The 144,179-nt window shown below is 38.0% G+C and overlaps 3 protein-coding genes across 6 annotated transcripts in view; 1 reads left to right on the top strand and 2 right to left on the bottom strand.

Annotated features, from left to right (window-relative positions):
- STIM2 (stromal interaction molecule 2) overlaps positions 1–33,790 on the bottom strand; it is a 97,866-nt gene extending 64,076 nt beyond the window's left edge. Inside the window, exon 1 of the mRNA XM_030491568.1 lies at positions 33,451–33,790. Within this exon, the coding sequence (XP_030347428.1) occupies positions 33,451–33,649 (199 nt within the window). The 5' untranslated portion in view covers positions 33,650–33,790. The remainder of the gene's footprint in view (positions 1–33,450) is intronic.
- A 16,235-nt stretch (positions 33,791–50,025) lies between these two features.
- Positions 50,026–102,810, bottom strand: TBC1D19 (TBC1 domain family member 19). 4 transcript variants are annotated; one of them, XM_030492710.1, is made up of 21 exons: positions 102,646–102,810; positions 90,380–90,452; positions 89,605–89,650; positions 87,657–87,732; positions 80,552–80,626; positions 79,516–79,579; positions 78,739–78,785; positions 78,047–78,157; positions 77,149–77,221; positions 76,219–76,257; positions 73,593–73,705; positions 65,106–65,180; positions 64,768–64,830; positions 60,771–60,855; positions 58,389–58,433; positions 57,109–57,141; positions 54,643–54,752; positions 53,329–53,420; positions 52,452–52,567; positions 51,327–51,482; positions 50,026–50,416 (listed from the first exon to the last, which is right to left on the bottom strand). In XM_030492710.1, the coding sequence occupies exons 1-20, from the start codon at positions 102,742–102,744 to the stop codon at positions 51,376–51,378; spliced, it is 1,542 nt and encodes a 513-aa protein (XP_030348570.1). In that variant the 5' UTR covers positions 102,745–102,810; the 3' UTR covers positions 50,026–50,416; positions 51,327–51,375. The 4 variants fall into 4 exon arrangements, with proteins under 4 accessions (XP_030348570.1, XP_030348569.1, XP_030348571.1 ...); XM_030492709.1 differs by having other exon boundaries at positions 51,412–51,482; XM_030492711.1 differs by lacking the exon at positions 89,605–89,650 and adding an exon at positions 101,849–101,905 and having other exon boundaries at positions 51,412–51,482; positions 102,646–102,720.
- A 17,812-nt stretch (positions 102,811–120,622) lies between these two features.
- CCKAR (cholecystokinin A receptor) lies at positions 120,623–127,841 on the top strand. The gene is made up of 5 exons (XM_030491940.1): positions 120,623–121,138; positions 121,884–122,135; positions 124,135–124,396; positions 125,825–125,952; positions 126,587–127,841. The coding sequence occupies exons 1-5, from the start codon at positions 121,018–121,020 to the stop codon at positions 127,111–127,113; spliced, it is 1,290 nt and encodes a 429-aa protein (XP_030347800.1). The 5' UTR covers positions 120,623–121,017; the 3' UTR covers positions 127,114–127,841.
- The last annotated feature ends 16,338 nt before the right edge of the window (positions 127,842–144,179 follow it).

Below are 144,179 nucleotides of genomic sequence, written 5' to 3'. Positions count from 1 at the left end.
CCTACAGCTAGACACGAGTCAATGCACTCTTACTTTATACACCAGTTTTATTACACAGAAGTTAACAGTTACCTGTTATCTGTGCCCGTGTATCAATTGAAAAACTAACAAAACAAACAAAACCCAACCAAGAACCAATCACAAAAACAAACCAAACACCTTACTGAAACTGTCCCAGAACAGAGATGCTGGTTTTAAAAATACTTCACAGAAAGCAGAAAGACCAATTACTAAACATTAAACAAGGCCACTCTCAACAATTATCAGCTTTGGAATACAAGTAATGTGTCATGGGAAAAAAAAAAAAAAAAAAAGAAACTGAGTAATTTTATGTTACTTGAAAAAAAAGGAAATCTTCCATTTGCCCATCGTCATTAGAACATTTGTACAATACACAGCCTTTAGATTTTTGCCTTGCAATGAAAATAACATTGCAAATATCAGCTATCATTGGGGGATTAAAGGACTTATCCTTGTAGTACAGAGCATTTGGTGAAGAAAGGCTTCCCTTAGAATAGTAATAAATCACCTCAAAGTGATTCACTTTTTTTTCACTTTTCATTTGTACTGCAAGATTAGATCTATACTATGTTTTAAGTTAGAAGGATAATTGTCAGAACAGATGAACAGGTCCTTCAAACACACCCAACTTATTTAATTTGTAGTTATTCCTAGTCTTACATAGAAAATGTCAGATCAAGTGTTCAGTTTGCAAGCACTCACTCAAATGTTTTTCTATTTTGTTCAGCTGAAAGCCCAGCTTTTCAATTAAAAAAAGTTTTCTCAAAAGTACATTTTCTGAAAACTGAGGTTGATCAATTTCTTAATCAGAGTATTTATTTGTCTTAAATATGTCTTTTTTGGTTATTTAAGAAAGAAGGCACTTTAAAGAGCTATGGCTCTTCTTGAGAGAAGTAAACAGGCTGCTTGTGCTTCAAATGTCCCATGTCCTGGCTCCAGGAACACTTGATCTCTCTTGAGAGACGACAGAGTTCTAATTGCTCCTTTTGGAACTGGGAAACATGGAGCAGGACCACATCTCAACTGTAATAAAAACTAACCCACTCTAAACAGAATCCAGATTTACCTTCGAGGTTATTTTCATATGATAAAATTAAACATTCCCCGACTGACAACACTTGTCATCCCTCTACTCACAGAACAATCTCACAACAATTTACACAGCCACAACCTAAAGAATAAGTGAAAAACATTTCACAAGCATACCTATGAAGCCCTACCAAATCCAAAAAACAGCTGACAAATTTAATCACCTGCAGCTCTACAGAGGATTCTAACATGCAGAATTTTGCCTCACTTGCATGTCAGAAACAATTCAAATTCATACTACATGAAGCATGGCTAGAAACCTCCCAAACATCCTGCTAATTAAGATAAAAGCCAAGAGGAAGTCTCAATATAGAACAAGCACCATAAACATAGGTCGGAGACCATGCAATAAATTATAAGACTAGTTGATCGTTTATTTTTCAATTTGAATCTACTGAAGGTGTTCTGGGATTCAAAACCTTCTATCGTACTTGAAGGACAAACTTTATTTCGCATCTCGACCAATTTCACTGTCCTAGTCTGGTATGTGTGGCATAATACACTCAGTGCAAAATCATCATCATAGGAAAGAGCACAGAGATACCAAGTTCATTCAGAGAATGAACCTGATAGCTTAAAATCTGATCCTTTCCTTAGTAACAGCACAGAATTAGCAAAGGAAACAAAAGAGATACAGTGTAGAAGAGGTGGACACGAGGCATACAAGCACACCATATGTCAACTCTAGGCAGGAGTTATTTTACAGACCAGTTTTTCCACATTGCTCAGAAGCAAGGAGTTTTCAGAACTTCTGGTGGATATGGAGGGAATTTGCTACAGAAAAAATACATGTCAAATTTATGGCTCAACAAATTTAGCAGAGGCTTTTGAACTGAACCTTCCACCTGCCTCAAGTAGCTCAGTAACTGACTCCTAGCTCTGAGGCAAGAGGAGAAAGTAGTCTTCACCAGTCCAGGGAGCTACACAAAGCCATGGGTATAGACCAGTGGTACAGGAGACAGTTTGATAGTGAATGGAGTACAGTTATCCAACCTGGTATACAGGAAACTTTGTATTTGCAGATAAGGGGAAAGTAACACACTTTCCCTTCCCCCCCTTTTTTTTCCTTCTCTCTTTTTCAATGAGGTTAGAGTAAGGTGAGACTACAAGAAAAACGTCAGTTTGAAACTCTCCTGAACTTGAGAATCATGGCTTTTTCATCTCATTTCCTAAAAGCAACAGGAGTCAACTTAAAGTGACACTGTCAACACAAACCAGTAAGGAAAATTAATTACATCCATATCTTCACACGTTCATGTCAGCAAAGCCCTTGAAATTTATTTCATGAATACACTATTGGAAATGGTCTCAAAGCAAAAGGGTACATGCACCTTGCAGCCTTTCATCTATGCTGCACTTACTTTTCCCTAAACCGCTGCAATCATAACAGACTTCAGAATGAAGAAGACTGGCAGACAAACAGCTAATAAGCCTGCGGTCATCCCACACACACACACACACTCTGTTGCATACGGACACCAGAGCATAGCAGCTATGTGACAGAGGGACCCTAGCCAGATGTTTGTAGCTCCAATCTGGCCTCCAAAGCGCTTGAGCCCTCAAGTCTTTTAAATGCCTCAAAGAGCCTAAGAAAGAATACAGGGTCAGACAAAACCTTTATGATTTTCAAAGGTACCTGGAACCAAGATACACACCTCCAAATTTAAAATTTAAATGCTTTTAAATTTCCCCATTAGATCACTCAGAGCAACTTAGCAGTTGGGAGTTATGTGGACAGATTGGCTACTACACATCATTTCTGTTCTGTGAGGATGTTCAGCGTTCACAGAGAAGGAAGCACACTTTTTTACGCTAACATATGGCAGTCCTATGGAAGTCTGCAGTGCTTCCGTGACAGCCTTTTTCTGATGAATTCAGGAGTGTACCATGTTCTGCTAGTTTTATGATTCCTTGTTCCTAAGAAGCCATCTGGGAGAAAGGGAAGCCTCACAGAAAAGGCAAGCACTATACAAAGTATCAGCTTCCTAAGTACATACTCTCAGCTTAAAATAACTGTTTCCCAAGAAGCAGGATTTCTTTCAATTTTCCAGAGCAAAGCAGGTGGCCACAATATCCCCAACCTCCCAGCAAATAAATCTTTACCTAACTAGGATTTCTATTTCATTACATTTCTTTTATGCTTTAGTTCTACACTGTACTTTAATACCTTACAGTTTCTTCATGAATTCAATATATTTCTTTCAAGGCAAGATAAAAAACTGTAGAAGAACAAAGATTATAAGACCTGAGTACAAATCTGGGTGTCAGGCACAGTAGTGATTACTCAAATTACTGAAAAGCAAGTGTTTTCAAGAATTTCACCAGATGTTCAAAACAGCTATTCACAACAAAGGTAACAAACATGTTTCTTTTACCTTAAATCCCTACGTAAGGTGTCATTAAAGTCTTCAAATGCTTGAAGACACAGCCTCAAAGTGAGCTTTGTTTAATCTTTCAATTAAAAGCTCCCAAAGCAAATCACTCCTACTCTTAATAATTAAACTACTCCATATGGCAAGTAGGCTGAGCAGGATATAACTGTTAACTTGACAATGTCATTTGTGACATTTATTTAAATGATTAGAGTGAAAAATAAAATCCACCACTGCAGCACGTCTTTCCTCTAAAAACGTTTAAAAAAATTTTGACAAAAAGGGCAGAATACACTTATCTTTTAATCACAACACTGATTTACTTAAATGAGCTTCCCAAAGAGGAAAAAATGCTGTAATACTAATTACAGCAGGGAAAGGGGTGCAACAGGAAAGGAGATTCAGGACACTGTTGTCTCCAAAGAATTTTACAATGCAAAGTTTCACATTAGGCTTTTCCATTACCCCATATTAGAAACTGAGACAATTTCTGAAATCATGTTTCTAAGCTCATGCAGTGACAGCAGATGAGACTCATGGATAAAACTCCTGACTGCAAAGCCTGGTACCTGAAGCACTTGTTTCTGAATACATGCGTAACGCTTTGTGACTGGTAGAACTTCAGTTAAAAAAAAAAAATAATAAAACCAAAGATATTTGCAATTCAGCTCCATGAAAGCTGCCATAATTCTTTTCAAATCCACTAAACATCCTTCAGTAAAAACAGATCATTTTGAACAACCTTAAAATAATTCATTACCACTTCATTATGTATATAAGCAACATTCCCATGAGAAACCCAAACCTGGCTTTGTCGCTACTGAGAAGTGTCCATTTAGTCTGCTATTTCAGTACTTTTTAAGATATGCAAATCAATTATATTTTTAACCCTGCATGGAAACTTGAAACTTCATGAGGCAAGCAAGGCTTTGATTTTTCCTTAAATCACCATTAGCTCATCTCCACACCCACAAAAAAGCTGTCTAATTCTGAACTTACATTTCATATTTTTATGCACAGAAAAAAGTGAAACGAGTTTGATATTTAAAGCAGAAATTCAGACAATAATGCCATTAGCAAAATCAAGTGTTAAGACAGTTTTTGATTAAGGCTTTTCTAATCTTTCCTAGATCAAAAGCTTCAAAACAAACTGCAGAACAGCAGATACTGTTAACTTTTCTGATCACCTGTTAAAACACTCAAAACATCATACACTATCTTAGAAAACTATTCAAGAACTTTGTAGCAATCAAAATGATTACTCAACAGAAAAGACACAAAATAAATTCTCTAGAGAATTTTTATGTCAAATCTAATTTTGCTTTAATTGCATTGAAAGCAACTATCCCAAATCAGCAATGCTTGTCTAAAAAGCAAGTTGCAATAAGGGGTTTGAATACATTAATCATGTCAGGGATTATTCTGAGAAGACAGAATATCAGTATAAACACTTCATTTAGGCTCTTACGAAATAAATTATTAAAATTACAACACTGCTCTAACTAAACAAAAATCAAGAAGATGGATTCATGGCTGTTCCATCTTCCCACACCCTCCCTGAGCAATGACATAGTTTGAAGGGAAGAGGAAGCTGGACAATTACTGTACACAATGGTCAAAGTAGACTGATTTAGAAGAGGAACTCCTGCCAACCCTGACAGAGCAGGATGAGAGGAAACTGGGAGATGCATTTTATGTAAGCCATCAAAAATTCACCTATTTTCCTCCTTCCAGCCTTACATGTACTTTAATGGTACTTAATATAAAAACCCAAACACGCATATGAATGTTCAGTAAAAAAAAAAAAAAAACCAAAAAAAACCACAAGCAAACACACAATAAAAAAGGATACCAGATGTCTGATACCTACTCTCAGCAAAAGGAAAATCTGTCTCACTTCTACTTATTAGTACAACAAGATCAAGAAAGGAAATACTTAATGCAGTTTACTTTACATCTAAGTACTCATCCGTATATCTTGATTTGGTAGTAAAGACTATTTAATGCACTTTTAAAAATGTATTATGTACTCTTTGCACATTATAGTAATTATTAGCATTTAAAATTAGAATAGTTACAAGAAAAAACAAATTTACATAGGTTCAAAGATGATCTAAATTAATAACTTCACCTGGAATAAAAACACACCCTTTACTCAGACAAAATGAACAAGGCAGTATTTTTGCCTTATATCCCACACGTTTAGAAGTTATAGCTATCAAAGAAAGAGGACTATGAATTTACCATTTGAGTTCATTTGTGAACAGAACGTGAACTAAGCTGATGAAATAAACTACAGATGCATATTCATATATATTCAGTGACTATTAATGCATAACACATCTAAGCACAAAAACAACACACATCCAAGCTTCTAATGTATTTTAGGTCTGACTAGTTCTCTACTGCTGTTCTAACAAGTTTCCCCATTTTCTAACAGCAGGAAGCTGGAAAAGGTGCAGTATATCCCTGATCATATACTTTAATCTACCTAAGAATTTGTCAGCTCCTAAGGAAGAACAGCAGCATAGCATTTAAGCCACTTTCTTAACTTGGTCAGGAAATCACAAAAACAATTTACAGGTGACCCTCAAATCTCTGACAATATGCCCATGTGATTGCTGAAGCAAAGTTCCTCGTAATGGTTTTCTAAATAAAACCTCATTTTCTTGCTTAGAATTCCATCCTTGTTAGCACCTCTGCTGTGTATTAATCTGGAAGCCTCATATTTATACGGTCAATATTCAGTGTACCAATTTCTACTCAGATATGGCTCAAGAGCATGAACCACACTGAATTCCTTTCTGGAAGACACTGATCTGCAGATTACAACCACCATGATTATTACGGCTGATAATGCAGAAGTCTACAAACTTTTTTCATGCTGAAAGGTAGTTCACAACTTCTTAGAATGAAAAAAAAAAAAAAAACCAAAACCAAAAAACAAGTCATTATTTCCACAAACTTTAGATGTATCTTTAAATTAATACTATTAATCACATTAATTTTTCCTCTAATTTTTTTTTCCACGTGATTCATAATCATATCCTATATCCAATGAATCAGGCATGTAAGCATGACATTGCTGACATTGCTGAACTACTTCAGTCTTCTGGACCATCTCATCTAGTACGTATATTAACAACTGTTCTAACCAAGGAATCAAATTTAATCTTCTGTGAGCACCATCTGTAGGATCATCAGTTCTCTCAGAGTTCCTGTAACAACATGTTGTCAGGATGTATTTATACTTTCGGAGAGCATATCAGAATTATACAACCAAAAGCTAAAGTAAAAAGATGTAACATTGTACTTGTAATAAAGAAAGCTTAGCATCAAAGCACTTTTTTTTTTTTTAATACACAATCTGTTAAGATTCTAGCATTTGAGTATTAAACTTGCCAGCCTATGTAATGTTTATACTTTCAGAAATACAAAAGCACCGAGTGCATAGATTCATGTAATCAATAACACCATAATGAAACACTTCCTTTTAGTATCATTCAACATATCAGTAATTTTAAAGATGTAAACAAATATCAGTTTCTTTAAATAGTTCTATTAGCTTATGTGAGGATTTAGTAGTGCAGACTGCTCCCTATTTAAGTACTATCTTGCTTCCAGAAGCTTAGATGAACTGCTCTGCACTCACATCCAACTTCAGATTGCACAACTGGCAGTTTTGCTCCTACTAATATGCTGCTAAATATTTTTCTCATGATTAATTTCACCAAGTGATAAACCAGGATGACAAATTTACTGCTGGTGTCTCAGTTCACCTTTGCTTCTTTGACGCAAATCAGATCTAAAGAGTTGGGTTTTTCAAAAAGAAAAGTTTTCAGAATGTAAAAATGAACTGGTCACACATCTTTGGAAATAATTATTATTATTATGCTACTGCTCAAACTTAACACAGTGCTATTTACCATTATCAGGATGTCAGAATAAACCATAATTGCACATCTCTTAGATACATCTTAGTTGATACTGGTTTTATAAATAAAAATAGTATAAAATGGTATAGTTTTCCAATATGTATTCCTTAGTTGTTAAAGCAGTCAATAAAATAGAAGTCAGATCCTACACAATGAGCGCACACAAAGTCATGCACTAGAATCACACAGAGTAGAAAAAGAGGAAACTCAGCTCAATTAAACAAGAACTCCAGAACTCAAATAATGTTAGAGAGAATTAGCTCAGGTCGATTCTGTTTTAAAAATAAATAAATAAAATTTGTACTGCAAGCACATGGTTCTTCCTATCAAAGACTTAGATACAAGTTGAAAATAATAGTATTCCACCTCTAGACAAATCTCAAGAAGTCACACACAAAAGGAAACATTAAGGTTCCTAAATACTCTACATTTGCCTGAACAATGCACATTGCCAACTAATACTCGTACAGCACCACTTGTACATCGTCAGTTCCTCCCCAACAGCATGAGCATATTCAGGATGCAAGGAAGAGCCAAAGACTAATGCTAAAAGGATTCCCAATTGTTCGACCCTTCGCCTTTCATTCCTGTCCTTATACTATCCCCTTCCTTGTACCAACATAAGCACATTTGTGTAATCATGCTGCAGGAAGGCTCAGGTAACCGATCATGCCTGAATCGGTTCTCTGTACACAAACACAGTGTCCTAGACAACTTGTTGCAATTAACTGTCAAGTGCAAAAATTACACATTTACCTGCAACAGGTTGACGTCATGGCTGGACTTTAAATATACCACTGAGGTGTACTGCCACTAAGGCAATCTGTGTTTTCTTCAAGTAGATTTTGTGGCCTATAAAACCTAAACTAGACTTTTGTGACACTATAGCAGGAGTTGGAATAATAGCAAACACAAATAAAACACCCAACAAGGTTTGACCAAACAGTTCCTAACACCATTGTGGCAAGCTCAGAATCTGTTCTCTCTCCAAGGTTCTCCTCACAAGCCTAGAGAAGTCACAAGCTCCAATGTAGCCCATTTTGGCTGCAGTCAGTCCCCTCCATAAACAGTAGGTCTTCAGAGACATCTCATCTCTACAAACTTACACCAGCAAGCTCAAGGTGTCTGCTAAGTGCATGCCTGCTCCATTTTCTGACCAGTTTCCAAAACCTAGGAGCCGGAACATGCATTAAGAATTCAATACACAGCACTAAAAAAAAAAAAAAAACAACCAAAAAAACACAAACATAAAGCAACATAATAGCTTCTGTCCCAAAGACAACAAACTATGACACTTGGCTACATAAAAGCCATGTGAGTTTGCATCTGGGTTTTTCTAATTGTTTGTTTTGTTTGGGGTTTGTTTGATTTTGGTGTGGGGTTTTTTTGGTTTGGTTTGCTCTTGTTTGTGTTTTTTGTTGTTTATTTTTTTATTATTGTCAGCACAGTAAAACATTACAAACAACCAACACCAGACTGACTACTGATCCACTATCCTATCAGCTTAAAAATTTATCAATTCAGTTCTCAATTTTCCCTTCCTTTCTTTTCTTAAAAGTTAATTTTGAGATCTAAAAGCTTAAAATTTGTGTAAAGGAGGAAGTGTCAAGGCATTAAAAAGGAGTCTTCCATCTAGGCATATCAGAAGTTCAATTTGAAAACTTTCTTTTAAACAAGTCTAGAAATTTTCTCTGTGAGCTACCAATTCCCTATGTCATGCAAGATAATACTCTTAAGGAACAGTCCGAAGCTGTTAAATGTTTTGTGTGATAAACTTTCTATCTTCTTTTCACTGGACTAGTAAGAAATTACCCTATTTTCTGTTCACATGCCTTCTTAAACACAGCTGAATGAAAGAACTTTTCTACACGTGATCTCAACCTCAAAGCCTACTGGCTATTATTCATATTGGAATAACCTCCAATCAGAAGAATTCTTCCCAAGATGCACATTTTAAAGTACTGGGACTGAAGAAAATACTAAATATCTTCTGTTCCATAAACAGATTACAGCTTTTCAACAAGCCAACTTACAATCCACAATATTTGAGTAACTTTTTTCTTAATAAAAACTTGTTTGACTATACAGATACATATGAACACACATTTGCAGCATGCAACCTTTTTTTGTCATGGAGGCTTATTTTTAATCCATTAATACTACATGTTCCTACAAATTCTGCCTTCCAAATCTTGTGCTCAATGAACTTGTTCCATTTTATTGGGATTACAAGAAAACAAAGTTTTGATCCTACGTAATTACAAGAAGATCACCTATTTTCAGAAAGCTGGGCTTGTTTAAGTTCTTGAAGAGGCTAAAGTGATCTAATAGTAGCCTGCAACTAACTACTCACCAGCAGATGGCAACTCCCCTCATCAATAGGAACAGACAATGTATCATGTGCCATCAGTTAAATTATGCACTGGGAGGGTCAGGTTACACACCGGGAAACCTTTTGCTATGAGGGCATTGCAGCACTGTGTCATGCTACTGAGTATGTGAAGTCCTCACTCTTAGAGGCTTTCAGGAGCTGGCCAGATGACGTGACCCTGCAATGGCAATATTCTTGCTCAAAGCACAAGTTTGACATCAGTGGTCCCTTCCAACTATCATTTCTTTTGAAAGGCAGATTCTAGTATAGCGACAACTGTTCCAATTCACAAATACAAATAAAAATGTAAAACCAGTAGTCATATGCATGAAATGCTAATTGTATCCTTGCCATATGTTCCTAGGAAGCATGCTGTTGTGAAGAAGTTGCTGACCCACCACATTTACATCCCAAAGTATTAAGTAAATATCTAATGGTGACAGAAGAACGAACAAGGCAAGGCTGAAGAAACCCTTGGAAAATACCAATCAAATCCCAAATGGGGTCTTACAGCACTGACATCTGTGCACAGATTTTACTGCCATTCAATGTGCATATATATTCCTCATATCAATAGTAAAGAGTGTTTGTATGCATGCATACAAATGAACTTCTCCTTAGGAACACCTTAACAAAATCTGTATGTTTTTACCATCCCATTAGTTCAAACAAATACATTGTATATGAAGAAGAGAGAGAGAGTTTCAGCAGTACTTAAGGCATACTGAAAGACAATATAGAGAACAGGGTGTAAAGAATTGGTATGCTATAGAAGCCCAGAGCTTGGAAATAGGGTGATAACCATTCAGAAGAAAGAATTCATCGCAACTAGAATAGGCATGTTCGTTCAAGAATGAGGGTTTTTTTAAAGCCACACTATGTTGTATAACATTGCTTTCCATCTTGTAGTTCCATAAGAAACACTCCTCATATTAGGAGACATTTTATACACACAACATTATAAAGGCAACAAAGCTAAAATTCTACTTTACATGGCGATGTCTAGCCCCAAATAAATGACAATATGCACTTTTAAGTGAGATAACTATTGCAAAATTCTACTTCTCTGTACTATGGTTAAAACAAAGAAACTTTCTCACACTGTTTTCTAAAGCTCCAATAAGATTCAGTACTATTTTCATAGAAGCCTCACCTTTCTTTTCAGTAATTTAAAAATTGAGACATTTGAGATTCTCCAGGGATGAATACATTAAAAAAAAAAAAAAAAAAAAAAAAAAAGTTTAATGGCTTACACAAGTTTGAAGCTAAAGATTCTGAGAAGGGTTAATTTTCACATGCAGAAGGAAAAGAGAAGACAGGGTTGTTTCAAAATGCTTTCACTGTTTTTATAAGCAGAAAAAGTAACTTATGAAAAAGTGTTACATAAGTTACTGCACTACAACTGCAGTCTTGATCAAAAATAAGATTCAAGATGCTGTTAGCTAAGTTGCAGTCAACAGCAGGGGGAAGGGAAAGAGAAGAGTGTGGAAACAGTAGAAAAGGAGATGAGATAGTAAGGCATTAGTTTTACTGATCACCTTAAAGCAGTGTAACAAAAACACAAAAAACATTCAATATATTCACAAAAAATAATTATTTGTAACCTTAGACTTTACCCGTATTTTGATTGGAAATCTCTAAAAATGCTTGCATATATGAAGTGCATTAATACAGAGAAGCAACCAAAACCAGGTAAATTGAAGTGAAATTAAGGAGATATGCAGAATTAACGCAAGCAACACCCTGAAAAGGTACCCATATCTATTCCAATAGAGCTCAGGTCTTAAACCAAAAGAAGTTCTACCTCAACAGGGAAAATATTGAGCTCAGGGTTCATTTGTGCAACTACTCATGGCAGCATCTTACAGAAGGCGCAAACCCTGAAGCAAATTCATGGCTTAAACAGAACACTCTAACAAGAAAGCATTCCAGCCTCTTCTGAACAGCATCAGCTGTTCCATGTAACTGCAGACTAAACTTGAGCATTATTTATTGAAAGGTGGGCTTTAATGCAATTAACTAAAACCTTTTCTCTAATACTTGCCAGGAATAGCTTACCTACTAAGCAGAGTAAAGCTATCAACATTTTTAAGTAACAGTACTTAATCAGTCTCAAGCAGCAAACTGACATGTAAAAATCAATGCATCAAACATTATTTAATTTGCTGGTGTTGACAATTGCAAGTTTCATGAGGCTTTTTTTTTTTTTTTTAATTACAAGTTTTGAGAATTAAGGCAGCAGCAGGTAATGCAAATTACTGGCAGTAAATTTAATCTGTGCACTGTATAAAAGATCCTTTGTTCTTTTTTAGAAAAAAAGCGTAATTATTTCAACCTAAGTTTTAATAAACAAACTTAAACACTGAAGTTCTTTAAATTCCAATGTTTCATACAGGATCACATGGCTTTTGATTTACTGATCCCTTACAAAGGATTACCTGTTGTATAAAACCTGATTAATAGAATTCTTTTAGCTCAGCTATTACAATAAATATTACACCATTATTTTAAAGCCATAGACAAGACCACAAGACTACTAGACTGAGGTAAAAGTTAAGTATCAACTATTTCAAGTACAGAATGCCAAAAACTTACAGAAACTGTCAAACAAACAAAAAAATTGGTAACAGGGAAGTTGAGAGCCAAGCACATTCTTTCAAATGACAACAGAATTCTGCAAATACCTGCAGACACTATAAACAAAAAAATCTACATTACTAAAAATGCAATCCTATGTTGCTACCAAAGTACTGTCTTGAAAAGAATCATTCCTTTCACCATCATTTCAGTGTGCCTTTCTATGAGATGTCAAATGAACAGAAGAAATTCCAGAAATGTAGACCAGTGAGCTGACAAATTAAATACCCAGCTCCAGAACATTTATTTTCATGTAATTTTACTCTAACCATTTATTCAAAACACAAGTTACAAGTAATTCCTGCCCATTCTGTAGAATATGAATCATCATTTATATGCTTTAAAAAAAAAAAAAAAAAAAAAATCTTAAATGAACACAAACACAGCCTTTTCTTACCTGAAAGGGCTTTCCTTTCCTGCAAGCCAATTTGAAAGGACACCAAAAAAAAGGGTAAGGGCTGTCATAAAAAGGAGATAATCTTTTATGTGCTTAAAAACCCACTTGCACTTTTCAAATTAGATCAGCATTTGTCAGAATTATATACTTCTATGAAAGCACAGAAAAGTACACTCGTGAGAGCAAATAAGTGTATACATAATTGTTGAATAAAAGATATCCAAAGTAACAAAAAACAAGCAACCAGATAAAATTACAATGAAGACAAGCAGGATCTTAGCTGCAGTTTTTCATATGGGCATCTTGAAACAAATGGCCTCTGAAGACTTATCTTTTCTCACAATACATTTATTTTTAATCCCATAGTAACTACTACATAACAAACTACAATAACATATGCCAAGTTCATATACTGATAAGTGAGCACAGGCCCATTGACCCGCAGTAGCACAGTCAAACCCAAAAGGAAGGAAGAATTTGGGAATGGTTTTCAACCTTGTCCAAATTGAGCCCAATGGCAATTTAAAAACAACAAACCTGGGCAACAGTTTCATGTTACATTTTCCTTCAAAAACTGGTGTCACCAGAGTCCAGAATATGTCCTGTCACCCCCAGCACCTTGATCCAGTGCCACCCCAGCTCTGCCCGCACACTGCACACTAGTCTGATTAATCAGTTTCTGCATTCTAGAGAATTATCCACCCACATGAAGACGTGGCTGATAGAAGCCACGCCTCAGAGGTTTCAAACAGAAACAAGGAAACCAGGCCAAACATTTAGCCATGTCTGCTGCATCGTGTCTTCCTGTCACCTCTGAGACCACAAACTGACTCAAAAACCTCTCTCTTCTCACTAGCATCTTCCCTGCCCTGACCAAAGCTCCACTGCCCAGCCACCTCAAGGTCCCCTACGCAAGCGCAAGAGCAAACTGCAGCACAAGCTCAGTGCCATCTGAAGCTGTAGCCTTGTTGTATGTCATTAACTAATCAGGAAGACAACAGAAAGCTGATTTAATAAGTGAGTCTTGAGATTTTCTGTACGGGTGCAAATATTTAACTTGCACACGCCTCAGGCAGGACTTGCAAAGCAAACAATCACTTGTAGCACATCACTGAGCAGTCTATGACTAGAAACACCAGCTTGTGGCTTTGCATGCTCCGTTCGCAGCCAGGAAAACGGCATGATTTGAACAAGCTGCAGAAATATTTAGTACATCAAAGTCTTGCCACCTGTTTATCCCACCTAGAACTTCCCTCCACTAAAGCAGATCACAATAAAACAACAAAAACAAGCAAACAAACAAAAAAGTAAGCATTTTGCTTTCCCTATTTGTTCTGTTTTTTCCAAAAAGCAACACAATTCATTTTCACACAATGAAAACATGTTTATATGTGGCTGGTTTTGATTTGTTTGGGGTTTTTTTTCTTGCTGTTGTTGTGGGTTTGAGGTTTTTTATTTGTTTGTTTTTAAGATACTTTCCCTCTATTAGGGAACTGGAGACAAGAAATGCAATGAAACTGAAGGAAATAATATTCCTGTAATTATATACTGAATTGGAGATACTGTAACTCACTAGTATCTAAGAAACATTATCGAAGATTCGTGCATAAACATGCACAATACATAAATTCACATAATATGTAAATAAAATGTTGCTTTTTAAGAGGAACTACTCCAAAGAAGGTGACAATATTCATCACTTGGTAGGTAAAACCTTTCATTAGCAGAAATCAAGAAAATTTTGCCTTGTTCATTTCAGTTTGGATCCACAGGAATGTTTGGTCACACAGAGCCACTGGGTTCCTGATCAAATGGCCTCCATTTCTTTGCTGTTTAACATAAAACGTTTACCAAAGAAGGGAAAGCTGCACTTCCCCTTAATGCCTTCCTTTTACTTGGCCTACCAGAGTAACTTCGGTTTTCCCTTATCAATACAGTAAATATTGCATAAATATGTTCTAAGAGAAAAACAGCTACATTCAATTCTGTATGGAAAACACTGATTTTGTTTCTTGAAGGTAATCTAGTATTTTACCTGAAAACAAATTCAACAGCCAATAAATGGTTCAAAATTCTTTTCATAAGCTGTTGTACTCAAGAGAAGAGATGATACAGTGTGTGAAACCAAAGAAAAGACAACTTTTCAGAGACAGGATACAAATGCAGAGAAATATTGAACACAGTGTATGGCGCAAACTATTTATACCCAGAGGCTTACACCCTGGCAGTTGATACTCAAAACAAAAACTTAGACTTCCTTTTTTCTGCATCAGTGCTGAATAGCTACAAATTCAATTGCAGAAATGATACCAAGCATAACAATATTCTTCCTTCATACCAAATTTTGCCGTTGGCAAAGTGTGTTAGCAACAAATGCTATCTATGACAACTTGAAGAGAAAGCCAAGCATGACCTGTGGAGAGGGAGGCACAGAAAGAGTGACCATTGCTGATCTGCACAGTAGTTGACCTGAGGTTATCATACGCATTGGAATATTTTCGCAGAGAATTTCGTACCAGAAAGATTGCTAATTGCTGTTAACTCCATTAAGTTATTTCATAAGCAGCTATTAAAAGTTACTAAACAGAGAAATGCAGAGGTAATTACATCTTCTCTGCTTGAGTATTGTGTGCTGTTCCACTCATCTCCAAACAGAATGGGCATAATTCTAAAGGAAGAAAGGGGAGATATTTATATGTAAAAGGCATTTGATAGAAAACAAAGTAGAGAAAAATAAACCAAGTTGCAATGACAGTATTTTAGCTCCTAAGGAAAAAAAGCCTTTACGTGGTGTAAGACACAGTTATGACAGTGAGTTCTACTGATCATCATGTCTAACGCTCCAAACTTTTCCAAGTGAGGTCTACATGATGGAACATAAAGCCATGTTTGTATTAGGTAAGATAAAAATCAGGCAGTCTGGAACAAGTCTTCACTAGGCAACTAGTAAATGTGTTTTGTTACAAAAAGTTATACTGTGCTTCAGCTATGCACTATATTTCTTGTGGTATCCTTTTCTCAACCCCAGGTAGGCAATTATTAGATATTAGATAAGCTACTTCTCCAATTTTGTAAGATAACAGTTATGTTCCTAAACAAGGTTTTAACCAGTCACTTTTGGATCAGTGAGGGGGGAGAAGCACACAACAATATGCCTAAAAGCATATTCACGAATAATAGCATTAATTGTTGTCTGAGAGAGCCATCTCTGGAAAAAACTCCCTAAAGAGCCTCCATGGATTTCCACGTTACGGCACCACAGATAATAAGTTGATGACACAGCAATTGAATCCTCTGTTCTATCAGGAAGTCAAATTCTAACAAAATGGTTCTGAATAGCAGACTACAGTGATAATATGCTCTGTAGAAATGCAAGTAAGTTTGTTCTTTTATGAAAGCAGTAAAAACATTTGCCAAGATCACTTTGTTCCAAATACAACATTTCAGTAGCCTGTAAAGATCTACAACCACATAAAAAATTTGATTCCATTAATTATTTTTAAAAATAATTAGATAACAGAATAATGTATGACATATGCATACAATCCTCCTTGTCTGTAACCCAAGTCTTTGGAAGAAAAGAAGTACTCATAAGCAAGGCTAGACTACTTACAGAAAAGTGAAAAAATAAACCCCTTGAGGGTTTCCTGTGGCATAATTTCAGTACTACTCATTTTGGACAATGAGTTTTCGTGCACACACTTACACAAATTCTGCTAAACCAAGTTTTTTAAAAAAGCAAACCAATTACTAAACCCTACCCTAAAAACAAAAGGTGCTTTATCAGTGACGTAGCTAACAACTTCCAGTCATGGAACAAAAGTATGCAAGAGAATATGCCATGAGTGGAATAAAGAATACACACTGTAACTTGTCAGGCAACCTCAGAGTGGAAAATTACAGAATCACCAAATTTCTCAAACAAAAATAAACCACATAAAAGATGCGTCTTAATTTAGCATTTCTAGTTTGCTTTATGCTTGTTTCTTAAACAGCTATGACAAAATATTGTTTATGTACATGAACAAACACATCAAAGAATGAGACACAAGGAATAATCCTAAGAAACATATCCCAGCTTCCCCAGCTTGTTTACTGCTGGGAACTGTGTATGCAACCCTTTAAACCCTATACAAAACAAATCTGTCACCACTGCTGTCGTAATGACTTGAATGTCTAAATGCCATCAATGCCAAGGTATTTTTGCTATTTTTTCCTAGACAGATCCAGCATTTTTATAATGCATTGTGCAGCATGCTCAATCTTTGCTACCCTCTCTTGACAGAGCTTCCCTCTGGCCCATCTCTCATTCCACTGGCAACTTCTATTTAGTTTCTCTCCCAAGTGCAGCCAGCATCCATCTTCTGTTGAACATTCGTGAGGCCATACTGGCATCCTTTCATTAGTTTCTCTTACTTGCCTCTGATTTTCCCGTTTCTTCTCTTCTTCATAAAATGTGGTTGGGCAACAGTGACAGCTGGTTGGGACATTAAGCATTATGCCTAGCAAGTGGATGAATAGAACGGAGGAAGTAATTTTGACACACCTTTTGCTGAAAGATGATTGTGCTACTTTTAATTATGGAATATTTCATATTCAAGGAATATTCAGTTATGCATTAGAATGACTATACACAAGGCCCCAGGTCAGAGGACATATTAACACTCTAATACCACATATAAAGGTCCTTCTGCATATATTAAGTATGTGAGACTGAACACAAAAACCATTCCCAACATTAAGTCTTCGGTCAACCATCAACTCCAAATGCAATGATATAGGCATTCATTAATTGTGCAGAAAATAAAAAATTCAGACAGTAATAAGGCCTTATCTAAATGGCTTTGCATCATATATTACGAACAAACTCCAGATTTCTCAGGTACTCGCCTTCATATCATCCATCCCCTGTCTGAACTGAACCACCTTATAAACAACATAAAAGCAAAAGCTACACAGAAATCTATGGGGTTTTTTTGTTTGTGTTTTCTTTTGAACACATTGTTTAGCAAGTTCCATTGGACATTCATCTGAGGAGGTAATTAACAGGTGTGACCAAAATTGAAGGTAATGTTGGACAGGCACCCAAAGCCAGAGTTTTGCCCACGGATAAAAAAAAGATATTAACTTAAAAAATTACATGACAAAATAAGCCATTCTATACTAGACAAATCACTATTTCTAAATATATTATTTAGTTATTAAAATATTTGCATATGAAGAGTTACTCTGCAGATTTCTAGAAGCCTTAATTACATGAAACATTCAGCCGTGCTTAGAAATACAGTGCGGAACTTAGGCATAAATGTTGATTTGTTACAACTTGCTTTAGTCAGATGTAACAGGTAAGAGCTGTCTGCAGATTTCACTGTTAGCCCAAAAAGGGAACAGCAGCTCAGGAGACTCCCGTCAGATGTTCTGAACTGACTACTGAAAAGATCTTTAAACACAGGACAACTGTAATCTTCTAACAAGCTGCAAATTATGTGTCACCAAACATTCTTGAAGATTTTGGGTTTTCTCTATGTTTCTGTGTCTTTCAAAGACAAGTCTATGCCATCAGAAAAACGACACTGCCCACAACTCTCATCCTTCCTACTGCAGAACACGTATGAATAGTAATGAACCACTAACAGCAACTCCAATAGTATGGTAGCTTGCAAAGACAGAGTAGGCAGACCAGTATTCTGCTTGTGACTAAACCAATCACAGTTGCATGATACCGAACAATTGTGGGCGAGGATATCACAATTTCTAATTTAGCACAACATTCTGATATGAAGTACAAAGCGTTACTTGAAGTTCCCAGATGCAATTAACACAGAGGTGGAATTATTCTTCCCTTTTTCCATAGCTCTGCTTTAGTCTTATCTACAGATCTAAAATATTTCTGTAAAGAGTTTCAGAACTACATTAACTGATGGCAGTCTACTCTCTACTTCTGGTACACTCCCTATAAACATAAGCAGATAGGTCTAAAACCAGCTGAGCACCTTATTACAAAAATAAAAAGAAAAAATAAAATATAATTAGCAAAGCATAGAAATTCCTTCCGGGAGCCACATGGCATTTTCAGCTATGTGCTGTTGTAACCAGCATTTTACAGAATGCACACAATACCTGCATAGAAAGCTTAGCAATATAAAATGGTTGTACTTAGCTTTTCAGTATTCCTTTCCACTCTGGAGCGAAAAATAAGTGGTGAATCAAATGAGGTGAGGCGGCCTGTTAAGGAGGTTGGGGTACATAATCATAACATCCAAAACATGTTGGGGTGGAGGAGGCGAGGCAAGGCAAATGCAACAGCATGACTCAACAGATAAGACATTTAAAAGACTCTTACAAGATACATTTTGAAACATTATATACTTAAAAAAAAAAACCCAAAAACAAAAAAAACAAACCTTCCTAACACTGCTACCCAACCATTCAGATGAAGTCTTTAAAACAGTTAAAAAGCTCAAGTGAATTCAGTAATAGATCATCCTCTCTCGCAAAAAAAGAGATCTACTAAAAAGTCTCAAACCTTCTGATAATATTATGGCTACCAAGCCTATCAAAGCTGGGTAGAAGGAGTTAACACCATCTCTCCTCCCCTAAACAACATTAATAACAGCTTCCTAGGTAGTATTACTGATTGGCTGAAACCTAATCCTGCAACATTTTAAAGCTAAATGACATAGAAAACAAACCTTACGTGCACTTAAAAAGCACTGTGAACATAAACATCAAATTAACATCCAACCTGAGCAGTGATTATTCACTCTGTAGCATTCAAAAAACGTAAACACATTAAAGAAACATGGCAAAAATACACCTGACTCAAAAAGCATATGTAAAAGTATATTAAACTTTTTAAAGTTAGTTTAAGCTTATATCTAAACACTCAACAGAAATCTAACTGACACAGCAAGTAGAGCGTGATCCACGTCTCCAAACAGTGCTTTCTACATCATGGTAAAACAAGTTTACTGTGTTATAAGAGCCCAGATGCTGACAGCTCAGATGCTGACAGCACCAGAAATGTGAACTTAATCCCATCCTTAAAGCTGCTGATCGAATAACACCATGGGTATGCACTTCAACATGTCTGGGCCCTACAAATTCAGCAGTGTTAAACAACAAATGAAAATAATGAACAGGTGAAGCAGGAAACTGTGCAAAGTAATTGCTAACCAAGTATGCTTTTCCCTGCCACATCTTGAAGTTTGCATGGTCTGAAGCACCAGCTCCCAAATGATGCTGCATTCTCAGAGTCCAGTATAACAACAATAGCCTTGGCATGAGCAACAGCCAGGCAGAAAGAAGCAGGCTCACTGCTGGAAAGATCCAGCATGGGCAGCAACAGCTCCTGCTGGGGCTGGCTGCTTCCCTCCACCCTGGGCCCTGCACCCCACCCCTAGCCATCCCACACGCATCAACCCCTTCTGGAAGCAGCACTGCAGCCAGCAGCAAAGCTTTCTGCCTGCCCTGCCAAACGCAAAATCTTATTTGCCTATTTCCTCTGACAGGATGACAACCAGACACAAGCTGAAGGATGCCTGAAAGTCATCTTTGCATGATGACACCTTAACAAAAAATAAAATAGAATTTCTGATAGTAGAAGTATTTAATCCACATTCAGATATCTAGGTATACCAAATTATCTTAAAAATATTTCAGGTTAGGAAAGAAATAATTGAGTTTGCTTTCATTACAACTAAACTCCATATCCATTTCAATTAGTAAACAGAAAATGACTAACATGCAATCAGTAAAATTCAGTGGGTTTGCTTGTTTAACAAACCAATTAACTACAACTTCCCATTTGAAGTAATCTGTGTTTAGCAGAAGTTTGAGATAGGCCAAAGAGGAAGGCAGTTTCAAAATATTCTTAAGTGAGAAATCCGAGACCGTAAGGTGAGGCTATTTCACAAAACAAGTGAATGTGTCGGAGCCAAAGGCTCATTATTCATGCAAATATAACAGGCTACTTAACTCTTGGACAAGATGCAGAGGAAAAGCACAGTATTTACCTTGCCCTACCACTTAAAACTGCAATATGCCCTACCACTTAAAACTGCAATACTTTGAGAACTTCACTATTAGTGTTGGCACCTGTACTTGTCACCAGTATGAACGTCATAATTCACCCTCCACTATATCTCTAACTTACACTTACTTCACATACTATCCAGGAAGTATGCTCTCTACTAGGTATCCAACAACTCTGGGGTTAAGTAAAATACTTACAAGAAATGCCTTACATGTGCTAGTTCCATACAATACAGAATGCTCTATATTCAAGTTCTGATGTGAAATTTACTACCTAACCAACAAAAGGAGCTCTCTGTACAAATGGCAGCCTCTGTGGTGATCCCAGGACATATGTTGTTGTTTTCCACAGCAGTCTACAGTTGATGTTCCCAATACTCATCTATGTGCAGAAAGCAACAAAGAACTTTATATTTAAATCTGCCTTCTCAAACTCTCAATGTAAAACTTTCCTTTGCCAAGGAAAACATAATCATAGTTCTGTCTTGATAGTGAAATACATGCTCCTTCCTGCTTCTAACAAGTTTCTTACTACACTCCCAATAAACAGACCAGAATTAAGCTTCTCTTTTATGACCACTGAAAATACAGCACGGACTTGGAAAGCAAGCTGAATTTTCAATCCTTTGAGCACACACATACTTTTCATGTGCAAAATGTCCTTGTTACTACCAGCAGTGTTTCGCTTCCACTTTCATTTTTATTGTGTACACAAAAAAAATTTGAAAAAGGCAAACTGAACTAGATACATTCATGTAACTTTTCTGCAGTCATTTTTCAGAGCAGAACCAGTGGCAAGACCAGACAATTTCACTTAAAGTATTCACAGTCCTAAGAGAAGCAGTGAAACAATCCTTTTCATTCCAATAATGAAATTAATTCCTTAGAAACCTTTTGGGGGTGGGGGGTGGGAATAGACAAGAGGCCACAAAGTCTGAAAAGTTATTTAAGGTTATCTTCAACATTCTGCAAATAAGAGTGGCCTGGTAGCAGCTACAGAGTGAAAGCCTATTTTACAAAGCAAATTGGGTTGACTGATCCTCAGTGACAGGTTGATTGATCTTTAAAATTGTCACACTACTACCTAAAACACCACAGCTGCCTAAAATCACTTCACCCACAGTCAGATCTGAAGGTAAAAGACAAGACTGGATCTCTAATCACAAATAGCAAGGTGCTAATCTAGACTTTAAGTAGGTTAACACTATTATAGTAACGAAAACTCAGTATCTTCAGTTGGTATGCTTAGTCCTCTGCCTACAGTCCTCTCAAATATTTCACAGACCTAAAAAATACAGTATCAGAACAACAAATTACCAGAATTAAAGAAGCATTTATTGAAATATTTGTGGTAAAACTTTAAAAAAAAAAAAAAAATTATTCAAATGAGTAATCAACTACTACTTTCAGATTTAAAGAATAAAAGCAATTATTTGGGTAACAAAACAATGACTGTCTTGTTCTTTGGCTTCTGTAAAAAAGTTAATCTGCTGCTGACAGCATTTTGAGCATAGAAAACTAAAAGTGGTTAAAAAAAGAAGACCAAGAAAACAAAAACATCATTGTAATTTTACTAACTTCTGGCAGGAAAGAAGTTTCAGCCTTAGGATACCATTTAGGAGACTGCAAACAATACAAGTCAACAGAAGATACAGTTCAATAAGATCAATTTACAAAGTGAGTCAGTGCCACCAAAAATTTTGCCAGTCCTCAGTTGAAAACCTGCACTTTACATCTCCCAAAAACTTACCATGTAAATTATGATGCAGCTTACTGCAGGATTATAACATTCTCTATTAAGCATTTTACCCATATTCTTTCTACAATAGCTGCCACTTTAAGCATTTGCATAAAACCAAAAATCAAATGCTAATGGAAAACAGCAGGTATTTTGCCAAACTGTCTTGTCTCAAGTAGCACAACTGTACCTTGCAGCTTCACAGGCTAGCAAAAACATACAAATTGGCTGCACTGACTCTAAGGTGTCCAGCTACTTCAACCTTGCACAGCACCAGTTAGCACCAGATGGTGCAGTACAAAGGGTAATTGCAAGAAATTTTTTTCCCCTATAACAACACACTCTTGGTTTGCAAAAGAGTCCACTGCAATGAATTTCCTCATTGAATTCTACCTGTTCACACAGGTGTGCTCTTCTCTTCCCCCAGGAAAATAGGAAGCAGGGGCCAGGGGCAAGCTAGTATCTACTTTTAAACCTTCTTCAGACTTTCAATGAATGGCCCCAGGTCTCATAGCATGAAAATAACTACCGGTTAACTACAGTTGCCTCCCTTATAATTAATACTCACAATTTCAAAGAGGTCTACTGCATACTCACTATTACCTCCAAAGACCTGACACTGTGGCAGTCGCTTGGCTGCCACAGCGCTCTTCCATTCCTCCCTCTCCCCCCCCCCCACTTCCTTAGCTTTCCTTGCTTCCAGTCCCAGGTTCATTCGACCTTTGCTTAGCCAATTTCAGCAAGTTATTCCAGCAGATAATGAACCAAACAACTAAACTGCATGAGGAAGAGGCCAGGCTGAAGTCCTAAACCACAGCTGCTAGCATACATTGTCTTTAGCTTCTGAAGAACTATGACCACAGGGTAGGTCTTTTAAATCCAAGAAGTCCTAGTTTCTTTTCATGTACAAAAACGAATATACAAAAACATTGGCAAGGTTTATTCAAACCTTTCCTAGTTTTACATATCATTTCAAGTGACAGTGATTAGTATACTACTTCCCTTTCTTCATAATTTGTAGTATTTCTTCCTGACCAACAACCAGGCTTTTTCCAAAGAAAAATTCACTATTACTCCCAAAAATCTCGAGTATAACAGCTTTTCAGAGCTCAAATTATTCAGTTAAATCCAGCCCAAGTATACACTTAACGATGTGAAAGTACTGAATAAAATAAGCTCCCTCCTCCTTTCTCTCCCCGCCCTACTTTTTGCACTTCGACACTACCACCTCATCACCCTGTCATACAGTATCATGAAACACCATCTGAGATCTCTGCAGGCAACAGCAGTTTATGTTGAGTTCTCCATCATCCCACTACACATCATATTTCCATTCGCTTCTAAGCTAAATAGTATAATGCTCCATTTGTAACTACCTAATATCATGAAGATGCATCCTTTTCCTTCCCATTAATATAATATTTTACCTGTGATTGCTTATTACTCTTATGGAAGAAAACGGCAATTTCTGTGGACCTGATCACAGCCAAGGTTGTGTACCTTTTGTTGAAATGAGGAAGTCCTACCACTTCCAAGAGAAGTGGTACTTATCACTACCAAGAGAAATGAGAGCCTCGACTACTGTTCATAGGATACTATAAACAGACATGGGGCAACATAAAACAAGTTTCTGAGCGCTTTTGTGACAAAAAAAGAAACACACCACAGACGCATAATTTCTTAGGAAGGATGTTTACTTAATAAAGGAGACAAACCAGTTTTACTTAGATTCCTTTGTAACAAAGTTTAAAAGTAGTCAACTGGATGCATTTAGAGCTCAGATAGGTGCTTGCTTGATTTTTTTTTTCTTTCAAAAATCTACAGCTGAATCAGAATGGGACATGTCTTCATTATCCTGTATTAATAAAATCACATTTCATCAGGTTTGCTTTATAGAAGTAAATATTTATGCCAGGCAAGTGATTTTAGTTGAGACACGAACTCTCTCTTACAATAAATCAACTCATAAAAAACAAATTAACTCCTGAAACAAAGGTTTCATTCCAAAATTCATTCCTAAATTACTATCATTTACAATAACTACTCTCTTTAAGAAACCCTACTAAAATCTTGGCTCTACTGCTAATCTAAAAGTCACCCTCTATAAATTTTATGGATTTCTGAAGTACTTCCTTACCAGTTTTGAATGTCATTTTTCAACTGCACATGTTTGTGACATGTTTGTGACATCTGTGTAAAACACTACATTTTGTGAACAGCTAAATCTCCCTTACCCACTTACCTCAATCACTATTTACATGGTATGCATGGGCTTTTACTACAATGGTTAATACTACCTTTCTCCAACGCTGTTGGAGATGCCCTTGCACAGCACTGCGCTGAACTGAAGGACCTGACCCTGCTGGAAAAAAAACCAAAAACAAACTACTACCAACTTTCAGCTCAATCAATTTCACCAAACTAACTTACCTCCAGGCACTATAACATTAGGGTAGCAGCTGGAACACATAGAACAGACAGGTAGAGAGAGAAAGCAACAAGCACAAAGGAAGAGCACCCCTTTCTGCAGGTCAGTTTAAACCCATAATAAAGCAAACCCTTCAAAGACCGCAGAGCTACAGGTCTTGTACCACTGCCTGCAACACAACCACAGTAAGACCAATTATCAGGAGCACAACTTCATATGACCAAAACACTCATTTAATAAATGCCATCTTAAAATGAAATTCCAGTGAACACATAATATAGGTTCATACACTGAAGTCAATGCAATCCATCTCTGTCTCTTATCGCTACTGTAGCCTGATATTACTGCACTGTTTCCAAAGTAACTACAACAGCCACTATGGCTCAGACAGCAGTGTTTCAGTAGATACATTCAGGGAGCATGAACCAGGTAGGAGAGAAGAGATGAAGGCAGCCATGTTCCAAGAAAGTACTGGAAAAGTTAAGCCTTTCCAAGAAAAATTAAAAATGTACTCTGGGGAAGACAGAGCTGTCTTGATGCATTTCATTTGCAACTAAAAATCACAAGTAGAAAAGGATATAAATATATTTTTCCCTCCTGCCACATCATGGTATAAGTATTGGAACTACATGATACTATATAGTCGAATTTTCAAATTTAGCAAAACAGTAAACAATACTTAGCAATAAAAAAGCAATTTGATTTTCACTTCAAAATAATTTTTAAGTCTTTAGGCAATGAAAATAGCCTAAGCCAACAGTATTTTTCATACAGGTATACTACATTACAGCAAGAAGTTACCTAATACAACAATCTATAATTAAAACTACAGGAGGAGGGCTCTACTCAGAATAATTAATTTTGGTATTTATTTCAAAATCATCACAGACTACATGGTTTGAGTGGTTTTGTTTATTTGTTTACAGTACAATATTCCTTGCTTGTTGCTCTTGAAATAGTGGGTAGCATATCAAATTGAGGAAAAACTAACCAAGCTTGTCATTTCCAGAGTAGAGAGAAACAACATAAGACTTACCCTATTTGCTTTAGATCTAGGCATAGAAACAGAAAATTCATCTGCTTAGTGCATCTAGTGAGGGTAGGAGGGAGGAATGTATTTCAAATAAGAGCCTCTGGTTGGGACAAACAAAAAATTCAGCAGATTGATGGAAATCATGTTGATAATTTCCTAGCAAAGCTCACTGACCGTATTTCCACAGGTAAACAGAGTAAACACCAAAGGAAAAAAAACAAAACAAAACAAACCACCAAAAAAAAAAAACCAAACCCAACACAAACCCCCCACCCCTGCTTATTAAGCCATTCCCTCATTCATCAAATGCTACACACGGGGAGGAGAGAGGGAGGGAACAGCCAAACATCTAGGAGTTATTGATGACCAATCTCAATGGGAGCCTAGAGGAGTTATTTACTATTAAGAATAAAACATTTGTGTGACGGTTTCCTTTCTAAGTAACGCATTTAATGTGAAGGGAACTCTGAATTTTAACTAATTGAGTTCACACTGTCACCTGATAAAACTGAGAAAAACTATTCCTTTACCTGTGTAACATTACTACATGTGCTTAATAACTACATATAACTAACCCCTTCCTTTATTCTAAACCACAAAGCGAGAAGGAGCACTCATACCACACCTTCATGTATGGAAAGCTTCCCGTTTTAAGGAGAAACTACAGAGCTTAGAAATCCAAAATGTTTTCATTGAATTTTTAGTCAACAAAATCTTGTCGAAATTAATAGTCTACCACAAGGTTTGTTTGCTTTAAATAGGTTCAAATAAACTACTGTTTATTACTAATCTTGGTTTTAAAAGCTGAGCAGAGAAGTTTCTTGCAAATGAACAATAACCACAGAAACAAAGTACAACAAAAAAAATAAATCAGGTATGAACATTTTAACTGGCTACCGTACCAGCGGGCTCGGCTGCTGACAAGTTTTTAAATGCTTCATGATGCAGAAGAAAAGGTAGGAAATGGAAAGCACTGCCTGGAGGAAAAGGATCAAAGCTGTCCTTGCATTCCTATAAATTCTGAGCTACAGCAAATGTTAAAGCTTCACATAATCCAAGTAGCCTCAGCAACCATTCCGATTTACACAAGTTTCGGTCGTGCTGCTTGTGGTTTGCAATATAAGCTGCAATAGTCAGTGATGAGTTCCCTCCCACCTCTGCATCCAGGAATCACCAAAGAAGCAAGATTCACCTGCAATAGTATAACACTACCTGCATGGAGAGAAAATATTCTCCTGATATCTTTGCTAGAGGCCACAGGAAAAAGATTTAAAAGGTCAGTGGTTCTTACCTACCAATTCAAACTCTGCTGACTCCAATGTGACAACAGTTCTATTACACTGAGTGCTGTTAACTCAAATTCTTAACTGTTCTGACAACCATATCATCTTTGATTTCTAAGACAGATTCTACTTAAAACTCTCGAGTACTTTTCATTATACAGATTTAAGGATTCACCTAAGAGGTCTCTGAAAAATGCCATGGTTTGGGATTGGAAGGAAAAAGGAGCAAAGTCCAGAAAAAGGGCAGGCGAAGGATAAAGATACAGTAACAAACTTAAGAGAGTTCAAAGTGCCTGCAGAAATCAAGTAAACATAGGCAAATTTTGCAGTACACAGACAATCATCACATTCTGTTTATGCCGATTTTAAAGTTTAACAACACATTATCATTTTATTCACCCCCTCCCCCTTTCAGATACGCAAAGATAGTTTCCATAGTAACAGGAGAGCCTTAGTAGTATTCAAAGGCAGAATAGCACTAACTTATGTAATAACCTGAAACTCATCTTGGTTTGTAAAATGTTTATGTGCTTATTTTAGGACAAGATACATAGTGGTTATTTACTCCTAACACATACCATATTTGTCAAGATAATCATCTCAAGTTCCTGTATTTCAAAGAGCCAGTTTCACAGCTAGGATGTAATAGACTGATCCCAACGAAGTCTTCTCATACATCAGGATTTCTGCACTAAATTAGAGTCAACTCTTACGTAAAATAATACACTTTCGACTTCTGAGGTTTTGACAATGCATTAAAAATTAATAGAAAACTAGTAATTTTCCTAGCTTTCTCTCCCACTGCTGAGGACATGTATTAAATATAAATATAATATTTTATAATATTATAAATATATAAATATAAAGAGGGCATACAAGTTACAGCACACAAGCTAAAAATCAATTAAAAGGATATGATTTGCTTTCTTTATGCAAATTAAAAAGAAAAAAAAACCCAACTACATTTGCAGGTGTTTTTCATAGTGATGCTGTCATCATGGGAGATGTTACCAACTGCCTCTGTCACTGGCTCCAGTCCTCTGACAAATACATGGCTGCTCAACCTAGTTATGATACACCAGTACCACTGAGGTTAGTTAGAAGAAAATGAGTCATGACCAAGGTGCATAGGACCAGCTAGCCAGAATCTGGTAGGAGGTCCCCAGAAAAGCAGAGCGGTCTACAGAAAGCTTATAGCTGAAAAGGCAACACAAAAACCTGCTGAAGGATGATGCCAAGTCAAAAAAAAAAATTCAGGGAGGGACGCTGAAGGGTTTTAAGAAAGAGTCTGCTACAGACTACTACTGCAAGACAAGAAAAATAAAATACCAGCTAAATAACCTGGGTAATTCCCAACAGTAAGACCAAAGAAATATTCAGAAGAGGTAAAGCTGATGGTCAAGGAAAGAAATCTCAAAGCACAGCAGAAGGTGCAGAATGCACTAGCAGAAGCACTGAAGAGTTACAATTAAAACACTGGAAGGCTGTATAGCAAACATACTCAGCTATGGCCAAAGGTAGTTACAAGTGCTTGAGATCTTATCTCTGAATGGGAGCTACATAAAGGCCAAGATTTTTCCTGATTGATTGGTTTTCAATATTTGTTTCACAATACTCTACAAATACAGCCAATTAGAGCTTTTTTCTTTAGCTATATCTAGTAGTTATGACAATTCAACAACTGCTGATTGAGCTATAAAAAACAAGAAACCTTATTGTACAAGGATTTTTTTGCTGGATTTCTCCTATTATCACTAAAAATAAAGAATATGCTAAGAAATTAAAAACCTAATGAAACTGAGAACAGAGCAGAAACTAATTAGATTTCAGGGACAGATCACTGCATTGAGATGCTACCAGAAAGTAAATGACAGCCTTAAGTTGCCATCCTTTTACGGAAAAAGGACTTGAAACTTCTGTCCTCCCAACAGAAATAGTAAGACCAGATCATCGAAGAGCTTAACTAGAAACAAATAAAGCAATGGAATTAAAAAAAAAAAAAAAAAAGTCTGCAATGCTGTTTTCATCACTAAAGAAATCTACTAGCCTTAAAAAGCAGTTTGGTAGGGAAGCAACAGAAACCTCACAGCTCACAATCTTTTAAGACCATTGCATGCCAAAATAATCATGTGAAGATCATTCTGCTATGTGACCAAAATCACTGCACTCTTTATCCACTACAGGGGATAAAACATGGCCAGATGGCTATTTAGTCCACTATATATGAAGTCTCACACACAATCACCAACTTTCAAATGGATTATGCAAGCCCAAAAAGGTCATTACTGCAGTTTCAGTTGCTTAAGAGATGCGGTTCCATGGACAGCTATGCTCAAACCACGCTTCTTCCCCAGTGCTGACCCCACCTGCACAGTCCCATCCTCCCTCTTTGCAGTGGTGCTAGTACTGAAAGCATGTCCAGAAAGAGCCTGATTAAAAAAAAAAAAAAAAAAATCCCTAGTGTTTTCCGTTTCCTGTGTTTCTTTTCACATTCCTGCAAGCTAAAGCAACACACAGGGCTCATCACGACACTGAGGGCAGGCAAGGTACAAAGCAGAAAGGGAGCAGGAACTCACTCCCTCCTCATGGGTTGCCAGTACTGAGATGAGCATGATTACTCCTACTAGCTCCCCTGTGCTAGCAATATTGTTTGCATGGCCAGCATGCAACTCCAAAGAAGAAAGCCACTTTTCAACAGCCACCCACATCAGAATAGCTTAAACCAGTTGTGTAGTTGCAGATAAAAACACATGTTTTCTTGAAACCATCACCTCTCAAATGCCAAAGTCCAATTAATTTGAAGAGCTCAGAGTGTTAAGATGATGGGTAAGTTCCAGAATGGAAACTGATTTAAAAATTTAAAAAAATCTCTGAATAGAAATTCAGGAAAAAGTCACATTGTGTTGTCTATTGCTTCTTCAGTAAATTCAGTGTAGTGCTGTAGTTAAAAATGGTCTAGCTCAATATTATAAGCCATTATTTGAGAGATATTTATTAGACAAATACAGGTTCAAGTTCACCCTCTCACCTGAAAGGCAGCCAAATTAATCCATGATCATGAACTAAATTTAGACTTTTAAACAAGAATCCTCAATTATCCAGGATTACAAAGCAACTTAATTAAAAGTCAATGAATAAACTAATATGAAAACCCAGTGTTATCTTCAGGCTCAGAACAGAAGGTTCCTTAAAACTTTCTACCAAATTAAGTACAGGAGCAGAGCCAGAATGAATAGAAAATAGCTTCATGGTGTTCCATGCTGTGAAAACACAGTTTTGTTGATCTGATTTTCATCACTGCAACTAAATACACTCAGCACAGTGTCAGATGTTACATATACAGCTGTCATTTATAAATTACCATTAAAAAGGCACATATACACAGAAAGACAACAGTAATGATAATCTAGATAAACCATTAAGAAAATCCATGAATATCTGATGAAATATGGCAGGAGTAGAATCTCAGGCTCTTTCCTACTCCTAAAATTCATTGTACATCCTTTTTCTGCCAAGTTCTAGATTACCGTTGCCAGTTTCCCTAACCCAGTAATGGGAACTTGTTGAACAACCTACGTACTTTGACTGTTATAGGTGAAAACTTTCCAGCCTATATTTAACCTAAATCTCGCCCACTACAATTTACTTCCTCTTAACATACATCTTAACCACAGATAAAATGGATAAAGTTTTTTAAAAATATCAATATGTCTCTGTGAACCACTTCGTAGGTACACACCCCTCACACAGCCTTTTCCACCCCCACCCCCCAAAATAAAGCAATACTTTTTTATTTTCATCAGTCATAGGTTCTGAGCCTCTCAATCCACACTGCTACCTTTCTCTGTACTTTCTGGATTGTTTAATACTCAAGACTAGACACAAAAGTGCAATCAAGAAGAAAAAAAAGTAAAAGCCTTCTGTAATTTAAACTGGATCAACATGTCGAAAGACAGTACCTACTTCTGCCAGCAGCATAATGTTGCTTATCCACATTAACTTGTGACAGGGCCTCCTGGATTATTGGCTCCAGCTGCGCTGCCCATACACCTCTACTTGAGCATCTGATCGCCTCTTCCCAGAGCAGCATTATGTACTTAGCAGCTTTTTGTCTTCTGGATTGTACTTCTCAAACCTATCAAAATGACTGAATTGAAAGTTTATTTCATTCTTCCCCAGATGAGTGCTGGCAATCCCTCCTAACTCAATGGCGGATCTGCAAGTTTTATTTTTTAAGGACAGAATGATAGATAATATTACTAAAATCATCCTCTGCATATCATCTGGTTTTCTCCCAACCTTCAAGAGTTCTTCCAACTTTGCAAAGGGTAACTTATGAGATCAACTGAAACAGGACACTTATCAAGTGGATGAACACAGAACTATGCTAAAAACCTCCTACAGATTAAAGCTGATTCTAAGATGGCTTTTAACCATACATATTTTCCAAGCCAAACTATCCTGTAACGCAATAAAATCCACTTATAACAAGTTGCATTTCTCAAATAAATGTATTTCTGCACCAGGTTCACTGCTGGGAGGGGAGGGTCGGGGGCAGAGAGGACACCACAACAGCTGACAAGCATCTCTGTACTTTCACAGTCCATAAAATATAAATAAAAATAAAATACTTTTTTTTTTCCCCATACAGACTGACACATCAGAACTGATTAAGTGTGAAATGTAGACAGCATCAGCACTATACATAGCAAGAACTGTTTAATACCACCTACAACCAGATTAATTATGGTCTAGGGAAAAAAAAAAGCGCTGTTCCAATACAGCATTTTCACAACACCCTTGGGAGGTATGACTGCTGCTTCAGACTGCGGATGTTCCAGCTTCCTTAGTTTATATGATGAGCCAAAAGATTGGACAATTTAGGTTTCAGAAATGCTCTGTCCGCAAACAAGATAGCTAGCTCACATAGCTTTGCACCTCCATCTCAGCGTTATTTCAGGAACACTGTTGAAGTTTCATTAATTTTAAGTAAAACCCATGTTCTTAAAGTGTTACATGAGAGAAGAAACCCATGCACATTTCACCCACTGAAATCCAGTAATTTTAGCTCAGTCAATACTATTCCAAACATCATCAGAAGGTTTTCTCTGATAAGAAATGAACGGTACTTTGATTCCGGGGGGGGTATGTTTCTTTCTTCCAAGTTCCATACTCTCCAATTAGAGAGCTTTCTGAAAAGCACATTATGAGACATGACAAACTTTTAAATGCTTTTGACTATTTCCTAACATAAAAATCTCATTTTCCTAAGTGAACAGTCTAAAGATCATAAAGCTTCCTACTGCTCATTACAAGATACATTCAGAATGCGTACAAGAATTCAGAGCCGTGAAAGCCTGCTGAAATTAGATTATTTAAAATGTTTCAGTGCCACTGCTGTTTTTAACTGCAGGCGTTACCATTTGCCGTTAAATACAGTAGAAGGAACGTGTTCGTGAAGGAATTAAGCGAGGGCAAAAAAGCTTCCGCACTTATCCTGAGAAATAAGCCCCCTCCGAGGGCACAGGATGAACACCTCTGGCTCCACAGCAGGGGCTCGGGGGCAGCCAGCTGTGCTGCGCTCCGGCAGGACCTGACAGCTGGCTGCGGCGGGTCACCTCGCCTCTCGCTGCCTCCTCCCCAGGCCCGCAGCAGCCCCATCCCCACCGGGAGGGCGTCCGGCACCCCTCCTGGCAGCGGCCCGCGGGTGCGGGAGGCTCCGGGCCGGGGCCGCGGCTCGCGGCGCCCGAGACACCGGCACGGGCGGCACCGCGGGAGCCGACGCGGAAGCGGCGCCTCCGGATCCCAACAATATCGCTATTCAACAGGATCCTGCACATATCCTGCGGCGGGCTCCGTCCCGGGGAGGGGCCGGCCGGGGCAGTACCGCAGTGCCGCAGCCGGACCCCCTGCGGACCGGACCGGCGCCCTCTGCAGAGCGGGGAGGAGAGGAAAGGAGCGAGAGGCGGCTCAGAGGCGCCCAGGAGCACCGCAGACCCGCAGAGTGCGGCAGGGCCCCGGCAGGAAGGCGTCTGTCTGCCCGTCCGTGACCGCCCCCCTCAGCGGGATGCTCCCCCCCCGCCCCACCGGCAGCACGCGCGGCAGCCGTTACCTGTCACAACCGCCGCCGTCTCCGCCGCAGAGGAGGCGGCACCTCCCCGTCCGCCCCGCCGGCCACCGCCGCCGTCCGCTGCCTCCAGCTCGCACCCCCCGCCGGCGGCAGCGGCGGGCAAGAGCAGCCCCAGCAGAAGCAAGCAGGTCGGCACCGGGGTGGCCGCCGGCCGCCCACCGGGCGCTCGGAGCCCACTCATCAGTACCGCCGCTGCAGCGAGGCGAGGTGAAGCAGAGCGGAGGGAGGAAGGAAGGGGCTGGAGCTCCGCCGCTACGACGCTGCCCGCTCCGGCAGCACGAACCCGCCTCAGCGCCGGCCCCACGCTGCTTCCCGCCGCTTCCGGCGGCCGCCACCGAGCTGCCCGGGGGACACGTCACCGCGCGGTGACGTCACCGGGAAGGGCGTGGCGCGGCGGGCCCCGGGGCACCAGCCCAGGGCGGGAAGCTGCGGGCGGTGGCTCTCCCGGTGTGAGGGGGTGCAGCGAGCATCTCGGCCGGGGCCTGCCTGTGCTGGCCGGCGGTTCGGTTCTCCCAGCAGCCCTGAACCGGGCCCCGGATCGAGACCGGCTTGGGATGGCACAACATCCCGTAACAAGACACGTTAGCTATGGGGGTCCTGGGAGTGTTAAATACGCCCTTGTGACAACAGTGCGAGCGGTGCGGCCGCCTGAGGAGAGCTTGATAAAGGGGGAGATGTATGAGAGGAGTTTGAGTTGGGCTACAGCCCTGTCGAAACAAACACGGAAAATACGGTGTTTTAAATCTGATCCTATACAGCTGAAACCCGGAAAACCCTCACAGAGATTGAACACTGATTTCATTGTGCTTAAGACCTTAGCAAAAATTCCTCCCAACAAATACTTTTCCTAAAGATGTTTCCATGGGATAAAATGGGAATGAATGGGAATAAAATCTATTTTGGGCTTTGTCTTTCCAAATCTGCGGGATTTTCAACTGTTCTGAGACATTTAACGAGAATAACACAGACTTTAAACACCAAATTGAATCTAATATCTCACATACACAGTGTACGAGAAAAGCATGCAGTATGGATGGTAAAGCAATATAAACATTGCATTCAGTAGTAAGTGTTGCAGTCACCTAAGAAATGCCAGAAGCGTTTTGAAAGGGTCTTGAGAAAAGCCTTTGGCTTCTTTGCAGATGCTGCAGGAGACAGGTAGGGGGAACAACACACGACAAACAGAACAAAACACTGTAAATTAGCCATACAGCATATGGAGATTTGGAAAATGTGTCTAAACCTGATGAATTCTGTTTGAACTGTGAAGCCTGTGCATAACCTTGTCATTTCTGTTCCTGAATACAACAGCCTTTAAAGACCAATGGTATCTGACCAGATCTTGTACAAAGAGAACAAACAATGCCATGCCTGCATCTTATGAAAAAGCTTGTTCAGCATTGTTTAACTTCAGGGAGGGGAGCTGGAGCAGAGTAAATTCCCCAAACAGAAACAAAGAAACCAGCTGTTAATTTAATTAATTAGTTAATTCTAAACCACAAAGACAGAGGTATTCATGAAAGCAGCAGGTTTCCTGGACGAGTGTAAACTATTTTAACTGAGAGCCACTGAAGTCAAAGGAGTCCCATAGAGAAATGCCCCGCGTCAAAATAGCTGGGAGATGGAAACGCTGACAGAGAGCACTTGGATGAAAATGCTGTGAGTCTAAAGTAGAAAATGATCCTTGTTAAAAATCTTCTTATGAAGTGGGTTCACTTTCACCTCTTGCTTTCAACTACAAGTCCCCAAACTGGGAAGCATGGAACAGCTTGTTTTCAAGCAATGCCTGTGTTCTGGAGTTGAGGGGTACCTGTTGCTGATCAGGGCACCTTTGCTGAAGATCTCATAGTGAGAAGCATGTTGAATGGAGGCACTTTGTGATGCACTGCTGCTTCACATCATTCAGACTCAGCTGTATAAGCTCAGAATCAAGGAAGGTGCCTACCCCGGTCTGTAGCCTAACCCATCAATCCACAGAAACTGAAATGACTTGTGGTTTTAATATGAGGAACCAAATATCACGCAGTGCCCTGCAAGGCCTGATCACAGCATGCTAGAAAAATCTATGATCTCTAGAGTTCATCTCTTCTACCCCTCCTACTCAGTCCTGAGGAACACCACTCATAAATACATTGCCAGTTTCATTTTGGACTGTTGACTATTACTTTCTGAGTAGAGTGGTTCAGACTCTTTTCCACCCACCTTGTCCACTTACTCAGTCCTTACTGGACTACAAAGATGCTATGGATACCTAGCAAAAGCCTTTCTAAAATCAATGTGTGCTGCGGTTATCATGTCATCTCATCACAGAAGGCAATCACGTTGGTAGAACTGTGCTGTTTTTTTTCTGAATCAACTTCTTCATCATCCCAGAAATGGTTTACAGAAAGGTTTGCTTCACAATCTTCTCTGAGAGAGAGTCTGGGTAAGGATGACTATCCTGTAGTTTCCTGCACCTTGCTTTGATGATAGATGGGACAGTTGCTTTTTTCGAGTAACTGGAAATCCCACCTGATTGCCACAGCCTTTCAAAGGTGTTAGGAAGCAGCACAATGACATCGGCCAGCTTCCCATCACCTTTACAAGCATCTCCTGTCCAACCCTAAGGACTTGTAAACATCTGATTTGTTAAAGTGGCCTTAATTCAACCTTCCTCTACAGTTGGTAGTAGTCTCCTTCTCCAAACTTTGCCACTAGGCATAGAGAGCTCTGTGAGGCCCAAGGGCTGGGCTGACCTTCCTAGTAAAGAACAAGGGAAAGAGGGCTTTGAGTATCTCAGCCTTTTCCTGGTCCTTCATCACTACGTCACCTACCCTTTTCAGCAGCAGCAAACCTGTGGTTCTTAGGGTTATTACGCTTGTAATTAAAATTATTTAAGATTGTTTTCTCTACCTCTGGGTGTAGACAGCTGTAATAGAGGGGCTGGGATTGGTGTGAATGGAGAATGAATGGTAATGGGGGGGGGGGGGCACTGGATGGAACATATAGCAACAAAAGGGCTCTCAGCATGGACTATGCTAATGGCTGATTAGTAAGTCATCAAGACCCCAGCGTGTTTGTGCGCAGTTTCACAAGACACCCAGATCTGGAGAAAAAGAGCAATGAAATCCCCATGATTCACAGAGGTGGGACAGGATGGAGATGCTGATCACTATCAGCTGCTCAAGGCTACAGAAATGTGAAAAGATCCAAAATCTGTACGTGGTTGCCAGCCTCAGAAGAACCCAGGATACATGAAGAGGTCTTCATAGCTGGTGTCACTTTTGCCCCTTGTAATTGCAATGGATGCTGGGCATAACATCTGGACACTTGCATCGCAGTGCTGGGTGGGCAGCCTGTCAGCACTGCCTTGGTGCCCCATGGCTGTGTAGACTTCATGGATACACACATATTGGTGCTCCTGAGCATGACAACACCCGGAGGGTGTGAGCAAGTGTTAAAGGCTTTTCATTTCAATTTCTGTTTTAAACAAAACCACTTTCCCCTCAGAAGGTGTGGCACTGGTGTATGCTACATTGTTGATAGAGTGTTGCAATAGTATTTCCCACATGAGCATATGTTTATATTTTTTTGCGGAGAGCAAACTGGTCTCAAGGCCTAGAGTTCAGCCATTTCTGTTATTTTCAGTCATGAGTCCTGCACTAAGTATTAATGGACATGTACATTCTTGGCCAAATTTTCTGAGTGTACTTTGCTGTATGGATAACCCAAGATGCTTTTTTCAGTCCTGTCCTCCATCCTTCATTGATCTTCAGAGCAGAAAGCTATTTTTTTGTATAGTGTATATTTTACTGCTTTGAGTTGTCATTTCTGACAGCAGTTCCATCATTCACCAAGCCTTGTTGTGCACATTGGTTTACCTAAACAGATAAATGGAGAAGAAATAATCTTCAGAGTCGTTTAATGCCCACAGTTCTTTCCAATATGTACATTCGGCCAGTACTAAAAAAACCTGGAAGCAGGTTTGAACAGTAGAATAAAGGATAAATTAATATTTTTACTCCTATTTGGTGCTATTTACAGTCTCTTCAAACTACAAGCTGGGAATGCTTTGGGTAGATGTGAGGACTCATGAAGAAAAATACTAACCAAGCAAAGAAACAGGTAAGAAACTAACCTGGTGAGCAAAGAGAAACAAAGCACATGCTGAAAAAAATCCTGGGAGGTCACATTACAGAAAAGAAGACATAGAAATGATGAGCAAAAGCTCAGGTAGAAACTGATACAATCAGATTTATTTATTAAAAAAAACCCATGCAAATACAAACTGACAGAAAGTTAATGTAAATTCAAGTAAGTAATGACCACCAGATTATTGGTAAATTGTCTAAAAAGCATTTGATTCTGTGAAAAGAAACAACCACTTTGTACAGGCTTGAGAGTAAAATTCAAATGGCTTGTCTTGATTAGGGAAGTTACTCATATTGGCACCCATATGATTAAAAAAATTTACTAATTGCAACCTTCTGGTTCTCTGATTTCATGCACTTGTACAAGCTCAAATGAAGGTGGAATTTTATAGGCTTTATGTTTGCCAGGATGAGAGGATCAGTTTAGGAATCCCTTCTCGGTTGTTTCTGAGTTACTGAAGTTTATGGTTTGAGGAGGGAAAGTAGATAGCTTGAGGAAACTATACTAAGTGTTTTAAGTGGTCTTATATTCCCAGACATTAATGGACTAAGAAGCTATGGGCCATAGATGTCCGGTAATTAAATTGGAACTGAGAGAATGGAAGTGAACTAAACATTTCCCTTATCTGATGGGAGTATTAGTCCTTACGATCTTCTTATCAATGACCAAGAGTCTAGGTATTTGCTCAAATGAGCAAATTGCCTGGTAATATGCTGAAATGCAACTAATACGACAAAGTCTCTTTCAATCAGTGAGAAAGAGCAGTCATTGTCTGCAAAGTAGAGTTGTAGATCTGCAAAGAACTTTCTGATTATACCTCCTAATTTCCGACATTTTATTTTCAATCAATCAATATTGTCACTAGCGTTGCAAAGTTGTTTTTTTTTAATAACAGTTAAAGATTAAAGTACAAATATAAAAAAGGTCTTGAAAAATACAGACTTCAGCAAATGTTCGTTGCAGCTGAGTCTCCTGTTCATGTGGAAGCTTTGCTTATCCCTTTTTTCAGTTTGTTGAGTTCTTTATGGGAACAAGGTTGCCATTCCAGCTAGATGATGTTGGTGAGGCAGGCTGTGGTTGGATTTTGTTGATGTCAAAAATAAACAAAAAGACTCAATCTGTTTACACAAGACCTGGAGGCATATTTGGAGATACCAAACCTGAAGGAAAACAATGGCAGACTGAATGAATAAAATATTTCAGGCACCAGCACTTTGATTTCTGGAATCTGCAGTAGGAGCCAAACAGCTTGCCAGGACACAATCTTGCAAGTGATGGAGGAGCAGGGATCTTGCTATCTGACTAAATATTTTTCGGGTAGATGTGGGGACTCAAGAGGGAAAAGTGTTAGATTACATCATCAGTTAGATTACAACAAAGTGATGGGTTGTTATATGTTTTGACAGGTAAAGGACGTTGGAAAGCAACGCAAGAACAGTTGTGGAAATTAATACATTACACATTAAGATGATCAGAATTATATTAAAATCTGCCAGGGAACAATCTTGGAGATCATGATGTGACTGAGTCCCCCTCCTCACCTGATGTACTCAGAACATTCCTCACTGTCACTTTTTTTGCCAAAATTTGTTGCCATACTGTAGAAGTCCAGACTTCTTAAATTTTAAGGTGGCTTTGATTGTGGCAATTTTGCTTCCCCAATAAAGTCATAATCAGTACATTTGTAGTTCAAACTGTCTTTAAATGATCAATGTAACCATTCTTGATGCTTAATGAATAGCAATATTGCACAACCAATCCATACACTACAAATAATTTGCTTGCCATCTTTCTTTTCCTGTTTTCAAGCAACGTGAGAATTCAACACATTTCAACACAAAAGTGATAGCTATAGAGATGACTCACTGAAAAAGGCTATCTCAGAGGGGAGTACAGATAATTTCATTGCCATATGACAAAAATAATCCCAATGTGTATATAATCTTTCTTTCACCTTCTCTGAATCTCAGTAAATCTCTAAATTCAGCCTTACCTAGAGCAGAGACAGTCAGTGCTTTGTGTCTACTTATTCCCTCCCTTCCTGCTAGACAGGAAACAAGGGAAAAAACTACAATCAGGAGGTGATGAGACTCACTACTGCACATGACTAGCTTTTATCTTACAACAAGCATGCTGACCAACTGTGTGAAAAAAATTAAATAGAATAAAAGTCACAATTGAAAAAGTATCATTTAGACGTAATAACTCAGCACATAGTTGTGATCGCAGCAAGTATCGAAGACTGCCTCCTGGGGCGTGTTTGGGTATGTTTTCACCGGGAGAAAAACACTCCTACTTGCTTGTAACAGGAACTGTCAGGATGGAGTCTGCATATTCAGGCTGGTCGAGGTGTTCTGGGAGATCAGTTGTAATAATCTCAGTGGCTATAAAGTAATTGTTGCATTAAAAATTATGTAAGTAGTAACTTTCAGAATAGTGTTTGTTTTTTTTTTCTGTCTAAATAAGGAGCTAAATCCCTGTTAGCTTGTAATATATAGAGCTGCTCTTTATCTGAATGAGCATGGTCAGAGAAATGCTGTCAGATTAATTATTTATAATGGAAATCATTTGCCCATTTAAGTAAATATTTGGGATAAGAATGAGGAATAGTTAGGACCTTATGAAGAAGCAAGAAGGAAGTGGCCAGAGCTTTTACTTCAAATGTGGTTCTGGTAGTTTTAGCAGTTGCTAACTGTAAAATGGAACGAACAGTCACACAGAGCAATCACTCAGTCAGAGGCCAGAGCTTGAGTGAGTGGGAGATTACATTCTCGTGATCTGTGACTAACAGACAGTAATAAAAAGCCTAGTGAATGCGTGTATCGTGTAAATACAAATCTATTGTCAGGTGATTTGTGGTAGATTGAAATGGCTGCTCTGAGGTCAGAGCAAGCAGGGTGTTTCCTGGAATTTCTGCAGGCAAGTTGCACATCCTGTAAACAGGAGTTCTGTAGATCCGTGGCACATACTGCCAGGTACTGTGAGCGATGCGGCACCTAATAAATAAGACAATTCTGCAGAGGCAGAGACAGCTAGTCTCAAATCACCCAGAAAGTTGAAGCGAATATGGAAACTACTGCTGAGAAAATAAATTAACAGGTATTCTGTCTTTGTCTCATTTTTTTAGTGTTTGGTTTGGGTAATAGGGGAAAAAAAGCATCACAGACCATATCTTCAGTTACAAGGTCCTTGGAAGGAGGCCATCTTCCTATTTTCAGACACAACCTGAGGCATTTAGCATTGTGACTTACTACAAACAGCTCTATTTCTTGTGGAGGGGGGGAAGTGAGAGCAAAATTTTATCCATTGCTTACACCTTTAGAAATGGTACAATTTTCCTGCTTCCTTTGCAGGTTGTGGTACTTGGAAGGTTGTGTGCAATGATGTGCTAAGCTTCTCTGAGCACTGGAGTTGGACTAGCTTTCATGCTCTTCCTTGGATCTGTTTTTTTTTTATTCCTTATCTGCCTTCATGATGAAATTGGGAGGGTTTTGGTTAGGGGTGGGACAAAATAATTCTGCATTCAGTGAAGTTTGCCATCTTTCTCTGATATGACTTGCATAGGACAGGTCATATTATTTATTATTTATCTACTATTTAACGAGGTTTAGGAGTTCTTTTTAAACTGTTTATGGTAGTTAGTTAACAGGAAACATGGGGAAGGGCTCGACTGGAAGTTAGACATATAAATCAGAGACAGCTAACTCCTAATCCCTACAGAATCAATAGAGAGTAACTGGAACTTCCAGAAGGTTGTTCATTTCGTCATAAAATAAGCATTTAAGATTGGACAACATTTCCTTTTAAACTCTTGTTTCTCTTCACTAAAGGGAGCCTTGCAAAATTGTTTTAGCCATTTAACTGCTGGATTTCTAAAATAAGTTGAGCTAGATCCTGCTCTACACATCTTGTTATTAGAAAAGAAGAGTTGAGGAGGGAGTTAAGAAGAAAGAAGTGAAGCAAAGCAAAGTGAAGAGAAAAGAGGAGACAAGACAGGAGAAGAGGCAAATCAACTTCCAGAAAAAAAGAGTGATCTTTTGTCTCTGATCCTCCAGGGAATGACCCAGAGAAAGTGGTCCTGATGCTTTTCCGTATACTTTATTTCACATCCTTGGGACACAGGAATCCAAATAACTTTTAGGCCTTACTGGAAGTTATATATCTACAAAACAACTGTAACGGTAAATACGTACAGCATGAAAGAGCCGGAACACACATCCAATAGCAATGGGCAAACCTTTACTAGTGATTTTCTATCTATCTGCCATCATATTTATAATGCAGTTAGTTCAGTACCTTCAGAACCAGTCTTTAAGGGTTAAAGAGAGACACAGAGAAATATTTGGCTCCAAAGATATATTCCCAGTGGGATTAACTGTGCTAACACCAGCAGTGTTGCCTTTCACCTGGAACCAGTGACTGTGATCATTCAATATTGAAAGTTTCAATAACATTCCTCGACTGTTTTTTTTACACAATCTTGGTGTTTTTCTGGCCTGAAAAAGAAAAAACGAGCTCAAGAAACAGTTAGCTGTAAGACCAAAAAATGAGATTGTTAATGCCTGCTGAATTCTAAAGGCTTGAGGTAGATGTGATATCTACCCAGAGTTGCTGGGGAGAGGTTGCAGCAAACCATGAACTATGGCAGTGGGTGTTGTTCCTTAAAGCAGGGTGGTTGCCTTGTCCTGGGAGTTTTAAGCTGGAAAGAATGTGTGGTGTGCTTCTTCAGTTCTAACAACTCCCTCTTTTAGATCTAAATGATGGCCTGAAAGCTCACGCTTCAAACAAGAGGGCTGGTGAAAATTTAAAATAAATATGTAAAATAAAAGAAAAAGGTAAAATGCCTAGCATTAATCCCCATTAAAATCCTAGCACAGCACTGAGTCTTGAAAGAATTTTTCTTTCCCATAATAACCCTGCCTTGGAATGGCCCGGTCCCACCAAAAGCAGAGTGCACAGCATTGACCTGTTTGCATTGGAACAATTTTCTGAGCAGTATCAGGAACCATCTTTCTGTTTACATATCTGAACTGAAGTCAGTAAAGAGAGATCTATCCCACACTGGCCATTTAATAATCTCACCCTGGTGTTTTCTAAAAAGAGGCAAAATTTCAGTCTAGAGAAAATGGAAAAGATGGCTTACTTTGGGCTGAAAACACACTCATTTCGGTTGGGTTGGGTCCAGTGTTCTGAGAGAGCTACAGTAAATTCTACAAAAACAGAACAAAAAAGGCCAGTTTAACTGAGAATATTCTTCATTAAACTGTTTGGAACTTGTGAGCAAAAAATCTGTATCCGTGAAGGGCTATTACTTCTGTAACATTTTACATTGTGTATATTTTTGTGCTGCTGAGAAAAGGGGATATTTTCCATTGTAAATGTACAACAGGCTGAACTGAGATTTTAAAAAATATTCAGAATTGCTTAGCTATATGAATACAGGCCTTGAGTGGAAAACATAGAATAGCTGTGAGAATTACAGTGCATGCTTTTAAGATAGGAAAATACAAATATATATTTTTATAAATTCCTTTGTTCAATGGGAAAAAAAAAATCACATGTAAATAGGCAAAGACAGGCCTTACACGTCAGAGAGACCCTTACTCATTATTACTCATTAACACCCCTACATTTTACTTAAAAAATTAAGATTTTGATCAACCTCTGGGGGATAATTTTACCTTTTTGCAGAGACCAGGAAGGATCTGACAAACTAGAAAAAAGCATAAAGCCTCTGACATCACAAATTACTATTGTACATATCATGTAAGATGATGTTTAGTTTTTTCTTTGCCCAGTTGTCACCATTCTTGATTTGTTCTCTGGAAATGATACTTTTATTTTGCCCTATCCTCCTGTTCTAGAATACTGCGTCAAGATCTAGTGTGTGCAAAACAAAGAAGTTTATTTGTACAAGCTACCATCTTGTCCCTTCCTGCAACCAAAGTCTAGTAGTAGGGATGAGGTTTTTGAGTAGAATAATGGGAATATATTCCATTACCTTCTTGATGGTTAGCACATACACTGCTGTCTGCGACTTCTTTCAAAGCCAGGGCACTCAATAACTCCTTAGGCAGGTTTCTTCAAGTGAACATACAGGCTAATGTCCAGCCTGAGAAAATTTGCACTTATTATGACATCTGTAGCTTCACTGCTTCTCTCTCATTATCTGCTTCTAACTGGAAACCTGGCAGGCACACAGTGCACCCCTTCTTCAAACGGTTTCTCCAGTGTTTACATTCAGAATGGTTACATGGAATGTTCAAGAAAACATCCCCGGCATCAGTCCCTTCTGTTTCAGGAAGGCTGCACTGACGGGAAGGTCTTTGATGGATATGGCTTTCTAACATTTCAAACCTCTGTTTAGGTCTTCATTAACCTAGATTGTTGTAAAGCCCAAATATCCACTACTTTCAGCTTTGAATTGTGTGTTTTCAGGTCTGAATATTGATTACATACCTGAATAAATAAAACCTGATGTAAACCAACTCTCCACTATAATACTTACCCTTTACCCATGTTACCACCCAGTGCAGCAATGGACTGATACCAAATCTTTACAGTTTTTTCAGGATTTCTTCATTACAGATTAGAAGTATTGTCTTTCTTAGGGAAAGTCTACACAGTTTGAGCACCTTTCTCCACAAACCCTTTCCTTCCCCGTAGTGGATGTGTGTTTTGTGAGCATGGGACAGAGGTGGGAGACAGGCTCTCCCACGTTACCCTACAGGCCTATAGGGTAATGGTAAGGGGTGTTAACACTAGTAACACGACTTTCCCATTCTATCAGATAACTGTAATACCTTCAGAAACTATTTATGGTTAGAATATCTCAAACATACCATAAAATAAAATTAAATATGTAAATATGCCTTTGTGTCAGAAACTACAGAGAGAACTTCTTCACCACTAACGTGAGTGCTGAAAGCAACTGGAACTTCCTTCACAAGCTGTAACTATGCCAGTTTTCCACATTAGAACTTGATGTTAACATTAATGAACGAGGACTGGGCTTCAAAGCAATGCTGTTTTTGTAACCCAGATGCACTTAAATAAAAAAAGGGAAAATGCTGTAACACTAGACATATTATAAAACGAAATTAGATAATAAATCTGAACAGATATAAAATTAAATATTATTGCTTTTTACAACATATATTTGTGTTGATTTACTGTTTATAATTGGACTTACTAAAAGCATAATCATGCTAAATAGAGCTTTGCAGGAAAAAAACCATAGAATGTAACTTTCATGGAACACAAAACTGTTGAATAAAATGAACTATCAGATACCTACTAAAACATATTCTGTGGCTGTAACATAATACTTTGTCTTTGACTATCAAATTCCAATATGTATCTTAGCAACATGATATGGACTTTTTTGTTTAAAACAAAGCGCAGAAATTGGTCACATGCCTTGTCTTGCACAAATTTAACTCCTTTGTTAAATATTCCATTTATTTTGGTCATAATCCCAAAAGAAACAATTTGTTCAAACTGTTCAGCCAAACACAATGTCATTTGGCAAAGCAAAATGGTCCTCCATAAAGCCAGTTCTCTAGAGATAATTGTTTGCGTATAGCAGTAGTCCAACATCTAGAACAACACTTTGATTTTGAAATAGGGGCACACAGAGGCCCCACTACACCCTCCTTCAGGGACCCTGAAGTTCACCTTCTGTAACCAGCGATGTCTGACAATATAGAGAATCAGGTGAACCTCCCTGGGCTTAAATAAAAACTCAAAACCAGGGTTTCCCAGAAGCAGTATTTCTGCCCCCATGTTAATTTTAAGGCTGATCCCAATCAGTATTTAGTACAATTAGACTGTGTTACAGTTGTTTATGTGTTGCAGTCTGATAACGCGTGGTGAACCCTAGGCAAACATCCTATTCTAACCATATATTCATCCTGCCTTCATTAATATCTGCTGACTTCTGCTGCACTGTATGCCATCCATGGAAGACACAAATATCCCGAGATCCTTCTCAAAAGCGTAATTGGTCTGTATGGCTATCACTTGGTAGGTAGACTTAATTGCCTAACTAAAGAAATATTAAGATGAGACATTTCAACACTGTTTTAAAGGAGAGCACTGCTGGATCAAATGTATCTTCCCTGCATTAACAGTTTTGTTAAGGTATTGAAAAAGCTGAGCATGAAGCGTGCAGGAAAAATAATTCTTTCAGTGATTTCAATTAGCAGCACAGCTTATTCTGGATTCTGGAGATTTTGGAGTATCATGTGGTTATTTACTGCAAGAACAGTTCTCACAGAACTGCTCACAGACACGGAGTCCCTCACAGTAAGTGTGGCCTTGTGCTGCAAGCCTGAAGCTGCCAGAATGGGTATTTTTTTCCCTCCTGTACTGGGTCCTAACACTGTAAAAAAACCTCCCAAGGCATCAAAAAAAACCCCAACAACTCAAAACCAACCTCGCGACAGTTGTTCTTCAGCACTTCTTCTGAAACCCAGTGTAGGTAATATGGCTCTCTGGAGGGGGATTATCCACAGGGGTGGTTTCTCCTGCTGGTGCTGCCCAAGGGGGACAGGAAGGCTGTCTAATGCCCCTGCAGCTGGCTATGCCCTCACCTTGGCCCTGGCTCTCCTGCATTCCCCTGCCCAGTAAGTGCACATGGAGCAGCTTCCAGGCGTGGAGGAAGCCAGCTGTAGCCGGCTCTACAAAACACAAAGCTCTGTTGATCCCAAATACGCACTTCGGCTGATTGCCTTTCCTGTGTGGGCTTTGGGGATGAAAGCAGCCGGTGCAGCAGCATCTGCCAGCAGCCAGGCATGGACAGGAACACCCTTTAGGAAAGGAGGGAAAAGGAAGAGCCCAGGAGCTCCCGCCACCCGTGCTGCATCCTCCCCGCCCTCCCCTCTTCCTCACATGAAATACTGGACACAAGATTTTACTGATCTGTTACAATGTCAGAAGGCTCTTCCCCTTCCTCGCTGAGGATACGGCCTGCAGTTTTGCAATATATTTCAGTACCTTTTAAATAAATGCTTATTTTAATAAGCTGCTCACTGTACTGCTTTCCCCTAAACCCATCTTTATGTGGCAATTCTGTTTAATGAAATCCCTTCAGTGTTGTTGGAAGAATTTTCTGAAATTCGTTAGGAAACAGTAAAAGAGGCACATGCTTGGGCATACTCTTTTTTTTTTCTTTCCTGTTTCTTATAAGAAGTAGAAATGTGTCTTAAACTGGTGTCTCTTTCCAGCCTTTTCCCTTTACTGGGATATCAACTGTTTTACAGTCCCCATACTCTCTCCAAGTCTCTTAATAAAATTTGTTACTATGATAAAAAAATTCCACTAAAAAGTAGAAACTGTTCTAGTTATTCAACTGTTCCATTACCCAGCCATCAAGATTTACATTTCAATATCTTTTTGGAAGTACTGAATGGAGATAACTTGGGTACATTTTTAGACAAGCCTATTTACTTTCTCATTTTTTAAACAGTCTATCTGACATTACAAGGAACCTTTGAGAGACTGTAGCCAGAATCCCAAGGTCAGCAGCAAAAAATCGATCTTTATCTATAAATGTGGAGACAATTGGTTCTTGTACTGAAATGACTGTTTCTATTGATTTCAGATAGCGAGGAATGGACCAAGAAAAACAATTTGGCTAAATTGAGCCATTAAAGGTTCAGCTGAGCCTTTTAAATTAATGTCATTATCAATTTAGATATGACTCTACTTTCAAAATCTGGCCATTATTTAAAACAGTGAAAATGAGAAAAGAGTTTTAGGAATTTGAAAGTCAAATGATAGAGTACAGACATCAACAGGTTTGAACTAGTTAAATAAATAAATGTTAAATAATTGATACTACCTACATATACAGGAGAAGTATCTAGCTATCCTTTTAACATATTTTAATATGTTAAAAAGTATTTTACATGAAAGAATGTTATTTAAGCAAGGGAGATGATTAAAAATACAAGTATAAGCCAGAATCTGAAACACGATATTTTGTTGGAACTAAAATGAGAAACTGAGGGGCACATGAGAACAATATCTCTTCAGTAAAAGCAGTATTTAAAAATAGATTTAAAAAAGGATAGAGAAATCTAACAGTATACTTGAAGTCTAAGGAGAGGATCTGGTTCATTTTTAATCTCATCTTAATCTCATTTTTAAAGCAGTTACACTCTTATTCCTGTATATGTGTTTCTCTACATGTATGCATCTTTCCGTACCTCAAAAAAGTCAACTTAAACATCTGACCCAAGGCAGCAGAGGTCTTCAAGAGATTTCCTGCTACAGCTGGTCCACATGATACCCATCTCAAGAGCTGCATGCAGGCCAGAAGCCTTTGGCTGGCCCTGAAGTAAGAGTCACAGCACCACCCCAGGGTGATGGAGCATCCGGCCTGGGCAGTCAGCACGAGGGGTCTGGCCAAAGACATATGTTGACCCACCCTGGCCGCAGAGCAGCATGAGGTCACCTGCCCAGCCACCAGAAGGAACGAGGGTGAGGGTGAGGAAGAGGAGTTTAAGTTCTCCAGTGAGGAAGGCAGAGGGGACACAAGGGAGATGCGAGATTGTTAGGATGAATAACAAGAAGCCAAGCCAGAGGAAAAGAGACTGTATTCTGTTAGCCACAGAACTGCTTGTTCAAACAAGAACCCAGCAGTCTCTGCCTACTTGTAACATATTCAAAACTATTGAAAATGAAAAAAAGAGGAAAAAACCTGCTCAAAAATCCCAGTATGGAGTAGGTCAGAGTAACAGATTCTGCACCATGTACTTGCACAGAGCAATGGGAATAAAGAGGGTCAGCAGGGCTCCCTTGCTATTTAGTAAATACTTTTAATTCCCTAAAAAACCATGGTAACCTTGTAATGATCTTACTGAGCCACAGTCCTTGTGACTGCTTTGTAATGTTATAATTTCTAAATCGCTAGTCAATTTTATGGATTTTAAAATTTGCAAAATGCAGCATTTTTAGAGGTAGATGTGCATTATGTGTTGTTCTGAAGAGGAAATAAGGTCTTGTGGTTAATACACAAACCGAGCATCCTGAAGTATAAACTGGAATTTAGGAGAGGAGAGACTGCTCACTTCTTTCAGGAATTTACTCTGTAATCTTTAGCAAATCACTTAATCTTTCTATGCCTCCCTTTCCCGTATATAAAATAGGATAATACTTGCTGTAAAGATAAAAGCTGTCACTTGCGTCCTCTTTTTAAAAACCAAATGTCATAGAAAAGCCTCTCGTTAAACAGTAAACACCATTTATTACAAATATTTGAGAAAAGATCAATACTCTTTCTTATCCAGAACAAAATTTCTCCAAATATTCTTATTCAGTATGTCATATCTGTTAAGCAGTTTGGTTCTTTATATAAGAAGTGATCATACTGAGCCCACAACTTTACCTTTTAAAAAATTAGCCTTGTAAATTTACTAGCAGTCTATAAAAGTTCAGTAAGTTTCTTACTACATTACCCTGACAGAGACAACAAGAATCACAGACATAAAACTCATAACCCTATCTGAGACCACAGCTTAGATCAGTTGTCAGATAACTTTCGAGAAAAGTATAATGGATTCATGTTTCACTGTCATACATTCAGTATGTATGACAAATGATGACAACTACACGTATGTAAATTAGGTGAGATAAAAGTCCTATGGCAGTGGCTCTATGACCCATTATGTTCTTTTGACTTTGATCCTTTTTCAGGTATTAAGATAGGCTTTACCAAATCAGATTCCAACTTTGTTATTAAACCAATCAGTGGAAGAAGCTGGAAGACCTCACAAAAAGGTGTGATTGCTAAGAGACAATGAGCCAGCCTGAGAGTGCAGTGACAATCCGTCACACATCAATGAGTTTGGATTCTGAACTGAAGCCTGAGCTGTTGAATCAGAGAGGCTGGAAAAGTGGCCAAGGCGTAGCACTGCTCTTCCAAAGAGGGTGTGGGGCATGGCGAAAGGACTTTTGGCACTGTTCTCGAGGGGAATATTTTGGCTCATACAAGGACTGGCTCCAACAAGCTCTGAAGGAAGCTATGCTCAGGCCTTCTCTGCAGGGGAACATATTTTATGACACGGGACCTTTGATGAGACACTGGGTATGAGTTTTTAGAAGACGCCTGAGATAGCTGTATACCTAACTGAAGATGAATGGGGAATGCGTGAGTACATCTCTGTATGTGAAAAGAATAGCGGAAGTAGCTAGCATGAGAAAGAACATGGAGAAAATTTCTGAGAAGAGTATAAATCAGAGATAGCAGAACTGGTGCATGATCCTATCTTTTTCTTAGAAAATGATAAAAAATTCTTATAAGTTAAACGTATCTTAATTTTCTCAATTGACAATATTTGAGCTGATATCCTCTGAGAGCTTGAAAAAGTTATTTCATATTAAAAGAGAGCTTTTAGAACTCCAACATTAACATCACAGAACTCAGATCACAAATTACATTTACTTTATTTAATTTAATATTACATGCATTTTAGACACTGATTCATATTGTTAAGTTCCACAGGTAGACATTCTCAATGTACAGTAATGACCATTGCTGCTATGGTGAAATTCAGTAGCATGCACTGCCCACACTCGTGTGCAAAATTACTGTTTTCAGTAAGAAAAATTTAAGGTCATGATTTTTAAACTAATATTGTACATACAGCTTAATTTTGGTTTTATGCAGATATTGCATAGTTGATGATTAGCTTCTCAAGAAAGGCTGAAATTGTGGTACCAGTATGGCTGAAGCAGATCAAGTGACAGTAGCAAACAAGAAGATTTGAAGAAGAGGCATAACTTTCAGGGTTGAAAGGTCAGCAAGCACAGCCTAGGATAAAAACCAAAAAGGCTTGTTAAACTTGACATTTGAATCAAATTTCTTTAAAGCAAGTCAAGAAGTCAGAAAAAGATTAAAATACTGACTACAATACTAATAATAATTAGACTCAGACCTGGCTAGAAACAAATTATGCTGGTTTATGTTAGGGTCTTATTGTATTATTTTTCATTCTAATATTTCAAAGAAAAATACGTTTATGTATATAAACCAAGTAACTTTATTTTAGCCTTTAGCCTTACTTCAAATATACATGGCATCATGGGTGAATAAGGGGTCTAACATTTCAACTTGCTTCTAAAAATAATTGGGAATTAAGAATCCTTATCCTGTGGCTTGGCTAGTAGTTGTGAAGTAAGTCCAATGTAATGACTCAAATAGTCTTCTCATGAAAGTATGTTTAAAAAAAAAAAGTCATCACAAGCTCTCAAAGCTTGGAAAAAAAAAATACATCACCAGATTTTTGAAAAAAATGTATTTTGACAAATTACTAGACATAAACAATAATAATCTTCATCTTACTGACTTAACTTTCTTCATTTCCCATGACAGTACTCACAGTGAAATTTCAGGTTCAATATTGACATAAGTAATCTTGTTAAATCTTGGTAATATCAAAAAGCACAGAAGAAACTACATTGAAACATACTGAGAAAAGAAAAGAGGTACAAGCCTCTACAATATTTTAAAAACAACATAACCCACAAATGCAGATGATATATGAAGTTAGAAAAAAACCCCTAATTGTACAAAATTATTTGATAACACTGCATTTTTGTAGCAAATATACTCTTTGATTCCCTCTTACTCCAGAACAGCAGTGTTATGTACTGCATATTCACAATTTACTTCGTTTTTTATCTAAGGTAAGAATTTAGGCAGAAAGATTTGCACTATGTACCACGTGCCATGTGAAGCTTAAGTTACTCTTGCTGGCGAAGCATCAGAAACTATTTCAATCTCCTCCAAACGAAACTTATCCTTACTTCAGCTGCAGCCAGTGATGTCACCTCCATCAGGTTGACTGCTCGGAAAGCAAACACGGCAGCTGCCAGGACTGAAAGAAAATGCCCAATATTTAAGTTGCTGACCTGGTTAGGATTAATATTGTAGGTAAAATACCAATTCTCACTCCCTCAGAGTAATTATTTTGATTCTGAGAAATAATATACAATGGATGACTGTGTTTGAGTTTCTTTGGCCACTCTTCAAACCAGATAGGAAAAACACAACATTCTTTCAGAAAAGCCTGACTGAAAAAGCTGGCCTTTAAGATGAATAGCTTTTAATTAAAAAGCTATTAAAGCTATTAAAAAGGACAAGGTGATTTACAATTACTTAATTTCTAAACAAATTATTTTAATATATTTAAATAGCAATATTTCATTTGTGAGTATTATGTAACATTAAAAAGTTAATTTATTTTGTAGTATCTTATATATCTCTCTACATAGCTGTCTTGTACATGCAAACAGAACCAAAACATTCTCTCTTCTATTCACCTACTTTGTATTTAAAAACTGACCCAACTGAAGATACATCTTCTTTAGAATCCCCATATTAAAACTTGCATAAATCCTGGGACAGTATTTCCTTTATTAAAAAAACTACAAAACCTTCAAAGTCTCATATAAGATGGGACTTCAAAAGAAGAAATCCAACAAAACCAGGGGAATTCTCAATTGCTGTAAGTACTGAAGCAGTACTTGCCAAAGATGAGGAACATGAATCATGTTATCTTGTGAAAGGTGATGAACTCTTTTATTGTTACCACTGAAGCTGGGAGAACATCCTATGTTCTGTTCAGAGAGCACTTACCAGTAAAATAAGTCCCATATTTTGTTAGAGATGGAGTGTTTATCCAATCCTAGTTTTCTAAAAGTTATACTCTGACATGTATGTGATCTGCTTTCAGCATTCAAAGAGCAACTATCTTCTTCTTGTCATAAAATACACTGAAGCTAACATATATTTGCCTTACATTCACCTGGACTCAACATGTTTTTCAAAAATAATTCTATATTACCAGCAAGAATTTCTAAGGAGTTGTATCCCAGGATCCGGTCCCACAGAAGTAAGAGCTGATCTGTAGCTAAATAACCAGAAAATGCTCGTACCATCCATTTAAATGAAATTCGTAGCCTGCAAAAAATTGATAAACAACAGTTATTATATTTCTGTCTCCCATAATGATCAGACAGATCCTCTATAAATTGAAAATATTTGTTATTCTCCTGCATTTCTCTTCCAGGAAGAACAGCCATTTTCCTTTGCTGCTTTAATTACCAATATTGTCCTTTGCAACAGCCATCAGAAAACTATTTAGCATCTCATTTGATAAAGTACTGGTATCATTAAAATATTCTGACCAAACAATCACATTAGAGGGTTCCTCAGCTATTACCAACCCAAATGTTTCATCCTTTCTGCTATTATGCTATTATGCTATTATGATAGATATCAATTGTAACAGCAAGATTTTCAGGTTCTATTACACTCAGTGCCACGAGTACACTACAGAATGACAGCATCTTCTTCTCTCTCCCCTTCCAGTAGCTTCTGTTGAAACTAACATATCTCTGTGTCTTCTGTATATTTCCTATTTAAGGAAATAAGTCACTTAGCTCCACCGGATCTGACATGAATAGCTAAAACTTAGATGAATAATGCAGCATTTCTCATAGAGCAATTCTCTCTTTTTCACAGACCATACAGAAGAAATGCACAACTCACGTACGCAAAGGTTAGAAAAAGGCCTCGAACTGACTTTCAAGGAAAAATGGCACACTGATGTTTGCACTTCCGAGTTATTTCCCATATATTTAAAACCAAAATACTACAGAACAGAGTTTTCAGAGCAATGAATCTGCAACATCCGTAGCAAGTCAGAAGGAACTACTTACGGCTGAGCCCCAATTTCTCGAAGGTGATAGAAGAGCTGGGGCAGATGAGTTTGTAGAAGAGTTTCAAACAGCAAACACAACGATACAATGCCCTAACGAAACAAGATCATATCCTGAATACTAACACTCATCCTGTCAAATCTGAGAAAACAGTATCAGCATGTAAGTATGCATGAATTGTTAACTGAAGCAATAAAACACTATTAATGATATAATATACAGCTTAGACAGGGCACAAGCAGCTCTAATGCCTTCAGTCACTAAAGGCTTTCTCCTACAATTCTGTGTATTAGCAACATAATGTGTTGTGATAGTCCCTTTCAGCTCTAAGTTACTTATGGTATTGTACATCAAGGTCTAAGTAAGTACTTAGTGGGTTATTATAATATGACCTACTTGAAAAATTTCCACTTTGATGAAATAAACCTCAGTTGCACTAAAAAACAGAGGATGGGAGAAACAGTACCTCTCTGACAACTGAAAACAAAACCAGCAATAGGGATAACTACAAAAAAGTTCAATATAAACACATTTTAAAATTTCTGTTAAAAGTTACCACGAAAATGAACAGATTCCTGTTCGACCCTTTCCCTGCAATGACTGCGAATACACAGCCTTGAAATGGTAGATCAAGGGAAGGATTTTCTTTTAACCAGGAAATGTTTTCAAAGCATAATATAACTATTCAGCAATTTGTGAAGGAAAAAAAAATTACTATATTTTATTCTTCAAAAATAGAACATAAACTAATTTTTACATTTGTCTTACATTCAAGAGAGCTGGTCTTGGTCATAAACATAACAGAATTATTTAAATTCATCTAAGTAATGCTAAAAAGCACGTGCTGTCACACTAAGATACTTGAGATAAAGAAACAGACATTAACTTGATATCACTGAAGCAATATCTGTATATATAGAACTATATTTTAATCCCTCTACCCTAGAAAATACGTAAGTGTGCACTTACATGTCCTTGATTAAAATGAAAGTGAGTATGAACTCATGTGACTTCCGGAACCTGAGAAACCCATTACATGAAGACTTGACTTTCAAAAAACCCCCCACACCCTCAGAAAATAAGACCTGTACTATTTAAAATTACATAATATTCTATAGTAAAGACTAATATTGATGTAGAAAACCAAAATATCAAACCTGGTTTTACCTAACAATTTTTGCAAGCTTGCCTGAAATATTTTATTATATTTAAAAGGATATATTTCAATTGTATAGAAAATTATGTCACTGTACATTACTTTTCCGTAGCAAACAGAATATCAAGTGAGTGGGTTTTAATTCCTAATGAACTTACAGAGGGATGAGAAGAGATGGAATGAAGTCTGAAGAAAAAACGCACATACATCTCACGGAATATCTGATACAATTTGGAAGGTTCATGGTACAGAAAACAAAGTGGAGCAACTGAAAGGATAAAAGAATTATAATTGACTCAGCACTGTAAACTGCTAAAAGAGTTCAATGATTAAGTGCATGAAATATGAGGAAAAACCAAGTAATTTATAGTAGTACAATTTACGAACACAATACTAAACCAATTATTTAGAAAGTATTTTACATCTATTATTTGACGTAAACAGTTAAGAAGCACAATATGTTTTAGGTAATAGCTCTATATATTTCAAGAACCTAAACTAATTAGAAACTGCTTACTATGGTGCTTGCTTCCAAGCATAAGAAATACGCTCTAAAGAAACTTCCCTGGGCTGTAGGGCAATGGTGTGTTGAACAGTGCAAGTTTTTGACTCAACCATCTGTAATTTCCAATGTGCCCTTGGGCTAGTGACCATTTCCAAATTGGTTCCCCATTTGTAAGACTGGAATAAGTTTACTGCTTGCAAATGGATGTTGTAAAAAAGAAAATACATAGCTTTTGGTAGCAACAATAACCACATAAATATGACAGACTGATACAGAGACCTGTTTATTTCTTGTAAGATCTGAAAACCATGGACATATGGTAGTTTACAGGTTAGAAGTCTTTTAGTTTACCTGATTCAAGATAAGAGTGGGCTACACTTGTAAAGCAGCAATTCTCAAACAGCAGTTCTCAAACTTTTTTTCAATCAATCCTTTTCTTGTTTTTGTAAAAGTCTCTCATATAGATAAATCTGTTGTATGCATATGCTGCACAAACATCATCAGTTCCCTCTGATTGCTACTCCATTCATTCGATGCATGTTTCACAGTTCTTCCATATACATTTCTGTAAACAGCCTTTTTATCTGTCCACTCATCATACCTCCTGCTTCATTTTAGAGGTGCATTCACTATGGATGACAGCTTACATTTTAATAAGCTCACAGTCTCTGTCTCTACATTCACCTTCCCCTCCAGTTTTATTTACACAACGCTAGGGATGTGGATACGTTTGTCTGCATACATATGTATACATATGCACATAGATATATGTACCTATATATATGTACATACACACACACAGAGGTGTATGCATGTGTGAATTCATTTTCATATATATATCTCAGAGAAGGTGGCTTAATAGAAAATGGTGTGTATGAGAGGTAAGGTGCTAAGGTAAGGTGAGATGTTCAAAGAAATGTGTATTTATGTAGGGGTAAGAAAAGCAGAGGGTGTTACTAGATTGAAGATGGAGGTGGAAGACTTGGCAGCAGGCGTATGTACGTAAATGCCAGGAAGATAACAGAACAGTGCCTGACAGTTGACACCCTACAAGTATATGCATGCAAACATGCAAAGGTGTACAGGATTTACATAAGGACACAGATACTTCCTCCTAGCATGGAGTACACAGGATGCTCTGCTTGGCCCCAGCTACCGTACCCACAGCTTGGAGCGATACTACTGTATTTCTGCTGCCTTGTTTTCCAGCCTCCCTCCTCCTCACAACCGGCATATTCTGAGCCCTTGCAAAAAGAGAGGACAGAAGGGAGGGAAACAGCTCCCATCCAGTCTGAGAGACACTGCTCTCAAGGGCAAAGCCAAATCCAAACATTTGGAAAAGTGGTTTCACACAGAAATAGCAAAAGCCCCCTAGTGAGTACCTAAGGAAGAGTTTGTAACTAAGCTGTTCATTACCTCAAAGACTTAAGATTCCCTACTCGGGTTCAAATTTGTATTTCATATTTAATTGCCTGGTTTTAATGATCATGTGATCATTAAACGTTATTATTAGCAGAACATAGCATTTTAAGTATAATCTTAAAATCTGCTTGCCCTGTGTTCCCACAAACACCTTTGATAAATCTAAGGAAAAAGCTGAAAAGCTGTAACAAATAGTCTGAATTTGTTGGACTATCTCTTCCTTGTTACCTCTGAGACCTGATGAGATTTTTCTGCTCTTTTCCTAGAACTCTTGTTGACATTTAAGTTGAGTTGTTGTGCAGTAAAGTAGCAACCATTCTATTATTTAATCCTCCTTTAACACCTGTTGTAGGCAAATGGATACAGCAACAGATCACGTTTTTAAGGACTCTTTTCACAGGTAACTTGTTCTACCCAGAACAAACACAAGAAAATAGCACTCTGTCAACAAACTATCTCTCTATTCATATACATTAAGATGTGCGACTCAGCTATTATCTCTCAAAGAAGGAACTCCCACAAAGTAGTGAGCTGTAATGTAAGTAAATAGAAACAGCTTGGAATTTTTAAAATTATATACGACAGTCTTCATACACAAAGAAACAGAACACAGGCAAGTTTAAAAGTTGCAGAAAAATCCATGTTTAAACTGCAACATGATACAAAGGTTTTAAGAGTTTATGAGAGTCACACTTACCATACATAGAAAAGCCATGAAAAGGAATTACACCTACAAAACAAAAATAATTCTTTTTTGTTCTTTCATATTTCTTTTACCCATGTAAAAAATAAAATATGCATTTTCCCCTCTAAGTTTCTAGATTGTATTCTGCCTACCACAGGAATAAAATATTTCCTTGTTATGGTACCTGCAGCCTTAGATCTAAATCTTGTAAATATTTAAGTACAGGAATTGTATCACTTACTTCAGTACAACCAACTACATGCTTAAGCACATGCTATAGTTCCTAGACAGCCAAGCAAAGCTCTGTTTCCATGAAGTTACTACAGATAAGCTTTGCTGAAATCAGGACCTAATTTCAGATAAATGACAACCTGTAAATGTCATGTACTGACAAGGAGGGAGCAGGAAAAAAGGAGGCCAAAACCTCTAGTGATTCATGTAGTACAAGAGGACTTGGCAGTTGTATTATGACAGTTCTCTCCTCCTTTCCAGCTGATCTTGGCTCCCATTCATTAATTTTCATATAGGACCAGTAAAAGGGAGCTGCTTTGGCAAAAGGTCGTAAGGACAATGCTTCATAGCTACAAAACTGCAGAGAATTGTAGAGGCAAAAATGAAAGAAGGGAGAACAAAAGTATGTTTTACAACTGGCACAACTGAAACAAAGAAGACATAAAAGATAAGGCCAGAACACAGATGTCAGACTGGTGACATATTGTCTTGAAAGCAAGCGCAAAGAGCTTGAATTCAAAATGCAAATGCAGTGCAAAAACAGTAAAAGGATTCAATAGGCAGGGACCAAAATGGTCAAAATAAGAGCTGAAAAACGAATTTTAATAATTGAAGTAACAACAAAAGCAATAACATTAAGATTAGATAGATTAGTTATGTCTGAATTTTTAAAATTAATACAAATTTTGAAAAGAAAATACTTTAATGTTTGAGTACTGAAAAGCTGGGGGTCAGACAGTTTCAGCATGTATCATTCAGATCCTCCAAGTAGTGATACGAGACTGGAATACAAGCTGCTGTACCAGAAGTTGTTTTCCTTCTCCTTCCCACACACATAGACAAACTCTGTATGTGACTACTAACACCAGCCTGAATGTGTTTTTGGAGTAGCTTCACTCCATCTTACTCCTTTAAATTAATGAATTTCAGAGAATAACAGAAAAACATAATTTGTAATAGAAAAAGAATTTAGTATGTATTTGAGAAAAAAAGCCACAAATCTTTTCAATCTTTGTATCTTTTCAATCTACTGCTAGGGGAGGCAATAGTATAATTCTTACCATTTGGAGGATAGAAAACAGCATATTCTTCCATTCCGAGTTTTCCTGTGAATCATCAAACCACAATTAAAATGTGATTAAACTGTTAGGAGGTATAAAGATTTAAATGAAAAAGGTAGATTATTAGTTATAAAAATCATAATTAATTACATTATTGACCATTTTATATTCTTTAGAACAAGCAAGAAATGCAATAGGACAAGTATGGTGTTAGATACAAACCTAAAATGTAGCACCAGTAAGGGAGGATGACAAACAGCGAAACAAAGGAGGAAGATTTCAGCAATGCTATCCCACAGTGATTTTATATGGGTGTCTTAGGAGCTCTAAAGGTGTTTGCTGCAGACCTCGAAGGCAGTGAAGCTCTATGAGGGTATAAGGTTAAGGGGTAAGTCTGACATGTTGTGGCAGACTGACCTAGGTATGGAAAAGGCATTTAAAAAGATCTGAGAACAGATAAAAAATATTCAAGGCTTCACTAAGCCTGCAGCAGAGAGGATGATGGATGGTATAATTGTGATATAAGAAAAAAATATAAGTAATATAAGTAATCTGTTGAATATGAAAGATTAAGTCTAGACAATCACTGATAGTATAGACTGACCGTGTAACTTTTTATCTTCCCTTCAAAATGAACATGTTATATTAGTTAACCATATCTTAACTATAGAACCTAATAATTTAAAATCTACTATCAAAAAATAATTTATTTAGAAATATAAAAGTGGTTTTAAGCGTAATTACAACTAATTTAAAACTAATTATTTTAGTTTTAAAATTAGAAAGTTCAACTAGAAAATGTAATTATTTATATGAAAATTTATAGAATATTCAGAGATTTTTTTAGATCTCTGTGCAATTTGTTCACTCTATGAAGAAGAATTTAGTACATGGAACTTTTGTCAGGTTCAATGGAATCTGGATTTAAGATATTTTCCTGTAGCATGAATTAACTGAATTAAACTCAATTTACCCAGCGAAGCTCTTGCCTACTACACCATGAAAATAAAATCCAGTATTTTCCAATTACAGAAATCAGTTGTTTCATTAAACTGAAAAATATTTTTTACTTTTCCTTTCAAAAGTTTGTTTTCTGTACAGCCAGGAGTTGTAATCTGGAAGGAGAGTATTTTTAGCATAAAGTACATCCTTGGAAAATTAGCCAAAAATAGGACCTAGAAGCCTTTTGGATTTACACTACACAGGTTCAGCAGAGATTTAGATTTCAGCAACTTCATTTCGCAGATTTGTCTAGGACTAAGTTAGGATGTTCCCCATAACTGCATTTCTGGACTGCCATGGCTGCCTGGGCAGAACCCAGGGAGACCTGGGATCCCACTGCTGTTCTGTTCTCAGGTGAGCCCTTTGCTTGTTTAAGAAATACGTAAACAGAAACTCCCTAATTCAGTTAAAGAGAGAGAAAAGATCTAAAAAGCACTAAAGGAGGAAGGAAAAAGAAAAGAAACCAAACATTGCCTCTAGTGACATAAGAAGCAGCAAGAGGAAAACTGTCAGCACATGTCCTGCTCAAAAAAACTACTTGGTATAGGGATCCCATTTGGCTAAAGAAACTGGCAGAACGCAGAAGGTAAAGATACAGGGGAAATAAGAAAAAGTGATTGGGTGACTAAATGATTCAAGAAGGAAGACAAAATTAGGAACCTCTGGGTAAAGCCAAGGCAGGGGAGGATCTAAGAAGCAAGGAAAGAGAGTCCAGAGGTGCAGCATGAGGAGCTGGCAGAGAAGACAAGTAGACTGAACCGACAAATTTAAGGTTGTTAAGAAAATTAAGACTTACATGCGAACTTACGCCAAAGAACAGCCAAAAGTAAGCTAGCACTCTGGAAGATGCCGTGCTTTGAAAAAAATCAGCGTAAGTCTGCTTGGTAAAGCTCTAATCTCCCAGACCTTTCAACAGAGCCCACAATTCTTCAGCAACATATTCTGCTCCTGTCTACAGATATCTGCAAAGCATACTGCTTTGGGAAGATAACATCCTACTACCACTTCCAGTTCTGAATTTATTGAAGTTGCAGAGGACAACGTTGTGTATTTAAATTTCTAGCTCTGATGAAGGTGGATGTTGTCAAGAGTTTACCATATTGTCAGAGTTGTGTGTTTATTTTGGTAAAACACTGGAGAATTATACACATAAAACTACAACAAAAAGAACATCGCAATCTAGCCTTCATGTCATCAGCTTCTAAACTGTCATAATAGAATCAATGCAGATGTCAACTGGATACATGAAATATTTATTAATGTTCTTTTAAATGTAGTCTACGAAGTATAATGAACATAAAGCAAATTCACATACTGAATTACTGCTGCAGTCAACAAACATCTATACAATCTCTTTTAAAACAACTCAAGTCCTTTTACCTCGTATGTATGATTTGGGTGGGGTGGCACTACTGTAAGTAAAGTGCTCCAATACAGACGTATCTCGGGAAAAACAAAGTAATACCTGTAGAAAAGACAGCATATAAAAATCAGCTGACTTATTGGATCAACAAAGCAATGTCAAATACATTTAAGGACCTGCCTGAATTAGCACCTATTAGATGCTATTGAAGAGAGCTAATAAGGTTGGAAACTCTTGACCAAGTTTATTTACTTTCCTGTTCAAATTTCCAGGCTTGCTTTGAACTTGACACGATTTTAGCTTCACATCCATTTGTTGTCAGTAAAATATCCTCATTCTCTAACCCTTCTTCTTTGCCTCTCAGCATGGGTTTATCCCCTTCTGTCACATCGTTAGTGACTGCGCATGCACCTGGCTGCTTTGATGTCTATTAGCTTATTTTTCTATTCAGTCACTATGACCTGAGGAAGCCCTAGTAAGTGAATAAGCAAATAAAACATTTACATTTTTGCGTGTGTGTGGTTCTGGAAGACTGATCCTTACATTTGCTTTTGTTCCCAGGTGCTTGACAGAATGCTTGCATGATATCAATGTTCTTTCAACAAGCACAATTTTCACCTCATATCCGTAAGTTCTGAAATGCACTCTGTATTTTGTAAAATATATTTGAATTTTTTATTGTTTACATAAATGAAAAGCACAGTATTCACAGCAATGGCATACAAAATTAAATAGTGAAAGCATTCATAGGAAAAATTAATAAAGAATCTTGTCCTATATGCAGTTGTAAAAATGTAATAATTAGTATTGTATTTTAAAATGTTCATGTTTGCATGCAATGAAAGATTGCACCACCAAGAATATACACAAGAGGGCAGAAGTACGACAGACTTCAACTTGCTGCTTTTTCGCCTACCTTAAACCTTCTCTGCTCTTGCAGGTTTTAACTGTTTGTTTGTTTGTTTGAACTGCAGCCTTTTAACTGTAGCCAAGGTGTAAAAGGTAGAAATGTTTTAGATGGTGTTTCACTACCTAATTTGTTGTGAAGAAAAATGAGTGGCTTTTTCCTTCAACTAATTATTGCAAACATTTACCAGGTAACAGCATTTGTCAAAAGGAAACATGCAAAACCAAAACACTGACATCTGAACATCGTTGCTTTTTTCCATTTTTTATGGAAGCAGGTCATATTTTGAGACTTTTTCTTCGTTTGAATCTCAAAACTATTTCTCAGATACAAACAACTTTTAAAAAATAAATAGGTACTTTATCTCAAACAGTTTAAGCTAAATATTATTTTTGCACAATATACAATCATTTCGTAGCTGCCAAAATACAGCTGATAATAACAATACACAGGCAAATGTAATTCTCTGTATATGTTAACTGAGGTGAAAGAAAAGGAACTAATCTAAAAGGGGCATTAATTATCTTCTCTCATAGGGGAAAGAATGTAAAACCTTCACTTGAGGCCCCCTTTTTTGGGAATACAGTGTCCAGTACCAGTATCTGGAAGTCTTTAAGACTCTGCATCTGTATAAGAGAGAGACTCTAGCTTGAACATAAGTTATGACTATACCTAAAAACTGCTGGGTGAGGTTCTTTGCGTGTATTTATTATGCAGGATGTAAGACTAAAGTATTCAAATTGAACCTCCAGCATGAAATAATGAATTTAAACAAGTATTCATCCACATATTATGTTTCTAATTCACAAAATGATAATGCTAAAGAAAGCAATGACACAAACCCCTTTTTAAGTACAGAAATGTTTGACAAACTATTGGACATTTATAATCAAAACCGAAAAGAACCACGGATCTCAAAGGACTGAGAAAAAGAAAAAAATCAAAGCCAAAGCTTTTATCAAAAATAAATTACTATATTCAAAGTAACTGTATTCTATTTCAATAGTTACAAAGAAGTAATAAAAACATGTAAACTTTGGGACACAGAAAGCAAAGCTATTAAAGGAAATAAATGACATCATTTCAGTGTTCTTCCCAAAAACAATTGCATGCTACTAAAGAGGTACCAATAATCCAACCAAATATCCTCATTGTTATTTCACACCCAAGTTTTCTCATTTTGATGGATGCTTTATCTGGTAAGTAATAGACAGACAAATGCCACATTCTTCTCAGTGACTTGGAAAATTTAGATGCAGTAAGTAGCCATGAGAAAAAAAACCACAATCAAAACACAAAGCCAGTGGAAGCATAGAAATAATTCATCTTCAAACTAACATTTTCATTACCTATTTTATTTAGCCAATATTTAATTCCAGTTATCATATGAAATCAATAAATAATATTCCATATCAGAGTGACTCATACCGCAGAATTTTTCCAAGGGTCATAGAACAAAATCATTTGGCATCAGTGCATTTGCAAATCAGGTTGAAAGAGAAAATTATCAAGGAAAATTGATCACTTGGTTCTAGAAAAGAGTCTGAAGAATACCACAAAGTACCAAACAAAACCAAAGCAACTAATAATTAGAAGTTTGAGATATTCTTTGCCTCAAAGACTTGCAGTGAAACCAGACAATTTTTCAAAGATTTTTGGTGACTCTCCTTCAAATTACTAAGGATAATTTAGTCCTTTTTATGTTTTTCATTCTGTAATCATTCTTTTAGTTAACAGAGATATATAAAAAATTTGAATATTCAACTGTGCTGTATATTAAGAATGATGAATAAAATCTATTTCTGATGGTCTTAAACCAAGAGATTATACTGTATACTAGTTCATACTCCTTCATAGATTACAATCCTGTGTCTACTGCAACTGTCAGTTAATGACTTATTAATATGCCTTAGTAGTCTATATAATGAACAAAGCAGAAATAAGAATGAGATTTTAAAATCCTATGTTGAAGAGATATCGTTACAATAAATGAAGACCATCTTTGACCCTTAAATCAAGAAAAACTTCTACATATAAGTATTTTAGTGAATAAATATCAATGTTTGAGTTGTCATTGTGTAGTCACTTTTCAAATTTTACTTCAGAAACAAATTCAGATACAGATCTTAATACTGTAATTAGTTTTAAGTAAAAAAGCCTATATTTTAATAAGGTTATAATTTTAAGTATTAAAGTTTAAATGCTTATTATGCTAAAACATTCTACATAGACATGATTGAATAGTATGCTTCAATAGTAACACATATTTTTATATCTCTATGGACTAAGCAGCATTAAGGATAGTTTCTTGCTTAGTTAAATTACTAGCAGTTTTACTTATTGCCATCAAAGAAAAAATCATTTAGTTTCACATAGCTCAAAAACAAAAAATTAAGCAAGTCTAACCTAACTGATGTGACTAATGAAATTGAAAGCACTGTGGAAATGGTAAGTTTGCTGCATGACATTTATGTTGACACTGCAATCAACTATATATTAGGAAAGTCAGAAATGTAATCTCCATCTATTTAAGGGCATTTGACAGGCAGTAATGAAGATAATTCTTTATAAATTAGCAGGGTTCCCCATTGCTAGAAGCAGCTTTGGAATGAGATCAAAACTGAAAGAAACCATACATATCACTACCTTATTCAGAATCAATGTCTTCAATTTTAAAATATGCCAACACAATACCTTTTATGCTTATTGCAGTAGGTCACTGTGGTTTTATAACTGGAACTCTGAACATACTTCTCAAGTCTTAATTTCTCTGTAAGCCACAGTTGTTCATAATTTTATTACTGCAAAGCTGGAGAGGGGAAGAATATAGCTGACTTCATATTTTCTCATTTACTGCATTAGAAAGACATTGTGTAGGATCCTTCAGAGCATGAGCTTTAGAAGCCTGTCCTACTTAATCTGTTTAAGTGCATAAGACTGTTATTCAGAACAGAAAGTATATGTAACATAGCAAACAGATCTATCTGTCTAGGTTACCACTGTACTCTGCCTACACATGAAACACAAAGGCAGTCTTTACTTCAAAGCGGGTATAATCCCACTGGAGCATACTTTGTAGCATTTCTAAGAAAAAAATAGTTACGTACCTGATATAAATAATCCTCAAATACAAAATAGTAGTCATCGTTGCTTGCTGTCAGCTTTACATCCTGTAATCAAAAAACACAGCAGTTAGCTTGAAAAGATGTCTTTTGGTTTCGGACTCCCATAGAAGCTGAACTTAACACAGCAGTAGAAGACACTGTTTCACCACTGAATCATGAAAGAGCTGTACTTAAGCATATGCTCCGTATTTTAAAATTAAAAAATGTTGTATTAGCTTGATGATTAAAGTATTCAGAATTGAAACCATATAATGTTTTTTTTGTTTAAAAACCAAGATAAGTGTATAAATCACCTACTCACTGTTTAGTGAATTACTTACTTTGTAAATCAGACTGTCCACTAAAAGGTTGTGCTGAATCACATTTGATTTAAGCTGTTCATAATACAAGATATCCTGAAATTAAAAATATTAGCATCATCAGACTGAGAAACACTTTAATTGATATTTAAACTAACCAAGCCACTTCTTAACTATTAAAAAAAATATATATAAGCATGTGTTCAGCTGAAGAACCCACTGCATAATTTATGAAGCATTCTATCACGGTTCATTCTAGTTTAAGCCTTAAGAAATTAAGCAGATATTTTGAGATATTATAAAATGACTTCCCCTTTAGATAATTAATAAAATGAGAATGAAGGAACTAGTTCAAATGAAAGATCTGCATCTTCCAACCTTTGGGTCTTTCTATACCTAAAATCTTTTCAATGCTCAAAATCATTACGCTTTTTTCCTTTGTTACCCTCTATCTTCATGCATCTCTCCACCAACAGGTTCTGTCATATCTTCTAGCATTAGTGAGTTGCTGCAAGTATTTGATGTTAATCTAATATGAATTTCCAAATAGTTTAACTTTGTGTAAAGATGAAATGATATATATATTAAAAAAATATTGTGACGAATATAAAGAACTCAGACCTTTTTTTGAAGTCCAATTACTTCCCAATGTCTACAGAACATACACAAGGGTGAAATAATAGGGAAGAATCAGTATAAGCACTTCTTTTACTTATTTTATCCCTTTCTTCTTAGAAAGAGTTTGCAAAGGAAAAAAAGAATTAAATATCACACTATCATCATGTAATTCCTAAATCTCTAAATACCTCTCTGCCATTATGCCTACAATTGAATAACAGTTTCAGACTGAATAACACAGCTTCAGATGGGTTTGGAATCACTCTTAGGCTAAATCAGCAGTCCCAAAGCTCTTTCCCACTTCACAAAACTATTCTGATTTCTGGACACCACACAAATGCTTGTATATTCCATCATATTCTTTATATAATATTTCCTCCTGATTCCTTTGCAAAAAGAGTAAGTCTGGAGTAAGGATTTAAAGAACAAATTGGAAGTAAGATGAAATTTTGAGAGGGAAAAAATTAAGAAAAAAGAAAAAAAATAATTAAGAGAAGGCCAGGGAACACTGTAGGTGTTCTTTGTATTAACCCAAAACTGAGAAGTGGTGAATGATATACACTTTAAAAATATTAGAATTAATATATTATTAAACTATTAAGTTGAAATGAGGACAAACCCTGTGCTTGTTAACCACTGATAAATACCACAGGGAAAATACTTACCTTTTTCTTTCTGAGAAATAAAAAGCAGAGGTATAAATGCTACCCTATTTCTTCACAAAGAACCAGACATAAATATTTACTAAATGTAAATTATTTGCAGTATGAATATAGCATTATGCAAATATCTTAGAAGGTACAGAGAACTACTCAATATTAAAGTCACAATTGATACTTTAAAGTATCAATGCTGTAGTCTAATTAAGTATAACACTGCCAAATGAATAATGTCTAAAGGCTTTTTTTGCCACTTCAAATGACGGTATACATTAGAACAGAAGACATTATTACAAAAAAAAAAAAAAAAAAAAAACAACAAACCACCAACCCAAGAACAACCCAAACTTCTTTTTCATGCTAAGCACACAGCATGATTAACTGTTTCTGTTGCACAGGCAAGTACTCCTGCACAAGGATGCTACAATGAAACTCATGGCTACAAGAGTACTAGATAATGCAACTACTAATCTACTGTAACTTGGGAAAGAGATTCTAATAACCTCATGGTTTCCCTGTTAATATTTCCTAGTTTTCAGTTCTCTAGAACTTCCCTGAACTGTTAAAGGCTGTTTGGAAGTGGGAGATGAAAGTGGTATGAAGAAATGAGTAATCTTTTCCTACACGCATATAAAGCACACTTTAAATTCATATACAGAAACAAGTTTTCTTCTTAAAACACTTTCACCTGAGGTCACACAGTGGCTCCAAGCCACAAATTAACTTTATCACTAGTATTCTGTGCTAAGCTTCTCCATCCTAAATTATCATAGAATCATAGAATCTTAGACTGGTTAGGGTTGGAAGGGACCTTAAAGATCATCTAGTTCCAAACCCCTGCCAAGGGCAGGGACACCTTCCCTTATACCAGGTTGCTCAAAGCCCCATCCAACCTGGCCTTGAACACTCCCAGGGACACAGCACCCACAACTTCGTCGGTCAACCTGTTCCAGTGACTTTTTTCAAATTAGAAAGCCTTTCGTTTTACATTTGCTTACAAGAGTCCATAGATTTTCCTGTTACTATGAAAATTATTTAAAGTCACAACTAAAAATTAATCATCGAAGTACATGGACCATTCACCTTAACAGTCAGAATAACTTGGTATTAAGTTTAATTGCAGCTGATTTATTAACACTTGGAATAGATTTCATGATTTGGTATGCAAGGAATGACTTTACTGAATGTATGAAGAACAAATTTCTGGACAAGAAAAAAGATGTTCATAAATGATGCTCTATGACACTGACATCATGAGTTTAGAGTGCCAGTTTCAGTGCAATTTTGTTTATGGCATCATACTGAACTATGATTGTTATGTCATTAATTTCTTAAAATGTTTATCAGCTTCCTATACCTTAATTCAACTGCATTAATTGAAATGCAAATAACTATGTTAATTGCAATTATGTATACAGATAGCAATACCAATATCCAGTGAATAGTATACTCCACAGAAGAAAAACAGAAAACTGCTGAAAGAAATATAAATTCAAGACTTTAAACCAGAACAGAGGATTTGCTATTTGTTAATCCAGAATGACACATGTATTTAATACATTTTGTAACACAGATTTTTGTTTTAGCGAGCTATACTGTAGAAACTTTTCATTTCCTACCCTGTGTACTGATTTTAGAAAACAATCTACTTATTAGAATATAGGGCAAGTACTATCTGAGAACAGAGATTTGAATTACTTAACCTTAACCAATAGTATGTACAATTTCAGAAATAAATATTTTTCCCAATTTTCCTCAATTTGTTTCAGTTGGGGTAAATATTTTAAGCAATTAAAGAGGTGGTAAGAATAAGCTACATGATGTTTTGGGCACTGCCTTAAAAGAGAGAACAACTGGGCTCAAATTCTTCAGCAACTCGCATAAACTGAATGCAAGTTCTTTATAACTCAGTTGAATACTTTCTTCAGTATGATCTTAAATGCAAAGGGTCAACAGTTCATCAACTTTTCTTTTTTCACCAGTAATAGTTACTTTTTCCTTTACTCTTACAAAACCCCACTATGGCAATTTGGCCATTACTGAGAAAATCAAACACCATTTGCTGTTGCTGTTATAATTTCAGCATTAACTAAAACTTTAAACACAACTCAAAACTCTGCCCTGAAAAAATTAATAGCAAATTTACATTGCAAATATTAGCAGAGTAAAACAATACTTAAATATTTTAAGAGTTCAGTAATTTAGCAAAAAGACCAGAAGGACAAGCTGTCTACCTGAAGTAGAACTCATGAGAAAAAGTTTGGGAAACAAAACAGAAATTACTAAAAAAGGACTTGTAAGGCAAAATCAGTCATAACCGTTCCAGGACTACAGGTTTTAACTCACTACTTGTCAGTCATTTTCTCTTAAATTGTGATGCAAAATAAAAGCCTGGGCTTGGGAATCATGCCAGTTTTTCAGCCACAACTTGCCTACAAGAGGATCTTACACATGCCTCTTAGTAAGACAAGACGCTTGTGATTCACGCTGTATTAATAATTTCTTCCTTATATCTGAAGCATAAATAAGATTGCTCACAGATTTACTTTCAAGTCACACGACTCTCTCTGTGATCAGTTTTTCTCACTTTCTAAAAGCTTCACTCAGGCTTCAAAAAAGATTCAGGTCTATTTTACTATTTTATTGGCTGAATTTCTTCAAGTTTCAGGAGTATCCAAAAATGTGGTATCTTAGTCTAAAATTAGGCTAGGAATTTAATTAAATTCAACTATAAAACCAAAATACTGCAATTTTCATCTGATTCAACCTTTCTTCTCTGTCTGCCAAATTTTAACATAACCTCGATTTGAAAACTTTTTAAAAAACATGTTGCATTTTTATATAGACTGTAGCATTCAGTATTGCAGTGCTCAGCCCTCTTGACCTTACAAAGCCACACACCACAATTCCCACCCAAAACCATCATAGTGTATCCACTTGAGAGAATATGGAAAAGGGAGCTCTGAAAGCAGCACACAGACAGGAGAGAAGAGTACCCTTCAACAGTACACAGCAAAGCTAGTTTAAGCACAGTTTGGTGATTCACCTTCTCTGAAATTAAGGTTTGGATTACTTGGCATCCTCTGTGCAGGCACAGTCCACCTTGTGGCCTGTCGTGAAATCCTTGGCACTGGAGCTGCACACTCACTGTTGAACTATAGGCAGCTCATGATTCATTCCCAGATTACCCTCGTCACGCAATTGCACTATCTATACTTGCCTCTCAAATCTAATCCAAGAGATGCATGAGTGAAGCATAGAACTAGGAATGTGAAGAAAGACTGACATTGGGAAATCTAGAAAGGAGACATTAAGATTTGTGGGAACTGCATGAAGCTTAAAAAATGGCAACCAGTATTAATTAGGTGAGCTGTAGATTTTGGAACAGAAATACCAGAAACAAGTACAATACAAAAACTAGTCAGATTAAACAAAGAGATAATGGACAAGAGAGTTAAAGAAATTCCCTCCTGGCAAATCCTTGAAGAGGATCTAAAGCTTATTCTCTTTTTACCACACACCCATGAAATCTACTTGTAAAGTACATTCTTCTCCAGTCAAAGATGATGACAGTACATTATTGCTACTGGCTTCTCTGCTGTTTGAATGGTACAGTGGGTACCTTAGGCTACTGATCCTAACCTAAAAAAACCTGATAAGGCAGAGTTACACAATGCTCCATTACAGACCTACCACCTCGCTTATTTATTAAAGTTTTCAAGCCTAGGAAGTTACATTCATTACACTCAGTAAAACCTGTAGTAAAGCAAAGAACATTTTTGCATGCTGGAATTTTCAGAATTAGGATTTATTTTCAACCCATTAACTCAAAAAAAAAACTAGAGGGGGAAAAAAAAGCCTATGAGATAATGAACAATTTTGTTTTCTAAGCACTGCTTGAAGAGCACGCAGTGAATAAACAATAGGAAATGGAAGGGGAAAAAAATTAAACGGATTCTCAGTAAGCGTGTGCCATCCATTTTGTGCAACCAATGAGGCAGACTTTCCCCAGGAAAAAAACTATGATTGTGTGATTCAAGATCATATACTAAAATGTATATATACACAGCAAATTGGTCTGGTTGCACAGACAATATTAACAGTGACACTGTTTGGCTTTTAAATGTTTGACTTTGCAACCTTAAAAATTCTCTTTTAACACAATTCCTCTAAAATGTACCATTGCAAATGAAAACCAACAATTCATTGTCAGGCAATATGTTTATGCATTTCTAAATAAACCTGCACATAGAGCTTACAGTTTATCATTTTTTTGATTACGATGCTAGATTTCTAGTATTGTCCCTTGCTTGGCTCCATATTAGCTTTATACAGAGGCTCAGTTTTACTGAAAAAAATTTTCCAAACAATACTGGATGCTAATACACACCATGCTGCCCATACCAAACCCTCATAATGTTTTACATTAAAGAAAGGAAATTCACAGAACTTATGAGTTACAGATTCATGCAACTATAAATGGAATAGAGCCTGAACTGCAAATCAGAAATATTACAGCAAGAAATCTCTGCAAACACACAATTCAATTCCAGCAGAGAACCAGTACACAAGAGGTAGAGAAATGTTAGATATATCAATAAAGTCTATATGAAATACAGCAGATCATAAAACAGCTACATGTATATGAAAACTGCTTTGCTATACTTTACAAAAAATAAAGCGGTGTATTCAGCATATGCAAGAAGAATGTCTCAGGGTGTTAGCATTCTGGCAGTAGTTACAGCCTTACCTCTGTGAAATGCTAACAAACACAATGCTTAAAATGAACTATGGACATCCAGCCTATAACATAGCTATAATAATCAGTGTGATCTCCTGCCTGATCTATGGGCAGTCTGCTAGGTCTCAGCCAGAAAGCCTATCCTTTTATTGCGTGTATTTTTTTAGTACTCAAAGTCCATAAAACAACTGTAGCTTAGAGCCCAGGATAACAAATACTACATTATACTATGCAAAAATAGTCTTGGAAAATAAGATAAGAGGCTCCGATAGCTGTTGCATTAGAAGATACAGTCTCAGTTTAATATAACAGAAAAACATTCATATGTGCTTACATCACCAGCTTAGATGAATTTCTCCAACATAGCATATCTTGTCTACAGACTTGATAATTTCTGTTCTCTGTTGCGAGGGAGGGTTGATTTTGTATTTTACTCTTTCCCAATCTTTTATTTCAACAATCTCAAAGCAGTGACAAATTCTCAGTCAGCATCACTTCATCCATCCTTACTTACCACTTTTTCTTGATGTTATTATTACCATTTTCCACCCACTTATCCTCATCTTTCTAGGATTCTTTCAGTATCATCACAAAATACTGCCTCAACAATAACTCCCTGCACACAGTCCACTCAGTTCAGTCTCAAGGGTCTGGACCCTGCAGAATATCTCCTCAAGGAGACTGTCTACTGCGCAAAATCTCAGAGTACTGTATGTGTATACAGTTTTTTTCTTCTTAATCTATAGTTCACAAGTATTATTTGCTAAGTGCGTAGAAAGTTATCTCAACGTCAAATATTACGTCAACGAGAACGTAATAGCTGCCCTGACACAAGTGTCCACATGCATCCTTACAGAAAGTTGGAGACAAATTACCATTTATTACACAGTAAAGGCACATACATGGCACTTGTGATCAATTAGCATACTGTTCTCTATGTTATCTAACAGTAAATGGAGTTAATAACCTCACAGCAGACTAACCTTTTGAGAACGTCTAAAATATTCACACTTCATGCATAGTATAAACACGTATTAAAAACAACTATAAACTAGAGTTAACTTTTAAAGGAACTAAGGGAGTGGCTGGCAAAGATATTAATAGACAGACATAGCTTTTTCCTCTTTAAAAAAGTTAACTGTTGAAAATTGTCCATGTGAATTTCAAGGAAATGGATTTTAGTAAATCTATTTCCGCAACTACTCATGCTTTACATGAACATAAAATATTTTATCATCTTTCTGCTTTCAGTAATCAAAACAGACAATCTGGCTTTTTCTATTCAATTATTTCATTTTCCACATGAAGATGAAAATATGCTTAGCACATGCAGTGTTTAACAGAATATAAATACATGCAATGTAACCAACATTGATTTCACACCTCTCATATTCCTGCTCTCATAAAGACTTCCAAAATTCAAGCTGTCCTGATAATTTAAAATAACTTAAATCTAGTGTTGAGCATCTTGAGTAAGATGTATAGTATTTCAACAGCTCTTTCTTCTACAGAAAATTCAATCTTTACTAGAAACAAAAGCCTATTTTATTTTTTCAGAAAGGAATAAACTAGGTAATTCTAATGCCAGACCAAATAACTTCAACTCTTCAGGTAAGCTGCCAATGAACAAGATTTACATTTGTTTTTAAGGGCAAGGTCTTATGATTGCACTAAGCAGTTGCCAATAAATGCCCCGGTATTACATGAAAATGGCTACATCCTCAAAGACACTAAAATTCTCACATTCATGAGCAAATTAATGAATGCTATTTTTTACTGCAACGAAAGCCTCACATTGAAGTATTCACAATTCTGCAAAGATTTAGATAGGGATTTAACCTTTTAAGGTATATTAGATATATTGGCTATAGCATGGCTTTGGATACTGCAAAAGATTTTGTTGTTGAGGACTTGAGTCAAATACAGACTACTATAAAAACCTGCTGCTGTACAAGGGAGTAGGAAAACAATCCAAATCTTATCAGTTTTTCTTGTCTTCTAGATTGTACATACATAGAGTATATGCAATAATATATAAAGCAATTTACAAGATATCTTTAAGATCCCTTCCAACCCTAACCGTATCATGACAGATTTAAATAAGCAGGAAAAAGGTATAGCACATCTTTTTATAAAACTTAGCAAAGATAAGAGAGGCTCAGTCTTCCTTACAGGACTTAATCTTGCCCCCTTCTGAAAAAAGTCAGAACCATACGGGAAAACTTCAGGAGGTAGCCAGATCAATTTAATAGTTTGTTCCTAAGTATTTTGCTCCCATATCTGTTAAAAAAATGGGGAAGAGCCTGAAAGACTTCACCACAGCATGGAGTTTTTTTTTACAGACGTGTATATTTCTCATAAAATGTTTATCGGTTTCTGTGACAATTCAGTAGAACATTTCTATTCTGGAAAAAGATCACTAGAAGACATGTGTTTGCACTTTGGTGTTTTCACCTGGTCCTCATATTTTATTCTCACTTTACTCCTTACCTCTGGCTGATTAGAAATATTGAGAATGAGGGCCCACAGATCAGCTCGGAGTGCTGTTGGACATCCCTGACGAACATACTGTTGAGCTGCAGCACTATCTTGCTCTGCTAAAACTGTAAGAAACAAAGCGGGTAATGAACTGATGTCATTTAAGACTTCCAAAGTTTATTAAATTATCAAATACTTTAATTTTTTACTTTACAAACTGGTTTATCATGCTGTAAGCATTAGCATTTAGAAAATATCTAAAAGGTCTGTTTCCACAACGCAATTTTGAAGTAGTTCCCTGGGAAACAACGCAATTGATATTAATAGGCAAGACTGTACTACCTTCTGTCAAATAGCAGATTGCCACTCATGCTGGTTTTTTGACTTCTCTATTTTTATGTTAATTATACAAATATCTTCACAGATAACCATGGAGCAAGAATTTTCCATTTCAGAGTGTACTATCATGTTCTCTCTCTATTGGTATACATACTCTGGAGGATAAAGGCTTTCTTAAAGGTTTTGTTTTTCCTTCAGACTGACATAAAACAAATAATCCACTGTTGACAAGTATTTTTAGATGGGTCACTGTTGTGAAGCTTTAGGCTAGCTACTCTTGCCACAAGGACCTCATCCTGAACACATCCTGAGTACTGTACACACCTTGGAGCAGATATTAGATATTAGGAAGAAGTTCTGTACGGTGAGGGTGGTGACACACTAGAGGTTGCCCAGAGAAGCTGTGGCTGCCCCATCCCTGGAAGTGTTCAAGGCCAGGCTGGATGGGGCTTTGAGCAACCTGGTCTAAGGGAAGGTGTCGCTGCTCATGGCAAGAGGGTTGGAACTACATGATCTTTAAGGTCCCTTCCAACCCAAATTGTTCTATGATTCTATAATTCTCTCATTCCTTACTTAAATCGATAAACATGAAAGACATGCATCTTTTAGCTATCCTAATGTGGTAGAAGTGCTGTTTCCCATCAAGGTTATGTGATTAACTATACTCTCACACTTGAAATGTCTCTCAAAACAGAGAGAACTGGGAGAATGCTTCTGTGATATTATCTAGACATTAGATAGGTGTTGTACTGGTACTCAGAAGTTCCGAAATCCATACCCTCAGACTTTTCTGAAGCCTCTCGGAAACAACTTGCTTTTCTAAATTTCACTAAATTCAATATTCACAGTATCTGTCCTGTCATGACTTTGAAGGCTGACATTTGGAATTACAAATCCATTTAATCAATTCCTCCCTCCTTCCCTCTCATCTTAGATACTGAATAGAAGAGTCTGCCAATTTTCTTTTTAACCTGCAGAGCTCTAACACAGATGGTGTGTGATCCTTTTTTCCTAAACGAAGAGGGCAAAGATTAAAAACAGTCCTACATTCCCCACAAAACTTTAGAAAAAGACTGTGATTCATCTCAGTGTCCATGAGTGTTTAATTTTTTTTTTACCGAGACACAAAATATTAAGAAATAGGTTTGCTATACACAAGATGGGGTTTACTACATACAATAAAATCCCCAATTTTGGCAGTACATCTATTATAATAACAAAATCAATATATCAGTGGCAACCAAAGTCAAAACAAACACCCAACAGAGCATTCAGTAGGATTCCCACTGAATGAACTGAGATTTCAGTTTATGGTCAAGACACTTAACCTATAATTTTACAAAATTTTGTGTCTTTGCATATAGGAAAAGCTAACACAGTATCTGTAACAGAGGCTGCTCTACACAGACAAGACATGAGGAGTAAGAATTACATTGTGGAGTTGAATGACTGGCTCACGAAGTCTGGATGGGAAATTTATTTGAAAGAACAGGAAAAGAACAGAAAGATGGACAGTAACCTAATGAGTTGCTCTTGGATCAGAAAACAGATGATAAGGGATAGAAAGAGGACCACAAAAGGAGAAGTAAGAAAGAAAGGTCACTGTTTTGTTACTGCAACAAAAAAAAAAAAGCATGGAGGACTTTCTAGATGGTATCCACTCTCTCTTCTTTGATGGTGATAATATTTAGCAGGAATCACAAGAGACAGTAAGGAGCACATATGGATGGATTTCAAATATTTCTTGTATGTTTCCTTTTATCTTTCCTTTTCTCTGGTAGGTTAGTTTTTAACCTACAAAAAAGCTTCTTCAAAAAAGCAATATACAGAGACAAATGAGTGAATTTTCCACAGTGGTTAAGTACTGCAATATTTAGCAAGCTCTACAATTGCAAATAACCATTAAAAAGACTGTTTTGACACACAGGCGTAAATCCCATTACACTAATGAGAACTTTGTGTGCAGAGAAGGGAGTCCAGAGTCTTTTGATTTTAAAATGAAATTCAGTAGTGGCATAAGTTAAGTTATTATCAAAAAAGTTATGTCTCTATGCTTCCTATTTCATTTTTAATGAAATGTATCTGGTAGCTACTGGTAGACTGCAAATGCTTGCTTTTCTGTCTCTGCCTAAATCACAACAGTATTACTGACTGTCTCTGCCTAAATTACAAAGGTATTGCTGGCATGCTTTGTGTTAGTCTAATTTCTTAAAATTCTAAGAGGTACACATAACAGATACAAATTTACTAAATGTATTCTTAACTACTCAGTTAATTACAGATGAAAACAGATCCATACCTTTCTGTCCAACACGTACATGTTCATTTTCAAAGAACTCTAGAAAATAAACAGAAAAGAATGGCAAAGAATAAATGAAAAAAAAAAAATAAAAATAAAGATACTCCAGCCAGTAGTGGCTTTCATATCTTTACTTCACACCATTACATTCAGCTGATTTTTACTGCTAATGTCACTAAAACTTAATCTGCATCAGCATCAATGTTCTTTTTCAAAACCTAAGAGAAATATTACAGATTTTTTTCTGAAGGACACAAATACCAAAGCAGCACTATACTACATGAATGTAGACTTTCAATTATGTAACTTTCCACTTAAAAAGAAAAATCACTTGATACTACAGCATTTTTCATTTTGATATGGAAAGACCATTTACAAACCTGTTCCTACAGGAATAAATGCATACATGGAAAAACAAGAGAAACTATGCACTTCTTAAGCTCCTTAATATTAATTTATGGATATTTTAATATATTTCCATAGATAGTTTGAGAACCTGGTCCAGCAGAGGTGTCCCTGCCCATGGTAGGGGGGTTAGAACTATATGATCCTTAAGGTTCCTTCCAACCCCAAACCATTCTATGATTCTAAGATATATGCCTATTTGTTAGTTGGCTTAACATTTATTGATATTTTCTGTATTTTTGGAGACAGGCAATTTGGTTCTTTTGACCCCGAAGTGTTCAAAGACACTGAAATTAAGATATTTTCAACTTAAGGTGATGATTTTACATCTTCTCCAAATCTGACCCTTCATATTTACAATGTTTTCTATTATTAGCTATGTTTTACTAAGAAAATAACTACAATCAGTTACAGAACAAATATTTATGGTTTATTATGGGAAAAAATACACAAATTACTTGAGAATTGAAAAGTATTCTACTCATTAGTGTTCTATTAAATGACTGAAGCACAGCATTAGCTAACCAGGAGGCACTTGTGCTGAATCATCAATACCCAGCTGTCCTATATTTAAGCCTAGTTCACTGAAGTCTTCTTTCTGAAAAGAAACAAAACCGTAAAACAATAATTAACGATGCTTAATTCTCTAAATCACCAGAGATTTCTTCTGAAAGTCTTAATGCGAGTATTTTCTAAACCAAACGTAGCTCTTTTAATATTTTACGAAATACGATCTCAGGTTTTTAAAGAGAAGAAGCTCACATCAATTTTTACTCTAGTTTTAGTTATAGGCCCCAGTTTTCATGTCAACTATGAGCTACATCTGGATGTAATAAAGTGGTAAATTAAAGATCAGCTTAAGGATCTCTAATTCTCAGCTCTTTTCCAACCCAAGTGCCAGTTTTTCTACCAGCATAAAATCATCAAGAGCCTTATCACTGAAGCATTAAGAGCTCTCCTATTTTCTAATCGTAATACTAGTACCCAAGCATCTCTTTTCATTTACAATCTGACAATAAGGGGATTTAAAATTACTTTCAGAAGAAAATCAGAAGCTAACTGATAATCAGGTTACTGATCTTGTACAGCATCAAACAGAACTCTAGAATTAAGATAAACTACACCGAGAAAAAAGAAAATTGAATAACACATACAGAAGTACATTTTTGGCACAAATCAAACCTATGCGGCATAAAATGAAAACCTTCCTACTTGCAAGTAATTTGCTGTTTAGTTTTATTTTTCATTAAAAATGCCTTTTCATAAAACTTTTTAATGCTCTGCTCTCTATTTTATTTAAACTGATTTGCACTTTCAAAAGGAGAAATTTATACTAAAAATCTTCCTTGTTGTTTAGAATCTTATTTATTAGCAATGCAAAATAATTCCTACAGAAACCTTTTGTAAGAAAAAATACACTTACCAATTCTGGGATATCTTTAACTTTTAGAGGAACCTGAATTAGCCCCAGATGATTTCTGAAACTAGGCTGTTCTCCATTTTCATAATTTGGGTTTCGAAGATTCATCAGTACCTTAAAAATGGTAGCTCTGTCATTCCTTGGATATATTCAGAAATTTACATTCAGCACTCTTCTCAACATCATCAGTATTACAAACAGTACACTCAGCATAAAACCATTTTCTGCAACTATCATATATAAAGGCCCAAATTATCAAACTGTATCTCAACATTTTCAAAATCAAAAAGGAACCAAATTTTTAAGGAGGGAAATATATTCTACTTAGAAAAGTAAGGTCAAATTATGAAATTAAAAAGCAGAATGTTATCAAATTATCAGCTTTACACATTGCAATTTAAAATGCAAAATTATTTATGAAATCAGGTGGAGAATGGCTCTCAGAAGGAAAATGTTAGTTCCAAACTGCTCTTTCAAAAAAGGTAAGTTTGTCAGAAATACAATTTAAAACTGCAGTTAAGAAAAGAAAAAAGGAGAGAGACAAAAGCATTTTGTTTTGTAAGCAAAACATGCCAAATTTCACTTGCTGTGAAGGACAAATCGTCTGAAATACACTTGATTATTTTTCCCACTTCACATAAAAGACTATAATGGATCCAAGTCAATGGCTGAGTCATTGTTTCCTAAATGCTTACCTCAAGAAAATCTTTAGGTGCATAAACAGGGCGGAAGAGACTTAGATCTGAAATAAGATTACAGCAAAGACTAAATTAACATTATCATAGATATCATGGCTACAACCACCACATATTCTCCAAACATTCCAATCTTTATATTGAACCATTCTTAGATATGGGAAAGAAATGATATTCACGAGTTTTGTTTTGGGTTTTTTAACAGAATAGATTGTTGAATTCAATGTACTGCTGATATAAAAAATAGAGACTAGCCATAAATGATCTATGAAAAGTATTTGCCATCACAGAGGTGGTACTGTGATATAAACCAGTACCTTTGCAAAAACAATTTAAGGAATTTGAACGTCACCAAGGCAGTTAGCCTTGCTCTCCAGAAGTATAATATAACTGACTATTCTGTGCAAGTGATATTTTTGTATTTTGTTAATAAAATGTCTGATCTTAATTATCTGAAGTTCTGAACATTTTTTTTCTATTAGCCTGAGCTAACACTAAGAGGAGCTGTGCCCCAGCTGTATAATTCCCTAAAGCACTGGAATGAGGGATATTATACCATAACCTCTCAGTGATGATTCAAAGCTAATAAAATAATTTGAAACAAAAAACCCAATGAATTGAATATTTATTTATGCATAATGAAACATGACCAATGAGAAAAAATATTTAATCAGTTTATCTTGAAGTGATTACGTTTATCTTTGGCTGATAAATAAGATGTATATGCTATTTTCCCATGTACAAAAATTTAATGCACATAAATTTAGTTGCTCTTACCTGGCTCATCAGTTCCCATTTCATTCCATTTATTAAGCAGTTCTTTCTGTTCACTAACAGGCCTCTGAAAGGCACAAGAAAGTAACTCTTCTTTTTTTAATAGAATGAGTAAAACCATGCCTATTTCAAATACATAAATTAATGTAACACATTAAAAAAAAAGATTGCACTAGCAACACAAACTTATTTTGCTTATAAACTATCCCCAGCCTGAAGGTATATTCTACTGTAGAAAGCCCAAGTTCCAGTTCAAGGAAAAAAGGATCCCATTAAATAGTTTCAGGTGTTTACTAATGAATTTTAGGCTGTTTGGTAGTCAGTTTCATATTACTGAAGATTTACTGCTCATTCCGATGAGCTGTTGGACTTTATAATCAAATTCCTGACACTGTCATGAAAAGCAAACACAGCTATATCCTTAAACTTATATGATGAACCATAAAGGTTCTGCTACCTATCGTAGGTATACAACAGGAGAAAGATAGCAAACAAAACATTCTGACATTGTTCCCCATTATTTCCCAATTCCATGATCTTTAAAATTAAAGTCTCTAAATTAATGAAAACCAAACCAAAACAGAGCAGAATAAATGACAAACAAAATTAGCAATGTACCAGTCAGTACCTCTCTCCTAAAATACCAGTTCAACTATAGCTTTCCCCACCACACAAAGTACATCTACATTGTGTACAGGCTGTACAATTAGAAGTTATACAGCTAGTCTGCACACAAAAATGCTCTAATAGAAGCAATAAACATAGCAATTAGCTTTCCAACATGCTGCTGCTCCCTCAAGAGGATAATTACTGCAACAGCAAAGAGTAAGATTTACTTACAGACTTCCATCTTCTCCCAAGTTGAGCTGCTGCAAACATCGCTACTATCCCTGAAAATTATTCTGCATTAAAATTATCTGGATAACAGCCTTTCTGCTTTTGATAACGATGTGTAAAACTAACATTTTGTTACAAGTGTGCAAGATGAAGCTTAATTTTCAAAAAATGTCAGTTTGGCAGCAGAAAGTTAACACATTACCTTCTGCGCTAATGGGATACCAAGTTCTGTGCACATGCTGTTTAGACTTTTTAGGATTCGCTTCTCCCAGCTTCCCTAAAACACACAAAAAATTAAATTACATAGAAATACTTTTTTCTCCAATTGCATTTGTCATGTAATAACAAGCATCTTTTTAAAGTCATAGATAAGAAAGGCTAGCAAGAAACACTGACTGAATCTGCAAAACCATGAAGGGAATATTTACATGCCTGTTTAAATGGAAACAACAGAGCAACCAGGTTACATCATTTACATAATAATAAAGAACCAGAAAATTGAGTTGCTCACATTTCAGATCTCCAAAAAGCACATATTCCACAATTATTTGGTTTTGACATATGCCTAATGATCAAGCTTTCTTCCATATCAACACTCAACATTCTTCAAATGATTATAAGCAGGACAATCAACTGTGTACAGAAAACACCTTCTCCACTTTCCGACCTGAAGAAAGTGCAAGTCTTTCTCAACACAAGGTATCTTAAATGTTCTCAGAAGTTAAAGAAGTTAGAAATCTGGTATTCTGTAAAGCTAAAAAAAAAATTAAAAAAAAAATCGAAGATTTCTTCTAAAATAATGCTCAGGAAATAGTTCTCTAATCAGAAAACCAGAAGTAGACAATACTTCAGTAGCAAATGGACAGCTTAAAGAGCAGATTCTTCTGACTATTGCATTAGACTTCAAACATACCATATGGTGCCTAATCCATGGCTAATTCCTCTGAAGTTAATGCCAACTAGTATTGACTTCCTTGTCAACTGACTTCGAATTTTGCTTCCATGATTACAGCACCACTGGTGGGTTTTATATTTAATTCAGTTTTCTGTGGATCATGAGTCAGGCCTCGACCAAATGAATGCAAAGACTCCTCTTAATGTCATTTACCTCTATTTATTATTTGTAATTTGCTCTAGACACAAATTCTACAGCAGTTAGTTACTGTCTAACCACATGTTCCTCAAACTTGAAGTTCTGTTCAAAAGAGGCTGCAGTTTATTAAACAGGAAGCAAATGAAGGGCAGATGTTCAAACATTCAGTAAAAAAAGTAAAAATTAGATCTTGCCTCTAAAGAATGTTTTCCAAATTGCAGTATTTTTATAATATTGTGTACAATATTGTTATTTAATTGAATTATCATATTCAAATGCCTTCCAAATGCTGCAGTTAAACAAACTGGTTATTCTCTCAGGGAGGGGTGGTACAGAGCATTTACAGTACCCTATTTTTGCTGAGAAGTGGTTTTGTTGCTAGAAGAAATGAGAAGTGAGAGAGCAGAAAGACTACTAAGCTGTATAGTATAACAAAGTGGAAACAAAGAGAGAACACAGAGGTGTTAGTAGCAGTTTAAAAAACAAACTGAAATAATCAAGATCAGTCACAGAATCACAGACTACCAGGTTGGAAGGGACCCCAAGGATCATCTGGTCCAACCTTTCTTGGCACAAGCACAGTCTAGTCTACATATCAAAGCACCCTGTCCAGCTGAATCTTAAAGCTGTCCAACACTGAGGAATCCACCACTTCCCTGGGGATATTATTCCAGTGGCTGATTGCCCTCATTCTAAAAAATCTACCCAGGAGTAACTTGTGCCCATTACCCCTGTCTTTTCCAAGTGACTCCTTGTAAAAAGGAAGTCTCCACCTTTGTGGCCACTCTTTAAATACTGTAATAGGGTAATAAGGTCTCCCCTCAGCCTTCTTTTCTCAATGCTGAGCAAACCCAATTCTCTGTGCCTTGCCTCATATGGCAGCTTCCCAGTCCTTGGATCATCTTTATGACCCTTCTCTGAACTCTCTTCAGCCTGTCCCCCTCTTTTTTGTTTAGCGGGGACCAAAACTGAACACAGTATTCCAGGTGTGGCCTGACAAGTACTGAGTAAAGTGGGATAGGGACTTTATCTCTGGTGACGCCCTTGTTGATGTAACCCAGCATGCTGCTGGCTTTCTTTGCCACAGCTGCAGACTGTTCATATTGAGCTTGTTGTCCACCAGGACCCATAGGTGCCTTTCCACAGAGCTGCTCCCCAGCTGGGTAAATCCCAGCTTGTGCTGCACTCCTGTACTGTTTTCGCAGGTGCAAGACCTTACATTTGTCTTTGCTGAACTTCATAAGGTTCTTGTTAGCTCACTCATCCAGCCTATCCAGGTCTCCCTGCAGGGTGGCTCTCCCCTGCAAAGTCTCTGCTTCCCCTTTCAGTTTGGTATCATCAGCAAACTTCCTCAGGGTACACTTCATCCCATCAAAATTAAGGGGTGAAAAACACACAAACAAAAAAGGCATGGATATGCTTCAAGATATAAAAGCTACAGAAGAAGCACAGAGGAGGCAGATGGCAGCTTTGCAGGCTCGTTCCAAGGAGCAACAGAGGTCAATACTCTTGGTGTGACTGACAATTGCCAGACCAGGCGTTAACTCACCTATTGCATTGGGGATGCAACATGTTAGTAATAAATCACTTCTGGATATTCATAAGCTGTGCCATAATTCATCCTTCAAAACTCTGCCCAGTAAAAGATGTTCAAATAAAAGCAACCAAGTGAGGGCTACACAGCCTCTCCAGGCAAGATGCCTCCCTCTCCCCAGGACAGTGGAGTTACCTACAGTAAGCAGAAACAGAATGAAGTGTCCTCAACTGAAATAAAAGCCAGAGGCAGAGTTCAAAAAGTAATTTCATTAATGGCAATAATACACTTTCCAAGATGATTCCTCTGATTTTATGAAGAAATTTAACACTTTGCTGGGATTGCTATGGTTACAATGACAACCTTCACCACTTAGTTGAAACCAAGGAAGGCAGTACTGCAATTTGCAAACAATTTCATAAAGTCATTGAATGGTTTGGGTTGGAAGAGGCCTTCCAGATCATCTGGTTCTAAGTCCCCTGCCAAAGGCAGGGACACCTTCCACTAACCACGCTGCTCAAAGCCCCATCCAACCTGGCCTTGAACACTGCCAGGGATGGGGCATTCATGACTTCTCAGGGCAACCTGTTCCAGTGCCTCACCACCCTCATAGTGAAGAATTTCTTCTGAATTTCTAATCTAAATCTACCCTCTTTCAGTTTAAAGCCATTCCTCCTTGTCCTGTCACTGCCCACCCTTGTAAAAAGTCCCTCTCTGGATTCCTTGTTAGGCCCCCTTTAGGGACTGGAGGCTGCTCTATCGTCTCCTCAGAGCCTTCTCTTCTCCAGGGTGAACAAGCCCAGCTCTCAGCCTGTCTTCATAGGAGAGATTCTCCAGCACTCTGATCACCTTTATGGCCCTCCTCTGGACTCAGTCCAGCAGGTTCGTGTCCTTCAAACATGTCTATTACAAATAAGATTTATCTTATCCTGTTGAAAGTAATTTATAAACTTCCACTGCAGTTACATGAACCTGGGTGGACAACAAATGAACAGAAATATGTCACAACTGCATAAACTAGCCAAGATTAGTTACAGGTTTTTCCACAATAATGAATCCTAAAATTCTTTCTTCTGGAACACTAGAAATGTGGTTCTTTCAGAGTGTGCCTAATAAGACCTACTCTGCAGGTAGAATTCAAGGTGTCTGGACACAGATTTCATTTGGTACATTTTCTCTAATCAAACCCTGTAAATTTCAAAGAGAAGACAGTGTTTGGTTTGTTGTGAACTTTGTAAAATCTACGTATGACAATTAGAAGACAGCTTCATAGGAGATAAATTGTGAAAACACTTCCTAACATTTCTTCGGACTCAGCTTTTTATGCTTCTCTTTACCTCTTCTTGCTCTTATTTTTATGTTGTCCATTTCATTTCTTCATTACTGTTTGCAGCAGAGTTGTCCTAAATCTAGCAAAGGCTTTCCCAGTGAACTCTGGGAGCAAAACAAACAGTTGAAGAAGCCCACAATCATTTCCCCTCATTAAAATGTAGATATGAAAATAGTTGATACAGCAGTCCAATGGATTCAGGAATGTTTTAACCCACATCAGTCCCTGCTGGGCAGGTAAAGCAAATTAGTAAAGTTCAGATTTTTAATCCTAGAATCTAGTGTTAACACCTTGTCTGCATTAAGATGCATAAGCTTTAAGCAATAATTCTGCTGTTTAACAAGGTAGGAAGAAGTGAGCTATCTCCCCAAAACTGTAAGTAGACCAAATACCTCAGAAAACACCAGGAATGAATGTTTTAAAGACAGGTCCTAAATACTGAATCTGACATTTTTCACAAAACAAAATTCCAAGACATAGTACTTCTCTGTCTAGGAAAGACTTAAAACCATGACAGACTAAAGCAGCCATACCCAGTGATCTATCTCAACCCACACAGGACCAGCTCTCAAGAACACAGTGTTAGAAAATACACATTATGTTACACCATTATTCAAACATATGTAAATATTAATGACAGTATTTTTTCTACACTGGACAATACCACAGCTGCATGAATGATTTGCAGCATTACTGCTCTTTGCCATTAATGCTCTATCCTTTCCTAGAAAGCAGTTTTTCTTTTGAGGTAGTGAGGAAAATACAGTATAAAAACTTCAGGTCTGCCATCTAAGAATGAGAGAACAGAATCAATTTGAAGAGAAATGCATTTTTATATCTACTCTAGAAAAATACTAATATAGCTTTAATTACTGATTCAAAGTAATTCCAATAACTGATATCAAAGTAAGATGGTTTTCAGAGAGTATTACCCTTCTTTCCCAAATTCTGAAGTAGAACAAAATTAATCGAGATAGAAAAGGATAAAGCAAATGTCAACAAGCTCATAACAATGGAAACAGTATCCTAAATGGTGGCTGTGCCTAATTTAAATAGACTATGACTTATATGGAAAACATTTTTCTGCCAGGACAAATTTTGTTGATAGCACCAAAATATTCTTTTCTAACTGCTATGATGCTAAAAGACAAACAAAGGGGTGTGGGGGGGGGAAGGGAAATCTACCTGCAAATAAAACAAAAACAGTCTTCTACCTTCAAAAAAAAAAAAAAGAAAAAAATCAGATTTCCAATGCCTAATCAAAGGAAGTTGGTAAGTTTCCACTTTTATTTCTCTGTCAAAAGGTACTAGCAACCCGAATATTTGCATTTTAGCTATTTCCAAATATTTTAAACAAAATCATTGAAACACTAACTTTGTAAGCTTCTTACACTGTTTCTTGCTTTTTAATCAAAGAGAGTAACAAAATAAAACCTAGTAACCTAGTTGTAATTGAACTGATCTGATCATGATTGTTTTCTTACAGACCTATTTCCTACAGTGACAAATGTGTGTGCATCTTGAAAATCTAAATATTTAGAAAATATTAATTCCTTGTGTATTTATTTACAACTCTACCATCTAACCGTATTTCTATGTGTAAAGGATTCAAATGTCTTTATTGAAGAGCTGCATTTCAAAAAAGGATTTGAAGGAGGATCCACTGCTTTTGGCTGAGATGGATTTATTTTTCTTCATAGTAGCTGGTATAGTGCTGTGTTTTGGATTTGTGACCAAAAAGGTGTTGATAACACACCAATGTTTTGGCTACTGCTGAGAAGTGAGTACCTAGCTTCAAGGCCTTTTCTGTTTCTCATGCTTCCCCACCAGGGAGTAGGCTGGAGGTGCACAAGGATTTTGGAGGGCACAGAGCTAGGACAGCTGACCATAACTGAGCAAAGGGATATTCCAGAGCATATGACATTATGCTCTAAATAAAAAGGCTGGGAGAAAGAAGGAGGAAGGGGGGGCATTTGGAGTTACAGTGTTTGCCTGCCCTACTAACTGTTACGAGTAATGGAGCCCTGCTTTCCTGGAAATGGCTGAACACCTGCCTGCTGATGGGAAGTGGTGAATGAATTCCTTGTGTTGCTTTGCTTTACTGTTAAACTGCCTTTATTGCAAGTTTTCTCACTTTTGCCCTTCTGATTCTCTACCCCATCCCACTGGGGGAGAGTGAATGAGTGGCTGAGTTGCCTACCACAGTTAACCCACCCCAGAGGATATGGATGCTTAATATTCTTTGAAATAGGGATATGAAATTTTGAAACCAGTAAAGTCAGGACTTCTACTCATTCCTAAACTATTTGAAAAACAGTCCTTTCCACAGAGAGCTAAAAATATTGGTTACTGTAAGTACTGTATACGCTTTTATAAAATAATAACCAATGAAACTGGTTTAGACAAACATACACATAGATATACCTCTGTGGTTTTCCCATTAGTAAACTGGTAAGAGTGATTATTTTCAGGAAGTAAATTGTGGAATTACATTTCACACCACAGAAGAAAAATTGTTTAATACAATACAGTCCCCAAACGCTAAGGACTGAAACCCAGGACAGCAAGATAAGTCTTACTAGAATAAGAAACTGTATGATTGAAAAAGGAACACAATTTGTTGAATACCTTGTAAAAGAGTACTGCAATATATTTCTAGGCACGCCTGAGTTAAATATAATTTTACCCTTATCTCAGATATTTGGGTTAGATCATATTCTTGAAGCATTTTTTTTTAATGTGGATTATTTTTTAGTTTATTTCAAATGGCATATATTGGTGAAAAAGTAAAACCAACGAAGCAAAAATATTTTTTCATGACACCAAAAATTCTCATTTAATCTTCTATAGTTCTCTTTCTCTTATCGTCCTTCAACGTGCCTTAAGCTCCTTAGCGCTATACTTTTCATCTTCCTTTCAAATTTCTAAGTACTAAATATATCTCTCCTTTCTGAAAATCTCACTATGTCTGCAGCCTGTTGTCTTTCACTGCAAAAGTGCCTGCCTGTGTCTCCTCAATACAATATTTTTGTAACCCTAAGTGAAAAGACTTATAGCTACACTTTTCCTTCTTGCCAACAAAATGAAATTCTCCTCCTTGACTTATTTCACATTATCTCTATTCTACAATTTTCACCTACCTGCGACTACATCCTAATTCTTTCATTCTTGAACATTTCCTGTATGTAGGTAAAATGTCACATATACAATATTATTAACTTTGATGCAATTACAAATCTGTTTTTCTTAAGGTATAAGCCCCAGAAATTGTACAACAACATTATACAGAGTAAATCTCAAATAGTCTAATCAAAGATCTGATGTGAATGGTAAAATTGGTAACAACCAACCTGTGCTTTCCTCATATAAGCTAATGGTTCTTTCATATGCTCAGGTGGTGCTGCAGGATGGCAGGGCGAAGGAAACCTTAAAGAAAGTATAGAACATTTTGAATGATCAGATTTTTATTTTGCTTAATTAATCCTGTATTTGTAAACCTAAACATAACTTCTTTCATGAGAGCAGTAGTAATGTGGATCAGAACTAAAAATGAACATTATTTTTGGACACATTTCTTCCTCATCTTTTCCTATGAACACAAACAATGTAAGGTAATGTTAGTATTAATGTTTCAACATGAGTTCTTCTTATATTACAGATAATACTTCCTCATAATTTCACATATTTGTAAAATAAGATAATTCTGTGAATAAATCAGATATTTTAAAAGTGCATCCTCTTCACATCACGTCATCTTTATAAGCCCTAAAACTTTCTCTATTCAGGATATTATATTTTTTACAAGAGACAATATAGGGTTTGGAGGATTTCCTTTTAAAAATCAATACTGAACATGTACCTATCCAATACAGTGTTGATCTAAGCAAAGCTGAATATCCATTCACAAACTGCATATGCCGAAATATAAAAGCTGGAACAGAAATAAGAAAAAAAAAACCATGACTAATTTATCTTCCAGTACTGCAGATTATTTCCAGTGAGTTATTGCCAAACATTTTATCCAGCTTAATTTTAACTGTCTCAAATGCCCTTTAGGAAACAAAACTTACACAAAGGTTCTCTCATAGCTAGCCTGCATTTTCATTTGTTTAAACGTATTCAATCAGTTCATAGAATCATAGAATGATTTGGGTTGGAAGGGACCTCGAAGATCATCTAGTTCTGACCCCCTGCCACAGGCAGGGACACATTCCACTAGACCATGTTGCTCAAAGCCCCATCCAACCTGGCCAGTTCCTATCATATGATTTTGGGAAACCCTCCCCAAATTTCTTCCCATTTTTAACTGGTAAGGTTATTCTTGTACTTAATGCTAATTTATTCTGGACAATTCTGTGCCTATGTGTAAAATGGAATCAATACTAATAAATTTCAGCAATGTTGTTTCTTGGCTTTTCCACAATGCTCCTAAAATCATGCTACTCTTAATTTGAAATTTACAGGGCTAATTTCATTATTTTGCAGCTTACTTCCACGAACTCAAAAAAAGCATAGGCATTAGTCCAAAACGCAGGTAAATATTTTTCCTATGAAAGGTACAATGAAGATGAATCCTTACTAACAGATACAAGTACAGCTGAATTGAGTCTCTCATACAACTAAGACACATTGTTCAAAACCGGTAACTCTAATAAACTTATTTAAATTAGCACAAATAGATTTGCATACACACTTCTTATTATACAGTTGCATTTAAGGCTGTAGCTGTTATGAAATTCACCTTTCCACCTTGTCAGAATGTACAGATAACTTATGCTTCCTGGAAGTCCAATACAAAGTTTGCAGAACAATAATAACAAAGGATTTTCAGAAATTTCAGTGTGTTTATAACCATATCCCAAGCATGACGAGCACTGATCTGGTAAGTCTAGAGACTCAATATCTTATGACTTATTTAAATAATTAATACAACAAATATGTGCAATGCTGTCATAAACATCTGAAAATCATTAAAATTCATTTGCAGCAACTACCTCAGCTACACAAGAATCACATTACGACTGTTGGTACTTTTGGAAGTAAAACAACAAATTACTAAAGTTACTAAAAACTGTGGTGATATTTATTTCACTCATTCCTTAAAATGTACTTGAGTCCAATATTTTCACTAGGATGAAAAAGAAATAATGGCACTTTAAAAACAGAAATTAAGACGGTACTCTTGGTATGACAGATCTTGCAGATAATAGTAACACATCATACACGTACATATACAAGTGAATCAGAAGTAAATCATGCCAGTAGAACTTATTAAATAAAAATACTAAATAAACTCACACATTGAGTTCGCTATAAACAGCATTCTGAAGCTTCTTTTCCCAACCTGTTAAAATAAAAAAATACCCAGAAGACAACTTTAGGAAATAATACTAATGGAAAGTGAATTGGAGGTTGCTTTGCAGTCACCAGAGTTTTCTGTGCTATTCTAATTCATGTCTACCTACCAGAGAGTAAGAGAAGAAAAAACCTTAATAAGGTAGGAAAAACTGCAAGTTGAGACCTGTATAAAGGTTGAATATCCTTTATTTTCATCTACTGTTCAAATAATTACAACACAGTTTCAGTTAAATAATTATATGTTATTTAACAGACACAGTAATCCTGATTATTACTTATCATCACTTATGATCAAATCTTAACCACTTATCATCAAATCTTCACATTCTAGTTACATAGACTGCAACTTCCAATGGAAATAGGATAAATTTAACTAAGGGTAAAATATTCAAGAGTACCTCCATGAAGCACTTTCAGAAGAGACTGAACTCTTGTATCCTTCAGAACCTTCAGAAAAATTGCCAGTATCTTATAAACGTATAAAATCCCTTCTTTGCATAGTATGTTTTTCAAAATGCTGCTGGAATCCAAGAACTTTTTCCCTTTTAATTTTCCCTATGTCATTTAATAGTCTGGAATCACTGAATGTTTACTTCTGGATATTGTCAGCAACAAGATATCAAGCTGCACAAACTACTAGTTTCATCATGTATGTCGCATATGTTCTTACATAGATCCATACTATTCACAAATGTATCAATGACATACTACAAACCTGATGTCTTCAGAAAATCCTTAATGTCTTCTTTTAGTGATTCCAGTTTAATTTCTGGTTTGTGTAGGCTAACCTAAAATGAAAAATAAATAAATAAGCATCAAGCAAGCACTAAAAAGAAAGTTGTATATAGTAATATATAGTTATATATACTATATATATAGCAAAATAACATGCATGCTTACGGTTACACGCAGAGCAAACTGCTTCCTACTAACTTGACAATGGTAAGTGTAGCCAAAAATATCAGCCAACTTTTTCCTCACTCAATGTCTTTGCTTTCACATCAGTACTAAAAGCTGTATGTGGGGAAGGAGAGAGAACAAGGGAACAGGAGTATGGAGTAACATATATCCTTAATATTCTGAGCAAGCACAAATGCTAGACTACACATTAAAGGACTGCTCATAAGGTACATAAGTAAATAACTAGAAGCCACTCACTATTCTACATGAAAGAATCGAACTAAAAATGTTCCACAACTTTTCACTTAACCTCCCACAGTTCACTTCTTTCAGATGTGAAATGACATCTTCAAACTTCAGATAAAAACCGTGGATGAAACATTCCCAACTGCAGCTGTGACTACCAGGTATATACAGCCTCTTGTAATGAAACACACTTAACACAGACAATTAAGTACCAACCAACATTACAACCGTACCTTGATGCTACCACCCAGATGGTGCTGCAGACTTTTCAGCACTAGCAGTAGCAGCTGCTCTAGTATCTCCTGCTTCTTCTAGTAGGGGACTGTACTTTGAAAGGCACAGAGGCACCCATCTGCCGGCCTGATCCAGTCTCGAGGGAGGTGTGTTGCCTGCCGGGGGCTCGGATCAGGGATGTTGCTGAGAGGCTGCCTGCTCTAGTAAGTCCTGCTGACTATTACCCCCTTCTAGTGGTCCATGTGGGTGCTAGAGATATAGACAGCAGTTGCCTGGAGGACATTAAGAAGGACTACAGAGCCCTGGGAGAGGTGGTTAGGGGCTCTGGAGCTCAGATAGTTTTTTCATCGATTCTCCAGGGCAAAGGGGAGGACCCTAAAAAAGCTAGGCGTGTTTGGCAGGTTAATAAATGGTTAGAAAGCTGGTGCCATAGTCAGGGGTTTGGCTATTTAGAACATGGGGCTCCATTTGGGAGGCCAGATCTACTGGAGGCTGGTGGAGCTGGTCCGACAAAGAAGGGGAAGAGCTGTTTTAGTAGGAGGCTTGCCAGGCTGGTCAGGAAAGCTTTAAACTAGATGTGTTGGGGGAGGGGAGCATTGATCCATCCCAACATTCCTGGTCAGTTGCCAGCACCTGTAATAAGTGCTTGGAGAGATGTAGAGATGTTCCAGCTGCCCCAGCCATTGAGTCGGCTTCATTTGGAGCTCGGCTAAGGTGCCTCTATACAAACGCCCGTAGTATGAGAAACAAGCAAGAGGAATTAGAGATGTGTGCAAGGCTATGGGAATATGATGTCATTGGTATCACAGAAACATGGTGGGATGGCTCCTATGACTGGAATGTCGGAATGGAAAGTTCAGGCTGTTTAGAAAAGACAGGCCAGGCAGACGGGGAGGGGGCGTTGCTATCTATGTCAGTGATAGGCTAGAGAGTATGGAACTCTGTCTGGGGATGGGTGATGAGGTAACAGAGTGTTTGTGGGTCAGGATCAAAGGGAAAACAGCAACGGGGGACATTATGGTGGGGATCTGTTACAGGCCGCCTGATCAAGAGGACTCTGTGGATGAAGCGCTCTACAGACAGATAGGAGCAGCCTCACGCTCGCAGGCCCTGGTCCTCATGGGGGACTTCAACCATCCTGACATCTGTTGGAGGGACGGTACGGCCCGGCACAAGCAATCCAGGAGGTTCCTTAATTGTGTGGAAGACAACTTCCTCTTTCAAGCAGTAGAGGAGCCGACGAGGAGAGGTGCCATGCTGGACCTTGTGCTCACCAACAGGGAGGGACTGGTTGGAAATGTAACGCTCCAGGGCAGCCTTGGCTCTAGTGATCATGAGATGGTTGAGTTTGAGATCCTCAGGACGGTGAGAAGAGCGTGCAGCAAGCTCACTGCCCTGGACTTCAAGAAAGCAGACTTTGGCCTCTTCAGGAACCTCCTTAGTAAGGTTTCATGGGATACAGTCCTAGAGGGCAGGGGGGCCCAAGACTGCTGGCTGATATTCAAGGATCACCTGCTACGTGCTCAAGAGTGTTGCATCCCGACTAGAAGAAAGTGCAGCAGGAGGGCCAGGAGACCTCCATGGATGGACAAGGAGCTGCTGAGGAAACTTAGAGGGAAAAAAGAAGCTTATAGAAGGTGGAAGCAAGGACAGGCGGCCTGGGAAGAATACAGGAGCATTGCCCGAGAAGCTAGGGACCAGGTTAGGAAAGCTAAGGCCCAGCTAGAATTAAGTTTGGCAAGGGATGTAAAAGATAACAGGAAAGGATTCTATAGATACGTAGCAAATAAAAGACAGGCTAGGGACAATGTAGGCCCTCTCCAGAAGCTATCAGGAGAAGTGGCTACCATGGATTTGGAGAAGGCTGAGGTTCTTAATGACTTCTTTGCCTCAGTCTTCACCAGCAAATGCTCTGACCACACAACCCAAGTCTTGGAAAGCAAATGCAGGGACTGTGAGAACGAAGACCTTAGGCCCACTGTAGGAGAGGATCAGGTTCGAGACCATCTTAAGAACCTGAACGTGCACAAGTCCATGGGACCTGATGAAATCCATCCACGGGTCCTGAAGGAGCTGGCAAATGAAGTTGCTAAGCCACTGTCCATCATATTCGAAAAATCCTGGCAGTCAGGTGAAGTTCCCAATGACTGGAAGAAGGGTAACATAACCCCCATTTTCAAGAAGGGGAAGGTGGAAGACCCAGGGAACTACAGACCAGTCAGTCTCACCTCTGTGCCTGGCAAAATCTTGGAACAGTTTCTCCTGGAAAACATGCTAAGGCACATGAAAAACAACGAGGTGGTTGGTGACAGCCAACATGGCTTCACTAAGGGGAAATCCTGCCTGACCAATTTGGTGGCCTTCTATGATGGAGCCACGGAACTGATGGACAGCGGCAGAGCAGTTGATGTCATCTACCTGGACTTGTGCAAAGCATTCGACACTGTCCCACATGACATCCTTGTCTCTAAATTGGAGAGACATCAATTTGATAGATGGACCACTCGGTGGATAAAAAACTGGCTCGATGGCCGCACTCAAAGAGTTGTGGTAAATGGCTCGATGTCCAGTTGGAAACCTGTAATGAGTGGTGTCCCTCAGGGATCGGTGTTGGGACCGGTCCTGTTCAACATCTTTGTCGGCGACATGGACAGTGGGATTGAGTGCGCCCTCAGCAAGTTTGCCGATGACGCCAAGCTGTGTGGTTCGGTTGATACGCTGGAGGGAAGGGATGCCATCCAGAGGGACCTTGACATGCTTGTGAGGTGGGCCAATGCCAACCTTATGAAGTTTAACCAAGCCAAGTGTAAGGTCCTACACCTGGGTCGGGGCAACCCCAGGCACTGCTACAGGCTGGGCAGAGAAGAGATTCAGAGCAGCCCTGCAGAAAAGGACTTGGGGGTGTTGGTTGACAAGAAGCTTAACATGAGCCGGCAGTGTGCACTTGCAGCCCAGAAAGCCAACCGTATCCTGGGCTGCATCAAAAGAAGCGTGACCAGCAGGTCGAAGGAGGTGATCCTGCCCCTCTACTCTGCTCTTGTGAGACCCCACTTGGAGTACTGCGTACAGTTCTGGTGTCCTCAACATAAAAAGGACATGGAGCTGTTGGAGCGAGTCCAGAGGAGGGCCACGAGGATGATAAGAGGGCTGGAGCACCTCCCATATGAAGACAGGCTGAGAAAGTTGGGGCTGTTCAGCCTGGAGAAGAGAAGGCTGCGTGGTGACCTCATAGCAGCCTTCCAGTATCTGAAGGGGGTCTACAAGGATGCTGGGGAGGGACTCTTCCTTAGGGACTGTAGTGGTAGGACAAGGGGTAATGGGTTCAAACTTAAACAGAGGAAGTTTAGATTAGATATAAGGAAGAAGTTCTTTACAGTGAGGGTGGTGAAGCACTGGAATGGGTTGCCCAGGGAGGTTGTGGATGCTCCATCCCTGGCGGTGTTCAAGGCCAGGTTGGACAGAGCCTTGAGCCACATGGTTTAGGGCAAGGTGTCCCTGCCCATGGCAGGGGGGTTGGAACTAGATGATCTTAAGGTCCTTTCCAACCCTTACGATTCTGTGATTCTGTGATTCTATGATTCTTTTATAGCTAGACGAAGAGCAGGAAACAAATAGACCATAAAGGTCCAAAAGGATAACAATCAGAGACTCAGGAATTTCTGTGAAGTGACTTCTAATACATATTTTCCTGAAAGTGGAGTGTGGCAATAGCTGATTTACACCAGAGGATAAAGCTAGAGGCTTAGAAAAGAATAGCAACCCTGGCTGCTAACTGGAAAAGAACACTGGGAGATCTGTCTGCAAGTTACTCCACTGCCATGACAGCTCAAGGCATATGTGAGAAGCATATGGTCACATAATCTACCTCGAAATCTGAGATGTCTCTTACCAAAAGCAACTCATCAATATGCTATAGACATATCAGCTGCTGATTCAATTGCAGTAAGTTATGCTGCAATTAAAAATCAATTTTCACCAGCCTGTGTGTTTTGCCAGCCCTAAGAGCACTGCAGACAGCATGGCATGCTTTAGGTCCATCACACACAACTAACAAACTTCATAATCCTGTCATTTGCCTTACTGTTTACACATGGAAAAGGGAATTTGCTGTGCTTGCTGGAAAAGTTGGTGAACGTGAATTCACAATGCAGAATTTTAAGCAAATCTTTCAATTTTCCCTAGCGGAAAGGAGGAATGGCCAATAATGCAGAGACTGATAGCATCAGCATTTCTGCTCTTATTTTAAGCCACCTTGCCACTACAGGTAAGGAAGGCTTTTATATCTGGTTTACTGACTGCAGTAGCAAAGAGACTGTAAGAATGCTTTCTGAGAAAAAAAGGTGATCCTAAGCACAAACCATGAGGTGTGGCGAGTTGCATAACTCTCATGTCACATATCCTGTTCAGCACAATGGTAAAAGCTGGCAAAGGATCATCACTAACAGCAGGGAATCAAAGATTTTCATGCAAGTTCTTGGGCAGCTCACAAATCACCCTTTTAAGCAACAGCCTCAAGGAGCACTTTATGAATGGTTCCTTCTGAGCCTAGTTTTGTGGAAAGTCCTATGTCTGTTTTCGACTGACATATGCCAGGCTGAGAGGTTTTTTCTGCTGCCAGGCAGTGGTTTGGTACCTCTCCTGTATGCATTTTAAACAAAGTAACACTCATCAAACTGGGCAAACTGTGCTTTACTGTTCCTCAGAAGTTTTTGTGCACACTTTTGTAAATGCTCAACTTTGTATTCTGGTTAAATATGGCCAATCCCAAGGTCCACGGGTTGTTTACCTGTGGGGCCCGGAACACATGCTTCAAAATCCTTTAGAGATACGCAAAAAACACCTCAAAAATACAACTCATCAACAGATGATAAATCACGCACACAAAAAAGCAGCTTACAATCAATTAAAACGCAGGTTCATTGTCTAGACACTGTGAGCAGTGCAAGAAATGACAAAAGTGCAATCAGGAGAACAGTATTGTATTTCTCTGCTGTTCACACATCTGTAATATTTGTGGGCTCGTGGCTCATTAAGGAAGGCCTAACACTCATATTGACTTTTTCTTATGTGTGTGTGGATTCCTGGAAATTCTGGCATTTCATACAGTATATTGCATTAGAGAAGATAAAGGAGTTCAGTTCACACAGACGACTTCCCATTTTCCCTGTCAGGCCAAAAGATACAAGAGAGGACCTTCTTGTGGACTGCGTTTCCCAACAGAGCCTGTTCCCCAGCTGCAGAACGAAGAAACAGTGACTCTTTTGTATGCAGCAGGGTGGCAGTCAAAAAAGCAGCAGGACAGCACTCTGGGGAAAACTCTCCCTAAGGATTACATTAGCACATCAATCAGTTACCTTCACCTCTTCATGCCCACTTATTTAGTCAAATTCTATTTCACTACTCCTGGCCCTGCCGCAGCAAATATTCCTATGCTAATCTTTAACTTATCAAAACTTCTAGCCTCTTTCCTGTATCCTTTTCCTTCTCTTGGCTGCAAAATGCCCTACTGAGACAAATTTTCACGTAGGAAACATGAAAATTCTCCCTCCCCCCCAAATTATGGGTGCATTTCTGTCCCTACTGTTGCCATTTCAGGATGCAATCACCAAAGTCTCCTCCCATTTCCACTTTTCCTTTTATTTACTTCTGGATTACGATAAATACATTCCTACAGTGCTAAACAGAGCTACAGATCCACAGAAACTGCTACTGTTAGGGACTCATTACATACTGTATTGCTGATAAGTCTTCAAATCAGATTTCTCACCTGCAAGGTGAGAATCTGGTAGATGGCTCAGGTAGCAGCTGCAGCCAATACAGACGAACATACCTCTTTGGAATTTATATGGGTGTTTAAGGGAACTGAATTGTGGAGTGAAGCAGACTTAGCAGAGACGATGTTCCAAAATCAGCAGACCAGGTTGACCACACATCTTCATTTCCCCTTTAGACTAACTGATCATATTCCTGTGTTGTACTATGTTGCAAAATACATTTAGGTGTTTATATTTTAAGTAGGGTTTGTTTGTTGTAAACTGCTTTGTACAACATACTGCCTAAGTCTCATTTGCGTTTCAACCCCTATGAGGGTTTGATAGAATGAAGAATATGTTGCAAAAATTTTCTTTATATAAAAAGTATTACTGTGATTTACACTGATAAAAATGCCTGGCTAAGGTTTATTAGGAAAAAAACACCTTGATGAGATTTGTACTGATGAGCTAAATTCATTTCCTGCATGATCAAAACGCAGCATACACCCAGGTACAACTACAGACTGCAATTTCAATGCACCCATCTTGATGAAAGAGTATCTTCCTTTTAAAAGAAAATAAAATCTGGTACTATAAGGAGGCTATCACAAGCAGGGCAAAAGAGTGAGCGATACAGGGGAGCAACCTACGCTGGGAGAGTGACAGCCAGACCAGGGAAGAATTCACGCTATTCAGAGGCTCAGTCAGGCCAACAGTCCTGAAAGGATCCAGGGATAAATGTAGCATATTTCAGCAAGCAGTAACAAATTATTTTTAATAACAGTTAATGCCTACCAGTTTCTTTTCCCGTATAACTGGTATTGTGAATCCTTATGGATAGGACACTGGGGTTCAGGCATTGGGTATCCATGTTCATTTACAGTCTTAGTCAGCTTCTTGCAAATCAAGAAGCAAGTGGCTATTAGACATTCTTTCATAAAACAAGCTATCACTACAGCATTTCTTGCCACCCTCTTGTCCTTCAGCTGTACAGAAGAAAAAGGACAGTTTTGGGACTCAAAATTTTGCCAAACCTCCTGAAAGGTGGCTAAGGTACCACTAGCAATCCTTCGTGTACATCTTCTTTGCTTTTGATTTTGGCATGGTATCCCACTGAGATCTGGGCAGTCACCACCACAAGCAATACTCTAAATGCATACTTCCTGTCTGCTCAGATGCCAAGATGGAAGAAAATCCAGACACTCAACACTGATCTGCCTGAAAGCAAGCAAAAAGATAGCACAGCACTATGTGGAAAATGCTGGTGGGCATAGTAAATTGATTGGTAGAGCAACTGAACACAGAGACAAATCTATGTGCAAATTAGCACCTAAATTTGGAAATGGCATTCAGTCACCATGACTGAGGCAGCATTGACCATGCAAGAGGACAGATGAGCCATCAAGGCACAGCACTCAAATAAGTATAGGAAAATAGCTAGAGTACCAGCAACATACTACAAAGGAGAGGCTTGACAGAACAAAGTGTTCCAGCATAACTCCTGTGCTAAACTATTTCTTTTTTCAACAAGAATAAACACTGCAGAGAAGTGATCCAACTACACTGAAATGTGGAACTGCATCAGGTGAACACATATTTTTATCCTGCTGCAAACACTTCTGCAAACAACTTCACACAATCTAAATATTTTTACAGGCTATCTGCCATAATTTCTCTTCAAAGCATTTATGGTTTAGATAACTATGTACACTCCTTGAGCATTTATTATTGTTCATTATGGTTTTGCACAAGTGCACAATGTTTTTTGCTTTTATTGCTATTATTTCCCAAATTACAATAAAGCATACTACCCCAAATGGAGTCCAACTTTAGCAGAAGTAAATTCAATGAAAGCTAATAAACATTCACCTTTTCTCACATAATCCCTTCTTCCATAACTCGATTTTATCAGGATGAAGCCAACCTATTAAAAACCATGTCAAGTATGACCACAACAATTTCAAGATAACACTCTCTAAATACCTAAAATCCTACAAATTTAAGGGAGTGATTCTAGTTTATATGTTTCTGTAATAGAAGGAGGAATTATTCTGAGCATAACTAAACAAATCTCAGGAAGTGTAAGACCCTGATTACATTGACAATTTTCCAACCCTTCTGCATTTCTACACTAATTACACTAAGTGAAAAAGTATTGTGAACTTCATTAGACAAGTAAAAATAACCTAGCAGTTGTAACAGAGAGCTTCAATTAGCCTTATACAAGAATAAATAGCTTCAAATGTCGTGTTCTCCTAAAAGGTATGCAGGATACATTTTTAATAATATGTGGATATTTTAATAGTTTTTCCTAGGTTTTGAATATATTTGAATATAAAGTTAGTGCTGCAAATAAAATACACAAAAGGTAAAACATATAATGTACATTACTAAAAAAATCAAGCTCACCTTGCTTCTGAACTCCATAATTTGTCCAATGTATTCACAACTGCATTCAATTTAAAACTCATTGTACTGCAAATGTTACTGCTGAACATTTAAACCAAAGTACAAGCTCTATGAGTAAGCCTTTTGTTAAATACAATGCACGAAAAGGAATCATTAATTATCCATGACGACTCATGAGCCTATGTTTATTTGCTAAGTTTTATTACATGCTACATTTCACAGAAACATTTTCCTCCTTAATTTGATCTTCTCCTTAAGTAGTGATCAGTACCAATTTATTTTTTTAACTGATGGGAAAAAATGCCACGGAAATAACACCCTCAGATATCTTGCAAACCGTTCACTCCACATAAGTTATTCTAAGATGTGTACCTGTACTCCCTTTAGAAGCACACAGCTGGGCAATACCCCAGCTGCAGTGTTCTTAGCACTCCCAAAGCAAGCTCCTCTGCTTCTTCACCCAATTGAAGTGTACCCCAATAACCCCAGCAGTGATTCTACCTGTTGAAAAGCTAGTATCTAATATTTTGGCTCTTTATAACTGTTCTTTCATTTCGAACACACTACAAAATATGCTCAAAAGAAATTCCAAAGCAAATGACAGGCACCATAACACTCTTTCCTCCGTTCATCTCTTTGTATTAACTGCAGGCATGTTACCAATATACCAGAACTCAACCTACAAAATCAACCTTACATTTATTTTCCAAATTGTCACTAACAAGCATATAACCCTACCTCGGCCTCAGTCCTCAGGACAAAATGTGATTATCTTGGTATTCCCAGAGCTAAAGCTGTTACAGCAAATCACCTGGTGCCCATGCCAAACTTCAAAGAGATTGTGTATCACAGTCCTTGACACTAGCACAGGCTCTCAGTGACAGTCAAGCACAGCGCTGGTGTGATCAGTTTATAACCACAGGGCCACTCTATCATCTCTCGCAAATAATGCCAGGATATTGTGTCTTCCCAAAAATTCTATTAACTTATGAAAGAAACAGTTCATTTTCAGCTCTCCTTCCTAGACATTGAAAGAGATGAATTTACAAAACATAGTTTTTGTTAATATTTAGAATAGTTTGTGAGACTACATGAACTCTCAAAAATCTCAGGTAATATTATAACGGACCTTACGATCCATTCTGACTCTCATGTTTTCTTTGAGGAAAGAGTATCAACAAGGTCATTTTCTACACTGACAAGATGAAGAAGAATCTTTGTAAAGGTAAAATACAACTGTAGTGTAAATATATTAAAAAAAAAAACCCAAAACCCCTAAGTTTTACTTTAATGCACTGCCTCAAGAGATTTCTCAAAATACAATATGCATCCCCCAAAATAGTTTAAAATCACCTAAAAAGGGGCCACCTGTTTATCAATACTGCAATCAGTAAAGAGGAAGCATTGCTCAGAAACTGGCTGTTAACCTGCAGAAGGAAAAATAAACATCATCTCCTATGAATAAATTGGAGTTCAGGTGTGATGCACAGCAACAGCAAAGATTTCCTATTTGGTAATGCAGCTTCAAAAATACCGTATGTAATGGAAGGGAAATCAAGCTTTCATTTAATACAGAGAGCAGCAAAATTCAGAAACCTTCAGAATTCTGCTGCTAAGTGATGGACAAAGATAAGGAACTCACTGAGTGGGTCTTTGCAACTGCATAGTATAGCAATAATATGACTATATAAGCATTACAAATAAAACAAATCTATACTGTGCATGAAAGAACACAAATGCATGCAAGGTCAATAAAAAAATGACAAGATCAAGGAGAACATAAAGATTCCTGACAAACAGGGCGTACAACTCTCTACATTGAGAAATGCTTTTGTTGATGTAGCTATACATTTTCCAGTCTTTCAGATCATTACGCTGAATTATAGATCGTCTATAAATCTTCTATTACAAACTCTGCAAACACCTACTCTAAGAATCAACCTGAATATTTGTTGCTCTGATTATTTTCTTTCTCCTTCGCATTTCACATGATTAGAATAATCTTCTGACCTACATACACACGTGGGGTTTTATTTGTAAAACAGCGTTCTGTAAAGCTATCATAACAAATATGGCTGTGGTCATTACACCATGTTTTATTTATTTTATAGGTCACCTTTATGCTTTGATTCTGCAGAGTTTCTGCTTGTATTGAATAAATTGATATGCTACAGAGTCAGGGAGGATGTAGGGATTTAACTGCCCTTTCAGATATCAAACACCACCATGGAAGGGCACTGCTAAGGCCCTCAGAGTGTCTATCTGTATTGAAATGGCTGTACAAAATTGCCATCCACCAGCAGAGCTTAAACATCCCCGCCAAGTTCTGCTGACATCAAGCTTCCTCGTGTTTCAAAACAAACATGCAAAGTATGAAATGACTGTAAAATCAGGCCTCAAGGGAGACAGAGACAAAAGAATGAATGCGGAGGTGAGAACATAAAGGTTTTATTATAATCAGTAATGGAGTTGATAAAAGAGAACTTGTTTACCGCCTTTGTTGAGAACAAGGTCTTGAACTTGACTCTCTACACCTCATGTCACATCTATGTGTGAAGATGAATTCCCCAACACTTAGCAGAACCCAACATCTATACTCTTTTATAATTCCAGCCCCCTTCAAGTTAGGCATATTTGCTTACTCATATATTGAGAGAGCAGTCAACAGGAGCAAAGCAGACGTGCATTCAGAAAAGCATCTAGAGACCAAATCAGTAATTAAAAACAAATAAAAAACCCAAAGCCCCAAGCACCTCCCTCTCCCTCCCCCCCCTCCTGATTTTATAAAACCCAACCCAAAACATTTCAGTAATGCCCAACAGCACCAATGTTACAGCACCACTATGTTATTATGGTTACAACAACTGACACAATTTTCATCTGAAACATCCTAAATGAAGTTCAGCTGAAATACAGAAACCTGGTTTCAAGTGAAGAAGTTACTAAATTTGAAAAAGCAACTGCTTTCCCAGCTACAAAAATGAACTTTAATGTGCGTTTTCATTTATTTTCACTTCCTTTCACCAAATTCTCATTTTCTCAGGGGCACTCTGGAGGGGTGGGGCTGTGTTTAAAGCTTTCCAAATTAGAGATTAAAAGACAAAGCGAATAATTTTCAGAACTATATGAAGCAGCGAGATTTCAAAAGGATAGTCTTCATATTCACTGTGAAACCCGTCAGTCCCAAGGGGAGAAACTAAAAATACAGTTCTAGAAACCAACCAGACCGCTCTCCGGCCCCGTCGAGGAGAGGAGCAAAGGGGAAGGGAGAGGAGGCCCGGCCTCGGGCTCCCTGCCCCAGCGGAGGCCGCACGGGCTGGGCTGGGCTGGGCTAGGCCGGGCCGGGCCGGGCGGGGGAGGCGGCCGGGAACAAAGGACCGAGGAGAGGAAGAGGGCAAGGGAGGCGGGCCTGGGGGCACAGCGCCAGGTCGGGGCTCACCCGGGCCTGTCGCTCCAGCTGGGAGTGGAGGCTGGAGCCCTTCAGCCGCTGCACGATCCGCGCTATGGTGAGGGAGAGCCCGCTGTCCGGGTCCAGCATCGCGGCGCGACGCCCCCGCCCGCGGGCGGGCTGCTGCACCGGGCCGCTTTTGCCGCGGCACCCCGCCTCAGTAACCGGCGTTACCAGGCAACTGGGGGAGCGGGGCCGGTCCTTCGGCTGCGTCCGGCTAGAAACCAACGCCGCACAGAAAGGTTCCCCGCCGCCGATCATGACCCGAGCGGGACAGCCTCGGTTGTCCGGTGTGGCCAGACCCCCGCGGCGTCCTCGCCGCTCAGCGGGGCTTGATTAGCCTGTCTGGCTTTGCCTTGTAAAGGACTAAGCTTTCTCTTGCAGTCAGCTATTGCACCTCAGCCGAGCTACTGTTATCAATAGCTTACAATGCAGCATCTTCTTGAACTGCTTCTCAGCGAGAGCTGACGGTGAAAGGGCTTCAAACCCATTGCAGTGCAGTCAGAAAGATTAGCTTAGAAAACACCCTTAGCTGCAGTTTAAGTGGCTTTGCACAGTATGAGGTAGCAGAAGTCATATATTCATACCATTAAAGCTTGAGATACAGTTTAAAAAGCTGCTTATTAGGGCCTGAGGAATCACACCCAGCTGGTGTGAACAGCAAATTCAGCCCTGAGGCTCGTTTCTATGTGCTCCTTGAGGAACTCAGGTGAAGTTTTATTGTGCTCTTGACTATTTTACCCCTGTCTGCTCAGCATAATGAAGCATTAATTCATGCTCAGTACCAGGAACCAGCACAGCCCTCATTTAAGCAAAGCAGCTGTGTAGCCCTACGTACACCTCGTTGGGTGATGTAAATGCAAGGAACTTTAATCCACTTAGCCTTTATGGGAAAATCTATTCCTATGTGCATCAGTAACAGGACCATGTAATGAGATTTTCACTTAATAAACTAATTTACTAAGCCAAAGTACTGATTTTGAAAATCCCAGGATAACTAATAAATAAGCTAAGAGAGTTGAAGTGGGTAACATGGAAAAGCTGAGCACTGGCCTCCAAAGCCAAGCATTAATTCCCATTTTCAGCTCTGAAGATGGCAATACCTCTGTAAAACGAGGAATGTCTCAAGATTTTGAAACATCAGGTTGTAGCTTTTTCACTGCTGTGAGTGATGCAGATGTGAGGAAATGAAGATAGATGTCATTAGTTACCTTGCTAAAAAAACCCAAGTTGGTATAATAGGTATAAAACTGCACCTGAACTCATCTGTTCGCAATCTCTTTTGACTTATCTATGTGCATGTCTGGACAAAATTAAGTTTAAAGAAGAATAGTAGTAGGATATCAGAGATTAAAGTTCTTTAACAAGCTGTAGAGAAACCTGGAAAAGTCACTTATGCTAAATCAAAACACTGAGGAGAACTCACTTCTTAATTCATGGAGAGCACGGAAATCAAATGCCCAGATACCAATGTCTTGAATACCTGTTCTGATTTACATCAAGTTTTCGTCAGTTCTGCTCTTACATGCATATATGAAGTTACGGGCAACAGTCAGCACACTTTATTTTTCCTCTGTGTATTGGGAGTTAATGACATATTTGCCCACATTCCCTACTGGACAAGCATACAAAGTGTAAAAGCTTTGTGTGCTAGTTCATAATAAAATTCTGCAAAGAGTTCACATTGAGGCTCTCTCTCATTTTTCTTTCATTGAGGAGGATCATTTGTTTGTGTGGGAACTTTACCTGCTAAGACAAGCACATGCAGAAGAAAAGATCATGCCACTAAGCTCCACAGCAAAATGCCTCTAAGTTCAAGGTTTTACATTGCAGCTGCAAGTGTTAGAGTAAGCCCTCCTCCCTTGCCTGGTACATTCCTCAGCAGCATTTTCTTTTCTAGTTTTTGAGAGAACCTGTGGACTGCCACAGGGATGGCAACCTTACATTGCATTTGGCAAGTGCATTGTTTGTCAGGATTGCTTGATATGTGGGGACTCAGAAGTTGGGTACATTCCTGCTGGTAGCACAACATGGTGTCTGGCTGTTTTCCATGCTGTGATCTGCAGGCACCACGTTCAGCCAGATGGCAGGTTGTGGAGTGGGACAGAAGCCACAGCACCTTGCTGGACAGAAGTGTGTGTTCTCTTGCTCCTGGGGAATATGAAGAAATGATACATTCAAGTGAGTTTCATGTGCAGTGCACAAGAATTTGCAGGTCTGCAAAAGCCACCCTTATCCCTATAGGTCAACAAAACAGGAGAAAAAGCTAATGTCAGCTGCAGATGAGTAATTGCTTGCAGCTGACTACCTCTACTGCGAGTCTGCCTTTGTTACCCTCTGCATGTGCATGTCTGTCACTCTTCCTTCCCTGTTTTTCTAGGCTATTTCCAGTCTGGGTTCTTTCCTCCTATGCACTGGGTTTCTCTTTGGTCAGTTACAACTCCAATATGACTAGGAAAACTTACTTCTTGAAAATGCCTATCAAAGATAAAAAGGAAGGCAATATAAAGAGATAATCTTTACAGAATCTCACTAAGGGCTGTTAACAGCTTCTTGTGTATCCTTACCATATCCAGTTAAGAAATCTCATGCTTCTTTTTGTTTCCTTACAAGGCGCTTACTGCATAGCAGCTTGAGAAATGCAGGGTCATCGTTAAAAAATATCACTTAAATAACAAGCATTGGCAGAAATCCCAACTGACTCTTTAGCCTGTCACTCTGGTATCACATGACTGGTTTAACTTGGTTCACGTGATAAGTGTTTCACAATTATTGCTTTTTCATTGTGATTTACTTTTAAATTGCAAGTAAGCAACTGCATAGGGTGGTTTTATGATGTCCAGTACCACATACCAGAGGTAGTCTGCTGATTTGATCAGAGGTTCTGGTGTAGGTGTCATTGTTTTTCTGTGGTCTTTCCCTGTCTTTGTTTCAGTCCTACACTCGTGAACACTAATTCGCTTCCCCATCGTATTCCACTTCCACTTACAGCTGCAGTGCTCCACAGTGTTATTATACCTTTCTTTACTGCATTTTGTGTCAAGTTACTGCAGTTAGCAGTACCTGATACTGGTATCCCAATTATTTTTCCGCCACTGCAGGTCTGGAAAGCATCAAGAGTTTGGCAAGGGACAGTAAAAACCGCATAGTCAGTATTTGAAAGATTTTACCCATATTCTCTCCCTCTTTCCTTGGTGGATTTTCAATTGGGAAGAGGAGAGGATATGAAGCAACAGATACATCATACTGTCATATTGAAGCCACATGAGACAAAATACATTTTACCACTTCCAGATGACTCTGAAGACCAGTTTGTTTCCTGGAGTGTAAGTGCAGTCAGTAAAAAGGCAAAAAGGATGCACTGAGTGCCTAGAAGCTTGGATTTTTCCCATATTAGTTGACCTAATTAAAACCGAGGCTGTCTGCAGGTATTCACCAAAGGAAGCAGTTGCCTTGTAAGACAGAGTAATAGTGAAGAAAGTCACCAGCAGTGTCAATAAAATCCCAGCAGTCCCAATTCCAAACTCCCACCAGGCAACAAAATCCCAGTGCTTTCAGTCAGCTGCTCCCAAGACAGTCTTCCCCAAAGTAGTTTCCAACATTCATGCTGCCCTGATCCCACCTTCATCTTTCATTCTCTTACGGCTAGAAATGCCAAGTTATGAAGTCTCCTCTCAGGGCTGCTTTCTCTGCTGGGGGAACAAAGGTGGGAGGGACTGGAGGGAGACACTGCCCCTTTACCTGTGCTGAGGGTGGCTGCAGTCATGCAGTCAGTGCTGGCAGGGTAAGGGAAGGAGGAATGCTGCAGAATACGACCAAGCATGCGATCGTTGTCACTTATTACAGTACGTAAGCCACTTACCTTTCCTTGACACCCTGAGTAATAGGGGGTTAAGCTGTCCAGGGGGGAGCTACACATTGCAGTCACCCTGATAATGTATCATAAATATTGTGTAGATCTCCAAGTTGTTCCCCTTTTTTGTGCTACATGAGACGCTGTCAGGAGAATGACAGTGTGTGCAGTCCCTAATGGCAGACTGGGTCGCTTGTAAGGATGGCTGTGCCCCAGCCAGGTCAGCTGAGTGCCACAGAAACCCAGATTTTTAAGAAAATGAACAATAGCCCCCCGCCCAAAAAAAACCAAACAAATGAACAAAAAAGCCCCAATCAAAACAAAAAACAACCCAACATCATTTTTGTCTGCCAAAACGAAAGGATAAGGCATTAAGGGAAAATAACAAAAACCAAATGCAAACAAACCCCACACACATTCCCCTCACCCCACCCCCAAATTTGCTTTTGTTCAAACAGGAGAGCAGGGGACTTTTATCCTCTCTCAGGTAAACTGATTTTTTTTGTTATTATTTTGGATATTTTTCATCTATAAAGCTACTCCTGTCCGGACCTTCATTTCTTCTTTCTCCACTGAAAGCCATTTTAACTCATAAGCATTTAAAAATCCATAGCCCTGATCCTCAGTCTCAAGCCATTAGCAGAATATTACCTATGAACTAAATTGTCAGGTTCAAAAGCTGTTCCTTGGATTTCTCATCCAAGCGGCTTCTTTCAGTGAACATCTTATTCAGTCCTTTGCTCATTGTGCTCACTTCTTATATTAGCCTAATGGATATTAAACTTTAATCTCAGTTATGGGCCAATCCTGCAAGTACACCTTTATAACATCCGCTAGATTTCTTGTGATATATTGTTTGGAGCTGATAACACAGAGGTGTGATAAAAAAGAAATTTCTGTCAGTGACTCACCCTCATCAATTTCAAGCTTGATTCAAATTACTGCCCAAAAAGTGACAGTGTATGTTTTGACAAGTTCCAATACTTTATTTAAAATAATCAGTTCCCATGGAGTAATGAGATTTTTTTCCCAAACACCTCTGATGCAGTCTAATGTAGGAAGCCTAGATGATGTATCTTCACTTATCAGGGCACAAAACCTCTCTTATTGCAGACTTTTGTTCATGAGAAGTTATATATTTTATCTAATATGTGGCTGAACTTGAGAGCTAGACTTTGACTATTAACAACATTAAGGAATATCAGTCTAATTTGAGGAATTTCATGTTGCTTAATTTCTTGATCTTAGGTAATGTCCTACCAGGCAATGGAAATGCTGAATGAACTGAACATATCAAGCAGAACCTTCATAAGCTTCTCATAGTTTTGTCTCCACTGATGGTGCTGATGGTACTTTTCTTTCCTTGTATGGATAAATGCTTTATACCATCAAAAGGGAGCACTGGGTGCTGAATAAATATCTTCACCAACTATGGAATAGATTCTCCTGTAATTGATCTCAGGCCATGGCAGGGGCCTAAAGAATTCTCTATCAAAATACTTGCAATTGTCCTGTATTAGTTCAAGAGAGATGAAGTCAAAATGTAAAACTGAGCCCTAATTTCTACAGTAGTTCTCTGTTTATATACAGGAATGTATTAATGCAGAAAATTATCCTTAAGCATTGAGCACTAATGCTGCCTGTTAAAAGGATCACTACTAAATTATCAGTTTTTACTGTAGAAATAAGTTCATAATAAGAATATTCATAAGAATTCAAAGCAGCCACCTGAAAAGAGTGGAACAGTGAGGTGGTAGAGCAAACATATGTAAAACACAGCTCTGAAGGCTGGATTCAGAGCCATTGAATAGCAGGCTACCCTGCTTTCACTAACTGAAAAGCTACAAACTAGTGTACACATCTGCTTAAAGGAAAAATGGCATCAAAATATAGTACCCAGCTCTAGGGAGCACACACAAACCCAGATGACTTGATTTCAGATGGAGCGCTGCACATTGAAAGCAAAGGAATTTAAATATACAAATGCAGTCAGGTTTCTGTTTTGCATCACTGTTTAGAGCTCTGTAAAGAAATCTTTCTAATGAGTAACAAATTTGCTACATCAAAAAAAAAAAAAGGACAGAGGTACTACATTAAAAAAACTATTACTTTTTGTTAATTAACAGTATGTAGGATTGAATCTTAAAATCTGTATTGCAACATGTTCCCAGAAAGACCAGGAAGGAAAATTAGAAAACATTCACAAAGGTCATAGTGCTAAAGGGCTGAAGAAAGGTTGGGATTATTTGTATTCATTGCAAAAAAAAAAGTGAAGAGACAAATTATGAAGCCAGTAAAACAATTTAGCAAAACTCTACAGATTTGCCCTAGCTGAGGCTATCAGTCATTAGTATGAATAAACAGTCATATAGTAATGTAATGGGAGGAATACGTAATGTCAGAAGGATAACTGTGATTCATTAGACAGCTAAGGTGTGGAATATTTTAAAGTCAGATTTTCACTGATCCAGCCCCAGGAGCCCCCATGCCTGAGCTGAAGATTGTCAGGAGCTTGGCATGATCCAACCTCCTCAGCAGGATGCCTCCCTGCCCTCCCTGGTGACTTTTATCATTGATCACTTTAGTTCTTCATAGGAATGACCCCTGCAGCCAATGTTCCTACCCACTGTTTTCCAGAGCAGATGGGATAAAAGGTGCTCCCACCTTAAATGAATATGTAGATATACACTAGTAGCCAGTGTGGATAAAAAATTCCTGGTCTTTGTCTGAATCTGCATTCAGGCTTGCACCCATAGAGAGCAGAGCAAAGTAAATTTTGCTGGGTAGAGTGTATAGCATCAACCTAAAATATAGCATTAAAATAACTCATTGGAGTTGTTCAACAGCAGAAGGGCTTACCCTCATTTATGAGGATTTTGATTTTGGTAAAAATGATAAAGATTTTGATCAACGAGGTGACACATATACCTGTCCCCCGCATATGTACTGACCTACAAGGAAATAGTAGTGGGAGATGACGCTGATTCTTTGAAGGGATATACTTTCAAAACGTAGTTAATTTTTTCCCCAAATATAACTGAAGAAGATTTGCAATAAGAATGGGGCAAAGACTTAAAATAGCCTATAGAGCAGACTTGGTAGGGGATTTGGAGGAGAAAATGTATGTATGTATGTTGATTTTATAATCAAATGCTCACTTAGAAAAACACTCTGCTTTGGCATCATTATGCAGTGGTTTAGGACAGCAAAACCCCCAAATGCCCATAGCCATGCAATGGTTTTAACTTTGAGTGCATTTAACTGTGACAAGAGTTAGTATGCTTTATTTTTTTAATTTAAAATACATATATTTTTTTAATTTCCTTACGCAGTGAGGTGCTACTAGCTTTCATACCTTTATCCAAGAGGCACAAGACCTAACCTAACAAGGTCTGAGACCTAACCATTTATTTACTCCTTAGCACTGGATAAGAGCTCTGTTAAAGGTACTGAATACAACTCAGTTTCATGGGCTAAGGGATGAACACTCAGGACTTAAGGTGCTATTTGCAAATTCACAGTTTTGGTTAAGGTGGTTTAAAGGAGGAAAAAATGCACACAGATAGGAAGGGCAATAGCTAAAGAAGCGCTCATGAGAATACATCGAAGAAGGTAGAGAGGAAAAGAAGTCCTTATCATGTCACTAACTAACTGAGTCACTACGTAGTGAACAGCATGATGGGAAAAGTGTAACCAAGGAAAGAACCTGTTTTGTTTCTCGTTCCCCTGTACTATTCAAGGAAATGAAATTTACTGCCTTCTTGATAAGTAAGCTGGGTTTCATGGAAGACATATCAATTTGTACTGCCAGTTTCTTCTCAAACAGCATTAAATCTGGACGGTCTTGGATATTTAGTAACGTCAGACCAGAAAAACAAGTTTCCTGTCATTTTAGGATTGATAATATTGTATATGGCCTACCACCTACTCCTTCTTAAAGCTTAAATGAAAAATCTATTTAGAAAATTATATCATTTTTTTAATCTGATTTTTTTTTAATTTATTTGAATGTTTCCCACAGAATCCAAGTTTAAATTTCCAGCTCTCTCTATATAAGGTCTTATGAACAAGATATTCCAGTATGAAATGACTTAGTTTAACAGCTAAAGAAATAAATAGTGCTTTACTTTTTATTTTGCCAGAGCATTCCTGTCTGACTTCTAGTAACAACTTTTGTGAACAGTCATTGAGAATGAAGTGAAGACTTTGGAGAGATCTGTCTCTACAAAGTATAAAATTGCAGCTGACACTTCTGGCTTTCTAACTGAAATGTAAATGAAACATAAAGAGATAAGATTACTGTAAGATTATGGTTTGAGCAATATTATACTTCTGATACTGCTGGGTTTAAAAGCAGAGTGAGTGAGAGTAGAATCTGGGAGCATTTCACTAGCATATCACTTAAATTATTTAAAATCCCTTTACTTGCTGCAGCAACTTCAAAACAAAGCTTGTAAAAATAAAAACCTAATTGTTACTGATCTTTTATCATGGTCTCATCAGAAATACTTTTCCTACTTCAATTTATTAATTTTCCCCACATTGCAGGATTGCAAAATGAATGCGTTAGAATAAAAGGAGAACACTGGGAAGAAATAAGGTACCCGAGAAGTGACACAGTAGCCACAGTTGCTATGACGTGTGACTGTTTTGCACTGTTTTGTCCATACAGAGCATGCTTAATGCCAGTGCAGTTGATTACAGAAAGGACCAAACCAGTATGCATGAAATTGGAAATGTAAGACAATGATGTCAGGCACACAAAAATTATTAAAAGAAATCACGCACATTAGTTGCAAATTTTCAAATATTTGTTAAAGCAAAATCAACAATGTACTGTGTAGCTTTCTGTATTCAAGGATTACATCCCAAACATCCAACTTCTGATATGTTCATCTGATTTAAAAGCCCCTTCCAAACCATTGTATGATTCTATGATGCTATGTATATCCGGAGATATCATAGCCTCTTAACTGAGTCTGGCTCTATCAAAAGGGAGCGTAGAGAATTCAGAGCAGAATCTGCCCTTGGACTTTTGTTTCTCCTTTCTTTTGAGAGTTGAGTCTTCTCCATGGCAGCTTTAAAACAGTTTTGTAACGCAAGCAAAGACTAAACAATGAAAATGAATTTAAAACTTGCGTGCTTTCAGTCACATTAACTCCCTGCACAATGTAATATTGTATAAACACGGGCAAATAGTCCAAACTAACTACAGCAATTCTTCCTTGGAGTGTGTTTTCTTAAGAATTATATAGACAAAAACATGGCAAGTAAGGCCAGTGATACCATCATTTAACAGCGCGTCTGTGCTGAAACTCTGGAAATTATTATTTTCACTGTTTGAATAATGTTGTGAAATCACTCTGTATGGAAATACTGTCAAATACTCCCAGGAGTGCTTAGCGCTATAGTTAAAATAAGACAGTATTTGGGCTTGATCCACTTCTTTCATTTTCTCGAAAAATTATAACTGACAGCTTTCAATGTCCAGTTATTGGACAGCAATTATACCTATCAAAGAAGTCCAAAATGCAAAGATAATATGGGTAATTTACAAATAAAGATAAGCATTCCAGAAATTAAAACCTAGAACAGAACTTCAGCTGGGGTAAATTGTCTTCACTCCCGAAGGTCTCCCTGTACCTCATCTTACTTGGTTCAATAATTAGGCCAAACTATCAGCCTCAGAGCTTCAAAACAAAAAAAAAACAAACCTCTGGCCTGCAGATTGTCATAGTAAAAGAACAAGAGTCAAACAGTCAAATACTTGATTGTGTACAACAAAATGCATAGTCATGAGCCTGGCTTAAAATCTTACTTTCATTCTATGAGCCTTAGAACTTGAAGGGGACAACCCATTGTCTCACTATCTGAGTACCCTTCCATGCAAAATCATGACAATAGAAAAACAGAAAAATTCTAGACATCACACAATCTTTTGCTTTTCATTAGATCAAAATCTTTCTTGAGTTAAGTACTTTCAAGGAGGGAGTATTGTTTCTTTGTGGAGATTGCTGGTAAGGGTTTGTAGACAACAGTAGCTGTCTATGTTGTACCAGTAGTAATAGTAGAAAGGTCTTCTAAATATGTCCTAAAATTTTATAGATAGAGCTCTAGATCTAGAAATAGCTCTGGATAGCTATTTCATAACTAGATACCCTACTGCAAATACTTTATTTCCTGTTCTGTTTTTCTTATTCTTTACCCTTACTTCATGGTCTGAATTATCTCGAATGACTAAAATTCATACTCAGAATTTAGTTTTTGATAAGATACTTAGCCAGTTAGTTACTTTGAAAAAGTGAGGCTGTATGTGCACCTCTTTAGCTACTGAATAATACAGAATTCATCAAAATATGAGCAAATTGTATGTTCAATTTGTTGTGAGACTTGTGAAAATTCCTCAAATCAGGTGACTGCTGTTCATAGAAAGTTTATGATTCCTATAAAACCTGCAACTTTCAAGAACTACTGTTGTTGATTAGATTAATGTAAGTGTAATTTTCAGTATTTTTCTAATAAAGACAATGCTCTTGCTACACGTAGCTCAAGTTCTCTTAAGCCAAGAATCATATGGTTCTTGGGAACTCAAATGTCAATGAACAAATTTCAACAGTATTACCTTAAAGGTATTTATCATCTGTTACAGAAAATGATACTCCTCAAAAATGTCAATTCAGATGTCATGAAACATGAAGTAGCTTCTCTCCATACATAATAAAACACGTAAACTTTGGATTCTTAAAGCCCTGGCTTCAGACATGCTGGTACCAATTCACCCAATAATACATCAGCTGACTTTATATCCTCCCAATTAATTGTTCAGCCAGTCCCTTAATGACTGAGTTGGTGTTGTGAAACTAACATCTCTTTATCTAATTCTGTGGGAATGTAGAAATCTATTTGATCTTAACGTCATGAGTATAGTGGCGCTTCTTTCGAGAGCAGAGCTCTCTGATAAACATAGCACTGGACCAAGTCTGAAGAGACTGCCTTCCTTTTCCTGACTCTTCCATCAGCCCATTGAGTGGCCTGTGCCAAATATTTCACTTTCCTGTGCTTCATTTTTTTCATTGTTAAGTTGAAACTCATAGTGATTACAGTTAACATAACTAGCTTCTTTTGTATACTTCTGTGAGATCTCCTAACGAAAATCCCTAGCAGTAAAATACTAGTGACTCTTTGTTATGTCCTTACCTGGAATCTTAAAAAGAAAAGATTACAGTTCTCAACTGTTACAGGTAGAGGTTTATTTAACAGTCTGTTCCAATTTTGAGTTTTATTAAGGAGTTCAGTAGTGTCTCGAACAGTTATACCATTCTGTCACTGACATTTCAACCTATGGGGACTGTTTCTAGTGGCAGCCCATATCTTTTATCTGTTTGTTACAAACCGTGTCATGACTGTACCTCGGAAAAAAGTCTCAGGGGACTGGTACCTTAGAACATGTGATGGATTTTGACTTTGACTGACGCTGGTTTAGCATGCAAAAATATGCTCAAAGGAGCCCATTAATGGTTAAAACACCTGATGGTGTTAAAATAATCCGAAAAAAAGTGACCTCTTGAGCCATGTGTTAAATCATCCCAAGAAGTTAAAATACTGTGAATTGGCATTTCCAAAGAAAGAAAAGTGGTCACGCCCAAAATAATTTAAAATACACATAGAGAGATATCCAGATGGAGTATCATCTATCAAGATCTGTGGCATCTTCCAGGCATTTATTAAGCTACATGCCACAGCACTGTCATCCATGACCATTGGAAATGCACTGCAGGGGTAGCAAGAGCAACTTGTTTGCCTTTGATCCCCTCTACAGTTGGTGAATGCTATTTCAGAAATCACTGATGGTATGCCAAGGTGCTCTGAAGTAAATTTCACCCTTCTGTTATTGAGTTCAGATGAGTGTGATAGAATCAGGTCTTAATTAGTTACTGTGAGACAACTGGTAAGACTGAAGATCAGATCACCTTGAAAAGGCTTAAAATCAGTGTGTTCCTGAGAATTTTGTGTTCTCCAGAAGTGTGGCCTAATTCAGATCTCCCTGTAGTTTGTTTCTGTGTGAGTAACACTGACTCAGTGGCCTAATGCCAACATAACCCTGGCAAGTGAGAACAGAAATAGATTATGACTTTCCGAATATATTTCTTCTAATTCATTTACTGTATTTCATTTGCCAGGACAAAAAAGACCTGGCAATAAAGCAAAATTATTTGTAGGTTTGACACAAGATAAAGGTAAGCTTTTCCAAATTCATAATTTTACAAGTGGAGTTTCTATTTAAGTAAAGATCTTTGTCAAGTTAATGAAAAAACAGAACAGATGCTTATTCTTCAGGAAAAAGAATAAGACAACTGTAAATTGATGTGGTTTGGTTTTGGACAAGAAAAGCGTTATGCACACAGCATGAAATGACAGATCACAACAACTGTTTTGGCTGCAAAGACAGTGTGTTCGGTATTTGACATTATATGGGAAAAAAAGCATTAAGGCTAAAATAATAATTAAAAAAATAAAATGGCAGATTCTTTTGTTGTCATGGATTAGAGTCCTGCTCCCCTTTGAATGCAGGAACTTTTGGATACTTTTCTCTAAACTATCTACAGAGGCAAACTATGGTACCTAAATTATTTCCTAATTAACAAAGGCAATTTTATTAATAAATTAATGCTGTCAGTAAAGCAGCCAACTCAAAGGAAGTTCTTGCCTAAAACTTCCAATATCTCAAATAATGCATGACTAAGTTCAAGTGAGACAGACATTCAGGTTCTTTTGTTTCTCCTAAATAATAAAATATCCTCTGTGATTAGCAACCATTTCATTAAAGCAGCATCCTTTTGTCTCTCTCTTTAAGCTTGCAGAGAGACAATTAGATGATACTGATCTGCATGGAGAGTGATCTATCATACAATTAGCTAAATGTAGTGGAGACAAATGATGTTAAAAAGGCAAGTCATAACTGCCCAAACATTAAGATTATTGGCTGTACATTTGAGTAAATCTATGCAAAAAGTGCCTAGAAAAACAAAACTCTTTGATCTTAGCATGTTTCATGCAGAAATCCGCTCCAAAAGGGGAGTCAAGCGTTTATGGCAAATTCTTACTCATTTAGTCTGGCAATTTAACCAGCAAACACTGAATCCAGCTCAGCCCAGGACCAGATGGTATTCATCCAAGGCTGCTAAAGGAAATCGTAGAATTATTAAACATGATATGTAATCTCTCGCTTAGAACTACGTTGTTGCCAGAGGAAAAACAAATGGGCTAATGTGATGCCAATGTTTAAAAAGGGCTCCAGGGGGACTAAACCCATGGAATTACGAGCCAGTCTGTAAGCCTGGCACCCACAAAAGGAAAACTGATCAAAATCTCTGGACACATGGTCTGCACAAATTTTGTAGAGGAAAGCTACACCTTATAGATTTAGAGACCTGAGCATATGAACAGGATGATCCAGTTTGGTTTAAACAGTAACTACACAGTTGTTGAGATTTGCACAAGATAGCATTCCCTCACTTGTTCCAAACTTGCTTTTGGTTGAAATTAGTACCCTCTGGAGTCAACCATGGCTCAGTACTTACACCTCAATCCTTCATGTTTGTGCTCCACATGCTGCCTCCCACCACTGTGCTCTCATTTGCTGTCTGCACGGTACATGACTCTACTGAGAGCCCTCACAAAGCAGGATGCATCCAAGGCAGTTTGGTCCATTTTGCATTTCTGCTGACTACATGAAGTCTCTGGCCACGGTTGCTGGCCTCATCGACTTCAGCCCTCATGTGCTTATGATGCATGTCTTGACACTGTAGTGGGCCCATCCCTTGGGATGGGGCTAGGTATGGGGCTCTTACTCTCCCAGGAAAGCTGCCTTTCACACCTTCCCACATACAGTTGAGACTGATGCAAGAGACACGCACTGGTTTTATAGTGTTTGTTGTACTGAACTGCAGCCCCGGCCAGCCTCTCACCCCACTGAGAGCAAGGAGGTTAATGGGACCTTGCAGTGGTACATACCGCTGATGGCCACCTGTGTCCAGGACTTCCAGAGGTGAAGAACATTGTGCCAAGCTACAAGACCCCACTGCTTTCTGACAGTTCAGCCTTCTCCATGTAGCATGGCCATGACAAGCTTTTTTACGCACAGCCTGGTTCTGCCACTGCCACCACCAGTGGGCTTGTATTGGGAAGACATGAATGACAAGAGATGAAGCCATCTGCTCACATGTAATTCAGGACAATAAACTTGAGAAATATCATCTGAATTTGCACATCCAGAAAAACTGAGCTGCAATGAAAACATGACTCAGGGCTTCCTTTGCAAAAGTGTAATAGAAAGGTCTGATTTCCTTCTCTCCCAGGAAAAACAAAGACAGAAGTGAAAAAGGCACTCTCCCCTTAGGCTGGCAATCAGAGGCAAATCCTTGGAAGCCAAGTTCCTGGCATCCATGAGCATCATGTGGACCCAGAGCCAATGAACCATCAATAACTGGTGATTTAGTGATGGCAGTGCTGCTAAAAGTCTTAATAACTTAGTAGAATATATGCTGAGTTTTTCAATGACTTGCATGCATGCTTCAGGCTGTGTGTTTTGTTTCTTTAACTTGAAACATTATTGCCTCATGCTGTGAGCTCAACTCACATCATTGAGCTGCTGTATCATTTCTTGTTTTGTTTCTTCATTACTTATCTAGATGGAGGTTCCTAAGGCCTAAGATTCTTTAACACAAGGTGACCAATGTTCACAGATAACCCTGGAAGACTTCACGGGACAGAGGGACCAAAGCTGGATTTGCTTGCCAGAAAGAACAAGAAGAATCAGGGAAGCAGGAGTTCAGGAGTAATTTTTAACACCATGGACAAGTAGACCATTGGTCTGGGTGAGAGAGGGAACAGTATGATTAGAACACTGGAAATAAAAAGTAGGAATGGAAAGCAGGAGTGAAAGGCAATTATGAATGAAGCCCCACAGGAAGATTTGCTACAGCTGTTCATCTCTTTCAAAAGCTCCAGAAAGGGGAAGAGGGTGAGGTGTAAGAGTTTTGTACTGATGCCAAGTTATTCAAGAAGAGATGCAAAAACTGGCTTTGTAGAACTGAAGAAAGTTCTTTCTGATAAAATGGGAGAATAAAAATCACTGCAAAGCAGAAAACAATTGTAATTTTTCCTGAATAATGTAGGGCTCTAAACTAGATATTACTAGGCAAGAAAGAGACTGCTGAACTTAACAGTAGGTTCTTCCATGAAAACATCAGTTCAATTCTCAATAGTCATAAGAAAAGCAAATAGAATTACAGGAATTATTTGGAAGGGAAAAGGAAAAAACACAAAAACTTAATATGCTGTAACTTAAATCCTTGGTTCATCTTTCTGTGTCAGCATTTGTGGAAGACTGTAGAAAAACTAGAAAATATTTTAGACCTGGGCCACAATGCTAATGGAAGGTATGCAGCTGCTTGTTTACAAGGAGTGAATAACCAACCTGACAAAATCATGACAGGTACAGGCATGATAACTTCAGAAAGATAATTCACTGTCCATTATGATACAGTGAGAGACAATAGCCCCAGTGTAATCTGTTTGACTGCAATGATCCCCCTAATGATCCCCCTAATCTTGTCTTCCCTCCTGATCACTGACAATGTCTCCCCCGGCCCTTCATTCATTCCATTTCTTCTCTTCTTTTTAACCAAGTCCCGAAGACTTCATGGAAGACTTTATGCAACCCAGTTTAGCAAGTCTGGAAGCCCAGCAGGTGTTGACAAGTGCACAGTCTCAGTCTATGTTTGACAACATCAGTAAAACCTAATCTTTCTCTTCGCTGTAATGTTGCTTCCTCAAGGTACAGGAGTAACCAAGCTGTAACTCATCAGGACGCTAGCAATGAACCCCTCACCCCAAAAGTACAATGGTACAACCAGTATACAAACTGTATATTAAAAATGAATTGAGAGAGACCCAATCTCAAATAGCACACATCTTCAGTAAATAAATAATACGGTAAATAAAAATACTTCTAATATCAGTCATTCAACACAGCTGCAGCTGAATACATATCCAATCATTTCTCTAATGCAAATCTAATAGAAGGTGCCAGGAATCCAAAAAGATCTCTTCCACATTAAGACTAAGCCCAGAACAACAATTTGACATCTTGTTTACAGAAAGACTCAAACTCCATTACAGGCTATTTAATTCAGTAAAGAAATTGCTAAACACAATTACACAGCCTGTGTTTTGCAGCACGTCAGACCATTAAAATAATTATAAATAATTATAGTAACTTCTTTTGATATACAAAGGTTTCTCAAAGCTCAAAATTGTTCAGACTGAATGCTACTTCATGACAAAAGAAAACACTCTAAAATGTAAAGATTTCATTGAAGTGGGTCTCATATGCATGTAGAAAGCAGGATTATATCTCAGGTGTAAAGGACACCTTAGAAAGGCAGACATAGGCTACAAAATTTGGTCTGCGTTGGTTTGCCCTTGATTTTTGTTCTATAGAAAGTAAGTTTTGTAGGAAAGATTAGTTGTTAACTAGAAATTTGGGCAGCTTAGACTAGTCTGCATCTTGCTGTTGTCTATGAAGATGAGCAAAAAAGCAACTTAGGTTCAGTAGCCTTTCCAAAAAGCATCCATTACTTTTCCTGCGCATTACCATTACTAAATCGGCACCTGTCTTGGCTGACATTCCAGCTGCTTGGGATATTACAAGAGTTTTAAATTGTCAGAGAAAATGTTGAGGAAAAACTGGAATAATTACAAATAAATTCAAAACTAAAACAATAAAAAACATTTCTATGTTTAATGAGATGGGCAACATTTTTCATTTAATAGAGTGGTTGATTAGTAGCACCCATCAATCTAACCAGAGAAAACATATTAAAAAAATAAAGATTAAATGGGCAGCTAAGAAATAAACATGTGTCAGTGATGTTGGTACCTAATGTTCAAGCTTAATGCTCAATCATTGCCGAAATGGAAGCATATTTTAGTTTCTTCAATATGATTTTCACCCATTTTGAGAATGTGTCATTCTAGATTAATCTCCTGCTGGACTGAATGGTTTTTTCAGCTGAGACAGTCACACACTGTATACACCAATCACCAGCTTGAGTAATTTTATCTCAGATTTTTAAAAACTGCAAAAAATCTCTAAAAGAAATGGAAAAAATATAATTAATCTGCTAAAGAAAAGATAATTTAAAAATTAGAACTTCAGATGTAACTATTCATCTCTACTCTCCTACATACCTATTCCCGTTAATGGCACTATAAAGCAAAGCTGTTGAGACTGGAAAAGAAATCCAGGCCTTTCAGTCTGTGTATATCAACTTTAAGGGGTTCAGACTTCTTGTCAGGAACCTGTTATTGCTCTGCCTATTTAAGTAGAAGAGATTTTAAATGTGTGATTTGTGTTCATTGAGTTATAGCAGAGATTCATTTATAATACTAATTTACATTTTTTGCGATAAACAAGCTGTATGCGGGAAGTTAAAAGCCCATGACTTTGTGAAAACACCAGAGAGGACAATATTTATGTATTCAAAAGCAGAACTCAGAAGAAAGGGTTTCTTCTAAACAAACAAGATCGTTGTGTTTTTACACTAATGCGTAACTAAAGTGCCACAGTTTATCAGTTCATCAAGTTTATATCTGAGTCATATACAAGTCCTCGCACTGAGAAAATGTGTAGGCTTCTGCTTATATTAACCAACAATTCTGATATTATACTTTCATAAGGCTTGATCCAAGAACATTGACATTAGTGAATCTTTCTATTGACTTGCAGGGGTTTGGATCAGGTGCATACAGTGCTTTTGTATGAAGTCAGCATTTCACCAAAAGAGATAAATGTAACAGCTTTTGTTTTTCTGAGCATACCCAGTCTTTAGTCTGCTCTGAAAAATATGAAGGTAAGAATTGTTCTCATGTACAGCATGAAAAATCTTCAGTATGCTTTTCTTTTCTCTGCCCTTTTATTCAACTACTCTTACCATTTTAAATGTTGTTGATTGAGAGATGGTTTTATCACTCTGATCACTCATTGGTTGTGATTTGTTTGCCATGGCATAACAGACTCTCTCTGAAAAATATTGCAGAGATGTGAGCAGGAGTAATCTTGCAAGGGGTTAATGCTGTAATCTTTTTCTAGCCTGTTTATAATCCCCACAGTAGTCCAGTAACAGAAAAGGGTGGATCTAAAAAAGTACCAGAGGGGATGTGTGTGTGTGTGTGGATGTGCGTGCATATGTATGAGCGTGTCTGTGCATGCATGCTTTGCTTTTCTGGACTGCCTTCTGTGCCCCTGGAATAGATCTTGTTCAGCCTGAACAGGACCTGTGTGCCAGGTGCTCCTGACAGAGTTAGAAGAGCTTCCTTGCACAACTGCCTGTCTTGTATTTCTTCTGGAGATTTCATTCAGAAATGTATTTGTTTACTGCAAGAATGGGCAGATAGTTACAAACCCACCCTCTTCTTCATCAAAGCTAACCTGTGGACACTGAAGAATGGAAATAGTTGATGCTAGCTTCCTCGGGAACAGTACCAATTTTACTGCTTTCCTGTGCGATATCATCTTGGAAAATGACACTTTTTTCTGTGTGGATGATCCACCTTATCCTTCTAAAGGTATGTATATTAAAACAGATTTTTCCAGGCAGTTTTAGTTCTAGCTGGAAATAGATACTATGGAAAGAAACAGACACGCAAAGCTTTTTCTGTGAGGGAATACAAAATCAACTGCTTGCTGATAAGTTAGGATGAGAAACAGGCAGGGAAGAATTACTATGTGCTGGTTTTCCAAGGTAAAATTCAAGTAGAACAAAATCTGGATATAATGGAGAACTAAAACAGTAGCACTATTGGGGACAAAAAGTGAACAGTTCTGCTAAGGATTTGGAGAAACATAATTTATACTCTTTCAGCAATTCAATAACAATGAAGTTATCTGATTTGATGCCATGTATCAAAGTGATTATATATGAAATTATAGCATCCTGAGGCTGAAAAAATATGCATGTACTAAAATATTTTTGATTGCTGTATCGTTTCTTCTGCATAAAGGAGAATCTCCTATGGTGAGTGAGTGGTGCACCCAAAATACTGTGGACAGAATGTCCTTTTAATAAGTTGAATTTGGCTCTCCAAATGTACACTTTATTGCTATTATCTTTTAATGATATGCAATTCAGGTAGATCAGAACAAGTTTAAAAATTGCAGCACTTCCACTGATTTTGCATTGGTATAAACACACAAACCTTAACAAAACTGAATACAGAAAGGCTTTTAAATTTTGATTAAAGAATGAAACATATGATACTAGTCTATGAGCTGTTTACTGCGTAACTGATTTTTCCTTGTGACAATTTTCAGATTTGCATCAGATAATTCGGATTCTGCTGTATTGTTTGATATTTCTACTCAGTGTTTTGGGGAACATCCTGGTAATCACAGTGCTGATAAGGAACAAGCGGATGAGAACAGTCACCAACACATTTCTGCTGTCACTAGCAGTCAGCGACCTGATGCTCTGCCTGTTCTGCATGCCATTCACCCTCATCCCCAACCTGCTGAAAGATTTTATTTTTGGAAGCACCGTTTGCAAAACTGCCACTTATTTCATGGGTAAGTCTTGGAAATTCATATTTATTTTGAAGACTGACTAATGAGATAGGTGAGAAGGTCATTAAAGACCAGTAAAATACTGATCGTTTCCATCTGCCATTCAACAGTTACCAAAACCACGAAGGAACAACTTCATAGTGTCATAATGGTTCTGGTTTCCTCAGTCTGATCCAACAAAAAGCAGACACCCACTTAATTTTAGCAACATGTAGAAGTGTTTTGCTGGATCAGTGAGAGGTTAAGTGAGAAGTATGCTGCATGATCAAGCTTTAATGAGGAACCCAGCACATGTGCTTGCTTACCTGTCACTGACAGATTTATTAGCAGTGGTCAGATCACCCACCAGGAATGACAGGGTTGCACGGACCTCACTAAGGGCAGATTTTGCCCACAGATTTCTGGTAGCAGTAATACATGAAAAAAGAAATAAACCCAGACCAAAGTAGGTGCCATTTGTGGAGCTGGAAGTTAGCACTTTCTCAGAAAGCAAGCACTTTCTGAGAACAGACCAGGTGTGATCAGAGCTCACCAGGATACCACAACATACAGATACAGGTTTCAGAAGCTGAGTTTAAGAAACCTCACTTTTGTATGCCTTGCCATACCCGGTTTACTTGTGGAGCCAGGAGTTTCAGAATGCCTGGGTTATGTATGTCTGTGTAAGTGATTTTGTGTCACTTCCAATACTTCCTGTGCATTTGCTTGTTTCTTAAAAAAGAAAAAAAATGGAGAACATTGTGTAAAGTTTTTGCTACCTTGGGGCACCCTCAGTTCATTAGAGAAACCTCAGGTTCCCTTTCAACCCGTGCCCTTGAGAACTTTGCTGTGATGTGAAAGTACACACCTAAAGTGTGCGAATGGGAAATCAACATCTTTTTGTAGATAAAACCAATAAAACTAAAGGCCATGTTTAAACAATTATAATGAATTGCTGCCATAAATACCACAAACCACTACTGAAGCGTTGTTGTCTTCCTCCTGTTTCACACTGTGTAAATTACTTAAAAAAAGAAAAAAAATCCAGTGAAATATTTTCAAACATGAAGTTTTTCATTATGAAGGTGCTTTATTTTAAAAGACAGAATGTAGATATTTCCCATTATCAGTTGAGGTTGACAGGGCCTTCAACTGACACTGACATGCATTGCATCACCTATGCTAAAATTTTCATTTTAAGATGTAGGAAGACTTGTATTAAATTACAGATAATTTGTGTAGAGCAAATTATAAAGGTATTGGCATTTTATATTTTGACCCACATTCACAAAGATTATTAAATGAAACTCATTTACTGAAAGAAAAAACTGTGACAAAGTTAGGAAGAAATATTTATAATCTTGCAGTGATAAACTGGGGCACCTTAGTGACAGAAACACAGACCACTGCACTATATTTTATAATATATGAACAGGAGAAGTTAAGGGCATTTGAAGGACAAAGATTCTGCTTCATGACTTCACTTCCACTTTGTAACTCCATTAGCATCTAATTTAAAAAGTGATAGCATATTTAATTCTCTTGAACAAGAAAATCAGATTGCCAGTCAAGCAGGATGCTTAAAAAATTCGGAGCAGTAGAAGGAGGACTGTGAACTTCTGTGTTAAAAGAGTAGTCAACAGCATAATCCCACTGATTTCGAATGCTTGTTTCAATTTCAGTCCAAAAAGTGAAGTGCATAAACCACAGTAGTAAAGAAAAGAATTAGGAGGAAAAGTGTCTTCTTTCCCTGTTATCAGAATTTCATGGTTTGACAGAGCGAATCTTTTCTCTTCTGGCATTAGAGAAGTGCAGAGCAGGAACATCAGTCTGCAGACCCAGACCCATTGCCCACATATTCTTCACTGACTATATCAGTATGATATTTATAAATATTTTAGATTATAAATAATCCTGTATTTCATCTTCCTTATGCATTCGGAAAGTTAGCTAGACTATTTGAAAATAAGATGAACATTTAAGGCAAGGGAATAACCTTTTTCTTTATTGTATATATATATAGGTGTCTCTGTAAGCGTGTCTACATTCAACCTGGTTGCCATATCTTTGGAGAGATATAGTGCCATTTGCAAACCTCTGCAGTCCAGGGTCTGGCAGACAAAATCTCATGCCTTGAAGGTGATTGCTGCTACCTGGTGTGTTTCCTTTACCATCATGGCACCATACCCAATTTACAGCAAGCTGGTACCTTTCACCAAGTATAACAACACCACAGCAAATATGTGTCGGCTCCTTTGGCCAAGTGATGTCATTCAGCAGTCTTGGTAAGACATAACTGACTGTTAGCAAATGCGTAATTATCTGGCAGAAAACAGGATTTCATGGTAGCATTAAGCCTATTGAAAATCAAGTATTAACCTTCAGCATACATTAACACTTCTATCATGCTTATTTAAGAAGTAAAAAAAAAAAAAATTTAAGCTGCTTACATTTGACACTTGTATGACTTTTCCCTTGTCATAGGAATGATACCCAACATGGCAATGATTCTCACACTGTGGTCTGCTAAACCCCTACTGTTGCTGTAAAACAAGCATCTGTCACTCTTCAAGTAGGAGTACTGCTTTGACTCATTTATACACAAACTTAAATATTTTCAGAGAAATCCTTGATTAATCTTTGAGAAAAGCAGACACATACAAGAGCCCTTCTGTGTGCTGCCTTGCCCATTAATTTGTTTGTCTGACGGTCCTCTGAAGCAGAGAAGCAGCAATATTACTTAGACATTGTGTCCTTGCACGATGACTGAACATTTTAACTGGCACTGAGAAGATGTAAGAGTTTTTTGGATACTGAAGGTCAGCTGGAACTGGGAACAAGATTAAAGTATGCACCACTTCAGTATGGTGTATCCACAAACATAGTAAATTTGTATTAATGCTTTTGTAGTCTCACGTATTCAGCAATGTGAGTACAGATGAGGAGGGAGGTGCAGGGGAAAATTCTCTCTCCCTGGTGCTGTGGATTCCCAGGTGCATTAGTAAGTTTGCGCCAAAGTCCCGGGGAGCAGAAAAGACGTAGGCTCATGAATGCAGTTAAACAGAATTATTTCCCAACTTGTAATCACATTACAGAAACTGCCTAGAAGATTAACAGAGGTGTAACCAAGTAAAAGCTGTGTCCTTTAGCTCAAGGGTGGCTGGCCCTGGGATGCCACCCTGGGAGCTCTGCATGGTTGCAGGGATGAAAGCCCAGGTCGTGGCCACCCTGTCCCTGCCCACATGTGCCATGGCCCTTGGCTCATGAAGAAGTGACTGCCAATACCAGGGGCTCCTTCGAGAATCAGCAGTAGCTCATTTGGCTTCTGCAAGGCAATTTTTACATCTTTCAAAGGTACAGGGCATCTGGTTACAGCAGGGAGCCCTGCTCACGGGCAGAGAAACCTTCTCCTCCCTCTAACCACTGTGCAAGTGCCCATTTCCTCAGGGCCTGCAGAGATTGGGTGATGGATGTTTTGCAGCCACAGTAGCCTTGTTCCTGCTGTAGTTTTCTGGGGGAAGAAGAGGAAGAGGTGGGAAGCTCCTGATTTCCAGAGCTGTCAAAACAATGCTTTGTATTAGCATGAAAAAATGTCAGAAAAATCTTGAAATGCTACACATACACATACACACCCCCCATTCTTGCCTGGAGCAAAAGGAGCTTTTCTGGTTTTGTGCTGTTCCCCGGTCTCAGTTTGTCTTTTGATTCTTTAGGTACACCTTCCTGCTGCTCATACTCTTTCTTATACCTGGGATTATAATGATGGTTGCATATGGCCTCATTTCTTTGGAACTCTACAGAGGAATAAAATTTGATGCCAGCCAGAGAAAACCTTCACGAGGTAACAATACATTTATACCCAGGTTTGGGGTTCTTTTAAGTTAGAGTTGAAGATCCAAGCAGTCATCTTGAGGCTACTGAAAGCAAAATTGTCTATTTGCAAAAATGATCATTATGGCCAGCTATGGTCGTGAACCTGCCAGATGCCTTTGTTGACTGCAGTTATTCTGTTATCCACTAGCAGATAATTCCTCACCTATGTCTTGTTTGCAAAGACTCTTGGCAGGATATATTAAATTTTAATTTGCTTATTATGGAAATACCAAGATTTATTTTTTTTCTGGCCATGGATGAGGACCATTTCTGTCAGTAAACACCACAAAACAAATTTGTCAAATTTAGATAGAATCATATAATTTTGAAAACTATCTTCTGTAAATACTAAGGCAAACAGTGTTCTTACATCCTTTGCATCAATTTTTATGGAGCTAGGACTTGAGAATATTGGGAGATAGTGGATACAGAGCAGTTGATACCCGACTGACTCAGAAGTAGGCCAGTGCCTTCTCTGCAGCAGTTGTTCAGCCATGAATCATGTTATTTATTTAGACTTACGCTCCATTCTTAATTTTTTATTTTGAATCACTGTTAAGAGATGTTTTGCCAACTATTTAAGCACTAACTTCTATGTACAGAAAGAAAAATAAGTAGCTGCAGTGCCAAATATGAGGACGGAGATGGATGCTACCTCAACAAAACCAAAAGAAAAAGGAAAATGCCATTGCAACAGCTCTCTGCTACCAGCCATAGCAAAATAGACAGGGTGAGAAGCAGCAGCTCTTCTGCCAACTTAATGGCCAAGAAACTCGTCATCCGCATGTTGATGGTGATAGTCATTTTGTTCTTCCTTTGCTGGACTCCCATCTTCAGTGTCAATGCCTGGCGCGCGTTTGACACCACTTCGGCAGACCAGCGTCTCTCAGGGGCTCCCATCTCCTTTATCCATCTGTTGTCCTACACCTCTGCCTGTGTGAACCCTATCATATACTGCTTTATGAACAAGCGCTTCCGCATGGGTTTTCTGGACACTTTCACCTGCTGTGCAAAGCAAAAGCCCCCTGCAATACGGGGAGAGGTTGGTGATGAAGAAGAGGGGAAGACAACAGGGGCTTCACTCTCCAAATGTTCTTACACGCACATGAATGCATCTGCACCCCCCTGAGCTATGGCAGAAGAGGCAACAAGTGGTCTACAGAAATTCAAGTGTCTATCATCTGGTCTTGGAAAGTGACTGTGGCATCAGCTGAATGTGATTTAGTTCTGAGGTAAAGAAACACTTCAGCTGACAGTAAACGCAGTGAGAATTTTATGGGAAATGGATGCTATCACTGTCTGAGCTTTTTATCGTTTTCCCTTCAAAAGTACAAAGGAGGAAGAGGGCTCTTTGAAGATAAGGGACTTTATAAGAAGCCTTAGAAGATGCTCTATTTGTCATAAATTCTCCTGTAAAAATTGGTGTCCTTTACATGAATGGTTTTGCTCAGTTTTCAGCTGCAGTTCTGAGTATCTCTTAAAATTTCCAAGACATTAATAGATTCTCCTCAAACATGAATACGTGTATTGTAGTCTTCACTTCAATATCTATGCCTCAAAATCAAAACCTTTCCATTACATTTGTAGTATTTTTTTCATGTAATTTTAGCTGAGCTAATCCATGTTGAGATCATTTTGGTGTCATGGTCAATTAAAAGAATAATTCTGGGGTGGGGAGAATGGGCTTGTCCGTGTGCAAATAATAATGCTTTTAAGTAAAATATTCTCATCTTTTTTTTTAATAAAAATAAATATTGGTGACTTTGTGGATGGAACGCATTCTTCACTTTGGCAATAACCTGAATTAACATAATTTAATGTATTTTTGGTTTAAATAAACCCCATCGAATAAGCACAAAGAAGTGGTTTTCTTCTGTGCAGCTGCAAGCACCCACACGTAAATGTGGCAGGGTCTTAGATAAGCCCCAAAGGCTTGTGTGGAATTTGTGACACTGGGAAGCCCAGGGATAAATGCTTGGCATAAAGGCAAGGAGGTGATTTTACAAAAGACATAGGACTGAAGACGTAGGATGATGCCTAGGGTAGTCATGCTTCACAGATATATATTTACAGTCACCCCTGGCATGGTACTGCCCATGTGGAAATAGAAGCCATTGGATGTAAAAAGGCAGAAAGAACACGCACAATGAGCAAAGGTGGAAAAACTTCATCAGAAAACAGTTTTTCTAAGCTTTTTCTCCAAGTACACGATTTTCTCCATGCACACGTATTTGTAAACATGACTCAACACTTGGAATGATGTAATTGTTGGCGTTTTGTTGAGCGAGGATCGCAGTCTCTTTCCTGCGCAGCGCACAGGTGAGTGTGGGTGTTCAGGTCATTTATTTTGTTTTGTGAAAATATCCTGTTGGAAACGCTTCTATCTTCCACCTGAATCAATATTATTTAAAAAACTTGTTATTAAGCAGAGATTAAATTTGAGCACAGCATGGAATGTAGATGTGGATACCAAATATAATCTCTCTCTAGGTTTTTAATCAGGAAAATCTGATGTCTTTACAGAATGGTTTTAAATTGGAAATACGGTTTGAGTCCCACGCACCCAGATCCATGTTCTGCACTCAGATAATGCCTGACATGGTTTACCCATACAACTTAGCACACCACTTCGGCCATTATTTTTGTTGCATCCAGTTTGTCGACAGACAGGAAATTAAAAAACCCCACAATTCTAACCACTATTTATGCACAATCCATAGAAACAATGTTTTCCCTGCACGGTAATAAAGTGCCGCTGTTCCTGGAACGGTGCCGAGACTACTGACACCGGCCTGACCTTCTGCAAATACTCACCAAATTAAATTATGGGATTTAATTCATAACAATGAAATGAAAATTTTACTTCACAGAAGGATGCAGGATAAGACCCTCTACAAACCTGTTCTGCATGTTGAAACTGAGGGAACAAACGTCACTGCTTTTGGATTTATGTGGAAGAGCAAGAGCAGAAAAAATGTTTGTGAAGTATTTTACACCATTTGAAAGTCTGGTTTTATTATAGGACATAGTTTAAAAATTGTTGTTTAAGTAAAAAAATATATAAATCACATTTTATAATACACAGGATGTGAATTTTGCTATGTGCCATATAGTGAGACCATCTACTTCACCACTCTGTATGCAGTTTAAAAGGCAAATTCCTTTTTGTAGGTGTAGATTCTCCAGCACCTTTACGTAGCAGTATGTATGTGCAGCGTTACCCGCTCCGACTGATTTAGTCGAGGGATAGTGGTTTGAGATGAAAGGCAAAAGCTATTTTCAACAATGCCTTAATCAGATACAGCCCCCCGTGGCCTCCATTCAGTACCTGCAGCTGAAAGGAGCAGAGTCTCTCATTGATTCCCCACTCGTGACTACCAGGAAGCACAATTTGGAGGTGATGAAGCAAGGGAGGCAGGAGAAGAAGATGCTGATGGAGTGGCAGTTGGGCGACAATCAGGGGAGGGTTAGAAATGTGCCAGAACAGACACGTTTCCTTTTCTCCAAGGCTTGCCTGTGCATGTGTCACTCTTCCCCTTCATTGCCCCCTATGCACATTTTTGCATCTTAAATGGCTGCATTAACTCTTTGACCAAGCTCCCAGAGTCACGAGCCTTAAGACAAATTCCAGCAAGGGGGTGGAAATCAAGTTTTTAGAATGCAATATTGCAATCCAGTCATTTTGTCGTCTTCTGCTCTGCTTTCCTAGCACAGGAAATTTCAGCCTTCCTGCAACCTGCATGCATCTTAATGACATTTCCCTGATCTGTGCATTGCAGAAGTCATTCCTAGCTCCAAATGTTGCCTTTCATCGCTGAAGTGCTGTGGAATTGTCCCAGCACCTTTAATTCAGATACTGCTTTAAGTGGAAATGTATCTTCAACAATTAATGTGGGTGGAATAAACATATCAAAATAAAAGAGGCCATGAAATGTCCTTGTTGTAATATCAGTTTATAAGGGTTGCAGGGAAAAATCCTATCCCAAAATGGATACAATGAATGGGCAGTACCTAAAAGCAAACTTTCCCAGACGTAGCACGGAAACGGCAAACCAAAAACTTTCAGGTGTATAATGCCTATAAATCTCTGAAGTCTTTCTCTTCTTCCGCTTTCTCCCCTGACTCCTGGGTTGTTTTTTTTTTGTCTCCCTTTGCCTTTCTGTTCTCTCTTTCAGCTGCATGTCACCATGGTTTTTTTCTTCTGTACCCTTCCCAGCCTCCAGGTTACTTTCCCCCCATCAATTGCTAGATTTTCTTTCCTCTTTGACAGGTTTATTTTCCTTCCCAGATTTACTTTCCCAGAAAGCACTTTCATCTTCATTTTCCCCTATCATCTACAGTTGACAGACTCCTGAAACATATTGTTCCAAGCAATACATCCTGCCCACAATGCAACAGTTCTGCAATCGTCTCTTACAACCCTACGTCTGAGTTCACACATCATGTCTCTTGAACACCAGGTCCTGGCATGCTCAAACAAGCAGTATGTGCTAGTTCGCAAGACAAAACCATAGCACAAAATAAGGTCCAAGTCCTCCTTTTCTACCCTGTCATTATTACTTGCAGCCTCTATTATTAGGGTCACTTTAAGGCAGATGTCTAAAATATTGCTAAACGGAGCACTTGGTGGGAAGGGTGAAAATTGAGGATATATTTGACCATTGCCAAGGCAAAATGCAGGTGCTCTGAATGAAAAGTAGCATGTGGATTTGGAGCTGCAGCCACTGAAGGTTTACACCCCCCTTAGACGAGTTGTGACCTCTTTTGTGATGCTGCCAAGCCCTTCTTGGCAAAGTGGTGAGCCTGTCCAGGCTCCTGCCTGCTCCTCCAGCCTCTCCCGCTCCTCCGCCTCCAAGCCCAGAGATGGTGCAACCTGCATTCACACATCATGGCTCCTCATGACACTTTTCTGGCTTGGAATAGATTATTGCAGGATCCGATAATACTGAAATAATACAATACAATAGAGATGCTGCAGCCAAAGCACAACAAATAAACACACACATAGTTTCTAACAGCATTCAGCAGGACTTCCTTTAAAAGCAGACACTTGCTCAAGACCACGTGCACAACCGTGCTAGGGCAGAGGGCTGATCTGAGGGTAGCTGCTTTCCACAGGACCTCACAGATCGAGGCTGCCAAGAAAATCTGGATGAACAACTGTGTAGAGCAGGGTATAACACTGCTCACGTTTCTGAATAAGAGGTAATCTACAGTCAGATATACTCACACTGTGCTCAGACCAGAATGTGGCAGTCATTTACTGACTGCAGCCAAACCAGCTTCTAATGTTACAATTGCAATGGTGAATGCAGGTTTTACTTTTTTGTTTTCCCCATGAAGCGTTAACCTTGGAAGCACCCATGTAGGTGTTGAGAGGATTCTAATAGCTACTCACCTACTTTATTTTCTCAGATACCCATTTTTCCATAGCCAATGCATTTTTATACAAATTGAGATACACAAATTAAGCGTGTCTTCAGATTCAAGGACTATACTTACTCCCTCCTCCATTTCTCAGGACTTTGGTAAACATGCCTCTCTTTTTTTTTTTTTTTCCTCAATCTAAACTTAATGGATGTTGAGCTAAACTTAGCGTTCCTGGTGGCAAAAGATGCCTACTCTCAAGAGGAAAGTGAAGAAAGAGAAAACGTAATGGCTTTCAGTAAGGATTATATGAAAGTAGAGGCTGTAATCTTTTTATTACAGCATCAGAGACAGGGTGGTAGCGAGGGTTGTTTTTTTTGCAAATGTCTTGCTCTTCCATTCAGAATATGACACAGACCAACCAAATCATGCTTCACTCAGGTGTTTGTAGGTCAGCAGTTTGTTCACTCTCTGACCTCAGTTTTCCTACCCATTTTTCTATATGCATTATTCATTTCTTTTATACAGCTCCAGCTTTCTTTCCCCGGCTTTTCTCTCATCAGTTACATCCACAACATAGAAATGTGTGCCTTCAAGATGCCAGAATTTCTGTGTAAGTGGTTTATAAAAAGACCAATTTCTAGCATTATCTTTTTATTTTTCCTCCTGCAATACTTGTTAGGCTGCCTTGGGTACCTACCAAAGTGACAAACATGCAAAGGAAATGTTTGTGAATTGTAAAGCTCCTGCTTTGCTTGCCTAATAGCAAATCATCCCTGCTAGGAGTTATTTGTCTGCATCTCTACAGGTAATTATGGCATGAAAAGTTTTCTTTGGCTTCCGCTCCCAGTTGTGTCCAAAAAGCACTGATTTGAGCTAGTGAGATGTCAGTTGTCCACTGCACTGAGAGACGAGAACAAAACATCTTCATTAGCATCAGCAGGTAGCAAACGCCAAGTAGGAACCATCCCCTATGGGGTAAACACCATTTAATTGACTTCCTGCTATTTTGGCAGTTATCAAAAATTTTAAAAATATCTCCTGATAGAATAAAGAAATACAACTTATAATGTGTGTTTGATTTAAAACTGTGGACAAGAAGCTCCTGTGAACATCGTACAAACGCCAGTGTTACAAAACAAGCGTGAGGAACAGTCACACGTACAGAGCCCATCGGAGAGGTGAGGGGCTGCTCATGCTCTTGGCTTGCTGTCAGAGTCGTCTTTTTTTTTTTTTAATTAAATGGACAGTGGTTCAGGGCCATGTTCTGAGAATATTTAGCAACTGGCAAGAGGCCTCATTCATGACCAAGTGAAGAATGACACACAGGTGAAAGCACGGGGGCAACCACAATAAACAGATGACAATAGCCAAGAGAGAACCGGCCAGCCAGCTGGGACTGCTGCCTTGGCTCTTACAAACCTGCTATGGGCCTTCTAACACTGAGATCTTCAGGATTTCGTAACTAAACTGAGGCAGACACAGAGTAACCAGAGCTGCTCCCTTCTCTGAAACTGGCTTAAAACTCACTCCACATCCCTGTGGGAACATCTGGCAGCATTGCTGTGCCTGGCTTGCTATTACCATAAAGGAATATTAGCATAGTAATGTCATCTAAGACAATCTTTCTGTCTTCGGAGTTGCTTTTTCTGGTGCCTTCCCAAAGGATGGTCCTGCCACAGTCCACATGCAGGTAGGAAAAACAACACTGTGGTTACAGCCTGAAGTTAATTCATTGTGTTAGAGAGGGCACAGCTGCTGCTTCTGCCGAAAACCCAACCCCTTGTAGCTTCCCAAGGTGCTACGACTAATTTAACAAACCTCTGACCATCTGAGGGGGAAGGGCAGAGGTCATCACAGGATGAGGAGGCTGCTGTGTCTTGAACACAGAGCTTTTTATCTGCAGTCCAGATGTGGTCAGTGTTCAACTGAGTTATTAAAAAAAAAAAAAAAGCAATAGTGACCAAAGCAAATTTTCAGCTGTAAGACAAGTTCTCACAGTGGATTTTTAACCAGAAGAAAGTCCTGCTAATAGCAAAGTCCTCGCTTCACTGGGATTGCAGATCTAGGAAGAGGATCCAGAAAACACCTCTCAGTGCCTTTGTGTTTATTGGATAGGAAATCTGTTTAAATAGCATCAAGTGACTGAAGCAAAACAATACAGCCCAGGAGAGACTGTCAGGCATAGCTGCATGTTCCCTGGTATTTTTCAAGCATTTTTTCCCTGTTGTATTTATTTCCTTACTTTTTCGTGGAAACTAAAAGCCAGTGGAAATTCAAAGAATGTTCATTGAAAGGCAGTGTTTTCCACAGGACATCAAATGTTTCTTAACATCCAACCTCACTCCTCTGCTGCACTAATTTGTCAAATATCCATTAAAACCCACAGAGATTTTCTTTTGCTACACACTGAAGCCAAGACTGACAAGCCTCCAGCTACAGAGGCTGTGTAGAGAGGGAGAGAGCAAGCTGCAGGTGTACAGCTTTGTCCTGTATTGCTCTTGTGAGATTTGAAAGAGATTAATAAGATGGGTAGAGGAGCAAATATTTAGAAAGATGGTGACTGAAGAAAAAGGTGAATCCGATGCACTTGCAGCTGGAAATGTGGCTCTGCAGAGCCCAAACGTAGGGCTGGGGTAGGAATGGAAGGGAAGGAAGGTGAATGGGAAATGTTTTGGCCTTGTAGAGTCGGGGGAAAAGTTATAAAGAGGAAAGGACAATGTGATCTGATCTGTGGAGAGAGAAAATCATTGCAAACACCTTTTGTGTTTGGATTGTCAAGACCCTTTCGAGAGCAAGAGAAAAAGCAGCTGTGCCCTGTATGTGAAGGAGACATATTAGGGGTAAACAAAATTTTACCTAGGCAGCAAGATGGAAGCAAAACCCAACTCCACTTTGTGTACAAAAGCACTCGTTTTAAGCAAGGATGAAAGCAGAGATTTGGAAAGAAAACAACTATTCTGGAATGAATTTCTTTTCCACAGGCTTTGCACAGGGTTTTGCTGCTGAAGGGATTCCGACGGCAAGATAGACCAGGCAAGTAGATCTGGGAGTCTCTGCAGCGTGCCCCAAGCCAAGAAGCCAGATGGAGAAGTGCTCTCAGGGCCATGGAGAACCTGCTGCATAGGATGTACTGCTAGCGAGCAGAGCATTGTTTTTGTCTACCTGATGCATTAAGGGAATATAATGCTATTTACATCTGTCCCCAAAGCCAAATACCTCAGAACACTGTGCATCCATGGCACCTACTGAGAGCTCCACGTCTGGCCCACCAGCCAACACAGACCTCATCTCTGCCACCACTGGCATGGTAGGAGGTAGCCTATAAGGATCCTATATTCCATCAGACAGAGCTAGAAGTGACAAAGATTTCAGAAACCATAAAACCCAGTTGTGGTCAGGTAAGTAGAAAAACAAGTACCTACATAAACAAGGGATTATTTAAAAAAGAAACTAAAAAAACCCCATAACCAACACCCTCCTCCCCCCCTAAACTGCATTTATCAGTTACCAGTAACTGAAACAGGATGCTACTCTTCACTAGCATCCTGTAAATGAACTTAAAGAGTGGTACTCTCTGCTAGGAGCAAAGAGGTATCGCCTCTCCTGCCCCACCTCCAGCTCTCTCTAGCTAAAGCTCTTTTTCACTGCAGAGCTCCTGTGTCCTCATTCTGTCGACTGACAGCAGTGGTCTGTTGTGTATCCCAGTGCTACCAGTTGGCTTTGCTACACAATAATTTCCAAATCTAAGTGTCTGCTTAGACTACAGTGCCTTGTACATTCAGTTATTCTCCTAACTCTTACCAAGAGCAACATGTTTCTAAATTAATATAAACTTACCAAAATGCAATTTTATAACTGATTCATGTTGCATCTGCTCTTCCTCCAAATTTAGTTTGAATAATGTTTTCTAATCTAACACTACATAAAACAAACTGAAGAACTTTGCTATTATTTCCATGCGCCTCTGGGCTCAAATGTAGCCATCTGTGCAACTTCAGGCTCTACTTCTGAGCCAAGAATTGTTATTTACTTACATCTGTCCTTGGTCTTCTCTGGAGGAACATATTTGTGCAAGTGCTTTTGAGTACATTTCTGGGTCTGTGAGACTCCTTCCACCTGTGCAATCAGTTATCTCAGATAGCAGTTGGGAGGGCTTTGGAAGAAGGGACACTTGGGAACACCTGCTTTTCAGTTACACAATCAAGTAACTTTACATCCACTTTTTTTTTTTTTTTAATTCTACTGCAAAATTTCATATTTGCCTTGATTTCCCTTTACTTTGTTTCCTAGCTTTAATACGAGCCGTTCTCTTCTACCTCCCCTGACTGATTTCTAACCCTGGCAATTCCCATTGTCCATGTGGAGTGTGCCAGATATAACGCTCTCACACACAGGTCACCAGCAAAACTATCATTGTTTTGTAATTTCAATTACTCCTCCTGATGCAGTTTGGTTGGCTTCAAACTTTACAGTTAATTTTATTAACATTTCAGGATTTCTATGTCCTCTCTGACAAGTTACCTTTAAAAAAGGTTGGACTGTCTTGCACATACTGGTTTCTTGCATTTGGGCCCTTCAGCTCTTTCCATGGGTGAAGTGAGATGTGACAACTACTGATCTACTTCTTCTGGAGCGGCCTACCAATGGCACCGAAAATAAGGGGCAACACAAATGTACCTTCTAGATGTCACTTTTTGTAATACATCTCTAGGACTGACGGCACATATATATCTATTGCTAAAGGAGGTGGAACAAGGTGAGAGTGGATTAATGGGTTAAAGTTTTTGGCACCTGGTGAAGCAGGAGCAGAATTTTCAGGCCACCAAATGAGTAAATAGATTGTGTCTCTACTGAAGTAAGAGGAAATTAGTTAAAAATATAGACATTTAAATGTCTTTTGGCCTGGGTGAGTGGATGAGGTAGTTTACACCTGCAACAGAAATCTTCAGAAAGGGATAAATCTTGCAAGAAGTGGTCTAAACAAAGGTGTAGAACACCTGAGGTGCTGCTGATGACTTGGAAACCCATTATACTCCATTAGCTACTTCTGCTTCAAACCCAGCCTGGGGTCAGTCCCATCTAATCCTGTTTGTTCCCAAACAGCAGCCGTCATGAACAATTTTGGGCTTATATTTGCAGATTCTGTTGTCATCAATGAGAGTTTATCTGGGCAAGGATGTCAGAATAAGCACAACTTCCCTTTTCTCTGGGTATCTGAAAGGAGATTGCGTATTTACTTTCAAGTGTTTGTTCCTACTGGTCTTAAATACATCAGCCCAGAATCCTATACTCAGGTGTATCCAGTGGGACTTCAGACCACAAACACCAATTTCTGGAGGGTGGTGTTCGGCTCAGGAGGCCACCGAAGCGGAGAGTCTCCATCAGGTCCAAAGTGCAGGCACCTATTATTTTATTTTTTTCAGGTTATTTAGAGCTGATAGAACAGTTTTAGTGTTGTAGTAAGTGCTGGAGGGTCTGTATCATTCACAAGGCAACAATTCTTCTTTCACCTTCCTAATGAATTAAAATTTTTGCTTTGCCTGTTGGCTGAGATTCCTGCGTCTCTCCATTCAGAAGCTCAGCTGATGACCAGGCTGACTGATTTAGATGGCTTGGCAAGTAAAAATCCAGCACATTATTGACATATTTCTCATCAAACAACAGCCAGCAGGAGTTTTCTGGGCAGCAGCTACAGTTTAAATTCCAGTAGCCCCCAGTTTCCCTTAAACACAAATCCATTCTTATCCCTTCCATTTTTGACTATGGTCTGCTATGCCTAGACCATTATCAAGGACCTATAGTATGAAGGCGACAGCTCAGTTAACATCACTTTGCTTTTCATTTGTGCTCACCAAATCATTCATATTTCTCTGTCTCAGGGATATAATTCACTCCTTGAAGAACTTTACAGTTCAACTTCAGCTGGGAAGTTCAGTTAAGTGAGAGTTCATGAGGAGCTTTCCTATTAAACTATCTACTCAAAGAACTTTTGATGGAGATGAGGCACTCAGAGTGAACCCTTTTTGGCAGGGAGAAAGCTTCTCTAATCCAAGACAGAATTTCTGATTTAAGATGAGATGGGAGCAGGTTTTAGTTCTTCCTGTTCTTGGTTCGGAAAAAGGATTTAAACCTCAGTTTGCACCATTCCAGGTGAAATGAACCTACTAAACGGTTACATGGAAAACAGCCTCTCCGGGCAGGGGTTTTATCAATGCCTATAAACTATTCTTAATTGGAAAACCAGGGAAAACAGATTAGAAATCCCTAGAGAAACTGTTACTGTAGTTCAGTGGGATGCAAAACAGCTATTCATGTCCCAGCTTTGCATTCAAAGCAAGTATCTTGACCAGATTTTTTTTTTACCCTTTTCCAGTTTTTAAAAAACTTGCTCTATGTGGCTCTGAAATATATCAAATTGGTTAAGATTAGGTAAATTCAAGAGATGATTTCAACTTGGACGGCACACATGCTCAAGTTTTCCTAGGAGATACCTTGTATATGATTTTGTACCTGAGCTCTTGGCTGTTTACCAATGACAATAAATGACTTGCTTGAGAATGACAGATTGTAACTCAGTTCTGCTAGAGTCCAGCAGCTGATTGCATTGCTGTTATCATTCATCTCTTATTTGATTTTTCCCATTTTACATTGTTAGGTTTTAGAATAAAATGATTCATAAGTCCTGGCCATCAAGGAGACACCTTAACTGGTACTCGACCGAGGCGTTTCGTGTGTCATCACTCCTCCTTCTGAGCCAGCATCACTGTTGGCCAGTGGAACAAACCCCTAACAAACAGCATCTCCTCTTGGCCTATATGACAAGTAATACTCTGACTTGCATAATGGCTGCATTCATTACATGATTCACAACCCCCATCAGCCCTGAAATTTGCAGCAGCTTGGCTTAAAAGCTGGCATTCACCTTTGCTGTTAGCTTTCTCCTTCCATCTTATGTAATAATTTGGCAGTACTTACGTTTTACTTAAGGTCTAAACTCACTTTTTTTTTCACCCTCATCTGGGCCCTGGACAAATGTCCTTTGCATCAGGGTATTACTGCATCAGGACTGTGAATTTCCTGCATCAGAAAATGAGAAGTGTTCAATTTTCATTGAAGATGCCATAGTGCTTTTGCAGAGAACATTTCACAAGCTGACTAGCATTTAAACATCATTTTTAAAAGAAAGTAACATTTCCATATATGCCGAATTAACTGAAAAACAAGATAAACATCAATACTGTTAGTGTTCACTCTAATATGACGAGCTGCAAATAATTCACTTGTCAAAATGGAATGAGAGTACAAATAAGAGAAAAAGAAGTTAGACTGCAATATAATGTGAAACTGGTTAATAATTTTTTCTAAGATCCCAACAGATGAATAGCAAAACTCTGCACGTATTTCATAACTATTCCTCAAGGTAGCTGGAGAAACAAGCTGCAAACAGAGATTCACATGTAATTTTTAAAAGCTATGACTGCATGACATATTTAAACTTCCTCCTTGCTGTAAAGATAATCCCATGCAGGTAGTAAGCCTAGTTTATTGTTTCACCATCCGCATGTCCAGAGAGAAGAGACAGATTTTTTTGTTTTCTAATTTAACACATTTATATTGGTAGCTGATACCTATTTTCTCCAAGTTTACCTGTAAGATGACAGTAAAAAGATGTGCAAAAGCAGAATTTAATCAAAATTTATAATTTAAATCTGAATTTTGAAGTAGTCCAGGATATAAAGACACTCGGATAGTAAATTTTTAGGATGAAACACACTTGGCTCATGATAGCTCAAGAGCCAAAGTATCTGAAGGTAGAATACAAAAAACAGTAAAAATCACGTAACAGTTTTTCTTTGATAAAATAGCATAAAACTAGCTTGGATAATGAACCAGTAGGTAGAAAGTGTAGATGTATTTGAAAGCTTAAACATTTACTGATTGCATTTATACCGCCAAAACAAGAAAAAGAATTTTCCTTATCCACATTACTTGTAAATTTAATAAACAATAAACTTTTTTTTTCAGACCATTGTTTCATTTCTATGTCTATTGAATCGACAAGGTAAAACCCTTTACCAGAAATTGAGTTAGAAGCCCAAAACTTTCTGAATGTACGGAACTGGGAAAATGACATAAACGTCAGTCTCACAACTGAGGTCATCACATCAAGCAGAGTCCAAAACCCAGATGGCTCCTCAAACCCTGGCACGATGTAAAAAGCAGTATGGAGCAGCAAAAGGACTGTAAAAACAGACACACATGCCCATACGAAGGTTAATCCACGTCAGGCCCTTCAGAAATAATTTAATTTGCTTGGAACTCTATTCTGAAATTTGCACTACCTAATCAGTGATCTGCACAGCACTGCCACAAGGCGTCTTCATTTGGAAAAAAAAAAAAATAAACTGAACTGCTTTTTCCAGAACTTTGTGTTCATTGCCTACTTTGTCAATAAAAGATTTAAGGTTTTTGTGGTTTTTAGCGGTTTCACAAGATATTCTGCTTTGTATTGCTGCAGGCTGCAAGACTGTGCCACCTTAGCAACTATACTTGATCACACCACTTAAAATGATTGTCACACAAATCAAGCTCCACCACCCATAAAACCTGATCAGGCTGAAGAAACAATGGGACTGCTTTCTTCCCTCAAAAGAAGAAAAAAGATCTGTGGCAGAAATTGCATTGTCTTCAAAGGTAAATCTGCAGTTGTCTTGTCTATATGTCAAGGTCCCTGTTTTCTCAATCTTGCAGACAAAGAACTCCACAGAAGTTAAACAGCATGAGAAATTTAAAATTCTTGCTTTCAAAGGCAAAGCACAGAAACACCTTTCATCAGGACCAAGATATGAGTACATTTAAAGAGTCAGATATACCATTTCTTAACCTTGTGATTTCTTTCATGTTAAAATCTAATAATGTTGCTGAATCTCTCACATTTTTTGTGAATTCCCAATTATGTTTTTTAGGGCAGTAAATTACCATGAATCCTCTATTTGCCCTCTGCCAACTTCCACAAAGTAAAATTGTTGACAGTGAGAGAACTGAAATGGAATTTGAAGCACACCTAATTGAGAAGAAAAAAAAAACCCAAACCAAAACAGAAAAAAAGTACAAGAATAGGAAAACGACATAATTTAAGACATCACAGTAATAGATTACTGGGGATGAAAAGAAACAACGGAAGCTAACAAGATACAAACTGACCATTTGCATCTGTGGTTTTTGTGTGTGTGCATGTTTATCTATACGGTGCTGCATGAGACCTGCTTATGGAGGTAAAGAAATATTTGGAGTTCACACTGAACCAACTCTGCAATCACATGTATGTACAGAAGTATCACGCAAAGTTGCCCACATGGAAACCAGAAACCCAAGTTTGAAGTCACTGCTGTCATGTTTGCCATGTGTAATGAAGACAGCAGTATGGATGCCAGGATCACCCCCCATTTCACAGCACAGATACCTTGGCTGGATTAGTGCTAAACAGATTATGTATGATTTATCAGAATTATCAAAATCAAGCAGAAACACTAAAACAAACTGTCTCACTCAAAAAATAAAAAGCCACTGGGCTCAAACAAGAATTAAACTCACTCGGGGTTTTAAAGAACTACTTAAATGTTTGTGACCAGTTGGCTATTAAAACAGACAATTTCAAGGCAGAAAACACAGTATGTATGTAGCTCGGTGCTTCTATCTTTTATACAACTGTACTCTTGAAGCAGAACTATGAAGGTCTTAAAAAGATGCTGATGATATGGTCTGTAAGGCTGTGCTTTCTGTAACAAAATCCTTCCTTCTGTAAAGGATGGCCAATGGAGAACAATTTATTATAAATATCTGAAAGTATGGGTATAGCAATGAACAAATGAATGCAGCTGCTATTATTTATTTGTATGTCAAAGGCCTCAAAGTCAAGTCACTCAGGAGAAGCTGAAGTAGAAAGTAAGAAATGGAGGCAGGGCACAGAATTAGCTCGAATGGTACAAGGTCCCATCTTGCCCGAGAAACACATCTGTGGGAATTTGCAGAGGTGGAAAACAACAAATTTCCCAGTGAACAAATCAGCAAGTAGAACAAAGGTATTTTAGTTAAAAGCAGAAATAATTTTAAGGTTTTAATGAATATAGATGAGAGGGCAACAGGACAGCAAATATAATGAAAAGGCAAATAATAAGCAAAGAATTTCTACATTCAGATGAAGACTCACGGGCACTTTTGTATGGTTCCAAATTACATGTGTCATCTTCAGATGAAGATCAGCAGATCACTAAGGCCAGGTCTGTAGAAACTTCTATTCAATGTACCTACAAGCAGTTTAAAAAACAACCAACATTTCTTTCTCCCCCATCCCACAGCACAACAGTAGAAACAGCAGACATGACAGCACGTAGTCTCACAAGTTAATAGTTCACCTTACTTAGCACCAACTCCTTTCTCCTAAATTATGCAGCAAAATTTACACATTCAGAGAAAAACTAGAAACTAATTAAGGATCTGGAAAAGTTCCCTTACATGAAAAGTAAGCGAACGAGACAAGAATACAAAGGCAATAGCGCATGGAAAAAGGCGACAGGAAACTTTTAACCATCCTTTTCCATACTTGAAGGAGACGCAGAATCTGAAAGCTGTCAAATTCAGGCAGCTTTATCAGATCTTTTTCAGACAGCAGTCAGCTTGCAAGTTTGCTCAAGACTTCCTCAACTTATTTCTGTTTAGCATACATAATTAATGTTGATATTCAATACAAAAGCACTGATAAATACTCGAGAAAATAAATAATATGGAGTGTAATTCTCGATGCTTTTGGCCTCACACTAAGCATGTGCTATTGCATATCAGAACTAAATATCCTTTATGGACACACTGAGCACATACAGGTGGTTTCTATCCTTCTCAGAAGCACGCAACTCCAATCTACACAGGGCACTGAGAAAGGTAAACTACCTGTCCCAGTTCTTTAATTCTGAATGCTTCTGAAATAGCATATATTGCATGTAATCCTCCAAATGAATCCTCTCCTCTAGCCAAATAATCTCACACTATTCTCCTTAAAATCCAGAGTAGAGGATTGAAACAGTATTTATTATTGAGACTGTTTATATAGCTAATTGCCAAGGCTTACATTATGAGATTTCTATCGGTAGTTCTTCATCTAAGACCAGCACCATCCCATGCCGTTTCTTCTGTACCAACAGTAAAGTTTAGCAAATGACCGTTCCATTTGCCAAAACCTCAGATCCAGTTCCTATTCTGTTCCAGAAGAATCAATTCATCATTCCAGAAACAGACTGCAAGAGCCCTTAAAAAATAATTTTGAGGTGTAATCTGCATATACTGTCCCTGTTTCAAACAGCAGAACCTCTACGAGTGTTGAGCTTCTGGCTATTTTATGTGTCTCAGTAACAATGGCATTCACCTCTGCAGATGTCTCAATAAAAACCTGTTATATGCTTCTTTTAGTCAAATGATCTATTTTTTCCAATGAGATCTCTCCTGCTCTCGCCACACTTTCTTAGCAACCACTTCTGGCCCCTTCATAGTCTTATGGATAAACTAGCGGTTCTTGAATTAGCCTAACACAAAACTAGTACTGGTAGGTTTCTGCCATTCCAGATTCTCTCCCTGCTGTGTCCACTTCTCATCTCATAAACTTTTGTCAAGTGACTGTGTCACTTGTGCTTGCAAATTAAGACAGTGCATAATTTCTAGCTCCTTATGGCCCTACTAGAGTATTCTGTCAAAGAAAGAAAGAAACTTGCTTGCTAAATTTCTACTTCTAATTATTAACCAACTGAAAGAAACATCAGACAGCCTGCAGCTAAGGAAAGGATGAAAACAAATCAGGCATACTAATTACAATAATAAAGTTGCTAAAGTTAAACAATTAAACAGTTAATTTTTTTCTTATTTAATAAATAATATAAAAAAGTGAACCAGTTGTTGGTTTGGGTTTGGTTTTTGGTTGTTTTGGGCGTTTTTTTGTTACATTATTGGAAATAAACAGTTTCTTATCTAACTCCAGCAATAATACAAGCAGTAACAAAACCGATTTAGATTTTTGGGTGCACATTCCATATCCCGCTTAAGTGGAGTCCAGTGTACATAGCCTCACAACTAATGATGACTTTTCCACTCCTGGCTTGGTCTTCTTTTGTGGTGTTCTGGCTCCACAGATGACCTCACTGTTTGTTCACACAAATAAAATAAGAAAATAAAAACCATACTCCTTGGTTAACACTGAGAAAATCCACAAAAACGTGGCAAGCTTCAACACCTGATCAAATTGTAACTACTTTTAAATCATTGTACAGATGTTCAATTATGTTTGTCACATCAACAGTAACATGACATTTTCTCTTTAGGAAAAACAAAAAAAGGAAACCCAATAGCATATGCACATACACACACAGAGAGTACACTTGACAAAAACACTTTTATGTGGTTTACATTTCACTTTTATTTAATCCTCAAAACTGCCCATATTGCAGGGTTTTTCTTGATGAAATATGGAACTGAGCAATTAATTCTACAAAATTATGGTAAAAACTTGCTCATTTTTCTACCTTATTGCTAAGAAACTTTACAGGTGCACAGTTTGTAAAAATAACCCTTTTAAGACTGAATGTACACACATGCTACAGGATTTAAAAAGAAGTCATTAGCATAGCACCTCCAAATGGGGCAAATGCAGTGCGGAACACAGCATGTTTACAAAGTTAGAACTGCTCATTTAATTTACAGCGTCTAAAGGGAAGAAATCGTTCAGTCCTAAAAGGGTTAAGTAGAAACCCTAATATACTTCTTTTTCTAACAAAGCTGCCA

This window comes from Strigops habroptila, chromosome 7, assembly GCF_004027225.2.
Source record: "Strigops habroptila isolate Jane chromosome 7, bStrHab1.2.pri, whole genome shotgun sequence".
NCBI classification, from domain to species: Eukaryota; Metazoa; Chordata; class Aves; order Psittaciformes; family Psittacidae; genus Strigops; species Strigops habroptila.
Note: the sequence above shows the minus strand (reverse complement) of the source record. Positions and strands in the feature narration are given on the sequence as shown.

Coding starts and splice junctions, on each gene's coding strand:
- TBC1D19 (XM_030492709.1), bottom strand. CDS start 102,744: ATGCTGGACCCGGACAGCGGGCTCTCCCTCACCATAGCGCGGATCGTG. Junction 90,453..102,645: donor AGCTGGAGCGACAGGCCCGG/GTGAGCCCCGAC, acceptor TTTTCATTTTAG/GTTAGCCTACACAAACCAGA. Junction 50,417..51,411: donor CATCACTGGCTGCAGCTGAA/GTAAGGATAAGT, acceptor TTTTTATCCTAG/GCTGTGCTTGCTGACCTTTC.
- CCKAR (XM_030491940.1), top strand. CDS start 121,018: ATGGAAATAGTTGATGCTAGCTTCCTCGGGAACAGTACCAATTTTACT. Junction 121,139..121,883: donor TCCACCTTATCCTTCTAAAG/GTATGTATATTA, acceptor GACAATTTTCAG/ATTTGCATCAGATAATTCGG. Junction 125,953..126,586: donor CCAGAGAAAACCTTCACGAG/GTAACAATACAT, acceptor TTCTATGTACAG/AAAGAAAAATAAGTAGCTGC.